General features: G+C 36.2%; 3 protein-coding genes and 2 pseudogenes across 3 annotated transcripts; 3 read left to right on the top strand and 2 right to left on the bottom strand.

Annotated features, from left to right (window-relative positions):
- Positions 1–28927: 28927 nt before the first annotated feature.
- LOC126704085 (uncharacterized) lies at positions 28928–29620 on the bottom strand. Its single transcript, XM_050403118.1, has 2 exons — positions 29335–29620; positions 28928–29247 (listed from the first exon to the last, which is right to left on the bottom strand). Exons 1-2 carry the CDS (start codon positions 29618–29620, stop codon positions 28928–28930), a joined length of 606 nt encoding a protein of 201 aa, XP_050259075.1.
- An 8035-nt stretch (positions 29621–37655) lies between these two features.
- LOC126701784 (cytochrome P450 CYP736A12-like) lies at positions 37656–55101 on the top strand. The gene is made up of 4 exons (XM_050400149.1): positions 37656–38398; positions 40580–41402; positions 50827–51416; positions 54135–55101. The coding sequence occupies exons 1-4, from the start codon at positions 37679–37681 to the stop codon at positions 54963–54965; spliced, it is 2964 nt and encodes a 987-aa protein (XP_050256106.1). The 5' UTR covers positions 37656–37678; the 3' UTR covers positions 54966–55101.
- An 11988-nt stretch (positions 55102–67089) lies between these two features.
- LOC126704084 (uncharacterized) lies at positions 67090–68451 on the bottom strand. The gene has a single exon (XM_050403117.1). It carries the CDS (start codon positions 68449–68451, stop codon positions 67090–67092), a length of 1362 nt encoding a protein of 453 aa, XP_050259074.1.
- Positions 68452–85414: 16963 nt separating this feature from the next.
- LOC126701783 (cytochrome P450 CYP736A12-like) lies at positions 85415–89676 on the top strand (annotated as a pseudogene).
- A 51409-nt stretch (positions 89677–141085) lies between these two features.
- LOC126704083 (cytochrome P450 CYP736A12-like) overlaps positions 141086–144179 on the top strand; it is a 3187-nt pseudogene continuing 93 nt past the window's right edge.

The following is a 144179-nucleotide window of genomic DNA, read 5'->3' as shown; positions in this document are numbered from 1 at the left end:
TCCTTAGCCGTCATCTCAGGGATAGATATGTAGTCCTTCTCGATGTCGAAATAGCAAATGGTCTCAAAAGGGCACCTCCTCCCGAGCAAATCCCTTGTCAAGCAAGTGCTTGACTCTCCCTCCAAGTTGATAATTGCCCCATTAAATCTGAGGCCAGTTATACGGTGGAAGTCGTGGGGAGTCACTATCAGCTCCCTGTTAGCTATGTGGAAGGTGTGGGTAGTGTCCCACTACCTCTTGGACAAGGTTTGCACTAGTATGGCACTAGTGGACCTCTCAGGCAATAGATTGATAATGGGCTCGAAACCCACATCACAGACATGGGCCTTGGTCTCTTCGGTCAAGAGCCAAAACCACGCCGCCACACGGCTAAGACTCATCCTACCAGAAAAAGGGTCTGGAATCTGCAAAAAAAGAAAAGATGACAAAATGATGTTAGATTCATAATGAGATGAAAAATGATGTTAGGATCACATTTAGATGCAAAAATGATAAAGAAAGGCATTAAATTTTCAATTGGATGAGAAATAGACGAAAAAAGGAGTTTAAATAGTCAAGTTGGGGTTTTTGCCTAGCGGTGTGCGCACGCAAGCTCAAACTTGTGTACACAGGTACTATGCACACATACGCAGGTTGGAACATGTGTACACATGAACTCAAGACCAGACACGTGCACGCATGAACAAGCCCACATACGCATGAAGCCTGACCGTGTATGCATAAACCAAGCCACGCATACAGGCCTGAGTTCACGTACGCATGAACCTAGACAGAGAGTCGTTCTTCGACATTTTCAAGCACATCTTAATCAAAACTCATCCTAAGCATGTTCCTACCCCTCCTAAGGTGTCAGGTTTTCATCTAAACCTGTCCCACATCAAAACCCAAGCATTTACAAGCCTAAATATGGATTAAAATAGAAGATCAAAGGAAAAGACTTAAATGTGAGAAGAGTTTGAAAAACTTACCAATCTAGTCCAAGCACCCTCCGAGGTGTGATCCCGTGGCATGTAGGTCAGTGGAGGAGAGTCATGCAGCCTTACCACCCTGCTCCAACGTGTGAGAGTGAATGCCTTACTAGAGAGAATGTAAGAACTCTTTTTGGACTTGGGTGCCATTGATGAAGATGAGAGAGTTTGGAAGAAGAAGAAAGTGCAAATTTGAAAATTTGGGAGAGGAAGATCATATTGTGAGAAGGAGTGAGAGAGAGAAGGTTTTTGTAGAGAGAAAATGGAAGTTAGAAAGTTAGAGAGAATATAAAGAGATGAGAGTGATGAAGAGAATGAAAAAGAAAAAGAAACAGTTGGTAATTGTTGAAGAATATTTGAAGAGGTGGGAAGGCACCTGTTGGCTAAACTACATGTAGTTCAGGCCTTCCCACTAAACTACGTGTAGTTTAGTTAAAAAAAAAAAAATCAAAATATCCTCAGTGGTATCCTACATTAAGAACTTTTTTGATGGAGAGGTAGTTTTTTCTTGTTGCTTTTGCAAATACGATTAGATCTTCGGCAAAGAATAGGTGTGAGAAGGAAGGGCCTTCCCTGGAGGTTTTCACGCCAGACTAGTTATCGAGAGTGACTTTTGACTGGATGAGCCAGGCTAAATACTCCATGCAAAGGATGAAAATGTACCGTGAGAGGGGGTCCCTCTGCCATATGCCTCTTGAAGGAAGGAATGGATCGAGCTTTTCTCCATTAACTAGGACGAAAAGGTTGGATGAGGAGATACAAGACACGATGAGATCGATCCAATCTTTTGGGAATTTAAACCAGTTGAGCACATGGTAAATAAAACCCCATTCGAGTCTATCAAAAGCTTTTTCGAGGTCGATCTTGAGTGCCATGAAGCCTTGCTTGCTCTTGGAGATGGTCATAGTATGTATGATTTCCTGGGTTAGAATAACATTATCATTAGCTTTCCTTCCAAGTATGAAGCTAGCTTGGTATGGATGGATGAGGCCGGGAAAGAATGGTTTGAGTCTTCGGGAGAGAAGTTTTGTTATCATTTTGTATAGGGTGTTACACAGTCCAATTGGGCGGAGTTGGTGCATCGTTTTCGGTTTGTCCGTTTTGGGGTTGAGGCAGATGAGGGTTAAGTTGAGATTCTCAGGAATTTTCTTAGACCAAAAGATGTCTTTAACGTAGGAGATGATAGAGGGGCCCATGATGTTCTAGAACCTTTGGAAGAAGATTGGATGAAAGCCTTCATAGCTTGGCGCTTTGTATGGTTTAAAGGAGAAGATCGTGTTTTTAATATTGAGGTCGGTCACCGTAGCATTGAGGACATTATGAGTATTGACCTCAAGGGATGTGAAGTTGTCAAAGGAAGGCGGGAGTAGAGGGACGCTGACCGTGTCGGAGGTGTACAAGGTAGTGAAGTGAATGGAGATTATGGACTTGATCTTGCGTAGGGAGTGTGTCCAGTTTTTGACCGAGTCCTTGAGGCTCTAGATTTATTGTGTTGTCTTCGGTAGATGGTTGTAAGGTGGAAGAAGTTTGTGTTTCTGTTGCCGAGAAGCATCCACTTGATGTGAGATTTTAAAGCCCAAAACTCTTCCTTAAGCCAAAGTATATGCTGGTATTTGGTTTCGAGGTCCTTTTCGAGGCGTTCGAGGAAGGTGCTCTAGTTGTGGCAAATAGATTTTTGAATATTGTTAAACTGCACAAGTAATCTTTTTTTCCTGTGAAAGATATTCTTGAAGTTGTTGGCGCTCCAGGATTTAACACGATGAGTGAAGTCCTCCATAGCCGAGGTTATGTTATAAGGGTGGTTGTTCCATAAAGTGTGGATGATGGTTGGGAAGGAAGGGTCGTTGAACCAGGAGGATAGGGTGGTGGTCGTAAGAGGTTATAGGGAGGTGTCGGACATTGGATTCATTGAAAAGGAGTTTCCATTGTGGATTGCAGAGAACTCTGTCTAGACGCTTCATCACTAAGCCGTTATCTCTTTTGTTGGTCCATGTCAATCTAGGACCATTGAAGCCCAAGTCAAGCAAATTACAATTATTTAGAAAATTGTTGAAGATGTACATTTATCTACAGTTAGGCAATGAGCTGCTGAGACCTTCGTGATGGGTGAGGATCTCGTTAAAATCGCTTAAAGAGCCCAAGGAAGTGAATGGGTGTTGGCAAAAGAGATAAGATCATCCCAGAGATTGATACGTGAATTTAGATCAGGGCTAGCTTATATAGTAGTAAACAACTAGTTAGAGGAGGGGTTTGAAGCACTTACCTGCACAAAATAATGGATTGCTTGTTTCATCACCGACAGGGTTTCTAAGTTAGTGTCTCTTTCATTCTATAGGACCCATATGCCTCCCCTGAATCCTATGACATCAGATCAACAAAAATTGTCAAAGCCGAGAGAGGAGCTGATGTCCTCAGCTCTTTGATCGGAGATACGGGTTTCCATGATGACAGCAATGGCGGGGCGGTGGGAGCGAACAAGGTCAACGAAGCTTCTACAAAAGTAAGGGTTTCTTGCTTCCCTATAGTTCCAAATGAGAATCTTCATTAGGATTGGGTTGAAGGGGTTGGTCACGTGGGCTATTCTGGCCCTCCAGACCAGTAGGGGTGGGATCAACAAGGTCTGAGACTGTGGGATTAGGATGGTTCTGTAGGATGCCTGTGGGGTTTGGATGAGGTCTAGAGATAACTTGAAGCAGGTGACTTGATGTTGAATCATGCAGAGAGTTCTCGATTCCTTTTCCCCCATGCATGTATGGTGTAACGTGGTATTCGCTAGAGAGATGAAAGTTGGTGGGCTTCCTGGGACTCTGGCAACACTCTGCTTGGAAATCCTCTGCACGTTTCTCCGAAGATTGGCTCTTATGGGGGTAGTATAAGGTACTATCCAGCGAGTTGGGTTGTTGTGGGGAAGGGAATCGCTAGTGAGATGAATGCCATGTCTCTGGATATCAAAATTATCTCACGACCAAATGGAGTATCTGGAGGAAGAGTTTGAGCTTAGGCTCTTAGGGTACGTTCCATCACTTCTTTTATGTGGCTCTAGAAGTTATTCGGGCAGGCCTATATCCATTGGAGCAAGTGGTTCCCAAGAGGCCTTAGATGGTTGTGGGATAGGAGCGCCCAGTTGTTTAGGGTGTTTGGGTTGAAAAACATGGATTCTTGGGGGGCAGACAAGTGTGGTGGGGTTCGAGGTGACCTGTTGGTTTCTCAACAGTTCTCCATGGTGGGATATTTGTGATTGTGTGATTGCCAAGAAGAAGAAGCTTTTGAAGAAAATCATTCAAGAAGAAAGAAAAAGTTTTCCCAGCAAATACTTAAAGAAAGATATGAAGCAAGAGATCCAGAAGTTGATCTTCTTGGGGAACCCTCTGGAAAGTTTGATTATTACGTTCTTTATCCTAGAACCAGAAAGCAAAAAACCCCTCCTTCCCCACCATGTGCAGAAAATCATGATCAAAATCTGAAACCTCTATTGATTCCATACTACTAGAAAGTCCTTCCCCAAACATCAAAATACCAATCTTTTTCTACCAGCCAAACTCAAACACAAAACCATTTACCTTTTTATATGTTTGACCATACTTCAACTTCCTACTCAGAGAATTTTCCTCTTCTTGAAAGTTTTGATCATCCCCAAACCAACACAAAACATGTTTGAAAAATCAAAAATCCTGTTGGAAACAATCCAAATGGAACCAAAAAACAAGTTTCTTCGGTAGAAGCAGCTTTAAACTGGCAAGCAGAGAATGTTGTGGCATAAAACCAAGTCATTTCGAAGATTCTTGATAATCAACAAAAGATGGCTGAGGTAGTTACTCATACCTTCTCATCCTCAAATTCTCTTATTGAAGATTTGAAGAAGAAAATCAGGACGGTTGAACAAGAATTAGCAACAGTAGCTTCTACAGTCAAAGACTTGTTTGTCTCTTTTCCTCTTATTGGGCAAAAAGAAAAAGAGAGGAAACAGTTGTTGCTACAACTTCAATCCATGGAAGGATCACAGAAAGAAGCCATTCAGACTCCTCCGATACATGTTCATATGCATTTTCAACCTCGACAATCATTATATAAAGACTTGTCTATACCTTCAACCTCTCCATTTTCATCAACTTCTCCCTATCAAAACCTCCAACCATTAGCCATAACACATCTTGACCATAACCCTTTTAAACCAAGTGGAATTTTTCCTGCCATGACATATTCAATTCCACCTCAACGAGAGCCCCAAGCTAGCCCACAAAATGAACCTTCTCCTATAAAGAAAGACAAAGAACCATTATACCAACCCCCAGATCCAACTATTGGTGCTTTTCCAAGACCTTCTGATATGAATATGTTGATTATGGATCTCGACCCTCCAAATCCAGTTTCATCATTTCTCAAAACCCTCACTCTTGAAGACCCAAGAGAACCTTTTGTGCTCCCAATAATTAGTGACATAGACCTAGACTTGTTTGATCTTGGTCTAGAAGAAGTGTTTATGGCGAATAATGAACCAAAGGTAGAAGAAGAAGATGATGTTCTTCGCCCAAAAAAGCCTCCACCTCCACCACCACCAATCTTTCCTCCACCACCCTTTATTCCAAAATATCAAACAAGGTTGACCTATTCACCAACCACAGACTCAAGACATTTGTTCACTCTCGATAATGTTCCTCCTTCTAGATGGCATGGTGAGTTCTTTAACATGTATTCTTGGTGCATAGCTGAACTCCAAGCTTTAAATGCCACTGTTTCCTAGATTATTGCCAAATTTGTTGCAAGGATCACAAGAAGATTACGAGAATGGTGGATCAATCTAGGAGAATACAGGCAAAGACAGGCAGCTCAATGCAACACACTAGAAGACTTCTTCACGATTGTCCATAATGAATTTCTTGGCTTAGTGACCCATTATACGGAAGTAGCACGAGAAGAATTCTTGTTGATGAACTGTTGTTCATTTGAAAGGAAAGATTTGGAGAAACATTTTGACAGAATGTTAAGGAGATACTACTCTTTTAATGGTATGGATGATGTTAATGCCAAGCATACCTTTCTCAACTCCCTCCTAGAACCATTGGGAGATGAAACACTCTGTATGATGAATCTCCAAAAAGTAACTCTGCAGCAAGCTTCCTTGGGAGAAATTTATCAACGTGTGCTTATTGCCCTAGAAAAACTTTGCAACCAAAGAAAATTTCTTTCAGAGATTGACAAGATTCATAGCAAACTCAAGGACAATTGTAAAAGGAAAGATTTGCAGATAAAGTGTTATGAGAAAAATTATGCCTATCCAACAAAAAGAAGAGATCATTTCAAGAAATATTCTTCGAAGAAAAGACATTATGCAAGTCACAAGAAAAGATCCTTAAGGAAGAAAAAATGGAAGTTTCTTAGAAGAAAGCAATTTAAAGGAAAAATTTCAAAAGTCTGTTTTATATGCAAAAGACTAGGACATTTTGCAAAAAATTGCCCAAAAAAGGAGAAAGCGGCAAAACTTCTTAAGCAAGCCCAGATCCATGCAGATGATATTCCTTTTTCGGATGTAGAATCACTCTTTTCACTGGACGATGATTACTCTCCTCAAGCTTTGGTAGTTATGGCCTATTCCACTTCAGAGGAAGATTCAGATCCAGACAATGATGATGATTCAGAACCAGAAATCCAAACCATCTATACATCCCAGCCTATTATAACCCCTTTAACCAACCCCACTCCTATAGCCCAAGTACATATCCTCCTTGACACCTACTCCAAACCCATCCTAGTGATAGCCTTGTTTGATATAGGAGCAATAGCAACAATCCTCCATCCAAAAATTTTACCTGCAGAATTTTGGTTACCCCACAATCAAATGTTCCGAGCAGCAAATGGAGAAACATTCCTTATCACCCTGAAAAGTAAGCCTCTTTTCATCAGAATCTTTCCAACCCTTACCATTAAACACCAAGTCCTTGGATCCTTTCTTACAGGTAGAGACCTTCTCATAGGATTTGATCTCCTTCATCAAATACCTAGCCTCAAATGGTCTTCAAAAGGACTTTTGCACAAACAACACCTTCGCACCTGGACCTAAGTACCCCATCTATTTACAGTTGACCCCTTTGACTCTTTGAGACTCCAGATTATCAATGACTGTTGTGCAAATAGCCATTCTGAATTGCTCCTTAAAAATCCAAATCCTTTGCGGAAAAACCCAAAATTTTTCATATACCTTCCCTTTAAGAAGAATGAAGATGTCAACCCCACAAAAGCCAGTCACAGAGGAATGAATCTAGACCATTTAGCCTTGGCCAAGTAGGAGCTATCTACCCTCTTATTAGAAGGCCTCATTGAACCTACAACCTCTCAATGGGCATGTGAAGCTTTTTATGTCAATAAACATGCTGAGCAAGTTCGAGGAAAACTCAGATTGGTAATCAATTACCAGGACCTTAACCATTTCCTTGCAGATGATAAATTTCCCTTGCCAAACAAGAGTGCTCTCTTTCAGCATCTTTCAAATGCAAAAGTATTCTCAAAGTTTGATATCAAAGCAAGATTTTGGCAATTAGGAATCCATCCAGAAGAAAGATACAAGACAGCGTTTTGCATCCCAAACCACCATTACCAATGGACTGTTATGCCTATTGGTCTAAAAAATGCTCCATCTCAATTTCAAAAAGCAATAGTAATGTTGTTCTAGCCACTCTGGACCAATGCATTAATTTATGTAGATGATATCCTCTTGTTCTCAAAAGATGAAGAATCCCATGAAAAGTTGCTCACTGAATTTTATAATTTAGTGAAATCTCAAGTAATAATGCTCTTAGAAAAGAAAATGGTCATCGGACAGTCTTCTATAGATTTTTTGGGAGTAAACATCTCAAATGGAAAGTATACTTTGCAGCCTTACATAGCTGTCTCTCTTGGTGAATTTACAGATAAGCATACAAGTTCCAAACAGATACAATATTTCCTTAGAATTGTTAATTACATGTCAGATTTCATCCCAAAAATCTCCAAATACAGGAATTGTTTAGCTCAATTGCTAAAGAAATCTCCTCCAAAATGGAATTCTATTCATACTAAAGTAGTTCAACAATTGAAAAAAATTAGTAGAAAAGCTTCCTCCTTTACAGATTCCAGGACTAGGCAAACGGATATTGCAGACAGATGCAAGTGATGAATATTGGGCGGCAGCTCTTTTTGAAGAAGTAGATGGCAAAAGAAGTATTTGTGGATATAAAAGTGGTGCATTCAAGCCTTTAGAACTTCATTACCACTCCACTTTCAAGGAAATTCTTGCAGTCAAACATAGGATTGAAAAATTCCAATTTCATCTCCTTGGGCATAATTTTTTGATTGAAATGGATATGTCCTCCTTTCCCAAGATGCTCCAGTTCAAAAGAAAAATGCTTCCACATCCTCAGTTACTTAGATGGTCAAATTGGTTTTCACAATGGTCTTTTCAAGTAAAGCATATTAAAGGGAAAGATAACCTTCTCACTGATTACCTTTTTAGAAAACCTTCAGTTTTCAATACCACAATGATTCCCCCACCCCTATGTGTATACCCTATTACAGATCCATCCTCATCCTCAAACCCTCCCTCTACAGACCCTGATGACATCCTTAAAATGATAGAAATCCTTCCCTTAGAAATAAAAGACCAAATAAAGACCTTGACCCTAGAAGTCCGATCTAAAAGAATCATTAGAGTTCTCCATAATTACCTTAAAGACCACCACAAACTCTTTCTTGCTATTTTTTCTGATATAGACCAACCATGGAAAACCCCTTTTACCTTTTGGATAACCCAATGGACTGTTGCATATTATCTCTAAATGTGGTATTTACTCAATGAGTACTACCTATGTCTTCATTTTGAGCCAGAGTTTTACAGATATATTTTCCCATGTGGAAATAGATATTTTCGCAAATTTTGGTTTGAGCTTTTGAAAAATGATGCTCATGAAGGAGAATGGATAGATTATCCTAAAGTAGAACATCCAAGATTTGGTTGTAAAATTACTTCAGCATGTCTTGTTGCTAAACTCAATTCCAAAAATGATGCCTGTATAGAAAAAATCTTTCACCCTACAGAGATACATTGGGTCACTAATCCAGATGGTACTCTCCACACACATATGGACACCTCTTGGGTATCCTGTTACCATGCTCTCATAATGACAGAATCCCTTAATAAGGGAACCTTATCCGAAATAGTACCAATTGATCTAGAAGTTCGTAGACAACAGTGGCCATATGAAGATCATTGGGAAATGCCTAATCCTCTTAATCCTCTTATAGGATATGATGATCCTTATCATCACAACCATGATCCAAATGTGGATGTTGATGAAGAATGGTTTCAAGGAAAAGATGGATGGGACTAGACCTCTCTAACACTTTAAAAAAAAAATGTCCTAAAAACTTCTCCAGACATGTCATCCTTGTCTTCAGCAGTCAGACTTCTTTAATCCTTGGTAGAAGCATAGTTGGATAAGGACAACCATGCAATCAGGCCTTCTCATCTAGATTGACATCTTACAAGGGCTTTCTTTTCTCTCTTTTGCCCAATACAAAGTTATAAGAGTCCTATTTATAGGCAATATCTTACAAAAATAAATTACATTAAGAAGATGATAAGCTTCTCCAAAGGTCTGTAGGGGCTGGGACAAATTTGACAAATGTCTGAAGGAGTAGGGGCCATGACTGACAGTCCTTGGAATTGGTTGGCGGTCACCTATCCTTTAAATTGGGTAATTATTAGTTACTCCTGAAGTACCATAAATGCGTACTCCATTCTCTAACGTAACTATGGGTTTCATTAATTAAATTTATGGTGAGACCTATAATTTATGTGAGAGGAAGAGTATTTGTTTATGGTACTCCCAAAGTATTTCCGAAGTACCACAAATGTGCACTCCCTCCTCTTACATAATTGTAGATCCCACTAATTAAACTATGGTGGGACCTACAATTCATGTGAGAGGGAGAGTACACATTTATAGTACTTCCAGAGTATTCAATAATTTTCCCTTCAAATTTTAGAATTGAAGCCTCAAATATTTGACTATTCTAATAAAAGAAAATCCCAAAAAAACACAAAAAATGGTACCAAAAAAACCCTCAAATAAAAACTCCATTGGCCCATTGCTCAGCCTATAGCAAGTCACAAAACTCACAGCCACAACCCCTAAAATCAATCACCATCTCCACCACAGTCGAAACTCCCAAAATCAACTACCACCTCCAAACCCACCAGAGATGGAGAGATAGAGAAATAGGAGAGAGAAGAGAGTAAGAAAGAAAATAGAAAAGAGAGAGAGGTGAGCAGACGAACCAAAGAGTGAAAGAAAAAAAGAGGAAAAGGAAAAAGTAAGTGAGAAAAATATTATTTTATTTGATATTAGAATAAACAACTAATATTTGTTTTCACTTGTGAGTTACAGGGGACTGTGAACGCTCTAAAGATGCTTAATTACAATGTGCGGTCAAAAATCAAATTACTTCTTAGAGCATTCGTAATGGAAAATTGTATCCTATCCTATTTTACCATCTCAAAAAACTATTTTATCAATTATATCATACCATTTTATAACACACTTGATGATGCCGAAAAAGTCACCAGTGAACCATACGGTCCTTACACGCTTAAAACGACACCTGCACAACAAAAAGAGAAGACTTCGCAAAGAGCACCGGTGTGGTGCCGGCCAAATACCCTCCGAAGGTCAAGTTAGAACTTCTCACAAATCTAAAGTGCTTGAGCAAGGTCAATTATGTGTACCTTGGTTTGCGAGGGTATTGGTGCTTTTATAGTAGTAAAGGGTTAACATCTCTTCCTTGGTTTAGAAGTCTTTTCCTTATAGGAGTCTCTTTGGGCGTATTTGGCGGAATCTTTTCCTTATAGGAATCCCTTTGAGTAGCACCAAACGTGGAGGGCAAGAAATTTCCTTATATATGCAATCGTGGGTAGCAAGCAAACCGCTATCAGGACCGTCAGCTTATCCCACTCCCTTCAGCTTTATAAGTGTCAGCTTATTGATGGCGTCAACCTTTTGGTGTGACCTGCCAACTCCCTTCACTACCCTTATCAGATCTCCTCTTGTCGACGACTACCAATGGAAGTTGACGGTTTTACCTGTAACCGTCAGCTTATGCCTACTTCTGCCTTAATCTGAATAAGCACTATTTTTATCCATATCAGCTGTCCCCTACTCCATATCCTCGTTGCTTTTAACCGACGGGTTATGGAGTTAAGTTTTTCATTGGTTAATTGTCTTTTGGTTAGGGGGGCGAAAATCATTTATGGGCGCCTCCTCGAGCAGCCATTATTAAATGCTCGGACATGTGTCGCATCTCGGTTGGCTTCGCTTCTGGACGAGGGTGTCACTTCGTCTTCCATGCATTTCCCTCTTATATATAACTCGCCTCCTCCTGTCATTTCTACTATTTCACCCTTGTTGATTTTTAGAGAGAGAGAGCACGTCACTCTTACTTCATTGATTTACTAACTTCGTTACCTGTGCTATTATCGTCACTTTCGGAATCATCTCCTGCTCAGAAGACATACTTGCAAGTTCTCTTTCTTCCTTGTATTTTATTCCAACCACTTAACTTTCTAGTGAGGCCGTCATATTAGGTTCTTAGAATTGATCCGTCACTTGTAGGTAGTCAGATGTCGAGTGACGAGAACAGTGAACAGTCGTTAGTCCGCGATGGAGCGGGCTACGACGAGGTCTTTGATTCAGGTGATGAGTCCAAGGGCTTCTCACGTTCGTCAGAGAGGGAAACGTCAGCCCAATCTCCTGACGATGATGTCAAGAGTTATACTGAGGAAAATGAGGAGGTAGTGGATGAAGGGGAGGATAAGGTAGAAGAAGGAGAAAAAGAGAGTGGAAGTGATGGGGATGAAGATGAAGGTGACGAGGAATCCTGTGAAGGGACCTCAGGGGGTCCTAGAGATAACCGTCCCTTCATTCTCCTTGAGGATTGGGCCGTCAACTGTGAGAGACCGCGCCCCCAGCCCATTTTTTAGGGATGTTGGGCCAAACTCATGTGAATGGGTGGAGTCATGTTATTACCTCTCAAAATGGAGGTTCAACTAGTTATATTTTTCCCTTTAGATTAAGAGTTTTACAATGAAGTCGCCACTTATTTAATTATTGGAAAAATAAGAAAACCATAATTAAAAAATTTCTCATTTTATTAATTTGAAATTGAATTTACATTGATCTTAGGAAAATTACATGGCTTTGGTCCTAGATACAATCTAAGATAAAGTACATTGCTTTGTTTCCTAGTTACAATCTAGAAATTGAAAATTACATGGATAAGCATTTGATCTACTAACCCTTGATCTAAGCTCGAAGGCTATGTTATAAGGTGGGAAAGTGTTAGGGACCCACCTTGCCCGGTGAAACCGGTCTTCTAGACTATGGTGGCTAACATTCATATCACATTACCCAATATGTCAATCAATTTACATGTTGAATTTAATTTGTGTGCATGTGATAAACCCTAATTCAATTTATTAAGCATTGCATTTGGATTAAAAAATAAATTCTAGTGAATGTGTGTGGATGGTGATAACCTAGATTCAAGGATTTGAAAGAATTATTAAATAAACATGTTTTTCATATTTTTATGTGGATTTAAGATTAAATCTAGTGATATGCATAAACATGTGATGAACAACTAAGAATATGTGAAGAGCACATAAGAACAATTAAGAACATTCAAACATATTCAACGGAATTATCATGCTTTAATTTTAAATTCTCATCCTGGCAACATAAACAAACAGTTAGAAAAGAGGATTATACCTTCATGTAAGATCCATATGATGGAGGAGGGGACTCTTGATGGAGGTCCTAAGGGTGGAGGAAAAGAAGAGTTAGGAGAGGAAGAGTGAGTCTCACTCAATACCTTGAGTCTCAGGAAGACCAAAATATGGCAAGACTACTCAACTTCCTAGAACTCAAGAGAGGAAAAGAGAGGGTTTTTGTGTCCCTTGGAATGAAGGAGGGGGGTTTATATAGTAGTGATGGATGAAATATGAATGGAAGACTATTTAATGAGGGTTGACAAAGATTCATGAACCTAGACCTCATTTTAGCTTTTGGGGAAATCTGGTGCATTAAATGTGGAGATTGATGAGAGTGAAGAGCAAGCAAAGTTCAGTTTTCCCGTAGCTGCTGTAATAGCCTGTAGAGCCAATTTCGAAAAATCATATCTGCATTAATTCTGATCGGAATTGTCTCATTCTTGTGCTCAAATTGAAGCCCCGGATGTCTAGTTTCTGAGAAAATTAATCTCATTCAAAGATTCAAAATATTCTGAGAGATATCGATGAAATGGTGAGCAGATGTCATTTGTTAGAAAATGGTTTCAGCACAATTAACATTAATAGGTCCCAAATTAGCTCCCAATTAACATTAAATGGCTCCAGTCACTCCCATTTCAGATTTAATTGGTTCCAAATTTACTCTAATTAAAAGATAATTGCACAAATTACTCATTGAATAATTAATGTTTAACTATCTAGTTAATTAGGTGTGTGCAACCCTACCATAAAATGTAGTCTTAACCAATCAAATTTTGACACATCATCGATCTCAAATTGATTATACTTATAACCAATTAAAATCAATTGTTCATAATCACATATAGTCGGACTTAATTTGTGATAGTGCATCTCAGCCATTAAAATTTGATTTGATGATAACTTTCAATCTAATGGCCCGATTAAGGCTCATAACCAGTCGATTTGATTGTTACAATATCAAGATCATATTGGTGAAATGAGATTAAGGATCTAATGACCAGAATCAAGATGCATATTTTCAAGGTGAAATTGCCTTTTTACCCTCCATGTAAGGTTAAATACGGGTTGCAAAATAGGGTGTCAATAAAATGCCCCTCATTGGCAGAGCTTGAAAAGCGAATGTCAATGTATGAAAGAGACGCCTAACTTTGCAATCAGTATTTAACTGTGGTGAATGTATGATGCATATAGATAAAAATGCAGACGGTCATGTTCTGGATCAAAATGTGGACCAAATCTCGAGGGAGATTGCCTACGTACCTCTTAGTGGGAGGATCAGGTCTAAATGAAGTTCATGCATGAAGACTTTTTTTTTTTTGGAAAAAAAATGAGTACAAGACATGCTTACCAGTGGTCTGATAGATTTGAAGTTTTGGACGTGCTTCCCAGAGGTCCGTGGATTTGAAATTTGGACGTGCTTCCCAAAGGTCCGATGGAATTGAATTTTGGACGTGCTTCCTAGAGGTCCGATGGTTTGATTTTGGACGTGCTTCCTAGAGGTACATTGAAATTGAATTCGGATGTGCGTCCCAAAGGTCCATTGAAATTGAATTTTGGACGTGCTTCCTAGAGTCCGATGGTTTGAAGTTTGGACGTGCTTCCCAGAGGTCCAATGAATTGAAGTTTGGATGTGCTTCCCAGAGGCCCGATGGATTGAAGTTTGGACGTGCTTCTCAAAGGTCCGATGGATTGAAGTTTGGACGTGCTTCCTAGAGGTTCGACGGATTTGAAGTTTGGACGTGCTTCCTAGTGGTCCGATAGATTGGAAGTTTGGACGTGCTTCCCAGAGGTCCAAGGATTTGAATTTTGGATGTGCTTCCCAAAGGTCCGATGGTCTGAAATTTGGACGTGCTTCCCAGAGGTCCGATGGAATTGGAAGGTATTATTCATAGCGATGTGTGTGGGCCTTTTACCGTAGTATCTACAAAATATATACTTTCAATTAGTAATAGAGTTATTCATTGAAAATAACTGGACATACCAGGCCAATGCCCCTAGTTTGGGACATCTTGCATGCTTTGATGAATGTTGACTGCGGATAGCTAACTTGATGTTGTGACCATTGGAGAATATGGAAGGAGATCGCAATCTGCCATTTGTTCTGGAGATCTTTTATTTGAAGCTATGCTCAAGAGATTTATCCTTTGAAGCTTTGACTCTGGAGATTTTTCCATTAAAGTTTTCAAAATTTTTAATGAAGATTTGTTCATTGAAGATTTTGCCTATGAAGATTTATTCATTGGAGATTTTTCCTTGAAAAATTGATATTTTTTTTTTAAAGAGTTATCTTGAAGATTTATCCTTTAAACATTTGAAAAAAAATTTAAAAAAAGATTTATTCATGGAGATTTTTCCTTGAAGATTCATTCTGGAGATTTTTCCATTGCAATTTTGAAAAACTTTAATGAAGATTTGTTCATAGGAGATTTTTCCTTGAAAAATAGTTTTGGAGATTTTTCCTTTGATGATTTGAAAATTTTTTATGAAGATTTATTCATTGGAGATTTTTCCTTTTGAAGATTGTTTTGGAGATTTTTCCTTTGAAAAATGAAGATTTTTCCTTTTGAAGATTTGTTCGTGGAGATTTTTCCTTGAAGATTTATTCTGGAGATTTTTCCTTTTGAAAATGGTTTTGGAGATTTTTCCTTTGAAAAATGGAGATTTTTCCTTTTGAAGATTTGTTCGTGGAGATTTTTCCTTGAAGATTTATTCTGGAGATTGAACTTTTGAAAATTTTTTAATGAAGATTTGTTCATGGAGATTTTTCCTTTTGAAAATGGTTTTGGAGATTTTTCCTTTTGAAATATGGAGATTTTTCCTTGAAGATTTATTCTGGAGATTTTTCCATTGAATTTTTGAAATTTTTAAGAAGATTTGTTCATGGAGATTTTTCCTTGAAGATTCATTTTGGAGATTTTTCCATTGAATTTTTGAAATTTTTTTAAGAAGATTTGTTCATGGAGATTTTTCCTTTGGAATATGGTTTTGGAGATTTTTCCTTTTGAAGATTTGTTCATGGAGATTTTTCCTTGAAGATTTATTCTGGAGATTGAACTTTTGAAAAAAAATTTAATGAAGATTTGTTCATGGAGATTTTTCCTTTGAAAATGGAGAATTTTATTTTTATTTTTATTTATTTATTTATTTTTATGATCACAAGGTGAAGAAGATGAAGATAGACTATAAATGATGAAGATTTATTCATGAGGCAAGAATGATGATGATTTAAAAAAAAAAAAAAACTAGACTTTGAATGAGAATAACTTTGGCTGGAAGTTGATGCGGATTGCTGGATAAATCCTTGCTTAGTTCTTGTAAAAAGATCATTTAAATTAGCAATGAATTTTTTATTTGAAATGAATTGGAAGTACTTACCCAATGCCCCTAGTTTGGGGCATAATCCATGCTTAGATTGAAGCTGAATTCATTTGATGTTGTGACCATTGGGGAACATGAAAGAAGATCATGGTCCGCCATCCTTGGTACTTACAAAAAGGCTTTCTTTCTCTAGCTTGTTAGAAACCAATTATCGTGAAAACTTGCACACAATATAAATAGGCTAACGCACCAAGTTTAAACATGCTTAATGCAAACAAATGGACTTAACCTAACATGCACTCAAACAATTTTGTCACATTGTTTTGACTTTGTTCTCCAAGGTTGTTTGGGTGAATAGGACCGAGCCTCTGCAAGGCTGCCTACATACCTTTATCATAGAGGATTAGGTCAAGACGTAGTTCAATAGAATTGGATTTTGAAAAAGAATGATTTTTTTTTTTTTTTTGGAAATGAGATTTCACTTCTCTTTTCTTTTTTTTTTTGAAAAAAAATTTCATTTTTTTTTTTTTTGGAACAAAAGGTGATCCTTTGAACAACCATTTTGGTAAATCAAAGTGTTTAAGAATCAAACAAATCTCTTTGATTAGGAAGGATCAAGATCATTAAACTCATGCAATCAAATTTGCTTCATCCTTTTGAACATCATCAGATTAAGTCTCCAAAGGCAATCAAGAAATGAAATGTGATAATATTTATGAATCACATTGTTAGGTGCAAACAAGGAGAGTTCTCCAAGTTTAGAAGTTCTTTTGAGTCTTTTTGAGGATTTGAGAATTTGAGAAATTTTTTCTCGGACATGTCATCTTGTGGGGTTTGACAATTTTAAGCATTTTTCCTTTTTAATTCAAGAGAAAATATTATTAGAGTTTAAGATGCGCCTACAATTAGCAAGACTTCAAGGAGGTCTTATTCATGGGTTGTAATGTAGGCTGGGATTTGGGTTATGAAATGAAAGATATAAAAGGCTCAAAATTCCCTATGATGTTTCCCCCAAGTATGCATTACTCAAAATCAACTATTGGAGGAGTTTTCCCATTCTTCTTTGTCATCTTCTCACTAGTCTTCATTGGTCACTTGTATCAACATTTGTTTTTATGCTCATTCATCTTGAATCATACCTCTAGACTTTTATCTTGTAAAATCCTTTTCTTTTTAGATTACATCTTCAAGTTTCCAATTTGCAAGGATTTTACCCTTTTTTTTTTCTTTGGCTCTAACTTTTGCCTAGGCCGCCCTTTTGGGTTTTCAGTCTAGTGGGCTTTCTTTTCTTTTCTTTCCTTTTTGGCCCTAACTTTTGCCTAGACCGCCCTTTTGGGCTTTTAGCCTAGCGGGCTTCTTTTCTTTTCTTTTTTTTTTTTTTTTTTTTTTGGTCTTTCATCTCTTGATTGAATAAACTTTTGGGGACCTTTTGCCCTCCTTATATTTCTCAGCTTAATGATTTTTGGTCATTTTGATGCACTCTCTAGACTTCTTTCTTGCCTCAATGCACTTGCACCTTTATGTGCTTGATGAATCTTTTCCTTTTTTGATGAACTTTCTTTTGGATGAACCTTCTACTCTTCTTGGCATGACGAATTTTAGGTTCTTCAAACTTGATGCACATTTTGTTTTCTCTCACATTGATGGAATTTCATTTCTCTTTCCTTGATTGAGTCCAAACTCCTTTTATTTTGTTGATATCTTATATTTAGCTTAATGAATTCTCTACTTGTCTTTCATTTCTTCTAGGAGAGCTTTATCAATTAGCTTCAAAACTACAAGGTCGACTCCTCCTCAACATGAGATTTAAGCATGCATACTTTGAATTTTCCCACCCTAGGTTTAGATTTTAGTGGGTTCATGCAAAAAAGAGGCTAAGTGTTTAAAAGCTCAAATGGGCTAGCAATGAATAATGATCATTTTAGGTGTTAAGGTATAATCTTCTTTTACCAAAGACAGCCTCCTATCCCTAGTAATGCTTGCTTGCAGGCACAGTGACTTGAGCTCTTTTAATAAATTCATCTTAAAAGAAAAAGTATGAATGCTCTATTGGAGACACAAAAGTTTTCAGAAATTTGGAATGAATGCATGAGCTTTTTGAATTTTCTAATGGATAGATTTTCTTTGATTGCCTTGTAAGACCATTTCTTCTTTTATTCAAAGTAATTTAGCAAAAGTGTTTACACGGATCAAATGAAATTAATCCTTTCTCAGTACATGTTGATTGTTCAAGCCTTTAAACATCACAATTTATAAAAAGTTTTGTCCAAGGGATCCTCCTGTACCATTTTGAAAAGAAGACTTCAAGAAATCTTTGAAAGAAAAAAAATGGGCCTTTTTGAAAAAGTCACTAGAAAGTCCAATGCCCATAGTTCAAAGAATATATATATTTTAATGACTTAAGGGCTCAATGCCCCTAGAAAATTTTTCTCTTTTTTTTGGAAAGATTTGGAAATCTTGAATTTTTTTTTTTGAATTTTTTTTTAATATTTTGTTTTGTTTTTTTTAATATATATACACAAACAAAGCTCATTAAATGCTACATGAAATTTTTGAATTAAAAAAAAAAACATAGAAACATAGAATAAACAAACAAACTTTAAGCTTAACCATGATGTTGCAAACCAAATGTGAAGTGAGGCAAAGTTGGGCCACTTGCTTCTTCTTGGTCCATTTAGGATGCTTGAGGCTTGGTGTGCTTGAACCTTGATTATGATGAAATGGCTTGGGCTTGCTCTTGGAAGGCTTGAACCATATGATCATTTGGTATTTGCTTGAAATGGCTTGACCTTACACTTGGAAGGCATGTATCTTGTGAACTTTTGGCCCTTGATGTTGATCATGCAAATACACCTTTGATGGGCTCAAGTATTGGGCTTAGAATGATTGAAGAAACAATTTTCGGTTTCCATACCAAGTAGAGTTCAATCATTGGCCTTTGGGCTTGAGTTCATTCATAGCATACAAGGTTCAAACAATTATAATGGGCTCAAGCGTTGGACTTGGGCTCATCATGGTTCAAACAACGGTCAAACACGTGCATAATGCAATGCAATTTACATGGACCAACCTAAATGTTGGTTCTATGGGTCATTACAACATGGGTAGAAGGTAAGTTAAAGGTCCCCATAAGCTAGGACGTCGTACCTCCCAACTTGTGATGCCAGGAGCGCCGCGTTGGTCCGAACGGTACAGTTTGTCCTTATGAACCACCATGGCATAACCATGATGATCCTTATCGCGGTGGGTGGTAGATTCATCGCTGGGTATGTGAGTCTCAGGAAGACCACAATCCACGGCTAATACTACTGGGTTTCCGGGCTAGCACACAAATAAAATAAATTTCATTCAAGCAAATGATGCATGACATGCAAAATAATGACATATTAGACATATTATATACAAAAAAGCAATAAACAAACAATGACATGGTTGGCCACCATAATTTAATTGAAGCTTAGCCCTCAATATCCCCAGCGGAGTCGCCACTATGAGAGACCGCGCTCCCGGCCCATTTTTTAGGGATGTTGGGCCAAACCCATGTGAATGGGTGGAGTCGTGTTATTGCCTCTCAAAATGGAGGTTCAACTAATTATATTTTTCCCTTTAGATTAAGGGTTTTACAATGAAGTCGCCACTTATTTAATTATTGAAAAAATAAGAAAATCATAATTGAAAATTTTCTCATTTTATTAATTTGAAATTGAATTTACATTGATCCTAGGAAAATTACATGGCTTTGGTCCTAGATACAATCTAAGATAAAGTACATTGCTTTGTTTCCTAGTTACAATCTAGAAATTGAAAATTACATGGATAAGAATTTGATCTACTAACCTTTGATCTAAGCTCGGAGGCTATGTTACAAGGTGGGAAGGTGTTAGGCACCCACCTTGCCCGATGAAACCGGTCTTCTAGACTATGATGGCCAATATTCATATCACATCATCCAATATGTCAATCAATTTACATGTTGAATTTAATGTGTGTGCATGTGATAAACCCTAATTCAATTTATTAAGCATTGCATTTGGATTGAAAAATAAATTCTAGTGAATGTATGTGGATGGTGATAACCTAGATTCAAGGATTTGAAAGAATTATTAAACAAACATGTTTTTCATATTTTTTTATGTGAATTTAAGATTAAATCTAGTGATATGCATGAACATGTGATGAACAACTAAGAACATGTGAAGAACACATAAGAATAATTAAGAACATTCAAACATATTCAAGGGAATTATTATGCTTTAATCTTAAATTCTCATCATGGCAACATAAACAAACAGTTAGAGAAGAGGATTATACCTTCATGCAAGATCCATATGATGGAGGAGGGGACTCTTGATGGAAGTCCTAAGGGTGGAGGAAAAGAAGAGTTAGAAGAGGAAGAGTGAGTCTCACTCAATACCTTGAGTCTCAGGAAGACCAAAATATGACAAAACTACTCAACTTCCTAGAACTCAAGAGAGGAAAAGAGAGGGTTTTTGTGTCCCTTGGAATGAAGGAGGGGGGGTTTATATAGTAGTGATGGAGGAAATATGAATGGAAGGCTATTTAATGAGGGTTGACAAAGAATCATGAACCTAGACCTCATTTTAGCCTTTAGGGAAATCTGGTGCATTAAATGTGGAGATTGATGAGAGTGAAGAGCAAGCAAAGTTCGGTTTTCCCGTAGCTGCTGTAATAGCTTGTAGAGTCAATTTCGAAAAATCATATCTGCCTTAATTCTGATCGGAATTGTCTCATTTTTGTGCTCAAATTGAAGCCCCGGATATCTAGTTTCTGAGAAAATTAATCTCATTCACAGATTCAAAATATTCTGAGAGATATCGATGAAATGGTGAGCAAAGGTCATTTGTTAGAAAATGGTTTCAGCACAATTAACATTAATAGGTCCCAAATTAGCTCCCAATTAACATTAAATGGCTCCAATCACTCCCATTTCAGACTTAATTGGTTCCAAATTTACTCTAATTAAAAGATAATTGCACAAATTACTCATTGAATAATTAATATTTAACTATCTAGTTAATTAGGTGTGTGCAACCCTACCATAAAATGCAGTCCTAACCAATCAAATTTTAACACATCATCGATCTCAAATTGATTATACTTATAACCAATTGAAATCAATTGTTCATATTCACATATAGTCGGACTTAATTTGTGATAGTGCATCTCAGCCATTAAAACTTGATTTGATGATAACTTTCAATCTGATGGTCCGATTAGGGCTTATGACCAGTCGATTTGATTGTTACAATATCAAGATCATATTGGTGAAATGAGATTAAGGATCTAATGACCAGAATCAAGATGCATATTTCCAAGGTGAAATTACCCTTTTACCCTCCATGTGAGGTTAAATACAGGTTGCAAAATAGGGTGTCAACATCAACAAATTTCTAACAATGATGAGTGATAGGGTTTTTAAAGAGTTACGTTCTCATTACCAGATCCCAGACCATATCCCAATTCGTCTCCTAAGGGAAAACGAAAGGTGCTATTCGGGGAGGACCGCGGACGTCAGCATGTATGATGCCATGTTTGCTGCGGGGCTTAGACTACCACTGCCGGATTTGCACCATCAGCTGGCTAATTTTTTGGGTCTATCCATTAGCTAGACTGCTTCGAATGCCTGGAGGATCTTTATAAGTACTGAGATCTTATGGGGTCGTCTGAGCGAAGGAAACCTTCAGCTTTCCCTGGACGAGTTCTTTTACTGCTACAGACCTCAGCACATCATGTCTTCTAAGGGGACCTATCATTTTACCGCCCGGGAGAAGGGTTTGAAACTAGTGTATGATATGTCAGACTCTAACAGAAACTAGAAAAGTAGATATTTCTTTGTCAAGGGGACGGATTGGGTGTGTCGCCAGGAAGAATGGGAGACGATGCCCCGTGGTTATTTTGACAACACTTGGGCTTTTGTCAGGGATTCAGGTTAATTCTGCCTACTCTTCTTCCTTTGTTTTTTCTAATGCTTCTAACACCGTTTATTCCCTTATTTTCAACTAGTACTCGTCCTCACATAACTGACGAGCAAGAGGAATTCATTCATTGGGTTCTTGATATTCCTCTTGAGCAACGAAAGTGTAGGGACTTAATCACCTCTGACACTCTTCATTTGTACTGCGGGGGCCTAGAGCCGATGCTGAAGCTCGCAGATTGGACGAATACTGCCGTCGTCGTAAGTAGATTTTCTATCATTCTCATCAATTTTGTTCTTACTATCTACTTTCATAATGCATGTCAGTTGTCTTTTGCAGAAATGGATGCAGCTAAGCAAAGGGTGAGGGCGGCTGCTGCCCATAAAAAAGAAGAAGACAGAAAGGCTAAGGGAAAAGAGGGGATGTCCTCGTCAGTCCCCAAGGCCGTCTCTAAAGGTTCGGCCAAAAGGAAGACTGACGGGGAGAATGACCGTCTGCCTAAAAAGGTAGCCGTCATTCCTAGGGATGCGCACTCCAAGAAGTCACCTCCCAAGCCAGGTCCTAGTGCAGGTAAGGGGATGATGACTTCAACTGGTCCCGTTATTGAGGGACCCCGTTGCCTTCTTACTCACAAGGACTACGCTGTCGAGGAAGTGAAGACCCTTATAAAGCCGACGGATGTGGATCCTTGTGCTGAGCTGGGCACAGAGGAGCTAGGGGAGTCAACTCTTTTTGACCTTACTCGGGTAAGCTCACTTCCCTGGTTGATTTTATCATGTCTTTTTCTGTTGTTTGTTTGTTTTTATTTTTTATTTTATTTTTTATTTATTACTGACGACTATACCTTTCTTCAGGCCTTGGTGTGTGTTAAGGCATTTCAGGATCGGTGTGTCACCAAGAAGGGGGTCGTCACCAGGGTCAGGAAGCATAATTCCAACTTATTGGACTAGCAAAAGTAGTATAAGGAGGCCGTCCATACTCTGAACGCTGAGTTGGAGGCGACGAGGGAGAAGTTCGAAGGGGTAAGTAGTTGGAACAAGGAGCTAGAGGAAGAGCTGATGACCTTACACAAACAGGTGAAGAAGGCTGGTGCTGACGCCGTTCAAGAATTCAAAGCGTCACAATCATACATCGATTCTTGTGTTGACTATTATGGCACTGGGTTTGATGATTGCCTCAAGCAAGTCGCGTCAGCCTTCCCAGAGTTAGACCTATCCGGGATCACTATGGAAGAGTCCGTGCCAACAACACCTACTGGCGATACTGTCGCTGATGAAGGTGACAACCCTAAGATGATAGTGTCGTTTTGGCTCAACCTGCTGCAACTCCTCTTGCTCAGAATATAGAAGACGGGATTTTCACTGATGCCCTTGCTGCTTAGTCCTATCCTTATTCTATTTAATTTGTGGACAATGTATTTAAGTGCCCTTTTTGTTTTTTGGGCTTTTATTTGTAAACGATTTACTCTTATTTGTGGTACTTTGTACCCGTTGCTTTCATCTGTTGATATATTGTGTGTTGAATGCCCAAAATGAATTCGTCGATCTATAGTCCCTACTATCTTTGCAAACTCGTTCACTTCATGGATTAGTGATGGACTTGTCCTTTTTAAGGGTATGATGAGCCCGTCAATTTATAGGCTCGTCCATCGGGCAATCAACTTATATTCTTTATAATTTTGAGGTCGTCTATCTTATCTATTGAGTTTGATAAACTTGTCGATTTCATGAGCTTAGCTATGGACTTTGATTTATTTTGCTAACTTTATAATCTTATCCACTCTTATGAACTTGCCATTCTTTGTAATTTCGTCAACTTTATAGCTTTGTCTACTTGACGAACTTGTTGGCTTTGTAGTCTTGTCCATGTTTAGGACTTGACGAACTCGTCGTTTTTATGATCTCGTTCGTTTGAAGAGACCGTCAGCTTTATGGCCTCTCGTCCATTTTACGGATTATATTTTTCATCCCTTTGGGACAAGTTTATGTCACGTGGATTTGGATAATGAAATCGTCCACTTCTATTGATTTGTCCATATTTGGACTTGGTTCTTGCTCATACAAGGGATTTTAACAATGCTTCATCCTCTTGGGATGAGTCCGTCCACCTTATGGACTTAGAGTCATCCACTTTTTGTGGACTTAAGGTCGTCCACTTTAAGGACTTAAAAACTTGTCAATTTCATGGACTTCACTGCCCCCTACTCCATGATCTCATCAGCTTAAACTGACAGATTTATGGAGTTTAAGTCCATTTTATTTGGACAATTCCAACTCGTCTCTTTAGTAGACTTGTTCATCTCGTTAACTTTTATCCTAAACCGTCGTCTTGTAATATTAGTCATATCCTTTGGTGGACGAACTCGTCAGCTTTATAGGCTCGTCCGTTTTGGGGACTTGGCACAATCGTCCATTTCGTGGGTATTACTAACTGACTCGTCCAATCTGTAGACTTAAAGATAAACTCGTCCACTTTGTGGACTTTATAATTTTTCATTCTCTTAGGATGAGGTCGTCCACTTCGGACTTATCAATGTCGTCCACTTTATGGATTTAATAGGGTCGTCCACCTTGTGGACTTAATAAGGTCGTCCACCTTATGGACTTGGAGTCATCCACTTTTTGTGAACTTAAAGTCGTCCACTTCTTGTGAACTAAAAGTCGCCCACTTCTTGTGGACTAAAAGTCGTCCACTTGTTGTGAACTAAAAACTTGTAAATAGAAACTCCAACCATTTTTGAATAAACTTCTCTTATTGCCATGCATTCGTAGAGAAAGTAGTTCTTAAAAAGAAAAAGTCCTGCCCTTTGGGTTTTAAAAAAGGTATTGTAGCAAAAATTAAAGTAAATGATAAAACTGAGGAGTATAACTAAATTTAACTACGGTGAACTGTAAATAAAAGGGGGGGTTGTTCTTTATGTTGTCATCTCTACTGGTAGTACTTCCGTAAGTGCTCGGTGTTCCATGGATGTGGCAGCTTCCATCCGTCTAACGTCTCCAGGTGGTAAGTGCCTTTTCTCTGCCATGATGTGATTCGGTAAAGTCCTTCCCAATTGGGGCCGAGCTTCCCTTGGGTAGGGTCTTTAGCAGCGCCCATGACTTTCCTTAGAATGAGATCTCCAACCCGGAAGTCTCTGTGTTGAACCCGGGAGTTGTAATACTTAGCCATTCGGTCTTGGTACCGTGCGAGCCTTTGTTCTGTTGTTGCCCTGATTTCGTCTACTAGATTAAGCTGTAGTCGTATGGCCACATCGTTCTTACTCTCGTCATGATTGTGTACCCTGTAGCTCGTGAGTCCAACTTTGGCCGGGATGACTGCTTCGCTCCCGTATGTTAGCCGGAATGGTGTCTCTCCTATGGGCATTCTCACCGTTGTCTCGTATGCCCATAGTATGCTTGGCAACTCTTCAGGCCATATACCCTTTGCCCCCTCGAGCCGAGTCTTGATAATCTTAAGCAAGGATCGGTTCATGACTTCTACCTGTCCCTTAGCTCGAGGGTGGGTAGGGGAGGAGTAGTGGTTTCTTATCCCTAACTACGAGCAAAAGTCCCGGAAGGAGTCGTTGTTAAATTGCTTCCCGTTGTCTGAGATTAAGACTCTAGGAATCCCAAACCTACATACGATGCATCTCCAGACGAAATTACGTATGTTCTTCTCCATAATGTTGGCCAAGGCTTCAACTTCCACCCACTTTGTAAAGTAGTCAATGCCCATTACCAAGAACTTCAGTTGTCGCACTGCTGTAGGGAATGGTCCCATGATGTCTAGTCCCCACTGAGCAAACGGCCATGGGGCCGTCATCAGGGTCAACTCTTCAGTTGGTTGTCTAATGATATTGCTGAACCTTTGGCACTTGTCGTAGGTCTTGACATAAGCCTCAGCGTCCTTCTGCATGGTGGGCCAATAGTACCTTGCTCGCACTAGCTTGTGCACTAATGATCTTGACCCTGAATGGTTTTTACAAACTCCCTCGTGTACCTCTCTCATGACGTAGTCTGCCTCTTCAGCACTCAAGCACCTCAGATATGGATGGGAGAAGCCTCTTTTGTACAAGACATCTTTTATCAAGATAAACTGCGCTGCCTGGACCTTCAGCTTTCTCGCGGCCTCCCTCCCGTCTGGCAAGACGCCATTCTTCAAATACGAAGCTATCGATGTGGTCTAGTTTCTTTTAGTACCTATCTCCTGCACGTCGTCGGAATCTATTAGTAGGGAAAGCTTAACAAAAGAGAGTACATTATCAAGGGTGATCATATTTTTTGCTGAAGCGGCTTTAGCAAGGCGGTTGGCTTGCTTATTCTCTCCTCTGGGGATTTGGATGATCTTGGCCTTTAGTTCATCTACTCTTTTTATTACTTGATCTAGATACCTCTTCATCCTTTCGCCCTTACACTCATAGTCCCCATTCACTTAATTAGTAATGACTTGAGAGTCACAGTAAATGACTATGCTCGTGGCTCCTGCTGCTTTGGCAAGATCGAGTCCTGCTACTAGTGCTTTGTATTCCGTTTCATTGTTGGTGGTGGGGAAGTCGAGACAAACCATACATTCAACCGTGTCCCCTTCGGGTGACAGTAGTACGACGCTAACTCCCTCGGCCTGTCTGTTGGATGATCCGTCCGTATGTATGCTCCATAAAGGAGACTCTTCTGCCCCTTTGTCCTCGTCGCTGGTAAATTCTGCTATGAAGTCCGCGACGATCTGTCCTTTGATGGCAGTTCGCGGGTGGTACTAGATGTCAAACTCGCTCAACTCTATGGCCCATAGCGCCAATCGACCAGCAGCTTTAGGGTTGCTCATCACCCGCCACAAGGGCTTGTCGGTCAGGACAATCACCGTGTGGGCTTGAAAGTACGGTTTGAGCTTGTGGGCTGCCGTAACCAATACGAAGGCGAGTTTTTCCATGGGCGGGTATCTTTCTTCGACATTGCGAAGCGCCTGGCTGGTGTAATACACGAGCTTCTGCACTCTTTCCTCTTCTCTAACCAGGGCGGCGCTGATGGCGACAAGGGAGATGGCCAGGTAGAGGAAAAGCTCTTCACCTGGCCGCGAGGGACTTAGCAACAGCGGGGAAGATAGATATGATTTTAATTCCTCGAATGCTTGCTGACACTCTGCAGTCCACTCGAAAGATTTCTTTAGCGTGCAAAAGAAGGGTAAACATTTATCCGTAGCCCTTGACACGAATCAATTCAGCGTGGCTATTTTGCCGTTGAGGCTTTGTACTTCCTTTACATTTCTTGGGGGCGCCATCTCCATTATGGCTCGGATCTTGTTCGGGTTGGCCTCAATGCCCTTTTGAGACACCATGAATTCTAGGAATTTTCTTGCCGTCACTCCGAAGGTGCACTTTCTTGGATTGAGCTTCATGTTGTAAGAGCGAAGGGTGTTGAATGTTTCCCTGAGGTCTTCCAAGTGATCTTCCTCCCTTCGGCTTTTTACTAGCCTATCATCAACGTAGACTTGGACATTCCTCCCGATTTTCTATGCAAACATCTTGTTCATAAGCCTCTGATATGTCGCGCTTGCGTTTTTTAGGCCGAATGGCATCACTTTATAACAGAAGAGGCCTTGGCTTGTCACGAACGAAGTTTTCTCCTAATTATCTTTGTACATTCGGATTTGGTTGTAACCTGAGAAAGCATCCATAAAGCTTAACAGCTGATGTTGAGCCGTAAAGTCTACTAGAACGTCGACCCGCGGGAGGGGATAGCTATCTTTGGGGCATGCTTTGTTTAGGTTGGTGAAGTCCACACACATCCTCCACTTTCCGCTAGCTTTCTTAACCATCACTACGTTTGCCAGCCAGTTGGGGTAGTAAACCTCCCTAATGAAGCTTGCCTCCAGTAGTTTGCTGACCTCTTCCGCTATGGCCTGATCTCGCTTCGGGGCGAACACCCGCTTCTTCTGTCAGATGGGTGGAAAGGAGGGCAACACATTCAGCCTATGTACCATGATTGAAGGGTCTATCCCTAGCATGTCTTTGTGGCTCCAAGCGAATACATCCTGATTAATCCTGAGAAAAGTTGTGAGCGCTTGGCGGATTGCAGGATTAGCGAGGGTTCCAATTTTGGTCGTTCGGTCAAGATTGGAGTCGTCAAGAAGTATCTCTTCAAGCTTCTCTATGAGCTCCGTCGCCATCCGATGTTCTTCTATGTTCATGGCTTGGAGGTGGTCATCCATTTCCATCATGGCCACGTAGTATTCGCGTGCGGCTACCTGATTTCTGCATAGCTCTCCCACTCCATAGTCGGTAGGGAACTTAATCATTAGATGGTAGGTTGAGGTTACAACCTTCCACGAATTGAGGGTGGGTCGTCCGAGGATAGCATTGTAGGCAGAAGAGCGGTCGACCACTAGGAATGTTACGTCCTTGGTGATTTGCTGAGGGTAGTCACCTACCATTACAGATAATGTGACCACGCCAAAGGGGAACACCCTTGTTCCTCCAAAACCAACGAGCGTGGCGTTCGTCGGAATCAATCGTTCTTTGTCAATCCTCATCTGTTGGAATGCCGGGTAGTATAGGATATCTGTCGAGCTGCCATTGTTGACTAACACCTGGTGCATATTGTAGTCTCCTACTTGTATGCTGACAACAAGAACATCGTTGTGCGGGTGGTGAAGACGTCGTGCATCTTCTTTCGAGAACCTGACAATGGGGCCTTCTCTCTGTGCTATTTTTGGTATGGAGCCCGTCAGAGCTTCTGGACCATCCTAAGGTAAGTTTTGCGAGCCTTTTTGGATGACCCAGTATTCGCTGTTCCCCCTACGATCATCCTTATGTCCCCTGTGGAGGGTCTAGGATGTTTATTATCCCGTTGGGGGTGCTGCTTTTGAGGGGGTGGATCTGCTCTCTCCTTGCTGACGAACTTCTGCAATTTCCCTTGTTTAATAAGGGCCTCAATCTACTGCTTTAAGTCGTAGCAATCGGCTATGTAATGATCGTGATCACGGTGGAAACGGCAATATTTGTCTCTAGATCGCTTGTTAGGGTCTCCCTTCAGCTTTCTGGGGAATTTCAGAGCCCCCTCATCCTTGATTTGCATTAGGACTTGATCTATCGGGACGGTCAATGGAGTGAAGCTTGTGAACCTTCCTCCTAGGGGCTTAGAGTGCCTTTTATCCCTTCGGTCTCCTGTTCTTGCCTTCTTCCGCCCTTGGTCCTGTCGTGTGTCTTCTTGTCTCTCCCTCTTCTTGGGCTTTTTCTCCCAAGCCAGCAGCGCGTCTTCAGCATTCATGTACTTGGTGGCCCTGTAGAGTACTTCTGACATGGTCTTTGGGTCGTTCTTGTACAAGGAGAATAAAAACTTACCCTTCCGCAATCCATTCGTGAAGGCTGCTACAAGTATTTTTTCGTCGGCTTCATCGATTGAGAGTGCTTCCTTATTGAAGTAGGTTATGTAAGATCTCAGTGTCTCGTTCTCTTGTTGCTTGATGCTCATCAAGCACGTCGTGGACTTCTTATACCTATGTCCCCCGATGAAGTGTGCGATAAACTGAGTGCTTAGCTCCTTGAAAGTGCTAATGGAGTTAGGCGTCAGTCGGCTGAACCACACCCTTACAGGGCCCTTCAGCGTTGTAGGGAAGGCCCTACACATGATTTCATCTGCTACTCCCTAAAGGTGCATCAAGGTCTTGAAGGTCTCTAGGTGATCTAGAGGGTCCTTGACTCCGTTGTAGCTATTTATCTGCGGCATGCGAAACTTATGCGGTAAGGGGAAGGAATTGATGGAGGCGGTGAACAGTGAGTCAGTTTGGTTAACAAGATCGTCAAGATCGTTGGACACTTGTCCGTTAAGGGCGTTCATCATAACCTCCATCTGTTCCTTTATTGCTTGCATCTCCGCGACAATATGTGGTGGAGCCATATCCGTGAGGGATGGGAGGCTCATATTTTGCTGCTCCAGTTTGCTTGGGGCATTGCTACCTTCCGGTCCCTCTAGGTCTCGTCGCTTGGCGCTGGTACCTTTTTGGTCTTCTTCCTGGGTGTCATGTCCCACATTCCTTTGGCGTAACTGTTCTTCCAAATCGTGGTTTTGCTTAGTGAGGCATTCCACGGCCGCGGCAAAGGTCTGCACTTGTCTCTCAAGGGCCGTCGCGCATGGTTCGTCTCCCTGAACGTTTTTGGTGGTCGACATTGATCGAGTAAGTACCATGCAACTCTTTGTCTGGGAAGCGTTTGCTATGACTTACAAATCTACTATGAAGTCGATTCCCATAGATGGCGCCAACTGATGATGCCGAAAAAATCACCAGTGAGCCACACAGTCCTTACACACTCGAAACGACACCTGCACAACAAAAAGAGAAGACCTCGCAGAGAGCACCAGTGTGGTGCTGGCCAAATACCCTCTGAAGGTCAAGTTAGAACTTCTCACAACTCTAAAGTGCTAGAGCGGGGTCAATTATGCGTATCTTGGTTTGCGAGGGTATTAGTGCTTTTATAGTAGTAGGGGGTTAACATCTCTTCCTTGGTTTAGAAGTCTTTTCCTTATAGGAGTCTCTTTGGGCGTATTTGGTGGAATCCTTTCCTTATAGGAATCCCTTTGAGTAGCACCAAACGTGGAGGGTAAGACATTTTCTTATATATGCAATCGTGGGTAGCAAGCAAACCGCTATCAGGACCGTCAGCTAATCCCACTCCCTTCAGCTTTATAGGTGTCAGCTTATTGATGGCGTCAGCCTTTTGGTACGACCTGTCGACTCCCTTCCCTACCCTTATCAGATCTCCTCTTGTTGACAACTACCAATGGAGCTAACGGTTTTACCTGTAACCGTCAGCTTATGCCTGCTTCTGCCTTAATATGAATAAGCACTATTTTTATCCATATCAACATTCAACATCCCAATTTTTATTTTTCTATTCTACTCATTAAAATAATATATATTACCCACTAAAATAATATAATATATTCCAATACAACTCTCCCTCTCTCTTCTCCCCCATCTCTCTTCCACTTTATCAATTAAAATATATTATAATTTGCAATTCTGGCATTTTATAAGTTTGTTGCCAACACCTTTTTGTGCCTTGATCGAACTTTACCCCTACATTTCCCATTTGCAATTGCCAATGGGACTGCTCTTAGTGCTGTATCAAAGTGAATAGATATTTATGTGTTTGATGATAGCTTTAATTATATATAATAATTTTATTATTATGTAATATATTATTATATATAAGAATAGTGTGGCTAAGTTTACATAAGAATAATATGAGCGCAAATTACATATTATCTAGGTGTCGTTTGATCAAAATTTAAGTTGTCTACTTGTAATTCAAAATTTGACATTAAGGGTCCATTTGGGATCTGCTTATTTTGCTGAAACTAAAATTTTTTTGCTAAAACTAAAAGTACTGTAGATAAAAGTAAAAATTAGTTGAAATAATACAGTGGACTTATGAAGAGTAATAAAAAGTGCAGTGGGACCCATGAATAGTAGCAAAAATAAGCTGAATAATAAAATAAGCTGACTTTTTAAGTTGAGCCAAATGCACACTAAGTGTCTGTTTGGAATCCGCTTATTTTGCTGAAATTGAAAACTTTTTACTGAAAGTACTATAGATAAAGGTAAAAAATAGTTGAAATAGTACATGAGAACCCATGAATAGTACCAAAAAGTGCAGTAGTGCCTATAAATAGTGGCAAAAATAAGTTGAATAGTAAAATAAGCTGGCTTTTTAAGCTGAAGCTAAACGCATACTTTATCTACCTGAGATTTGACCAAAATTTAAGTTGCATACCTGTGATTTGAAATCTCATAATTTTGGATTCTTTTTTATCTTATTTAATATTATATTTTTATGTTTTTGTGCTTTTGGAAGTGAGAGACATAAAAGTATAGCAAAATTACATATTTAGCCTTATTTTTAACAGATGTGGGTTACGGAACTCTAATGCTCTATTTGTTTTGATGGGAAACCTTCTGTAAAGATAGTTTTCTGTGTTTTCTAGTGTTTAGTAGTATTAAAAAAAAAAAGTCAAAGGAGAACTATCTTTGGTTAACAGAAAAAGTATGACTTATTTTTAAAGATTGTTTTCCATTAATATTTTTTAGAAAACAATTCTATCTCACAGCAAGCTAAATAAGGGAAGTTAAAAGATTGTTTTTCAACTCATTTAAGGTAATTATCAAACATAGGAAAATGAAATAATTTTACGGAAAATACTTTTTAGAAAATGACTCATTTTCTAGAAAATATTTTTGCCTAAACAAACAGATTGTAACTAAGCTAACCTCAGATGGGTAAAGTGTTAAATTTCAAACTACAGGTACGCAACTTAAATTTCAACATAACTACAGATGGGTAAGTTGTAATTTGCCCTAATATATAATAAGATATATGGGTTTAACTTGTTGCACACAAACTGTTTTACACAGTTTTACACATTTGGATAATTATGCGAACGTGATTTGTAATTGATGTATATTTTAAGAGAAAAAATATTCACAACTCGGAAACTACTACTCAGTATTTTGTTCTAAATGTTGAACCCCCTAAAAGGCTCAAAGATGTGAACTTCAACAAATAAGTATTGCTTTCTTAGAATGAGATTCTAGAAAGACCACCAATATGAGAGTATTATTTTACTCAATTCAATGATATCTATCGAGTGATCTCAAAACTAGGCCATATAAAAATAAAATACAAGATTAACGAATGAGTTTTTAAGTGATTGTTGATAGGCCTGTCCAGACCCATCCGAGACCCGACCCACCCGGAGGATCCGATCGGCGACCGATCCGAAACCGACCTACCCGACCATTCCGGCGGTTGGCGGCGGGTCTCGGCCTCCAGAACCCGAAAACGACGGGTCGGCTAGCGGGTTTTCTCTCCAAAACCCGAAGAAACCCGACCGAACCGAGATCTCAGCATTTCCCGGCGAAGTTATTTACATCTAGCGAGATCTCAGCCATTTCCGGCGAGATCTCAGCTAGATCCATGGAATCTTCACTAGATTTGGCGAGATCTCGCCGAATCTAATGAGATTTCGACTAATTCAAAGAAAATCCGGCGAAAATATCACCAAAATTTCACCGATTTCGCCGTTAAATCGCCGGATTTTGGCCGATTTTCAGATCTCCAACTCCGACCGAACCGACCGCCGTCCGTTGAAGATCTGATCCACCCGATCCGATCAACCATGCCGGTCAGCGGCGGGTTAAATTTCTCACCAACCGATCTGGTCGGGTTGGTTCCAAGTTGGGCACAAACCCGACCCGTGGACAGGCCTAATTGTTGAACTATATTAAGTTTTTATTTTACAAAATAAAGTACTTGTTTTGCGTCATAATTTTTTTTTATTTTTATTACTTGAGAATTTGGTTATTTTTAGTTTGGGCCTTGGAAAAATTTCCAGACTCTGCCACTATTTAAAGCCAAATCTGAAATCTCTCCTCCTCCTCTAGGATAGCTATCACTTATAAAAATAAATAAATAAAAAGCAAAAGATCGCATTACATGTCCCAGTTTTCATGGCTTTTGAATGGACTTTTATGGTGTGTTGTATTAAAACTCAGTTTCCTCTTCCCTGTTCATGTGCTTGTTTCTAAAATAAAATAAAAAAAAAAAGAAAAAAAGAAAAACACATCCCAAAAGGAAGAAACAACTAATCTAAAATATAAAAAGTCACATTTGTATATTCCAAGCTAGTCCAACCATTAACCGAGTTTTAGGCAATCGCCTAAGGTCCAAGCTCCAGAAATTTTAAAAAATAAAGATATATTAATTAAATTCAAAATATTAACTAATAAAACTTATATTTTTTATAATTTTTTTTTAAAAAAAATGAAAGTTAATGCTAGAAATACTATAAATTTTGACACGTCACAAATCATAGAAAATTAATTTTGACACTCATCTACATATACTATAAAATCCACATTTATAAGTTTAGAGTTGGCTCAACCATTAACTGAGTTTTAGGCAATCACCTAAGGTCCAAGCTCCCAATTCCCAAATTTTAAAAAGTAAAGATATGTTAATTAAATTCAAAATATTAACTAATAAAAATTATATTTTTTATAAAATATTTAAAAAATTAAAGCTAATGCTAGAAATACTATAAATTTTTACTTGTCACAAATCACAAAAAATTAATTTTGACACTTATCTATCATATTATAAGATCAAAGCATCTGACTTTTTGTTCTATTATATGCTTAATCAATCACAACATACTACACATCCTTTTTTTCTTTCCACATAAACTACCTAAATTTTAAAGTACACAGAGAGAGAGAAGACATATTACAATCAACAAGAAGAGCAAACCAAAACTAAATAAGTAAAATTTTTCTAAAGGTTATATCGTAATTCTCTTACAGATTTAACCAAGTAGGCGATAAGTTGGCATGGTAGACAAGTGCTTGGCTTTCCACATTGCTTGCCCAAACTTCTCACTCATGTCTAAGTCATTAGGCAATATGTCAAGGGGGAGCACCCAGTGAAAGTAATGCAATAATTAAGATAGAACATATTTGACAGTGGTAAGGCCTAACTTATTCCAGGGCACCCTCTACGACCAGATCCAAATGGGATGAGTTGAAAATCATGTCCCCTAAAGTATATATTATTATTCATAAGCCTTTCAAGGTAAAATTCTTCCACATTATTTGACCATGCACCAGGATCTTGTCTAATAGCCCAAAAATTTACTATTAGTCTAGATTTCTTGGATACGTAATATCCATTGATCTCAGTGTCCTTCATAGATTCATGTGGGACTAGTCATTGTGCAACAAGATGTAGTCTTAAGCTTTCCTTCACTACCACATCCAAGTATGTTAAAGTTTCTATATCTGTCTCCTCCACCATTTTTTTCATTCCATCTATACCTTCTAGCTCTTCTTGTACACATTTCATTACTTGTGGATGCCTCAAGAGTTAGGGAAAGGTCCACTTAATTGCAGTGGCTAAAGTACATATGCACCTAAAATCATGTCTATTATGATAGCCTTGATATTTGTTCAATTTATTATGTATACATGTTCACCCAAAATTTCATATATTATCAAATCCATAATTGTTCACCATATACACTATGGTTTTTTTATGTTATTTTTTTATGGGAAGATAGAAACACTGCATACACCAAGTTGGTAGTAGATCCAGATCCTCTCCATTTCTATTTGAAATTGAGAGTGTCCAGTTAAGGGTTAGGATCTACCTAAAAACAATCAAAGGCCTAGAACATTCCACCTCATTTAAAAGCTTTAACCTAACCAAATAGCAAATTCAAATTTTGTAACCACAATTAACTCTTGTCCAAAACCCAAAAAAGCCACCCCAGGTTCCCAACAAGGCAGCAACCATATCCTCAGGTTTAGATCCTTTCAATCTCAACCCCGAGTGCCCATCAGCCACCAACAACCAAAGTGATCAAACACTGATTTGTTTAGTTTCTTTCAGTATTGTATCAAAAATTTAGAGCAAGCCAAATTAGTGTTTGATACAATACTGAAAGAAACTAGACAAATTAGTGTTTGATCACTTCGGTTGTTGGTGGCTGATGGGCACTCGGGGTTGAGATTGAAAGGATCTGAACCTGAGAATATGGTTTCTACCTTATTGGGAACATGGGGTGGCTTTTTTGGGTTTTGGACAAGAGTTAACTCTTGTTACAAAATTTGAATTTGCTATTTGGTTAAGTTAAAGCTTTTAAATGAGATGGAATGTTCTAGGCCTTTAATTGTTTTTAGGCAGATCCTAACCCTTAAATGGACACTCTCCATTTCAAATAGAAATGGAGAGGATCCGGATCCATTGGCAACATGGTGTTCTAGAAAGGTTGGAAAAGCAACCAAACACGTTTTTCAAAAACAATAACAAAATATAAGTAATAATTTATTATATATATATATATATATATGGTTCAAGTTACACCTAGTGTAATTCTAAAAAGTAACACACCTGGTGTAATTCTAAAGAGTTACACATTTTTTAAACCATTGGATTTAAGTAGAACCAACGGTAAAAAAAAGACCCTCGTTAATACTAATATTTTGATTAGGATCTCATTAATTATGCCTTATTTATTATACTTTATATCTATCTCTAAACCCAAAAAAAATGTTATATTTGAACTCTTTCTCTACATTTCTCTCTCTATCTCTAACACTTATAACACTTTGTTATGATGCTGGCATTTATAACTTTGTTAATCATCTTTAACACGTTAATGGGCGGGCTCTTGTTAAACTATGTCACATCTCTTCTGTATTCATTAATATAACAAAGGCAAGTCACAGCTCAAGTTAAAAATCCCCCCATAAACATGCACAAAGAATTGAAGGGATTGTAAAATCAAAATTTCAGATAAACATTGAAGAGAAATTACCTTATACAATCTCAAAAATGGTAAAGTTCTCTCAAATCAGCATTTCAATAAACTCTATATGCTATATGCTTAAGCTGCATAAAAGTTGTCCTAGGAAGAAAAGATGCTAGACACTTAACCATTAACTAGCTAAGCAGTCCCAGAATCATTTGAACAATGAAAGAGGCAGGAGAAATTGATTCAATGAATGGCACATCAAATCCAAGAAAAATTTTATGTCCCATCAGAAATGTAGTTGCATAGTATGAAAAATGAGAACACTGTGAAGGCCGGCCAAGTAAGAATGAGCAAAAAAGTAAGTGTTGATGCATTTTAATATTAATTATTAATAAATTGTTAAATTCTTATCAAGTTATGTCACATTGTGGCTTCGTCACATAAAATGAGCCCTAATACATTTTCTTCCATCTGTTTCATTCTCAACACCACGGTCTCCTAGGCCCAAGTTTAAGTTGTTTAACCAATAACTTAGCTCTCAAAGTACCAACAGCAGAAAATAAAAAGGCTAGATCTTGAGTCTTAAGACTTTAGCCTTATGCTAAAAAGTTGGCCCATGAAGGAGAATGGATAGATTATCCCAAAGCAGAATATCCAAGATTTAGTTGTCAAATTACTTCAGTATGTCTTGTTGCTAAACTCAATTCCAAAAGTGATGTTCGTACAAAAAAAATCTTTCACCCTGCATAAATATATTGGGTTACTAATCCAGATGGTACTCTCCACACACGTATGGACACCTCTTGGATATCCTCTTACCATGCTTTCACAATGATAGAATCCCTTAATAAAGGAACCTTATCCAAAATAGTACCAATTAATTCAGAAGTTTGTAGACAACAGTGGCCACATAAAGATCATTGAAAAATGCCTAATCTACTTAATCCTCTTATTGGATATTGGATATGATGATCCTTATTATTACAACCATGATCCAGAGGCGGTTATTGATGAAGATTGTTCCAAGGAAGAGATGGATTGCACTGGACCTCAACACTTAAAAAAAAAATGTCCCAGAAACTTCTCCAGACGTGTCATCCTTGCCTTCAGCGGTCAGACTTCTTTAATCCTGGCAGAAGCATAGTTGGATAAGGATAACCATGCAGTCAGGCCCTCTCATCCAGATTGACATTTGTCAACCAGTTCCAAGAACTGTCAGTCATGACCCTTACTCCTCCGGACACTTGTCAAAATTGTCACAGCCCCTACAGACCTTTGGAGAAGCTTATCATCTTCTGAATGTAAATTATTTCTGTAAGATATTACATATAAATAGGACTCTTATATCTTTGTATTGGGCAGAAGAGAGAAAATTCTATGAGTCCCATACCTTTCCTCAACTCAATTCCCAAAATGTCTCCATTGACATTAGCTATTTTTCTTCTACTATCCATCTGGACATTCATACACATCCTATCACGGCCAAAGGACCACAAAAATCAGCCTAAACTCCCACCGGGCCCTCGTTCCTTACCAATCATCGGTAGCCTTCACATGCTAGGTAGTCTCCCACACCGTGCCCTCCATAGCTTAGCCAAAAAATATGGACCCATCATGTCATTACGGCTTGGCCATGTACCAACTATTGTGGTCTCATCTCCTCAAGCTGCTGAGCTATTTTTAAAGACCCATGACACCATTTTTGCTAGCCGACCTAAACTCCAAGTCTCTGAGTACTTGTCTTATGGTACCAAGGGCATGGCTTTCTCCGAGTATGGTTCATATTGGCGCAACATTAGGAAACTATGTACGTTGCAACTTCTTAGTGTTTCAAAAATAGATTCATTTGCACCTATGAGGAAGGAGGAGGTAGGATCACTGGTGCAGTCACTGAAAAAAGCTGCGGCGGCGCATGAGGTCGTGGACCTAAGTGGGAAAGTGTGTGAACTTAATGAGGAAACTACATGTAGAATGATATTTGGGCGAAGTAGTGATGATAGATTCGACTTGAAAACACTTATTGCGGAGGTCTTTAACTTGGCGGGGGCTTTCAATCTTGCTGATTATGTGCCTTACCTTGGGGCACTTGATCTACAGGTACGTAAGTTTCTATGGATTCAACTTTATCCGAGGCTTATTAAATCTTTATGATTAGCTGAAGTGACCATGGTATTTGGAGGAGGATTATGAAGTTTGGCTTGATTTGCTAGCTCTTAATCTTTGCCCTCCTCCATATATAGCCAAATCCAATATCCGATAGGTCTATTATTTATTTATTTATTTATTTTGTTGGAAAAGTTAAAGGATGTGTTTAGCAAATAATTTTAGAATTTCTTTATAGGAAAAGAAAAATGCAACTGAGTCTTTTTGAAAGTGTTTTATATTTTTTTTTATAAAAGTAATATCAAAATTTTTTTAAAATAATATAATGACTATTTAAAAAATAAAAAATAAATAAATACTTAGATGTGCTCCCCAGATCCTGCATCTTGGACCCTCCCCCAGATCCGGCATCTTGAGCCCACTTCCCCTGATGATATATTTTTCTATTTAAACTTTGTGGTTGTGGTATAAGAAAAATAAGACATGTTTAAATCTAAGATTTCAAATCTCCGTAAAATCACCAACATTCGGTGGCCTAGTTAGTAAGAAACCGAGCCGGTAAGTCTCAGGACATAGGTTCGAGCCTCAATAATCAATTGTGTGTTGGTGTTTCTTATATCTCATCTTCATCCCAAACGGTCCAAAAGAATAATAAGTGAGTTTTTCACCGATCGGAAATATAGGTCTCATCCGGAGTAGAAAGGGTGCTACTATGGTTACACCCAAGTGAGGAAGCTACACTGGTCGCCCCCTCTATCCATTTTTTTACCAAAAAAAAAAAAAAAAAAATCTCCGTAAAATCTTTGCATAACACGGCCACCTTGAAAATCACATGGCTATTCATTTGATATATATATATATATATATATATATATTTTTTGCATTATCATTTTGTACTCTATCATGATTAGGGCTGTCCAAGGACCCGCCGGAACCGACCCACTCGCTGCTGCCGACCGAACCGACTGCTCCGCCGGTCGGCGACGGATTTCATTCTCCAAAACCCGAGATCAACGAGTCGGAGATCGGATCTCCTCCTCTCAAATCCGAGAAACCCGATCCGACCGACCCATCATATTCCCTGCGAGTTTTGAGATTTTTTTGGGTAGATCCGGCGAGTTTTGAGTTTTCTTTGGGAATATTTAAGCTAGATCCGGCGATATGTCGCTAGATCTAGCCAAGATCTTGTCGAAAATGGCCAAGATCTCGCTGGATTTGGCGAGATATGGCCGAATTTCTACTGTTATTCAAAATTCCTCGTCGGATTCTGCCGTTTTTCATATTTTCTTGGCCGGATTCTCGCCGTTTTCCAAAAAATCAACCCCGACTGAGACCTGACCACTTTCCGGCAAGAACCGTCCGATCTGATCCGATTTTCTGACTAGTTGGCGGCGGGTCTGAGAAATTGGAACCCGACTTGGTCGGGTCGGTCGCGGGTTGGGCACAAACCCGACCCGGACCAACCCGTGGACACCCCTAGACATGATGAAAAATTAAATAATTAATTACTATTATAAATAATTAAGACACTAATAAAAATAATAACTAAGACAAACTATAATATTAATATTAATATTATTATTAATAAGAAGGTGAAACAATAATTATGAAAGAATTATCTAAAATATAGTTTGGATTTTTTTTTTTAATTTACGTACACCTCAAATTGCAATTTTGCTGAATGTATTTTTAATAATTTTTACCAAATATTCTACTTTTTAAAAAGTCTAATTTCATAGTGTACTTAAAAATCACTAATTTTTCAAAACGCACAATTTCAAAAAGTCACTTTGATGCTTCATGCTTCTGATGAAGAAATAAAAAACTCAAATCCTCTCCCTAATTATTGAATTATTAGAAAAAAGATATAACAGACCTTAATGATTAGGATTGCATTTTGCATGAATTACGTGGATCTGGTATGCCATTTTCATGTTCATGCTCAAGCTGGTTTCCCTTTGTATCGAATAATTCTTCATTTAAAAAAAATTCCAATACAAAAATTCAATTAAGGAATTGAGGTGACAATTTGGTTACGTCTAGTATTGAGTAACTGATGTAGCACCATTTACATGGATGTATAGTTACCACATCAATTCGATAGGTATATTTTTAGTAAAATTTGCGAAATGGTATCGTTAGCATAGTGATTTTCAAGCTATTTATTTCTATCAGGGATTGACACGACGCATGAAGAAATGTAGCAAGGCTTTGGACGTAGTCTTGGAGAATATCATCAAGGAGCATGAAAAAATTCCTAGTAGTGGTCAACAAGATCGTGAAACAGACTTTATAGACACGCTGCTTTCTTTGATGAACCAACCCATGAATCCTCGTGATGAGCAAGTATACATTATTGATCGAACAAATATCAAGGCTATCATACTAGACATGATTTCGGGTGCATATGACACTTCAGTTGCTGCGATTGAGTGGACATTTTCTGAACTCTTGAGGTATCCACGAGTGATGAAACATGTACAGGAGGAGCTAGAATGTGTAGTTGGAATGAATCGGATGGTGGAGGAGACTGATTTGGCAAAATTACCATACTTGGATATGGTGGTGAAGGAAAGTTTAAGACTACATCCTGTTGGACCATTACTAGTCCCACGTGAATCCATGGAGGACATTGAGGTCAATGGATATTATGTCCCTAAGAAATCACGAATAATAATAAATTTTTGGGCTATTGGACGAGATCCTTGTGTGTGGTCTGATAATGTGGAAGAATTTTACCCCGAAAGGTTCATAAATAGTAATATAGACCTTAAAGGACGTGATTTTCAGCTTATCCCATTTGGGTCTGGTCGCAGAGGGTGCCCTGGAATGAATCTAGGCCTTACAACTGTTAAATATGTTCTAGCTCAATTACTACATTGCTTTCATTGGATGCTCCCTAGTGGCATATTGCCTAATAAGTTGGACATGAGTGAGTCATTTGGGCTATCGATACGAAGAGCCAAACATTTGTCTGCCATGCCAACTTATCGCTTACTTGGTTAAATCTATAAGGCATGTTCAATGAAATCTGAGAAATAAATGCCATGTTTCGTTCATGAGAAACATGGTATATTTTGTTTTTATTTTCCGTTTTTGGTGGGACCTATCAATAAAAAAAACTTGTTTAATTTGTTTTTAGTTCTTATTTTCGTTTTCAATACCCAAAATATGTGTGTATGAAAACAAAAAAATAAAAACTTTTTAGCATTTTTTTTCCAGCAAAAATGAGTATGATGACACTCTCCTAATAAAAAACTGAAAATGGGTGCAGTCCACTGCTATGACCTGTCTCACTCAAGTCAACTTTGTAAGTGAAAAAATTAGATTTAAAAAAAAAAAAAAAAAAAAATGAACCAACTGAAAAACGGGTATGTCAATGTTTTTCTTCTCAAATCCTGTATTTAAAACAGGTACCAAACAAAGGCAAAAAAGAAAATGGATTCTTTCTCCTAAATTCAGATTCAGAAAATGAACTCATTTTCAAAAATGAAAACAAAATACAATATATTTTTTAGAACCAAGCAGGGCTCAAGTCTCTGTAAAAATATGCATATGGACATGGCCGAATGGAAAAACACAAGGCCATACAATCTCTTATTAAGAGAGATGGCCATACAATCTCTTTTTTCAACTTTCTAGTATTTTATTGTTTTGATGCTCGACACTTATTTTACTTATTTTAATCTATATATATATATATATATATATAAAACCGAAGTCTCTGCTAGCACCACAATTTTTCACGTCAGCACAATACAATATTTAAAAAATTAAATTAAAAACACTATTTTCAAAACCTAATTCTTATCTCTTTATTTATTTTTTTTATTTTTAATTTTCTTTTTTTATAGTTTCTCTGTAGGCATTGATCTATGAGCCTTTTAATTCTAGATATAAATTCAAAATTCATTAGGAATTTTAAATTCTGATTCTTTGAGATTGTGTATTTGAAACTTTAGTGGAAATTGAGCTATGGGTTTGAATTTTTTATGATTTATATGTTAGATATTGGGATTGATATTGATGGTGAGATAGGTTTATATAGTAGAAAGGAGATTAATTGAATCACAATGGTATTTGAGATTAGAGTTTGTGAATTTGGGTCTAATTTGTGCGTTATGACTTATGAGCTTTTGGAATGTTGGTAATAATGTTTTCATTGTCATAAAGCAAACAAGGTGTGGCCTTTATGTGTTATGTGGAATATCCTACATTTGTAATCAAAGAACATGTTTTTTTAATTTATTTTTTATTTATTTTTATTTTTTAACTATTTGTAATAGTTACTTAACTGATTATCCCGTGCATCGCACGGGTTAGCGACTAGTTAGAGTAATGATTATTATATAATGGTTACTACACATTACTATACATAGATCGACTGAAATCGTGTTTTAAAAACACCGTTTTACAATTTTATAATTATAATTGAAATCATGTTTTTGAGTGTGTAGGGAAGTGATTATTGGGAGGGAGGAAAATAAAGGAAAGAAAAGTGAAGAGACTACATCATTTATGCTTGTTAGTGGTTCCGGGCATTTTTCACTCGGTCCCACCAAAATATAATTTCTTCAGTTTGGAGAGAAATCATGAGAAAAAAGTAATTGTACAACCCAAATGAGAATTTCGCCCTTGCTTCTTCTCTCAGCCGTTTGCTTCTAACTCAAAAAAATAAAAAATAAATAAATAAATAAATAAAATGCTTCAGCTACAGATTTGTCTAATTCCTTTCTTCTCTCAACAATAACTTCTTCTCACCCTTTATTCAACATAGAAAATAATTAAAAAGACAAAAATGATTCAAGCATCATTGGCCGGTGTTGAAAATAGAAATACATGAGACTTCCTGAGCATCTGAGATTAGAAAATCTAGCATTTAGTTGACATGCAACAGTCCAAGGTAAGAATTGTGAAAGTGAAGGGGAAAGAGGGAAGTGACGAAAACAAAAAGAAGAAGAGGAAGATTCAATAGGGAGAGGAATTAGTGAGAGATGATTTAATGAGACAATATAGGATAAGGGAGAGAGAGAATAATGAAAATAATATGGGTGGTAGTGAGATTGAAGAGACTTTTTTTTTTTTTTTTTTAAATTGTATATTTTCTCTTAACAAAACTTAAATATAGTACCTTATATCCTTTTACTTAGGTTCCCATTAAAAGAAAGCCATGTGTTACTTAACATCTATTTCATTTACATGGTTGATTTGGGCTCTATTTTGCCAAAAAAAGAAAAAGAAGAAGAAGAGATTTGGGCTCTAAGTCTGATTTGGATGTTTAGCGAGTGTGTTATAGAGGTGTAGAATTTGGAAGTTCTTCATAAATTTCTGCCATTATTGAAGTGAAAGAAACTTCTTTTCTTATTGAAGTTTGAACTCACAAAGTTCTGGGCTATGCATGTCTGATTTGGATGATGGAGTTGCAGAGCCTATTTTTCATTATCTCTATTTTGTAGCAAATGAAAGAGATGAGTTTTCTTCCAGGAGATTAAAATATGCTGTATTTAAGTTAATGCCATTTAGATATTTCATTAAGTAGACACATAGCATAATTTTAAGAGAGAAATCTAAGAACATGATATTAGGTATTTGGTATATTGTATCTAAAATTTTGCCAAAAATCTATATTTTTAATGAGCCCCCAATAGGTGGGTTTTTATTATTATTATTATTAATTATTTTAAGATGCCTAACAATTTTTTTTTTTTTATAAAGAAAATGAGATCATGAATATAAAGTATTTTTCATTTTAAATAATTGTATTTATAAGGACATTACATCTTTTATTTTATGTAATAAGAGCGTAATAATAAATTTGAATAAATTACATTTTTTATCGTCTCACTTTTCTCCTCAACCATATAAAGGATTTTTCTAACCTTCCACTTTTCCATCCTCCCAACCAAACACACATGAGAGAAAATTAATATTTTCTATCTTCCCATAATTTTTTATCTCCTCATTTTCCATTTTGCAACCAAACAATGCCTTAGCCTATTAATTAATTAACGAATCTCTTCACACCCATCGAGGGTGGTATTACATGTATCCACCATCTCACAAAGAGGTGGATACATGATAGATTTACTCTGCTCATCCACTTCCATAGACTATGGTAATTGCAATTTACAACACATATATACCAACATATGGTTCAATAAATTAGGGTGCATATATATATATATATATATATATATACACACACAGAAGGTTGAGTTCAAGTTATACCTAGTATAACTTTAAGCACTACTACACCACTTAATATTGTTTAATAAGATGTCAATTTTGACAAATCCATTGTTGGATTATATTATCTTCTTATATTCTCCATGCTTGCAAAATTACAATGTGATCGAATATCAATAGTCATGTCATCAATTAATTATTTAAATTCAAGTTTTTGTAGTTTAAAATAACGCATAAATAATGAGTTTATAGATGAAATGGTAAATAACATCCAATTAGCATAAAAATTGACACGCATGTTAAGAACATATAGAATATGTAATCAAACAATAAGATTTCCAAAATACAAATTTAATAACAAATTATTAAATGGTGTAACAACAAATATAATTTGAACTCAACTCATATATATATATATATATATATATAAAAGATCTATAGCCAGGGCATTTTTTACACGTATTCTAAATTATTACCTATTTTATTATAGTTTTTGAAAAACGTGTTTTGTTAATTTTCCAACCTCTCTAGAACACTATGCTACCAATTTGGTGTACGCAGTGTTTCTATCTTCCCATAAAAAAATAATAAATAAAAAAACCATAGTGTATACGGTGAACAATTATGGATATGATAATATATGAAATTTTGGGTGAACATGTATACATAATAAATCGAACAAATATCAAGGCTATCATAATAGACATGATTTTGGGTGCATATGACACTTTAGCCACTGCAATTGAGTGACCTTTTCCTAACTCTTGAGGCATCCACAAGTAATTAAACGTGTACAAGAAGAGCTAGAAGGTGTAGTTGGAATGAAAAAAATGGTGGAGGAGACAGATATAGATACTTTAACATACTTGGATGTGGTGGTGAAGGAAAGCTTAAGACTACATCTTGTTGCACCATTACTAGTCCCACATGAATCTATGGAGGACACTGAGATCAATGGATATTATGTATCCAAGAAATCAAGATTAATAGTAAATTTTTGGGCTATTAGACAAGATCTTGATTCATGGTCAAATAATGTAGAAGAATTTTACCTTGAAAGGCTTATGAATAATAATATATACTTTAGGGACATGATTTCCAACTCATCCCATTTGGGTCTGGTCGTAGAGGGTGCCCTGGAATAAATTAGGCCTTACCATTGTCAAATATGTTCTAGCTTAATTATTGCATTACTTTCACTGGGTGCTCCCCCTTGACATATTGCCTAATGACTTAGACATGAGTGATAAGTTTGGGCTAGTAATGCAGAAAGCCAAGCACTTGTCTACCATGCCAACTTATCGCATACTTGGTTAAATCTGTAAGAGAATTACGAAATAACCTTTAGGGAAATTTTACTTATTTAGTTTTGGTTTGCTCTTCTAGTTGATTGTAATATGTCCTCTCTCTCTGTACTTTAAAATTTAGAAGTTTATGTGGAAAGAAAAAAGGATGTGTAGTATGTTGTGATTGATGAAGTATATAATAGAACGTTAAGAGTAAGCCAGAGGATTCTTCCCACTTTTTGATTCTTATCACAATAGCGTTGCTCCAAAAAGGTATGAAGAGAGCTATTAGTATTATTAGACAAATCTTTGAGCGATAATGTTGTTTCAGTGGGAAATATATGTCTTAATTCAATGACTTCCATCTTAGAGTGGAGTCGCCGGTAGTGTGGTTCCCGTAGAGTTTTTGGGGTTTTTAATCAAATTTAGTTAAAAAAAATCAAATAAACAAACAAATAATATAATGATGTGGAAATTGTGAAATACTCAAAACTTATGTGGCAAGCTTTCATGAAATCAAAAAAAAGTCAGATGTTTTGATTTTATAATATAATAGATAAGCGTCAAAATTAATTTTTGTGATTTATGACAAGTCAAAATTTATAATATTTATAGCATTAGCTTTTATTTTTTAAATATTTTATAAAAAATATAATTTTTATTAGTTAATATTTTGAATTTCATTAATATATCTTTATTATTTAAAATTTGGGAATTGGGAGCTGGGACCTTAGGCGATTGCCTAAAACTCAGTTAATGGTTAGCCCAGCTCTAAACATACAAATGTGGATTTTATAGTGTATATAGATGAGTGTCAAAATTAATTTTTTGTGATTTGTGACATGTCAAAATTTATAGTGTTTCTAGCATTAGCTTTCATTTAAAAAAAAAAATATTTTATTAGTTAATATTTTGAATTTAATTAATATATCTTTATTTTTAAAAATTTAGGAATCGGGAGCTTGGACCTTAGGCGATTGCCTAAAACTTGGTTAATGGTTGGGCCAGCTTGAAATATACAAATGTGACTTTTTATATTTTAGATTATTTGTTTCTTTGTTTTGTTTTGTTTTGGTTTTGTTTTCTTTGTTTTGGGGTTTTTTTTCTTTGTTTATTTATTTATTTTTAGAAACAAGCATATACATAGGGGAGAGGAAACTAAGTTTTAATACAACGACACACCATAAAACTCTATTCAAAAGTCATGAAAACAGGGACATGTAATGCGATCTTTTGCTTTTAATTTTTTTTATAAGTGATAGCTATCCTAGAGGGAGAGGATAGATTTCAGATTTGGCTTAAACAGTGGCAGAGTCTGGAAGTTTTTTTTGGGGGGGGGGGACTAAAAATAATCAAATTCTCAAGTAATAAAAAAAAAAATTATGATGCAAAACAAGTACTTTATTTTGTAAATTAAAAACTTAATATAGTTCAACAATCACTTAAAAACTCATTCGTTAATCTTGTATTTTATTTTTATATAGCCTAGTTTTGAGATGACTCGATAGATTTCATTGAATTGATTAAAATAATACTCTCGTATTGGTGGTCTTTCTAGAGTCTCATTTTAAGAAAGCAATATTTATTTGTTGAGGTTCACATCTTTGAGCCATTTTAGGGGGTTCAACATTTAGAAAAAAATATTGAGTAGTAGTTTCTGAGTTGTGAACATTTTTTTTCTTCTTAAAATATACATCAATTACTAATCATGTTCACATAATTATCCAAATGTGTAAAACTATGTAAAACATTTTTTGTGTAACAAGTTAAACCCATATATCTTATTATATGTTAGGACAAATTACAACTTACCCAGCTGTAGTTAGGCTGGAAATTAAGTTGCATACTTGTTGTTCGAAATTTGACACTTTACCCACCTGAGGTTAGCTTAGTTACGCTCTATTTGTTTAGGCAAAAATATTTTCAAGAAAATGAGTCATTTTCTAAAAAGTATTTTTCGTAAAACTATTTCATTTTCCTATGTTTGGTGATTACCTTAAATGAGTTGTAAAACAATCTTCTAACTTTCCTTATTTAACTTGCTGTGAGATAGAGTTGTTTTAAAAATTACAAAAAAAATTAATGGAAAACAATCTCTAAAAATAAGCCATACTTTTTTTATTGACTAAAAATAGTTTTCCTTTGACTTATTATTTTTTTTATACTACCAAATATTGGAAAACACGAAAATTATCTTTACAGAAGGTTTTCCATGAAAAAAAACAAAGTGTTAAAGTTTCGTAACTCATATTTGTGAAAAACAGGGTTAAATATGTAATTTAGTTATATTTTTATGTCTTTTTTTTCCAAAAACACAAAAAACATAAAAATACAATATTAAAAAAGATAAAAAAAAATCCAGTGGAACATTTGCGTTATAAGATTTCAAATCACAGGTAGGCAATTTAAATTTCAATCAAATTTTAAGTGGATAAAGTGTCAAATTTCAAATTATAATTAGACAACTTAAAGCTATCATCAAATACATAAATATCTAGGTGGTGTTTGGTACACCCACTCAGATACACATTTTTAGTTTTTAAACAACATTACACATATTTTCATATATTTTTTCACTCACTCATATTTCCACATATGTTTTTAAATAACAAAACACATGTACCAAACACCCCTTATTCACTTAGGAAGTGCTGTACAACACTAAAAAGTAACTTGATTTTTGTCCGCACATTGTAGTATTTTTATAAGAGAATTTTAATTTATAGTATCCGCTCTTAATAATTTTTTTATCAAATCAAGACACTAATCAATTTTTAGTATAAGCAAAAATCAAACCCCAAATCGCTTTTACATCAATAAAAAAAGTTTAGGAGTTTGGCTATGCGAACTCACCCCTTTAAAGTAGCTTCTAGAGCGTTCACAGTCCACTGTAACTCACAAGTGAAAACAAATATCAGTTGTTTATTCTAATATCAAATAAAATAATATTTTTCTCATTTACTTTTCCTTTTTTCTCTTTTTTTCTTTCACTCTCTGGTTCGTCTGCTCACCTCTTTCTCTCTTTTTCTATTTTCTTTCTTTTTCTTTCTTCTCTCTCCTATCTCTCTATCTCTCCATCTCTGGTGGGTTTGGAGGTGGTAGTTGATTTTGGGGGGTTTTGGATGTGGTGGAGATGGTGATTGATTTTGGGTTGTGGCTGTGAGTTTTGTGACTTACTATTATTAAAGACAATATAAAGTGGCACAACAACAAGATACCCAGAGCGCGAGATAAAGAGAAAAAGAGAGATACCGGTGGTTGCCGCCAGCATGGACTAGAGCAAGAGCCGGAGCCGAGCAGACGACATATCGGACTCACCGAGTGGCAACTGGCGGTGCTATGGTCTATGGGGTACACACATACTAATCATACGACACAGGTTTGTTTTGTTCTTTTAGTTTTTCTTTTTTCATCTTTGATTTAGAATTTATTAAAAGGAAAAATGGGGTTTTGTTAGTGTCCGGAAAGGCATGGGCTGAGCAATGTGCCAATGGATTGATTTGGTTTGTGTATATATATGGATTGATTTTGTTTTGTACAATATTCTTTTATGATTTTTCTGTGTTTGATTTTTGGGTTTGTATGATTTTTTTGGGTTTGTGCTCGTGTTCTTGATGGGTTTGTGTGATTTTCTGGGTTTGTTTGATTTTCTGGATCTAACGTGGCATTTATTTTGAGAGTAAATAGATTATGTTTGTTATTGTGTTATTTGTCTTTGTGATCTTGTGTTAATGTTTAAATTTGAGTTTGTGTTTTTCGTGTTTGGTTTTCTGTCTGTGCTTTATCTTCCTGTGAAGATGTTTAAATCTTTAAATATGTGATGGTATTTGAGTTTGTGTTATTGTGTTACGTGTTCTTGATCAAAATGAATTAGAGCTAAATTTAGGTATTTTATTGTTTTTAATTTGGTTTTTTCTTTTTTAATTTCGTTAAAATTGATTAATAAATTTGTTTATGTTTAGAAACTGACATGACATTTTTTTAAATGTTAATTATAATTTTTTATTATTTTTTAATTAGTTATGTTAGTGTTTAATATGCCAGCGTTGTACTTAATTTATCATCTAAGTAATTTTTGTTAGTAGGCTAACGAAAAAGACCAAAATAAAATGCGTTTTTTTATTTTAGAGACTAAAAATAATAAAATAGAAACAGTAATTTGCATGATGGTATGGGTGTGTAAAAAAAGAAAAATTAAAAATTATGTTGGGATTTTCTATTATTAGAATAGTAAAATATTTAAGACTTCAATTCTAAAATTTGAAGGGCAGGTGACTGCCGACTGGCGAGATTGGGTTGACAATATGGTGGGACTTTTTGTTGAATTTGGCCACACAATTATTCTACCCATCCGGAGTCAATGAAGCCGGTTTGGGCCAAAAAAAAAAAAAAAAAGGTATGTTTTGGTATTGGTTACCGATATTTTATTATTGAATTAATAAATATTTTATATAATTTATTAAGAATATTAAAAATTGTAATTAAGTCCATCCCCAATTTATTTTTGATGATCAAGACCATCTCAAATTAATATGTTCAGCTCCAGCCAAGCGTTAAAACTCAATATAAAATTATAAATATATATATTAGCTACTACTTCGAGCATGAAAAAATAAAATAAATTAAAATTAAATTAAAAATTAGCAAAAAAGTGAACGAAAAAATAAAATTTAAAATCAAAACTTATAATTAGTAACTTATATATTTGCCACCTGGAAGGTTAACAAGCCACATAATTTCAACTATTTGGTGGGTAGACTGTCACCTACTAAGAAAGAGACGATGAAGACACAGACTCATAGACATAGTTGCGAAGGCCTCTTCAGTCCCTACCTTTCCTCAACTCGATTCCCAAAATGTCTCCATTGACATTAGCTATTTTCCTTCTACTATCCATCTGGACATTCATACACATCCTATCACGGCCGAAGAACCACAAAAATCAGCCTAAACTCCCACCGGGCCCTCGTTCCTTACCAATCATCGGTAACCTTCACATGCTAGGTAGTCTCCCACACCGAGCCCTCCATAGCTTAGCCAAAAAATATGGACCCATCATGTCATTACGGCTTGGCAATGTACCAACTATTGTGGTCTCATCTCCTCAAGCTGCTGAGCTATTTTTAAAGACCCATGACACCATTTTTGCTAGCCGACCAAAACTCCAAGTCTCTGAGTACTTGTCTTATGGTACCAAGGGCATGGCTTTCTCCGAGTATGGTTCATATTGGCGCAACATTAGGAAACTATGTACGTTGCAACTTCTTAGTGTTTCAAAAATAGATTCATTTGCACCTATGAGGAAGGAGGAGGTAGGATCACTGGTGCAGTCACTGAAAAAAGCTGCGGCGGCGCATGAGGTCGTGGACGTTAGTGGGAAAGTGTGTGAACTTAATGAGGAAACTACATGTAGAATGATATTTGGGCGAAGTAGTAATGATAGATTCGACTTGAAAACGCTTATTGAGGAGGTCTTGAGCTTGACGGGGGCTTTCAATTTAGCTGATTATGTGCCTTACCTTGGGGCATTTGATCTTCAGGTATGTAAGTTTCTATTGATTCAACTTTATCCGAGTCTTATTAAATCTTTATGATTAGCTGAAGTGACCATGGTATTTGGAGGAGGATTATGAAGTTTGGCTTGATTTGCTAGCTCTTAATCTTTGCCCTCTTCCATATATAGCCAAATCCAAAATCCGATTGGTCTATTATTTATTTATTTATTTTGTTGGAAAAGTTAAAGGATGTGTTTAGCAAATAATTTTGGAATTTCTTTATAGGAAAAGAAAAATGCATCTAGTGTTTTTGACAGTGTTTTATATTTTTTTTATAAAAGTAATATCAAAATTTTTCTAAAATAATATAAGGGCTATTTAAAAATATATATATTTTGAAATACTTAGATATGCTCCCCAGATCCTGCATCTTGAACCCTCCCCCAGATCTGGCATCTTGAGCCCACTTCCCCTGATGATATATTTTTCTATTTAAACTTTATGGTTGTGGTATAAGAAAAATAAGACATGTTTAAATCTAAGATTTTAAGAGTCCGTTTGGTACATGTGTTTAAAAATTAAAAATTATAGAAATACGTGTGGGTAAAAAGGTAAATATAAATAGGTGTAATGTTATTTAAAAATTGAAAATGATTGTTTGAAAACACCAACCAAACACCGCCGAAATCTTCGTAAAATTTTGCATAACACGGCCGCCTTCACATGGTTAATCATATCTAGTATTATATTGTTTTGTCTCTTTCTCAACAATTCTTTTACTCTTTTTTTTTCTTCTCATTTTAATTCCTTACACTTTAATAAGTAATAAACTAATCTTATCTTCTACCACCCTATTCCAATTCCACAAGACTACAACATTTGCAATTGACAGAGCATATATGCCCAAATGGTTCAATAAATTTGGGTCCCACACATTTGGACTTCAATGCCACACATATTTATGGAGCAAAAAATACCACACGCTTCACACATGCTTTGTCACCATTGTTTTATTTGACATAATGTGCTTAGTAGCTCGTTATTATAACATAAACTCACAATATTTTCTTCATCACTCAGTTTATCACATAAGACAGTTGTGACAAAATTTATAGTATTGACATTATTGTGGAGTAAGTGATAATTCTTAGAGAAAAAAAAAAAAAAAAAAAAAAGAAGAAAAGAACTGATTATTCTGATTTCAAGCTACCGTATCATAAGATGAACATGGCGTTATCCTTCATATTTTATATTTGAAAAATGCTAGATCACAACTATATGTACAATTTTTTTGCATAATTTTCTATGTGACAAGTTGTGAGAAATGGAGAAAAAATGATTGTTTCATGTCAATCCATATTTCTATCACTCACAACTCGCTAAGTGACAAGTTGTGGCAAAAATGATGTAGATAAATGTAGTCTTTGCATTGTCCTTTATATTTCTACTTTTATTATTGTTTTAAAATGTGGTTATATTCTTTCTAGAACACTACGCTATGAACGTTGCCTATGTAATGGCTAAAAGGATATAATCATCCACGTGATAATATACAAAAGTTAAATTTTGTATATTAAATTTATGAGTGATAAAGCATGAAACCTAGTTTATTTTTTTTATTAAAAAATTTAGAAGCACGGAACCTAATTGGTTGGAGAAAATATGGGTGGGTGAGGTGTCACCTACCTGTTGGTGGAGTGGATTTATTGTTGATAAGGTTTGTGGGTTTAATATTACTTCTGTACTTAGTGAGTATGTGGGTTTAATTTTTTTAAAGAGTACCTTTTTTTTCCAAAACTGATTTTATTAGAGTTTAGGTAAAACTTATATATTGTACATTAGATTTCCTAATTGAATTCACAGACTTAGTTGCATTAATCAATAAAAAAAAAGCATATAGTTTTATCTTTACCAAGAAAAATTAAATTCAATACAATAATAGAGATAGACTCCAAGATGGTTGTTTTTTTAGTAGTTGCCCCCTTTTTTTTTAATATAATGTGGTACAATATAAACTTGATTATTGGTATGCATTTTTTTTTTTTTTTTTTTTGCATTGTCATTTTGTACTCTGTCATGATGAAAAATTAAATAATTAATTACTATTATAAATAATTAAGACACTAATAAAAATAATAACTGAGACAAACTATAATATTAATACTAATATTATTATTAAAAAGAAGATGAAACCATAATTATGAAAGAATTACCTAATATATAGTTTGCATTTTTTTTTTTAATTTACACCTTAGACTGCAATTTTGCTAAATGCATTTTTAATAACTTTTACCAAACATTCTACTTTTTAAAAAGTCCAATTTCTTATTGTAATAAAATCACCAAATTTTCAAAACGCACAATTTCAAAAAGTCACTTTGATGCTTCATGCTTCTAATGAAGAAATAAAAAACTCAAATCCTCTTCCTAATTATTGAATTATTAGAAAAAAGATATAACAGACCTTAATGAGCAGGATTGCATTTTGCATGAATTAGGTGGATCTGGTATACCATTTTCATGTTCAAGCTCAAGCTGGTTTCCCTTTGTATTGAATAATTCTTCATTTTTTAAAAATTCCAATACAAAAATTCAATTAAGGAATTGAGGTGACAATTTGGTTACGTCTAGTATTGAGTAACTGATTTAGCACCATTTACATGGATGTATAGTTACCACATCAATTTGATAGGTATATTTTTAGTAAAATTTGCGAAATGGTATCGTTAGCATTGTGATTTTCAAGCTATTTATTTCTATCAGGGATTGACACGACGCATGAAGAAATGTAGCAAGGCTTTGGACATAGTCTTGGAGAATATCATCAAGGAGCATGAAAAAATTCCTAGTAGTGGTCAACAAGATCTTGAAACAGACTTTATAGACACGCTGCTTTCTTTGATGAACCAACCCATGAATCCTCATGATGAGCAAGTATATATTATTGATCGAACAAATATCAAGGCTATCATACTAGACATGATTTCGGGTGCATATGACACTTCAGTTGCTGCGATTGAGTGGACATTTTCTGAACTCTTGAGGTATCCACGAGTGATGAAACATGTACAGGAGGAGCTAGAATGTGTAGTTGGAATGAATCGGATGGTGGAGGAGACTGATTTGGCGAAATTACCATACTTGGATACGGTGGTGAAGGAAAGCTTACGACTTCATCCTGTTGGACCATTACTAGTCCCACATGAATCCATGGAGGACATTGAGGTCAATGGATATTATGTCCCCAAGAAATCACGAATAATAATAAATTTTTGGGCTATTGGACGAGATCCTTGTGTGTGGTCTGATAATATGGAAGAATTTTACCCGGAAAGGTTCATAAATAGTAATATAGACCTCAAAGGACGTGACTTTCAGCTTATCCCATTTGGGTCTGGTCGCAGAGGGTGCCCTGGAATGCATCTAGGCCTTACAACCGTTAAATATGTTCTAGCTCAATTACTACATTGCTTTCACTGGGTGCTCCCTAGTGGCATGTTGCCTAATGACTTGGACATGAGTGAGAAGTTTGGGCTATCGATGCGAAGAGCCAAGCACTTGTCTGCCATGCCAACTTATCGCCTACTTGCTTAAATCTATAAGGCATGTTCAATGAAATCTGAGAAATAAACGCCATGTTTGGTTCATGAGAAACATGGTGTATTTTGTTTTTATTTTCTGTTTTTGGTGGGACCTATCAATAAAAAAAAACTTGTTTAACTTGTTTTTAGTTCTTTTTTTCGTTTTCAATACCCAAAATATGTGTGTATGAAAACAAAAAAATAAAAACTTTTTAGCATTTTTTTTCCAGCAGAAATGAGTATGATGACATTCTCCTAATAAAAAACTGAAAATGGGTGCAGTCCACTGCTATGACCTGTCTCACTCAAGTCAACTTTGTAAGTGAAAAAAATTAGATTTAAAAAAAAAATATATATATATATATATATATATATGAAACACAGTTGAAATCGTGTTCATGATTTTCAATTATAATTGCAAAAACGTCAAAACAAACCTTGGCTATAAATTACTTTGGTTACTTAGAACTAACAAAAGTTACAAAACACCTTTGAAAATGATGCAACTTTAAGCACATCTGAAAAACTAGTAAGGATTTCCTTTAGACACTTTAAATTCAAAAGTTTAGAGAGCCAAGGGAGCTAGCGTGAAACTCCCCTGTTTCATGACTTTAAAATAGAGTATTTTTCCCTACTTTTGAAACTTTGCAGCAATAGCAACTTGTTGCCCATAAAACCCATGGATTAGCTAGCTGAGATTCCCTCAAAATTATTGATTTTCAATTAATGTAAAACACAAAAAGTTCCGTAAGACTTCTAATAAAAATTAGAAATAAAACACAAAAAGTTCCGTAAGACTTCTAATAAAAATTAGAAAAGAAAGAAAAAAAAAACTATCGTGAGTCCATAATTAAGTTATTAGTTTTTTTTTTTTCTTTCAAATAATATGTAAAACTTATCTTTTCTTATCAAAAAAAAAAAAAAAAAATTGTGATACTTATCTCTTGACTCTTAGTTAAAAATATCAAACTAATCTAAAAATCTAGTAAGAGGGGGCAAAATAAGCATTGGGTTGCTATATTAAAAGAGTTTGGGGGAAGGTCAGGGGGGCATTTGCCCCCTCTCGAGACCCCTTGGCTCCGCCCCTGTATATGAACCAAGTGAAAAACGGGTATGTCAATGTTTTTCTTCTCAAATCCTGTATTTAAAATAGGTGCCAAACAAAGGCAAAAAAGAAAATGGATTCTTTATCCTAAATTCAGATTCAGAAAATGAAAACAAAATACAATATATTTTTTAGAACCAAGCAGGGCCCAAGTCTCTGTAAAAATATGCATACGGACATGGCCGAATGGAAAAACACAAGGCCATACAATTTCTTTTTTCAACTTTCTAGTATTTTATTGTTTTGATGCTCGACACTTCTTTTACTTATTTTAATTAGAGTAATGATTATTATATAATGGTTGCCGCACACTACTATACATAGATTGACTGAAATTGTGTTTTAAAAACACTGTTTCACACTTTCATAATTATAATTGAAATCGTGTTTTTGAGTGTGTAGGGGAGTGATTATTGGGAGGAAGGAAAATAAAGGAAAGAAAAGTGAGGAGAAGACATCATTTATACTTGTTAGTGGTTTCGGGTATTTCCACTTAGTCCCACCAAAATATAATATCTTCAATTTGGAGAGAAATTATGAGAAAAAATAATTGCTTCTTCTCTCAGCCGTTTGCTTCTAAAAAAAAAAAATGCTTCAGCTACAAATTTGTCTAATTCCTTTCTTCTCTCAACAATAACTTCTTCTCACCCTTTATTCAACATAGAAAATAATTAAAAAGACAAAAATGATTCAAGTATCATTGGCCGGTGTTGAAAATAGAAATACATGGGACTTCCTGAGCATCTAAGATTAGAAAATCTAGCATTTAGTTGACATGCAACAGTCCAAGGTAAGAATTGTGAAAGTGAAGGGAGAAGAGGGAAGTGACAGAAAACAAAAAGAGGAAGAGGAAGATTCAATAGGGAGAGGAATTAGTGAGAGATGATTTAATGAGACAATATAGGATAAGGGAGAGAGAGAAAAATGAAAATAATATGGGTGGTAGTGAGACTGAAGAGACCTTTTTTTTTTTAATTGTATATTTTTTCTTGACAAAACTTAAATATAGTACCTTATATCCTTTTACTTAGGTTCCCATTAAAAGAAAGCCATGTGTTACTTAACATCTCTTTCATTTACATGGCTGATTTGGGCTCTATTTTACCAAAAAAAGAAAAAAGAAGAAGAAGAGATTTGGGCTCTAAGTCTGATTTGGATGTTTAGCGAGTGTGTTATAGAGGTGTAGAATTTGGAAGTTCTTCATAAATTTCTGCCATTATTGAAGTGAAAGAAACTTCTTTTCTTATTGAAGTTTGAACTCACAAAGTTCTGGGCTCTATGCATGTTTGATTTGGATGATGGAGTTGCGGAGCCTATTTTTCATTATCTCTATTTTGTAGCAAATGAAAGAGATGAGTTTTCTTCCGGGAGATTAAAATATGCTGTATCTAAGGTAATGTCATTTTGATATTTCATTAAGTAGACACATAGCATAATTTTAATAGGGAAATTTAAGAAACATGACATTAGGTATTTGGTATATTTTATTTAAAATTTTGCCAAAAATCTATATTTTTAATGAGCCCCCAATAGGTGGGTTATTTTTATTATTATTATTATTAATTATTTTATAATTTTTTTTAACATGCCTAACAAATTATTTTTTATTTTTATTTTTATTTTTTTTTATAAAGAAAATGAGATCATGAATATAAAGTATTTTTCATTTTAAATAATGTATTTGTAAAGACATTACATCTTTTATTTTATGTAATAAGAGCGTAATAATAAATTTGAATAAATTACATTTTTTATCGTCTTACTTTTCTCCTCAACCAAATAAAGGATTTTTCTAACCCTCCACTTTTCTATCCTCCCAACCAAACACACATGAGAGAAAATTAATATTTTCTATCTTCCCATAATTTTTTATCCCCTCATTTTCCATTTTGCAACCAAACAATGTCTTAACCTTTTAATTAATCAACGAATCTCTTCACACCCATCCAGGGTGGTATTACATGTATCCACCATCTCACAAAGAGGTGGATACATGATAGATTTACTTTGCTCATCCACTTCCATAGACTATGGTAATTGCAATTTACAACGCATATATACCAACATATGGTTCAATAAATAAGGGTACATAATATATATATATATAGAGGGTTGAGTTCAAGTTACACATAGTATAACTCTAAGCACTGTTACACCACTCAATATTTTTTAATAGGATGTCAATTTTGACAAATCCACTGTAGAATTATATTATCTTCTTATATTTTCCATGTTTGCAAAATTACAAGGTGATCGAATATCAATAGTCATGTTATTAATCAATTGTTTAAATTTAAGTTTTTGTAGTTTAAAATAACACCAAAAAAAAAAAAAAGAGTTTATAAATGAAATGATAAAAATAACATCCAATTAGCATAAAAATTGACACGCATGTTAAAAACATATAAAACATGTAATCTAACGATAAGATTTCCAAAATACAAATTTAATAACAAGTTATTGGATGGTGTAACATTACTTAGAGTTATAACAAGTGTAATTTGAACACAACTCATATATATATATATATATATATATGATCGATAACCAGGGCATTTTTTACACATATTCTAAATTATTACTTATTTTATTATAGTTTTTGAAAAACGTGTTTTGTTACTTTTTCAACCTGTCTAGAACACTATGCTACCAACTTGGTGTATGCAGTGCTTCTATCCTCCCATAAAAAAATAATATAAAGAAAAAACCATAGTGTATACGGTGATCAATTATGGATATGATAATATATGAAATTTTGGGTGAACATGTATACATAATAAATCGAACAAATATCAAGGCTATCATAATAGACATGTGAAAGCTTGAAAAAGTGTTAAAAAAACACAAGAGCTGTTTAGACCCCTAAAACAAAGTTACGGCTTGATAGATTTTACAGTAACTTAATTCTAAGTGCGGAATAGTGAAAATGCGAGCGGATAAAAAAACAAGCTACTCTAACACATTCATATCAACACAACAGTAAAATGAAAAGTAAAAGAGTAGGGAAGAAGAATGTAAACACAGATAACACGTTGATATGTTATCGAAGAGGAAACCGAAGAATTCAGCGAAAAACCTCTCCGCCGCCCTCCAAGCGGTAAACGATCCACTAGACAATCAGTTGGGATACATGGGTTAGTAAGAGACCCTCCAAGCCTAATCTACCCACTGTACCTAAGCCCTCCAAGCTCCTACTCCAACAAGGCTTCTCGGAACTGTGTCTTCTTTAGCTCTTCGGATCCCACAACAAGCTCCATGTTGCATCTGCCATCCTTGGCTTCTTCCAATGCTTCCCAACAGCACCAAAACCTCACTTGACACTCTGAAAGAGTGTGGTAAGTGTTTAGGCTATCAACCTTTCAATGGTATGGAAATGGAGAGGTAGGAGTTGAGGAAATCCACAAGCTTATGTGTAGAGATATATGGGTATGATAATCTCTAACTCTTAAGGTGTTTGGCTAGGGTTTTCTCTCAGAAGCGCTCCTCAACATTTGTGGGTAATGTGGGTATATATAGTGTGGGTATAGAAAGTGTGTATCAGATAATACAGTCTGGCAGAACAGAATGTTCCGCGGATGTCTCGCGAGAAGGCCTTACCCGTGAGATACTCGCGAAACACAACTGTCTCCATCTGTACTGACTTTTCGCATTCCAGTCATGTGCAAGGCACATGCTTCACTTCGCGGGATGCTTAGTCGCGAGCTACCCGCGAGAAATCTTCTAGCTTCAATTGCTTGAGTCTTCACACCCTCTCTTTCTATCACACAACTCTTACAATCAAATCCCACAATAAATACAGGGTACCAAAGATTGAATATAATTACAATCAAATTTGGCACGGAATAAAATCCAACATAATACATATTTGTAAATCACAACTTTACAACATGATTTTGGGTGCATATGAGACTTTAGCCATTGCAATTGAGTGGACCTTTTCCTAATTCTTGAGGCATCCACAAGTAATGAAACGTGTACAAGAAGAGCTAGAAGGTGTAGTTGGAATGAAAAAAATGGTGGAGGAGATAGATATAAAAACTTTAACATACTTGGATGTGGTGGTGAAGGAAAGCTCAAAACTACATCTTGTTGCACCATTACTAGTCCCACATGAATCTATGGAGGACACTGAGATCAATGGATATTACGTATCCAAGAAATCAAGACTAATAGTAAATTTTTGGGCTATTGGACGAGATCCTAATGCATGGTCAAATAATGTTGAAAAATTTTACCTTGAAAGGCTTTTGAATAATAATATATACTTTAGGGGACATGATTTCCAACTCATCCCATTTGGGTCTGGTCATAGAGGGTGCCCTGGAATAAATTAGGCCTTACCACTATCAAATTTGTTCTAGCTTAATTATTGCATTACTTTCACTGGGTGCTCCCCCTTGACATATTGCCTAATGACTTAGACATGAGTGATAAGTTTGGGCTAGTAATGCGGAAGTCAAGCACTTGTCTACCATGCCAACTTATCGACTACTTGGTTAAATCTATAAGAGAATTACGAAATAACCTTTAGGAAAATTTTACTTATTTAGTTTTGGTTTGCTCTTCTGGTTGATTGTAATATGTCCTCTCTCTCTCTATACTTTAAAATTTAGATAGTTTATGTGGAAAGAAAAAAGGATGTGTAGTATATTGTGATCGATGAAGTATATAATAAAACTTTAAGCCAGAGGATTCTTCCCGCTTTTTGATTCTTGTCACATTAACGTTGCTCCAAAAAGGTATGAAGAGAGCTATTAGTATTATTAGACAAATCTTTGAGCGATAATGCTGTTTCAGTGGGAAATATATGTCTTAATTCAATGACTTCCATCTTAGAGTGGATTCGCCGGTAGTGTGGTTCATGTAGACACTACAACAAAATGTACTTTCAGTGACAAAAAAATTCGCCACTAAAAGTCCAGTTTTTCGTCACTAAGAACCTTTAGTGACGAAATTGGACTTTTAGCGACGAAATTCGTTTCATCGCTGTAGCCCCATCACTAAAAATCCTAGCAACGAAAAATTTCGTCACTCCGATTTGTTTAAAAAAGAAAAAAAAAACTTTTAGTGACAAAATCGTTTCGTCGCTAAATGTTTTCTTCACTAAAAACAGTATTTGGTGACGAAAATGTTTCGTCACTAAAACCATTTCAGTTTATTAAATCATATTTAGTGACGAATAATTTCGTCTCTAAAACTACTTTTGGGTACATATAGTGACGAAAAAATTCGTCAGTAAAACTATTTTCAAGAAAATTCAGGCACATATAGCGACGAAAATTTTCATCACTAAAACCATTTCTTACAAAATTCTACTACATATATCGTCACTAAAACAATTTTTTGTTGATATATTTGTGATGAAAAAATTTGTCGCTAAAACTTATTTTCTATTTTTATTATTTTCATGGCTTTGATATTAACCTGTAACCTATCATTACATTATTAAAACCTTATATTTGATTAACACATTTATTTCAATAACACATTTATAAAAAATCGATCCATACATTCCACAAGTTAAAATTAAAATAAGTATCCAATTCAAACTCATTCCATACAATAATTGTTTGCAACACATACAATAACTTAAGATGTTTTATAAAAATACAAAAAATGTAGCATAATATAATTAGAACCAACGGAAGATGTCTCCATATGTCTTCAAATAATGCCAAAAGTAAATCCCCTAAAGCCACCAATAAGAAATCTGCACAAATTTAAAAACACTAATACATTAAAATCGTAAAGTAAAAACATTAACTATGTTATAAGAAACATTTCTAACAATACATTAAGAGTAGCCGTACCAATAAATTAAAATCACAACTCCTAATGTATAAGTTGTAGAAAGCAAATATAAATTTTCAAGTGTAATATAATAGAATTAGTTTCAAATGATACATAAAAACTGAAGTGCTTTAACTTGAAGATAAAGTACTAACCAGTAAGTGATTTAACTTGAATATGAACTACCCCTATAGGTAAAACCGTCATCATAACACTTGCTCCTCAAAAAATTAAGAATATTCTTTTGAACCTCATCTTGCTTAGCTTGCGCCTCTTGCTCCCTAGCTCACTCCTCTTCGTCCCTAACTCTTGCCTCTTTGAGCTCATTTTTCTTATTATCTAATCGATGGATATACTCTACCAAGTAACTAGATGAGATAGTGGTTACTAGAGAAGAGGAAGGTCTCATGCCAAGTCCTTTTACAATACCAGATTTCTTCTTAAAAACCAAGTTTGAGATCTCCTCTTGTGTAAGGGGAATTGCATTAGGATCTTGACAATGATCCTCTTGCACTTTGAGAATAGTTTCCTACCATTTGAAAAAGAAAAAAACAAGCAATCACAACATTAATGCTACATATGTTATAGCTTTACAAATATGATAGGGATGGAATGATACACATACATATGTTGTTTCATCCTCATGGTGTATCCACCTATTTGTATTTGGATTGAAATGAACATCTTTGTAGATTTTTGCCAATTCAGGAACTTGACCTCCATTATTATTTGTCTGATTAATTAACATTCGAGTGTTAGATAGTTATAGTTAATTAATCACAACACGTAATATACTAAGGTTTAAGAAAATGAAAAAACAAGCACCTCCTCATCAACCCTAACAGCAAGTGCCTTTGTCCCGCATCTATGTTTGCCTGAAGTTTTGCTCCTATTTTGAGAGTTCTTTCTTGATTTTTCCTAATAAAGAACATTCAAGATATTTATTAGATCATGAATAAAACAGTATACATTTACTTCATCTAAGTATTAATCTAATCATTTGACAACATAATATAGTAAATATTAGATAATAATAATATACGCATAAATAATTTACCAGCCAGTCCTTATTGGTTCATTTCCCTTCAATGAGTCCAATCCATTGCTCAAGTGTAGCATTCTTTGGCGGGTGGCTTTTTGCATAGTCAGCATCATGAGATTCTACGAGCTTTTTATAAGTCTGATACAACTTGTTAGAGCCACTACTCAATAATCTTCCACATTTTGTATTTATTGTTTTCGTTACCAAGTTGGAATCTCCTTCTAGCTCAAATTGGTCCTGTAAAATGAAGTGTATATATATTATAAAAATATTATTATATGAATTTAATATGCTTAGTGTCAACAAAGACGAGTTAGACGTTATCAGTGTAAATTTATAGCGATATTTTGAAGCACCACATCTTTAGTAGCAGCATTAACACTTTTCCAATTTTTTACGTTGTAACTGGACAAATTACTTCACACTTGTATGCCAATTTGATTGATAAGCTTGCACGCATTCTTCCTAACAGGAGTATCATACTCTGCAGCTATACGTACTGGAAATTTACCACTCTTTTCAACAAGTGCCCGTATTGCTATACCACGTGTTGTTCTACGGGTATTTCTGCTAGTAGATCCTATTTAAACATTATCAATGTTAAAAAATTATACATTCCATGTACATTAAGTATAATCTTAATAATAAAGACAAAGTACAATTGTAATTAAGTATGTTCTATATAATTACCAGTCGTGCTAGTTAATGCGTCAGTAACCTCCGCACTAGAAGAACTTTGGGCGGGAGGATTTGCTTCAGGAGGTGTTTCCATAGATTGAACCGTAGATTTGACCACTGAGATAGATGCCTCACCTCGCAAGCGTATAAGCCGTCCTGGTGCCATATATAACTAACAAACATACATATAATGGAACAACAAAGTCATTACAAATAATAGAACAACAAAGTTATTATCTATTATACCCTATGAAACATCTATTGTACTTTATGGATTAAAGAATTAGATGACTCAACATCATTTTCATCGTCACCAATAGGTGGTACATAATCATCATCTACCAGAACACTGGCTCTACTTCTTTTCCCTTTTGCACAATTGGACTAAGCAAAATCCTTTAGAGAAGTTGAGATGTGCTTCAATCCCAAAGCATCAATTATCTCTTGGTTTTGCCTCATTCTATCCAATCTTGTCATCTCATACCTCGGTATATTATGAGTGTATTTGACATTTTTGGGCATTTTTGAAACTATGTATTGACATGAAAGATAAGTACAATTGCTACTAACTTAACATTATAGTCCACACCATATCAAGTTCAAGATAAGCACAAAACATCTCAATAACAATTACTACTAACTCTATATATCATAATCCACACCATTATCCATATCAAGCAATTCACAAGTGCAAAATTTGAACACAATTGCTACTAACTCAACACAACAAATGACCACATCAATATCCATATCAAGTTCAAGATAAGCACAAAACATCTCAATAACAATTGCTATGTAGACAAGCACATAACATTTAAGATAATTGTTATGAACTCTACATATCATAATCCATATTAAGATCAACATCAGGTATGTCATGCTCTTCATTTTGATTAGCGTCTCTTGAAGTTCCACCTTCAGGAACAACCTTAGTTTCAACATCACCCATACGATACTTAATAATATTGTCTTCAACATTGATAGGGACAACATCAATAATTGCTTCTTGTTGAAATGCGTCACTATCTTCTGTATTATCATTGGATTCTCCGCTCCCAACTTCCGAGACATCAAACACTCCCTTATGTTGGATGCATTGCACAATTTTCCAAGGGTCACGCAATTTGGTATCTTGAAGGTAGAAAACTTGTTTCGCTTAACTAGGAAATATAAAAGGGTCATTTTGATACCATCGACTTGTAACATCAATGCTCGTGCAGTGTGCATTGGTTTTTATCATTCTCCTTCGATTATTGGTACAGTATTGTACCATTCACATTGGAACAAAACAACTTTATGGCGAAACATATACTCTAATTCCCAAATTTTGCACACATGACTATAGAAGTCGTGCATTTCTCCCTCATGGTCCCCTTTGGTACATACACTACTGTTTTGGGTTACACGACGATTGTTCAGGTTCCTTGTATGAAACTTTACACCATTGACTATACAAACTGTGTACTCCTTCACATGCGGCTTAGGACCATTTGCTAATAACCATAACTGTTTAGTAACTTCTGATGACTCGTTAACTTTCAATCTATTCATCTATAATGACATACAATAAGTGATATTAATTAGTAATAAGCAATGACAAATAAATTTAAATGTTTAAATTTATTAGTGTGTGATTAAATTTCAAATGTCTTATACGTTCTCTGAACCACTTGGGAAACTCTTGTCGTTGGATTTGAGTTATGGCTTCTCCAGTATGATTATGCAATGTGATTTTGTGTTCGCTGTTAAAAATAAGGTGATTTAATTTTAGCTAAACATTGCAGATAATATTCAAAACTTGATTAAACAATATATGCATATGAAATCAGATACTTTAAATAAGGCTCTAGCTCAGGACTATTGTACAACAAGTACCAATGAGCAGTATCAAGCAATGCATGAGACAAGTCGCCATCATTCCGCCTACCACCTGTAGGTCAAGCAGTTTGTGAAAAAACTATTAATCTTTCGCTAGATTCACCAAAATCGTTATTTCTTTCTCTTCGGTTATGCACAGTTTCGATCCCATCAATATACAAAGACCAGTTGTTAATACATTCTTTAAGAATGTAAGCCTCTGCAATCGAACCTTCTGGTCGAGCTCGGTTGGAAACGTATCTTTTCAATTTTCCAAGGTACCTACAAGGAAAAAATACGCACAGAATGTGATTTTATACCACGTGGGAAAGATGCAATTGATGAATGCATCAAAAGATCTAATTACCTTTCAATTGGATACATCCATCGATATTGTACCGGGCCTCCTAGAATTGCTTCTCGAGGTAAGCGAACAGCAAGGTGGATTATAACATCAAAGAATGTTGGAGGAAAGAACCTCTTAAGCTTGCATAGTATAAGAACTATACGTTCTTCTAGTTTTTCCAATTCACTCCGCTTTAGGGTCCTTGAGCATAAGTCTTGGAAGAAGTTGCCCAACTCAAACAATACAATACTAATGTCTTTATTTGCAAACCCTCGCAACCCAATTGGAAGAATTCGTTGTAGTAGCACATGACAGTCATGGCTTTTCAAACCAGATAATCTACCATTTTTTACATTCACTGACCTTGATATGTTGGCTGCATAGCCATCTGGATACTTGACTGATTTCAAAAAGTCATAAAAACCATCCTTTTCATTGGGGCTTAATGAAAAGAAAGCACGAGGCTTGTCATATGATCCATCATGACGTTGTTTCAAATGCAACGTGTACCGGGCCTCCTAGAATTGCTTCTCGAGGTAAGCGAACAGCAAGGTGGATTATAACATCAAAGAATGTTGGAGGAAAGAACCTCTTAAGCTTGCATAGTATAAGAACTATACGTTCTTCTAGTTTTTCCAATTCACTCCGCTTTAGGGTCCTTGAGCATAAGTCTTGGAAGAAGTTGCCCAACTCAAACAATACAATACTAATGTCTTTATTTGCAAACCCTCGCAACCCAATTGGAAGAATTCGTTGTAGTAGCACATGACAGTCATGGCTTTTCAAACCAGATAATCTACCATTTTTTACATTCACTGACCTTGATATGTTGGCTGCATAGCCATCTGGATACTTGACTGATTTCAAAAAGTCATAAAAACCATCCTTTTCATTGGGGCTTAATGAAAAGAAAGCACGAGGCTTGTCATATGATCCATCATGACGTTGTTTCAAATGCAACGTGTGCCTAAAGTTCATATTTTGCAAGTCTATCCGTGCCTTGTCAGTATCCTTATTTCTCCCCTCGATGCCCAACAAAGTACCGTAAGTACTCTCACTAATGTTCTTCTCTACATGCATGACATCAATGTTGTGCTTAAGCTTCTTATTCTTCCAGTATGGAAGCTTGTACAAAATACTTACCTTTGACCAATTTGGCTCCCTAATGAGTTGTCTCTTCTTGTTACTTGGATGCTTTTCTAAAATTATATTTGGCATTCTATTTAGCTGCTCTTGTATCTTTCCCACTTGTAACTCTAAAGATCTCTTCCGTTTCTCCGATAAACCATTATGCAACCGACTGTGTCTCCAACGATGTTTCATAGGCAAATAAGCTCGATGGTTAATGAATCCAATTTACTTTCCAAAGCTTCTGAATATGGTTCATCATTGCAAGTATAACAAAGATGATAACCCTTTGTCCTCCACCCAGACACGTTACCAAATCCAGAATAGTCATGTATGGTCCACAACAAAGTTACACACATTTGAAAATGCTCATTACTATAAACACCATAAATTTCTACACCTTTTTCCCACAACTCCTTCAACTTGCCAACCAATGATTTCAAGTAAATATCAATCTCATTTCTCGGTTGATGGGGACCAAGAATAAGAAAGGACAACATAAAATATGGCTCCTTCATAACCAGCCAAGGCGGTAGGTTATAGGGGATAAGTATGACAGGCCACATACTATAGTTGTTGTTCATATTCCTAAAAGGGTTAAATCCATTTGTAGCCAATCCCATTCTTACATTGCGAGATTCGAGGGCAAAATCAGGATGTTGCAAATCAAACTCCTTCCACTCCTCACTATCAACTGGATGCCTCATTATCTCATCATCCACACGTTTGTCTATATACCATCTCATGTCTTTAGCTCTTTGGCCTGACATGTACAATCTCCTTAATCTCGGTGTCAACAGGAAGTAATGCAATACCTTATGAGGAATCTTTTTACCTTGGGTACGTGTATCTTTATACCTAGGCGCCTCATACACCAGACATTTATCAAGGTTTTCATTTTCTTTCCAAAATAGTGCACAATTATTTTTACATGCATCTATATGCTCGTATGACATGCCCAAGTTACGTAATATCTTATTTGCTTCATAAGTTGACCTTAGAACCAAGTTACCTTTCGGTAAAACCTTTGTCAGCAATTCTAGCATCATATCAAATCCCTTATTACTCAAGTTAGTCATTACCTTTACATTCAACATCTTAATAACAAACTTCAAGATACTATAAATAGTGCAATCCGGATACAACTCACGCTTTGCATCTTCCTTAAGTTTGTCAAAATGACGCACCTCCTCATCTTCGGTTGCATTTCTTGGTTCCCCTCTAATTTGATCACCTACCAAGGCATCGATACCATCCATATGATCACCATCTGACATTTCATTATCATGAATGTTCTCGTTCAATACACGAGGTTCTCCATGATTATACCAATTAATGTAAGATTGCATAATTCCACGATGAAGCAAATGGATACGCACAGTTTGAGGAGATTGTCGATAGCAATTCACACAGTGAATACACGGACACGGAATATTACCACTCAAGTCTACAACCGCTCTTGCAGAATTAATAAATGCATTGACCCCTTCAATATATGGATGACTTAATCTACCATCGAGTGTCTTACCCATAGTCATCCAACTTCTATCCATGCTTGACTACAATTATAAGATGAATCCTACTTTAGTAAAATAAGGACAACTCATGTATAATGTATTCTAACATCTAAGTCTATAAGCTACTTAGATAAAATTCTATCACATTTATGAACGCACAAGTCTATATTAATACTTAAACAAATATACATTGCACACTTAAACACTTCCAATATTAGTTTAAACCACCTTATAACACCGAGCAAGTCACCCGCTTGATCCAACACAACAACCTACCACAAAACCAATCACAAACATCACAACTATAATGCTTACAAGTATTGAAATCGAATAACGGAACACAATTGCTACTAATCAACAAGTTTCATTCACATTTGCAAGAATTGAAAAATAATCCCAATATGTATTTAAACCACCTTATAACACCATGCAAGCTTCCCGCTTGTTCTAACACAACAACCCACCACAAAACCAATTACAAACATCACAAGTACAATGCTTACAAGTATTGAAATCGAATGAAGTAATATTCTTCACGTCTAATTAACAATATTAATTCACATTTGCAAGAATTGAAAAACACTCTCAATATATATTTAAATCACCTTATAACACCATGCAAGCCACCGGCTTGCTCCAACACAACAACCCACCACAAAACCAATCACAAACATCACAACTATAATGCTTACAAGTATTGAAATCGAATAAAGGAACACAATTGCTACTAATCAACAAGTTTCATTTACATTTGCAAGAAATTAAAAACACTCCCAATATGAATTTAAACCACCTTATAACACCATGCAAGCCACCCGCTTGCTCCAACACAACAACCCATTACAAAACCAATTTCCAACATCACAAGTATAATGCTTACAAGTATTGAAATCGAATAAAGGAACACAATTGCTACTAATCAACAAGTTTCATTCACATTTGCAAGAATTGAAAAACAATCCCAATATGTATTTAAACCAACTTATAACACCATGCAAGCCACCCGCTTGCTCTAACACAACAACCCACCACAAAACCAATTACAAACATCACAAGTACAATGCTTACAAGTATTGAAATCGAATGAAGTAATATTCTTCACATCTAATTAACAATATTAATTCACATTTGCAAGAATTGAAAAACACTCCCAATATATATTTAAATCACCTTATAACACCATGCAAGCTACCGGCTTGCTCTAACACAACAACCCACCACAAAACCAATCACAAACATCACAACTATAATGCTTACAAATATTGAAATTGAATAAAGGAACACAATTGCTACTAATTAACAAGTTTCATTTACATTTGCAAGAAATTAAAAACACTCCCAATATGAATTTAAACCACCTTATAACACCATGCAAGCCACCCGCTTGCTCCAACACAATAAACCATCACAAAACCAATTTCCAACATCACAAGTATAATCCTTACAAGTATTGAAATCGAATAAAGGAACACAATTGCTACTAATCAACAAGTTTCATTCACATTTGCAAGAAATTAAAAACACTCCCAATATGAATTTAAACCACCTTATAACACCATGCAAGCCACCCGCTTGCTCCAACACAACAACCCATCACAAAACCAATTTCCAACATCACAAGTATATATAGAGTTTTATAAGTTTTTATCTAGAATATACTTACTTTTCTCAAGTTAAGTTTACAACTTTCAGAAAAAATCCAAAGTTAACTTGTGTTCTTCACCTTGTTCCTCACAATCCCAATGATCTAATGGCTGCAGTCATCAACACATTTTATGTATCAATAGGATTTCACCTGCATGCAACACATAGAACAATGAAGCTTTACCTCTTAATGGAGACAATGCAAGAATTTCAATAAAAAGATGACTCTCAATCTAGAATACCATACATTTACATAATAAATAATAAGTAGATAATTGACATAAAGTCATTAGAATTAGGTAAATCACAACCAACATTGAGAAAAAGAAGGAAACACAATGTTATAGTAAATAAAGGTGTTAAACTACCCTATCAAGAAGTCTTTCACTGCTTAGGTGTTAAACACATAGAGCATACCTCAAGAGATGCAGCACCCCGATCACTCCATGTCATATGGATGCAAGATCTTCCAAGAGCTGCAAACCAAGCATCATCTCTCCTATTTAAAGAAAATTCCATGAAACAATAAGCCATAGTAACTCAAGTATACATTAGTTACAAAAAGGCCTAATACAACATAATGTGGATAAGTAAACAAGTAGACCAAGAAGATATAATCACGTACATGGAAGACCATCAAAAGCACGAACAAGGTGCATTTTGATTTAAGTTGAAGATATTGCAAGAAAATAAAGGATTGAGGCTGAGAAAAATAGACATACTGTAGTTACTCAAATTAGAGTTGCACATGATCTAATACAAACAAATTCAATTCAATTTTGTCCCATGTAGACTAAGAAATCTTATATTCCCAGATCAATTTTTTATCTCCAATCATCAACAACAACTAGCTGAGGGAAACTCATTCATTTACAAAGAATGTTATTTGTCCAACAAAGCTGCATAGATTTTCAAAACGTTGTGAGGCTCTACATGACTCCTTGCGCATCACTTAAGTGTCTATGCAAGCACCTGGCTCACCTTTGATAGCTCTGAAATAGACACAATTTAATATAGGTATCATGTTTAACCTTATTAAATGCTATTGGAAAAATGAAGAAATAACAAAACCTATACAATATATTTGAAAAACATAATTACATGAATGTTTGCAAATATTTATAAACTATGGATGAAACAAAAATCAAGCCAAATCATAAAATAAATAAGTTTCTACAAATGTTACAGATGCATATTATCCCCTTCTTTGCCATGTGTCCTGATACCAAACATCACAATCTTAATAGGAACCAAGTAAAATACTATAAAGTCTATAATAGCATTTTGGCTTTAAGACTTTACTTTCATTTCATTTCAGACCAAAAGAATATCTCTAGATTGGTGATGAAATAAACTCATTGATCCAAACTAAAAAAAAATAAATAAATAAAAACAAATAAATAAAAAATAAACTCATTGAATATGAAATAAATAAATCCAAACTAATCATTGACAAAAAAAAAAAAAAAAAAAAAGACCTTACCGAATCCAGATCGTCGTGAATGGTCCGAATTGGCGATGAAGAATTCGTCGCGAAGGGTTCTAAACGGCGACGAATGGGTTCGAATCGTCGAGAATGGTCGAGAATGGGTTCGAATCAGTGACGGTGGGAGCTGAAATAAAACTTCAAAACTGTCGCGAATGGGTCCGAATCGGCGTCGAATGGTTTCGAATCGGCGACGAATGGGTTCAAATCGTCGAGAATCGGCGACGAATGGGTCGGGGGCTGAAACAACACTTCAAAACCGTCGAGAATCGTCAAGAATCGACGATGAATGGGTCGAAAATCGGCGACGAATGGGTCAGGAGCTGAAGCAACACTTCAAAACTGTCGAGAATTGTTGAGAATGGAGTTTGAATCATCGAGAATGGGGTTTGAATCGTCGAGAATGGAGTTTGAATCGTTGAGAATGGAGGTTGAATTGTTGAGAATGGGTTGGTGTTCAGCAACGAATGGTTTGGCGTTCGGTGCTGAAATAAAATGGCTTCTAGCTTTTGGCTGAAATAAAAGAGACGAATGGGTTTAAATACTTAGGTCTTTAGCAACGAAAATTTTCCATCGCTAATGCCTACTTTGTTGTCGCAAAAGGTATATGGTTTTTAAGTTTTTAGCGACGAATGTCAGTTTCGTCACTAAAGAACCCAGGCTTTGTTAAGATTTTTAGAGATGAAATTCATATTTCGTCACTAAAGCATACTTTTAGTGACGAATTATGAATTTCGTCACTAAAAACATATAAGTGCAAAACTATTTTTATTTTTAGTGACGAATATTTTTCGTCACCAATTCTTCTTTATAGCGACGAAAGGATTTTCGTCACTAAAGAGCCTAGGCTTTGTTAAGATTTTTAGAGACGAAATTCATATTTCGTCACTAAAGCATACTTTTAGTGATGAATTGTGATTTCATCACTAAAAACATATAAGTGCAAAACTATTATTATTTTTAGTGTTGAATTTTTTTCGTTGCTAATTCTTCCTTATAGCGACGAAATGATTTTCGTCACTAATACTATCCACAGAAATACCTATAGTGACGAAATATTTCGTCACTAAAAATTTCAACTTTTAATGACAAAATATTTCGTCGCTATAGATTAATTAAACTCACGCCAAAGTTTCCCTCCACTGGCGCCCATTTTTCAGATCACAATAGTGACGAAATTTATTTTTCATCACTAAATGTTATAATTTTTTTCATTATTAGTGACGAAATTCATATTTCGTCACTAAAGCTGTATTTTTAGCAACGAAAAATATTTCCTCACTAATTTTCGTCGCTAAAAATACATTTTGTTGTAGTGAGAGTTTTCGGGGTTTTAAATCAAATTTGGTTTAAAAAATCAAATAAATAAACAAATAAAATAATGATGTGGAAATTGTGAAATATTCAAAACTTATGTGGCAAGCTTTCATGAAATCAAAAAAAAGTTAGATGTTTCGATTTTATAATATAATAGATAAGCGTCAAAATTAATTTTTTGTGATTTGTGACAAGTCAAAATTTATAGTATTTCTAGCATTAGCTTTTATTTTTTAAATATTTTATAAAAACTATAATTTTTATTAGTTAATATTTTGAATTTAATTAATATATTTTTAAAATTTTGGGAATTGGGAGCTTGGACCTTAGGCGATTGCCTAAAACTCAGTTAATGGTTAGGTCAGCTCTAAACATACAAATGTAGATTTTATAGTATATATAGATGAGTGTCAAAATTAATTTTTTGTGATTTGTGACAAGTCAAAATTTATAGTATTTCTAGCATTAGCTTTTATTTTTTAAATATTTTATAAAAAAAATATAATTTTTATTTGTTAATATTTTGAATTTAATTAATATATCTTTATTTTTAAAAAATTTGGGAATTGGGAGCTTGGACCTTAGGCAATTGCCTAAAACTCAGTTAATGGTTAGGCCAACTCTAAACATACAAATGTAGATTTTATAGTATATATAGATGAGTGCCAAAATTAATTTTTTGTGATTTGTGACATGTCAAAATTTATAGTGTTTCTAGCATTAGCTTTTATTTTTTAAATATTTTATAAAAAAATATAATTTTTATTTGTTAATATTTTGAATTTAATTAATATATTTTTATTTTTTAAAATTTGGGAATTGGGAGCTTGGACCTTAGGCGATTGCCTAAAACTCAGTTAATGGTTAGGCTAGCTCTAAACATACAAATGTAGATTTTATAGTATATATAGATGAGTGTCAAAATTAATTTTTTGTGATTTGTGACATGTCAAAATTTATAGTGTTTCTAGCATTAGCTTTCATTTTTTAAAAAAATTTTATAAAAAAGATATTTTTTATTAGTTGATATTTTGAATTTAATTTATATATCTTTAATTTTTTAAATTTGGGAATCGGGAGCTTGGACCTTAGGTGATTGCCTAAAACTCAGTTAATGGTTGGGCTAGCTTGGAATATACAAATGTGACTTTTTATATTTTAGATTATTTGTTTCTTTGTTTTGTTTTGTTTTTGTTTTTTTTAATAATTTTTTATTTTTTTTTATATATAGAGAAACAAGCATATACATAGGGGAGAGGAAACTGAGTTTTAATACAACGACACACCATAAAACTCTATTCAAAAGCCATGAAAACTGGGACATGTAATGCGATCTTTTGCTTTTTAAATTTTATTTATAAGTGATAGCTATCCTAGATGGAGAGGAGAGATTTCAGATTTGGCTTAAATAGTGGCAGATTTTGAAAATTTTTCCCTGGGGGGGGGGGGGGTGGGGGAACTAAAAATAACCAAATTCTCAAGTAATAAAAAAAAAAATTTATGATGCAAAACAAGTACTTTATTTTGTAAATTAAAAACTTAATATAGTCCAACAATCACTTAAAAACCCATTCGTTAATCTTGTATTTTATTTTTATATGGGCTAGTTTTGAGATGACTCAATAGATTTCATTGAATTGATTAAAATAATACTCTCATATTGGTGGTCTTTCTAGAATCTCATTCTAAGAAAGCAATATTTATTTGTTGAAGTTCACATCTTTGAGCCTTTTTAGGGGGTTCAACATAGAAAAAAATATTGAGTAGTAGTTTTTGAGTTGTGAATATTTTTTTCTCTTAAAATATACATCAATTACAAATCTTGTTCACATAATTATCCAAATGTGTAAAACACTTGTAAAACATTTTTTGTGTAACAAGTTAAACCCATATATCTTACTATTTATTAGGACAAATTACAACTTACCCAGTTGTAGTTAAGTTGAAAATTAAGTTGCATACCTGTTGTTCGAAATTTGACACTTTACCCACCTGAGGTTAGCTTAGTTATGCTCTGTTTGTTTGCTGGGTTAGTTACGCTTTGTTTGTTTAGGCAAAAATATTTTCAAGAAAATTAGTCATTTTCTAAAAAGTATTTTCCGTAAAACTATTTCATTTTCTTATGTTTGGTAATTACCTTAAATGAGTTGTAAAACAATCTTCTAACTTCCCTTATTTAACTTGCTGTGAGATAGAGTTGTTTTCCAAAAAAAAAAAAAAAAAAATTTAATGGAAAACAATCTCTAAAAATAAGCCATACTTTTTTTGTTAACTAAAGATAATTTTCCTTTAACTTATTTTTTTTTTTATACAACCAAACATTGGAAAACATGGAAAATTATCTTTACATAAGGTTTTCCATCAAAACAAATTGAGTGTTAGAGTTTCGTAACTCATATTTGTTAAAAACATGGTTAAATATGTAATTTTGCTATATTTTTATGTCTCTTTTTTCCAAAAAAACAAAAAACATAAAAATACAATATTAAATAAGATAAAAAAAAGAATCCTACGAAACATTTGCATTATGAGATTTCAAACCACAAGTAGACAACTTAAATTTCAATCAAACCTTAAGTGGATACAGTGTCAAATTTCAAATTACAATTAGACAACTTAAAGCTATCATCAAATACATAAATATCTAGGGGGTGTTTGGTACACCCACTCAAATACACATTTTCTGTTTTTAAACAACATTACATGCATTTCCATACACTTTTTTACCCACACAAACTTCCACACATGTTTTTAAACACATATACCAAACATCCCCTATTCACTTAGGAAGTGCTTTACAGCACTAAAAAGTAACCTGATTTTTGACCGCACATTGTATTATTTTTTTTAAGAGAGTTTTAACTTATGGTATCCGCTCTTGATGATAACTCTTTATTATCAAATAAAGATACCAATCAGTTTTTGGTGTAGGCGGGAATCGAATTCCAAATTTCTTATACAAGAATAAAAAACTTTACTAGTTAAGTTATCTGAACTCACCCTTTAAAAGGAACTTTGAGGTAGAGACCAGTCACCCGTTCACCAGATCACACTACAACCGGTAGAGACCCTAGGCTGGAAATCTTACATGCCCATACAGTCTCTAACAGTTCTAGTAGAACCTCCTCAGAAAATGAAAAGGAGATAGAACACCTAGAAGACCAATTTCGAGGATTACAGGTAAATAGGCTTTACCAACCCAAGGTAAACCTAACCAGCCTCACCAAGAATTGGTATCCCAGACCTACACCTCCTGACCTCCAATATGAGGAAAGATCTACCCAGTTCGCAGTATCCAGCGGTAAACTCTATGAATGGAACATAGATGGTTTATCTGAACAAGAAATCCTAAACAAGATCCAGCATATAACCATGGTAGCCAATAACTACCTGAATGAAGGAATTCAGAACATAGAGGTTGTTGAACTCATAGTTTTAGGATTCACAGGAAAACTGTTAGATTGGTGGAATAACTGTCTAACAGAAGAGTCTAAAGAAGACATTAAGCATGCTGTCCAAAAAGATGAAGAAGAGAATCCCATTTTTGACGAACGCATAGGAAGAGGTGTACCCGACGGAGTCAATACCCTGATCTATATGATCATGAAACACTTCGTAGGTAAACCCAGCAACATCACATCTAGGATTTACGATCAGTTAAGTAACCTTAGATGTAAGACTCTTGGAGAATACGGTGGTATAAGGATGTGTTCACCACCTGTGTCATGCATAGAAGCGGTTGTAACTCTCCATTTTGGAAGGAGAAGTTCATCAATGGCTTACCCATATTGTTTGGACAGAAGGTCAAAGAAACTCTTGCTAGCCCTTTAGGTGTCATAGATTATGATAACCTAACCTATGGAGACATCTCTAGCACAATCCGAAATGAAGGAATGAAGATGTGTAAAGATCTCAAAATCCAGAGTCAAGCCAACAAGAGCAAAGCCAAGTACGAAATAGGAAATTTCTGTACCCAATATGGCTTACCTTCAGTCATCCCCAAAAGAAAATCCAAACACAGAGGAGAAGAACCCTCTGAGAAATCCCATAGGAAGAAAACAGCCTCCAAGTACTATAGAAAATAGAAGTTCAAGATTGATGATTTCTATAAGAAAGGAAAATCCAAGTCCACAGGAAAATTCATACCTAAAACATCAGGAAAGTGTTTTACGTGTGGAAAGAAAGGTCATTTCCAGAAAGAGTGTAAAGCTAAGGCCAAATCCCCTATTAATACCCTCATTAGTGACCAAACTAGTAAGGAAGAAATCTTCAAACTCTTAGAACTTGACCGCCCAGAAAGTGAGTCCAATGAAGAAGAGAAACACTAGTTGAATAGGTCATCCTCTGAAACCTCTAGAGTATCTTCTAGCTCCTCTAGTGGCACAGATGAAATCCTAGCTTGCTAAGATAGTTGTTGTAGAAACAAGACTATCAGTGTTCTTTCTAAACAAGAAGAGCTGCTCTTAGATCTCATAGAACAGATCGAAGACCTAGTCACCAAAGCTCAAAGACTCAGTGAGTTCCACAAAACCCTAGTTAAGGAAGTCAGTACATCCAAACCTAGGATTCAGGAACCCAAAGTTGACTTGGAGAAAATCTACAATAGGTTTACCAAATCCAAGAAAGAAGTTACAGTCCAAGATCTCCAAAAAGAGATTAAGGATACCAAATCAGAAGTGAGAACCCTTAAGCAAGAATTAACCATCCTTAGGGTTGATCACAATCTCATTGACTAGAGAGTCAAACAATTGGAAAGCACTTCTCATCAAGGCAATGAGGAAAGCACCTCATTACAGAGCCCATCTGATGAAGAAGTAGATGAAACAGTTAACCCTACTGTAGATATGGAACAAGAACCAACCAATGAATCGTTCTTACAAACCATCAGTAGAATTAACTTCCAGAAATGACACTCCAAAGTCAAGATTGTCATCAGCAGAGATTTTCAATTTGAGGTAGTAGCCTTAATAGATTCAGGCGCTGATCTCAATTGCATCCAAGAAGGAATCATTCCCTCTAAATACTTCCGGAAAACCAAAGAAAGGTTAACTTCCGCAAGTGGAGGAAAAATGCAGATTGAATTCAAGATCCCAAAAGCACATGTTTGCCAAGATAATGCGTGTTTTAAGACCACGTTTGTTCTTGTCAAAAGTATGATAGATAGAGTCATCTTAGGAAACTCTTTCATGTGTCTTTTGTATCCTTTCATCACGGATAGTGAAGGAATCACTACCCATCCTTTTGACCAACCAGTCAAGTTTAAGTTTCTTAGGAGTCCAGAACCTAAAGACATTAACAGTCTCCAAGAAGTCTCTATTTCCAAGACCCTTAACCTTGTCAATACCAAATTTTCTTCAGAAACTCTAAATCAAGAAAAGAACCTTGATTCCTCTATATCCTCCATCCTCTTCACAAATGATGATGCTTTGAACCTCAATCAGTTTCATAAATCTTCATCATGTCTCATTTCATGCATCCAGCATAAAAGTATTTGCTCCATAACATCTCATGATTTTAACAAAAATGTTTTCAAAAATAACCATTTTGTTAATACATGGCAGGAAGAAAAGCAAATATCTCATTTTACTTGTACCACTAGTAAGTGGAAAATGGCTTCTTCAAGTAGGAACAAAGGAAAAGCTCCCATCCAGGGTTTTCCTTACCAAAGGCATGAAGGCGCTTCTTCTGGACCAGAATCCAGGGAAGCAACATCCCTTCAAGAATCTGTTCCACTTAAAATAATATTTTTCAGTGGTAATGTGGCCATCACCCTACAAGAAGTTTTATCTAGGAATTTCCAATTTACAAATGGAGTGTACACAGATCTTCCACCCTCCATCAAAATTATCCTTGATAACCTTCAAAGAGCCTTTACCCAAAGCAATAATCGCCTTTTTCAGAAAACCTTCAGAGCACTAGAAATACACCTAGTAAATCTTGAGGCAGAAATTGAAATAAGCCGAATTTCTTTTAGTTAACTCTTTGGCAAAGAGGATATCTATTCAATGGATAAAACGACTATTATGGGCACCGATTATGCTAGGTTAAGTCTTAAGACTCAAAACCAGCTAAGAAGTTCTGTTACCAACTTGCCTACCGACATACAAGTTCGTATCTTGGGAAGCAAGGCTATGTCTGAATCATGTGACCTATGGTTCAAGCATTTCAGAATTATGGTCACCACCCATTTCCCAGTTTATGGTGAAGACTCAGATGATATTGACAATGCCTTCATCCAGTCAACTTGGGAAGAATACTTTGGAAGTAGCCACAGGGTCTATGAAAAGAAACATCCCTTCCCCGGCCTAATAATCAATTATGAAGATTGGTTCGTTGAAGAAGATCCAAGCTGGCTTTCACAAATGTTTGAATATGGCTTTATCAAGCTCATCAAGCTAACAAGCCATGAACAGATCAACCAGTTCCCCCAGATTGTTCGACAGGTTGTTTCAGAAATCAAAAGTCCTTTTGTTTCCATCAGATGCTGGAGTACTCTCCCACAATGGGACATTAACAATTGGATGATTGTCCAACCTTCGCACCATCCGTACTCATCAATGGGTACACCCATAATGGCCCCTGATATGAAGGAGACTCTTACCTCTCTTATGAAGACCCTTATGCTCTTGCTGAATGCTGGAGAAGTTACTTCAATAATGAGATTATAGATGTCACCAATGAGTTATGGCAGAATTATCATTTTGTTGGAAATACTGCAGAATTTTAGTATTCACCACCAGGCCATACTCTACAGCCCTCCATACCGAAAGGATTGATTACATTGAGCCTAGACAGTTAATAACTCAAAAGGCAGATTATGAACCTATCCTGTACTGTGGTTTTTGTAATCAATATTCCAAGTATCATGAGCATAATTGTGATTACGATCCTCCATGGGATCCCTATGATGGATACCCATCTGGCCATGATACTGATTAAATACCAAGAAATTAGAGTCAGAAGAAAAGAACTCTCCTGCCTCTTCAAAGATTCCAAAACAGCTCCAGGATGCTCCAGAACAGCTCTAGAAGCCCCAGAATAAGCTCAAGAACCACCTTTGCAATTCGGTTACTATTCCAAGAACAGTAGTTGCACTAACAAAGCTGCCGACAAGCTACTATTCACCCACAGTCCAGAACACTGTGCAAAATTACTATTCAGAAAAGCAAGGGGACAGAACACTGTTCATGAACAGTGACCGTTACTGTTCACTACACAGTACCCCAGCAAAATCATTAAGGTTAATATTTACTTTTGGCTGAAAAGAAATTCACCCAAGAGTAAAAGCAGTTTACCCTCTGTGATTTCCGTAATCTCCTGAAAGAATCCAAGGCTTCCTCCAGCTATAAAAGGAACCCTTTGCTTCAGTCTTCAGTAGGTCCAATTTACACACTACCTCAGAGTTCCCTTCTCAAGCTCAGAAACCCCTCTTTACTATTGTAAATAGATGGCTTTCTCAGTTGTTTTCTTAGTTTACATTTGTAATAGAAATGCATTTGTAACCTATTTATGCTTCCGCACCCAGACTGCCCAGAACGGCACTCTCCCCCCTTGTCTATATATATATATATAATGATTTTCAATAATACATTGAACTTTAAGGCTCAATTAATCACATATATTTAAATGGAAAACTCTTGAATTTAATAATTAAAAACTATCTGAAACAATAATTGAAATAATGTTTAAGTGAAATCTCAATTCAATAATTAAGAACAATCTAAATTATTAAACATTTAAAAATTCGAAGTGTAAAGAGACTCACATGAAAATTTAATTTTTGTCCTTGAAAGTATGGAAGAAGGCACTGAAACTCGAGTGAGTTTCACCCTACCAAGTTTAAGTTTAAACTTAAAGTTTAAGTCTTGTGCGTTGCATGCTACATGTGTGTGTATATGCATGAAAAATGATCTAAATTTAATATTTATTATAGAAAAGAGGTGGTGTAGTCTTACCCCTATCTAGTTAATTCTTATTATAATTCCTTTGTATAATGTGTGTATATGAATGAAAAATTATCTGAATTTAACATATATTGTAGAAAAAAGGTAGTGTAGTCTTACTTTTATCTAGCTAATTCTTATTATAATTCCTTCGTGTAGTGTGTGAATATGCATGATAAATGATCTGAATTTAACATATATTGTAGAAAAGAGGTGGTGTAGTCTAATCCCTATCCAGAAATTTTTTTTTATTAATTTACTTAAAATAAATAATAAAAATAACTGAATATTTTACTTTTAAGTTACATAATGAATGCATGTTGTGTGAAACCAAGGTATCATAATATGCACACACACACACACACACACACACACACACACACACACACACACACACATATATATATATATATATAATTGAATGGAAGATGGTAGAGGTACCTAATATATATATATATAATTATTTTCAATAATACATTGAACTTTAAGGCTTAATTAATCACATATATTTAAATGGAAAACTCTTCAATTTAATAATTAAAAACTATTTGAAACAATAATTGAAATAATGTTTAAGTGAAACCTCAATTCAATAATTAAGAACAATCTAAATTATTAAACATTTAAAAATTTGAAGTAGAGAGAGACTCATATGAGAATATAATTTTTGTCCTTAAAAGCATGGAAGAAGGCACTGAAACTCGAGTGAGTTTCACCCTGCCAAGTTTAAGTTTAAACTTAAAGTTTAAGTCTTGTGCTTTGCATGCTACATGTGTGTGTATATGCATGAAAAATGATCTAAATTTAATATTTATTATAGAAAAGAGGTGGTGTAGTCTTACCCATGTCTAGTTAATTCTTATTATAATTCCTTTGTGTAGCGTGTGAATATGCATAAAAAATTATCTGAATTTAACATATATTGTAGAAAAGAGGTGGTGTAGTCTTGCCTCTATCTAGCTAATTCTTATTATAATTCCTTTGTGTAGCTTTGTTAATATGCATGAAAAATGAACTGAATTTAACATATATTGTAGAAAAGAGGTGGTGTAGTCTTATCCCTGTCTAGAAAAATTATTATTTTTATTAATTTACTTAAAATAAATAATAAAAATAAATGAATATTTTACTTTTAAGTTATATAATGAATGCATGTTGTGTGAAACTAAGGTATCATAATATGCATATATATATATATATATATATATATAATTGAATGGAAGATGGTAGAGATACCTAATATATATATATATATATATATATATAAAATGATTTTCAATAATACATTGAACTTTAAGGCTCAATTAATCACATATTTTTAAATGGAAAACCCTTGAATTTAATAATTAAAAACTATTCGAAACAATAATTGAAATAATGTTTAAGTGAAACCTCAATTCAGTAATTAAGAACAATCTAAATTATTAAACATTTAAAAATTTGAAGTAGAGAGACTCATATGAGAATTTAATTTTTGTCCTTGAAAGCATGGAAGAAGGCACTGAAACTCGAGTGAGTTTCACCCTGCCAAGTTTAAGTTTAAACTTAAAATTTAAGTCTTGTGTGTTGCATGCTACATGTGTGTGTATATGCATGAAAAATGATCTAAATTTAATATTTATTATAGAAAAGAGGTGGTGTAGTCTTACCCCTGTCTAGTTAATTCTTATTATAATTCCTTTGTGTAGCGTGTGAATATGCATAAAAAATTATCTGAATTTAACATATATTGTAGAAAAGAGGTGGTGTAGTCTTACATCTATTTAGCTAATTCTTATTATAATTCCTTCGTGTAGCGTGTGAATATGCATGAAAAATTATTTGAATTTAACATATATTGTAGAAAAGAGGTGGTGTAGTCTTATCCCTGTCTAGCTAACATATATTATATATATATATATATATATATATATAAGTTAGTGTTAATATATAACAGCTAAGATATTAATCTTTGGAAATGGTATCTCATACGGATTAGTATTTGAATTGTGGGTTTTGGTAGTTAGCAGTTAGCGCATAGTATTTAATAATTAGAAAATTACTTTGCAATTTTTTTAAACCAACCCCTTAAAAAAGTTTTAGAAGAGTTTAAATCACATTAATAAATTATCTCTCTATTCATTTTTTTTTAAAATCATGTTAAAAAAAAGTTACTAATAAAATTATTATTAGTAAACATTTCTTAGCCTTATCTATTTAGCTCTGTTGCCAAATTTATATAAACTCTTTTATTTTATTTTATTTTATTTTTTTTTAAGAATACAACACAACCAAAAACCTATAAACGATAATTTTCATTCAATGTGAAGAATATAATCAAAATTATTCATAATTTAAAATTAAGAAATTAACACAAATTATAAATTAAGATATAAATTTAGAAAAACAATGAAGAATAAACCTATTTGTTTTTTTCTATCACTTTGAGAGCGTGTTTTTTTATTTATTATTATTTGTTTTTTTACATGTAGTAATATAATTTAAATAAAAAAAAAGATTAGATGAAGAGTTTGAATTGTAATCAAATTAAAATTTTTTATTAACTTATAAATTATAATAATAAAAGGATTAGATGAAGAGTTTGGATTGTAATTAAATTAATATTTTTATCAATTTAGAAATTATAGGAGAAGAAGATAAGTACAAAAAAAATTATATTAATTTTTTAAAAATTCTAAAAAATTTCTACAATTTAATACAGTCACTTAGCACAACTATAGCTTCTATGCTCAACTTTTATTATATAACTAGTAATAGGCCCGTGCGTTGCACGGTTTTATGAAAAAACTTATAAAATAAATGTATAAATAATTATATATTTTAATAGACTCAATAAAGATAAAAGAAAAAATTATGAAGTGTAAATAATTATTTCACTAAAATAAGGGGTAAGATTTCTTCCTAAAACTAAATTAAATTGATAATTCCAAATTGAATTTTAAATTGATAATTATTTTAAAAAAATGTACTAAACAATTGATAAATCTAAAATTAATATAATCTTGATAATATTATAAATTAAAATTAAAGTTGATAATTAAAGAATACACGTGTAGAACATCTTGATAATTTGATGTAACATGAAAATCAAATATGAAAATTGTTAAAATTAATCTATTAATTCTAACCATATTTAATCATTAATTCTAAGACCCTAACCCTAAGCATATAAATTAGATCAAAGCTAAGAAAATTAGTTTAAATAAAAGGCAACCAATACACAAAATCTAATCAATTTAATAAAAACAAAATACAAAAACAAAGAAAGAGCCTTTAGAAACTTGATAATGTTTTCGAATGTTTTGAATTCATTAATTAAAATCACATGAAGACAAAAAACCAATAATAACAATAAAGAAAATAAACAAAATGAAAATAATAATAATAATAATAATAATAATAATAATAATAATAATAAAAGAAGAAAGAATGCATATCTGCATTGTCATGGGATTTAGGCATTCACATATTGAAATAAGTTTCACTCCAAAAAGGATATATAGAGTTATATATATTGGTAGAGTTCCATTTGAAATGTAATTCATTTAAATCTTATTGAAATTAAAGATATCTAATCAAAGTGTTTGTTTTTTTTTCCATAAAAATTGGAATTAAAAAAAGGTCATATGAATAGAATGAAAAAAAAAAAAAAAAAAAAAAGAAGAGTTGATTCAACATAACATAACATGTAAAAAATTAAAATTTAAAAAGAGAGAGAAAGAGAACGTGGTTGATAGCTATAAGGAATTTTGATATATATATATATATATATTTAAATGTCATTAACGTAGAAATTATCAAATTAATGGAGATATATACTGTTTCTTGGGATAGATTTATATTAATCACCTCTTGAAGAATTTGGATTGTGCTTATCCCTTAATAATCAAGTTTTGTAGCTTGATATTCTGATAAAATAATATTAATTTAATAATATTAGAATTTTGAAAATTTAGATGATAAATATTATCTAAATTAAATTTTTGTATGTTAAATATTATCCCCTAATTTAATAAATATATCCTAACAAATAAAAAAATAATGTTAATTAGATGATAAATATTATCTAAATTAAATTTTTGTATGTTAAATATTATCCCTTAATTTAAGAAATATATCCTAACAAATAAAAAAATAATGTTAATCTAATTTTATTTAATGATAAGAATGAATTAAAGTCCTGGTAGTATATTATTCCTATTTAGTTCTTTAAAAATCTAAAATTTTAATAAAATTTCTGCAATTTAGTGAAGTCACGTGGCACAACCATCGCGTCTAAACCCAACTTTTATTATATATAATATGATATATGATATTAGCTACTACTTCGAAAATGAAAAAATAAAAATAAATTAAAAATTAGCAAAAAAGTGAACGAAAAAATAAAATTTAAAATCAAAACTTATAATTACATAATTAGTAACTTATATATTTGCCACCTGGAAGGTTGACATGCCACATAATTTCATTGATTTGTCCGCAACTTTTTGGTGGGTAGACTTTCACTTACTTTTTGAAACAGGGGGTACGGGCAGGCAATAAACTAAAAGAGTAGGGGTAAAAAAGAGAAAGCAAAAGATAGAAAAGAAAGAAACGATGAATACACAGACTCATAGTTACAAAGGCCTCTTCAGTCCCATACCTTTCCTCAACTCGATTCCCAAAATGTCTCCATTGACATTAGCTATTTTCCTTATACTATCCATCTGGACATTCATACACATCCTATCACGGCCAAAGCACTACAAAAATCAGTCTAAACTCCCACCGGGCCCTCGTTCCTTACCAATCATCGGTAACCTTCACATGCTAGGTAGTTTCCCACACCGTGCCCTCCATAGCTTAGCCAAAAAATATGGACCCATCATGTCATTACGGCTTGGCCATGTACCAACTATTGTGGTCTCATCTCCTCAAGCTGCTGAGCTATTTTTAAAGACCCATGACACCATTTTTGCTAGCCGACCTAAACTCCAAGTCTCTGAGTACTTGTCTTATGGTACCAAGGGCATGGCTTTCACCGAGTATGGTTCATATTGGCGCAACATTAGGAAACTATGTACGTTGCAACTTCTTAGTGTTTCAAAAATAGATTCATTTGCACCTGTGAGGAAGGCGGAGGTAGGATCACTAGTGCAGTCACTGAAAAAAGCCGCGGCGGCGCATGAGGTCGTGGACCTTAGTGGGAAAGTGTGCGAACTTAATGAGGAAACTACATGTAGAATGATATTTGGGCGAAGTAGTGATGATAGATTCGACTTGAAAACGCTTATTGAGGAGGGCTTGGCTTGGCGGGGGCTTTCAATCTAGCTGATTATGTGCCTTAACTTGCGGCATTTGATCTACAGGTATGTAAGTTTCTATCGATTCAACTTTATCCGAGTCTTATTAAATCTTTATGATTAGCTGAAGTGACCATGGTATTTGGAGGAGGATTATGAAGTTTGGCTTGATTTACTAGCTCTTAATCTTTGCCCTCTTCCATATATAGCCAAATCCAAAATCCGATTGGTCTATTATTTATTTATTTATTTTGTTGGAAAAGTCAAAAGCATGTGTTTAGCAAATAATTTTAGAATTTTTTTATAGGAAACTTTTTGACCATGTTTTATAGTTTTTATAAAAGTAATATCTAAACTTTTCTAGATCAATTAACATAAATATTAAAAAAAAAAAAAAAAAACTTATTTAGAAATACTTAGATATGCCCCAGATCCTGCATCTTGAACCCACTCCCCTTGATGATATATTTTTCTATTTAAACTTTATGGTTGTAGTATAAGAAAAATAAGACATGATTAAATCTAAGATTTCAAATTTCTGTAAAATCTTTGCATAACATGGCCACCTTGAAAATCACATGACCAATCTAACTCCCTTTTATTATTTCTAGTATTATATTGTTTTGTACCTTTCTCAACAATTCTCTCTCTTTTTTTCTTCTTATATTAATTCCTTACACTTCGATAAGTAATAAACTAATCTTATCTTCTAACCCTATTCCAATTCCACAAGACTACAATATTTGCAATTGACAGAGCACCACAAATTTGGACTTCAATGCCACGCATATTTATGGAGTAAACAATACCACACAGTTCACACATGCTTTGTCACAATTGATCTATTTGACATAATGTGCTTAGTAGTTCGTTATTATAACATAAACTCACAATTTTTTCTTTATCACTCAGTTTATCATGTAGGACAGTTGTGACAAAATTTATAGCATTGACATTATTGTGGAGTAAACGATAATTCTTAGAGAAATAAAAAAGAAAAAGAAGAAAAGAAATGATTATTCTGATTTGAAGCTAGTATCATAAGACGAACATGACATTTTCGTGCGTATTTTATATTTGAAAAATGCTAGATCACAACTATATGTACAATTTTTTGTCACAATTTGTTATGTGGTAAGTTGTGAGTGATGGAGAAAAAATGATTGTTCCATATCAGTCTATATTTCTATCATTCACAACTCGTTAAGTGATAAGTTGTGACAAAAATAATATAAATAGTTGTAGTCTTTGCATTGTTGTTTATATTTCAACTACTTTATTATTGTTTTAAAATGTGGTTGTATTCTTTCTAGACCACTACGCTATGAACGTTGCCTACGTAATGGCTAAAAGGATATAATCATCCACGTGATAATATACAAAAGTTAAATTTTGTATATTAAATTTATGAGTGATAAAGCATGAAACCTAATTAATTTTTTTTTAATAAAAAATTTAGAAGCATGGAACCTAATTGGTTGGAGAAAATATGGGTGGGTGAGGTGTCACCTACCTATTGGTGCAGTGGATTTATTGTTGATAAGGTTTGTGGGTTTAATATTACTTTTGTACTTAGCAAGCATGTGGGTTTAATTTTTTTAAAGAGTATTTTTTTTTTTCCAAAGAATTGATTTTATTAGATTTTGGGTAAAACTTATATACTGTACATTAGATTTCTCAATTGAATTCACAGACTTAGTTGCATTAATCAATAATAAAAAAATATAGTTTTATCTTTACCAAGAAAACTTAAATTCAATACAATAATAGAGATAGACTCTAAGATGGTGGTTTTATTAGTAGTTGCCATTTTTTTTGATATAATGTGGTACAATATAAACTTGATTATTGGTATGCATTTGATCTTTTTTTTTTTTTTTTTTTTTTTTTAATTATCATTTGGTAATCTGTCTTGATGAAAAATTAAATAATTAATTACTATTATAAATAATTAAGACACTAATAAAAATAATAACTAAGACAAACTATAATATTAATATTAATATTATTATTAATAAGAAGGTGAAACCATAATTATGAAAGAATTACCTAATATATAGTTTGCATTTTTTGGTAATTTACATCTCAAATTGCAATTTTGATAAATGCATTTTTAATAACTTGTACCAAATGTTTGACTTTTTAAAAGTCTAATTTCATACTGCATTTAATAAAATCACCAATTTTTTAAAACGCACAATTTCAAAAAGTCACTTTGATGCTTCATGCTTCTAACGAAGAAATAAAAAACTCAAATCCTCTCCCTAATTATTGAATTATTAAAAAAAATATATAACAAAGCTTAATGACTAGGATTGCATTTTGCATGAATTACGTGGATCTGGTATACCATTTTCAATTTTTCATGCTCATGCTCATGCTGGTTTCCCTTTGTATTGAATAATTCTTCATTTTTTAAAAATTCCAATACAAAAATTCAATTAAGGAATTGAGGTGACAATTTGGTTATGTCTAGTATTGAGTAACTGATGTAGCACCATTTACATGGATGTATAGTTACCACATCAATTTGATAGGTATATTTTTAGTAAAATTTGCGAAATGGTATCGTTAGCATAGTGATTTTCAAGCTATTTATTTCTATCAGGGATTGACACGACGCATGAAGAAATGTAGCAAGGCTTTGGACATAGTCTTGGAGAATATCATCAAGGAGCATGAAAAAATTCCTAGTAGTGGTCAACAAGATCGTGAAACAGACTTTATAGACACGCTGCTTTCTTTGATGAACCAACCCATGAATCCTCATGATGAGCAAGTATACATTATTGATCGAACAAATATCAAGGCTATCATACTAGTCTACTAGACATGATTTCGGGTGCTTATGACACTTCAGCTGCTGCGATTGAGTGGACATTTTCTGAACTCTTAAGGTATCCACGAGTGATGAAACATGTACAGGAGGAGCTAGAACGTGTAGTTGGAATGAATCGGATGGTGGAGGAGACTGATTTGGCAAAATTACCATACTTGGATATGGTGGTGAAAGAAAGCTTAAGACTACATCCTGTTGCACCAATACTAGTCCCACATGAATCCATGGAGGACATTGAGGTCAATGGATATTATGTCTCCAAGAAATCAAGAATAATAATAAATTTTTGGGCTATTGGACGAGATCCTTATGTGTGGTTTGATAATGTAGAAGAATTTTACCCTAAAAGGTTCATAAATAGTAATATAAACCTCAAAGGATGTGACTTCCAGCTTATCCCATTTGGGTCTGGTCGTAGAGGGTGTCCTGGAATGCATCTAGGTCTTACAACCGTTAAATATGTTCTAGCTCAATTACTACATTGCTTTCACTGGGTGCTCCCTAATGGTATGTTGCCTAATGACTTGGACATGAGTGAGAAGTTTGGGCTATCAATGCGAAGAGCCAAGCACTTGTCTGCAATGCCAACTTATCGCCTACTTGGTTAAATCTATAAGAGAACTATGATATAATCTTTAAGAAGGTTTTACTTATTCAGATTTGTTTGGTTTCGTTGTTCCATATGACAGCTGAAATAATTGTGGCACCAAATAAACTCAAGTTACCTTGAACAATATCGTAACTTTCCTAGTTTTGGATTCAAATTTATTTTGTGCTCACAAAAATAGAATATTATAGGTTGGGAACTTTTGCACAATATTTTTATTTAAAATAGAGTTGGTAAATTGTTAAAATATTTGGTAACGTGTGCTTTCCTAAAAGTTGTAGCTTCAAAACATTCCTTCTTTGGAATCATATCTTCAATATTGATGCTGAAATTATGTCTTCAAGAGATTTCTTCAATGTAACACAGTTTCAACGTTACGGCTGAAATCGTGTCAAAAAAAAAAAAAAAAAAAAAAAAAAAAACACTCTAACAAGTCACAATGCTCTTAAGCCTCTTATTAGCTTTAACGGTTAGCAATGTTACACCCCCACCAAGCCCAACATGTTGGAGTGTAATTTCAATTATAATGACCTTTGTACAATTTTATTCTTTATTGATTAGGTTCACCTTAATTAGAATTAATTTTTAAAACTATGGAGAGGATTATCTATTGTTGGAATGATGGATAAATAGTTTACTAAATTAAGAAATTCTACATTATCTCTTAGGATTATCCCTTGTTCACTTGTCCACAATCATTTATCATTTAAAAAATGAGAACTAAACTTTATGTGATTTTTAATCAATCATTCAAGTACCAATCAAACTTTACCAAGTTTAATCCCATGCATGCTTATTGTAGTACCATCCTTGATCAAAACCTTAATTTTAGTTCAGGAAAAAACTAGTATTCTAGATCTATTATGATTTGATTTTAAATTTACATAAATTTTTTGAAATTTCCAAAAAAAAAAAAAAAAATGCAAAATGACTATTTTATTCTAGAAATTAAATTTCTCAAAAATGAAATTTTAACAATTGCCAAAGTAGCATCTCTAACTTTATATAATTTATGTACCGCTCTGTTTGTTTCAGCATTAACGTTTACTGGAAAATGATTTATTTTTCAAAGAGCATTTTCTAGAAAACTGTCTCATTTTCCAATAAACTGTCTCATTTTCCAGTGTTTGGTAATGACCTTGAAAATGAGTTTGAGAATGTTTTCTGGTGTTTGGTATGCAATTTTTTAAAAATATTTCTTGTATAATTTAAAACATGTGTATTATGTAAATCAACTAATATAATCATTATAAATAAAAAAAACCAAGAATGAATTTGGTTTTTATACTAAAATTTTGAAATTAGATACAATCAAAATTAATTATTTGTCAAATTTTCTTGATCTCTACCTAATATACGTACATATGTATGTATACACACGCGCGCACACACACACACACACACATCAACCATTTCTCTCTCTCTCTCTCTCTCTCTCTCTCTCTCTCTCTCTCTCTCTCTCTCTCTCTCTCTCTCTATATATATATATATATATATATATATATATAAATTTGACTGTGGAATACATTTTCAATAGGTATAAATATCAATAACTTTTAATTGTCTACTCTTTTTGTTGGTATACTAATTGCCTACTATGGTCAACCACAAGTCTTCAATATTACTCTAAATTATGTATTTACATAATGTACTGCATAATATATCACCACTGCATAATATCAGCATAAAGTATCTGCCAACAAATAAAGTATTTGCTAACAAATGCAATTCCCCTAAACAATTATCATTCATTATATAACAATATTATTAGTCCGTGGTAAAGATTGTCCCATGTAAAAGCAATTTAGAGCAATATAGGTACTATGTTTAAAATTTTCATCTTTTACTTCATTCTTTCTTTCTTCTTCTTCTTCTTTTATTTTTTATTTTTATTTTTTTGCACTTTATGTACGAAAAAGAAGTAACTTTTGCTTGAAATCCATCAAACCGAAAATTTCTTAGAGAAAAAAAAAATCAAGCTTGAAATTCAAAGTAAAGAATTGGGATTTTAGTAGAGGAATGAAAAATTACTGTTGCAAATTAGTTCTCCTTTGCAAGTCAGAGCTATTGACCAATCAGTGAAGGAAAAAAAAATCTAATCAAAGAATTGTGTTATGAAGGAGAAGAGAAACATGGAGAAAAGAGAGAAGAGAGACAGTTAGAGAGAGAGATCTATGAGAAGAGGAGAAATCAGAGTTAGTGACAGTAAGGGTGTGAGGAGAGAAAAAGCAAAGGGAAGAGAGAAAAAGTGAGAAAACTTACCATGAGAGAGAGAAGATGCCAAAAATTTATGTTTCCCACGGCTACAAACAAAGATAATATTTATAGGAGATGCAACGCGTGAGAGAGTGATTGTAAAACAACCTATAGTAAATAAGCCTTATTTTTATTAGGATTTTCCATTGATCAAAGATAGTTTTCCATTGACCAGTTTTTTTTTTTTGTGCTACCAAACACTGGAAAATGTAGAAAACTATCTTTACAGAAAGTTTTCTAGTGAAACAAAAAGAACGGTAATATGGCTAAAAGAATTCTCAACAACGCTGATTGACACAAAATTATTGTGATTGAATACTATAAGAAAACTATCAATGCAAGTATCTTTTAATTACACACGAAATCATATATTTATTATCTTTGTTTCATAGTTGTTTTACTATCATATTAACAAATTAAAATAGTCTAAAATTTTAATAAAAGTTTACGTGGATGATATTTATCTAAAAAATATTTAGGGATGACAAAATAATCAATGCATCCCTGCTAGCTCATGTATTTGTAAAAAAGATTCACATGTAGGAAACAAAATACATCTTATGTAATGCTTTTTTTTTTTTTTTTGAGAAGGATCTTATGTAATGCTTGATAGAAGACTTCGGAGCATTTGTTTATAGATTGTCCAATAAGAAGAATCATGTGGGAAAATGAACATCTCTTCCGTATATGAGTAGGTTAGGCATATAATCAATTCAGACCATAAGCTGAGAATACCAAGTTTGAGTGGGTAAAGCTTATAATCAATTCAAGCTGAGAATACCAAGACAAGAGGCCGAAAACCTCATTCTTTTTGTTGCAATTAGTAGTGACTAGATAGAGATGACCATAAACAAAATTTTGAAACAAGAACAAAAAGAAGTACTAGATGATTTCCGATTTATAGATCCTTTAAAAAAAAAAAAAAAAAAATAGCCCAACCAAAACAAAAATTAAAATTAAAATAGGACTTATAGTGTTCATGAACGCCACTATAAGTTCTGGGTCTGCATGGGCCTATAGTGGCGTTCATGAATGTCACTATAGATCCATTAAAAAAAAAAAAAAGAAGCCAACTGAAAAAAAAAAAAAAATTAAAAAAGGACTTATAGTGGCATTTATGAACGTCGCTATAGATCCATTAAAAAAAAGCAACTGAAAAAAAAAAAGAAATTAAAAAGGATCTACCACTATAGGCCCTTGTAAGACCCAGGACCTATAGTAGCATTCATGAATGCTATTATGGGTCCTTTAAAAGAAAATAGCCCAAACCCCCAAAAAAAAAAAAAAAAAAATTTATAGAAGTATCTATAGTGGCCCATTTTAAATGTTTTTGTAAAAAACATTTTCCTGGTTGGGTTTTATTTTTTTTATTTTTTTATTTTTTTTAAATAAGGGATTTTGTGTTCCAACTTTCAAATTTCAATCCATTATATAGGTTGACAGTTTCTTAAAAAAAAAAAAATCCATTAAATTAATTTCTCAAATATTTATTTAAGGGTTTCAATTAAAGGCTGTTCTTCCCAATTTGGTTAAATTTTAATTGAAGTGAGGAGATAAAACAAAACATGGGTTTTTAGGTATTAGATTCTTATACCTTTTGAGCAAATTAAAGTGAAACTTGTTTGATCATGTTTCTATATAACATTAACTGAATTATTTCCATGAAATAATTTTAGTTACCCTGCCATAACAAAAATTCATGGGTCATGATCCATATTACGTAATTGGTGTTGTGGAGGTAGATGTTACAATTGTGGTCCCTAATAATTATTTACTTTTCAATGATCCTACCCATGGGGGCAATACATGGATGTGACCCTTCCAGAGCTATTGAATACATAGGACATGGCATCTTTAAAATACATCTATTTGTGACATTTTTCTTACTACAAGATATTCTTATATGGTTTAAGTAATCATTTTCATATATTCAAATACCACATTTTCTCTTAATTTGTTTCATAATTTTTTACATTGAGATCTGATGATGCCGGAAATAATACCACCAGTGAGTCACACGTTCCTCGTACGATCGCAAATGGCACCTGCACAACGAAAAGGAATAACCTAGCAGAGAGTACCGGTGTGGTACCGGCCAAGTACCCTCCGAAGGTTAAGTTAGAACTATTCTTATTGCTCTAGAGTGCTAGAGAGGGTAAATTATGCGTACCTTGTTTTGTGAGGGAGTATGGTTTTTATAGTAGTAGGGTTCTCCCCCTTTTCCTCGGAGTAAAAGTCTTTTCCTTATAGGAGTCCTCTTGGGCGTATTTTGCGGGATTCTTTCCATATAGGAATCCTTAGATTTCGTGAGGCGTGGGGAGCAAGTTTTTTAGTTACACACGCAAACGTGGTGATCACGCATCTCATGGCTGACACCGTCAGTATTCGTTGTTCCGTCAGATTAGGCACCGTCAGCTTCAGGACGTCCAGCGTCACGGTACTCTACATGTGGAGCTTCTTCACTTTATTTCACCGTCAGCCATTCAAGAATGCCGACGGCAAAAACCATCCGTCACCCATGTCCAAAATTTCTACCGTCGCTTTTGTCCACATTTTATCCTCATCACTTGCCCCCTACTCCATGACTCCGTCAGTCTCCATACTGACGGGTTATGGAGTTGTTTTCCAGAGGGGCTGGGATATCGTTCACCTGGATCGATATTTAATGCTTCGGACACGTGGCTCGTTCCTATTGGCTCTGCTTCTGACGAGGCGTCGCTTCGTCTTCCGCGCCCTTTTTTCCATATATAAGCAGCACCTCCCATTCATTTTCCACTATTTCAATTTTGCTGATCCTTTGGAGAGAGAGACCGTTGCTCGGATTCCGTCAGTTTTTTCTTTGGTTCGTTAGCCCAAACGTCATTGTCTAGGAGCCATCCAGAAAGTCATCATACTAGTAAGTTTCCATCTCCACTTCTTTCTTCTCTCTCCTTTTTTATTTTTGCCTCATTAGCGAGAACGTCAGTCTAGGTACTTAGATTGGATCCGTCACTTGTAGGTAGTCAGATGTCAAGTGACGCGTCGTGTGAGGAGTCGTCAGTCCGCGAAGGAGCGGGCTACAACGAGACTTATGGTTCTGGAGATGAGTCAGACTTTTCCCTTCCGTCAGAGAGAGAGACGTCGGCACAATCTCCTGACATTGATGAGAGTTTGGTTGAGGGAGATGAGGAGAGAGAGGATGGAGATGTTGGGGATGAAATGGATGTTGACGGGGTGGAGAGCGACGGGGATGAGGGATCCAGTGAGGGAACTTCAGAGGGTCCCAGAGATAACCGTCCCTTCATTCTTCCTGAGGATTGGGCCGTCAATAAATTTTCACCTAGGATGAGTGGTAAAGTTTTTAGGGAGTTACGTGTCGTTATCAAATCCCAGACCACATCCCAATCCGTCTCCCTAAAGAGGACGAGAGGTGTTACTCTGGGAGGACAGCTGACGTTGGCATGTATGATGCCATGTTCGCTGCGGGACTTAGGTTACCCTTGATGGCCCTACACCGTCAACTTGCAGACTTCCTAGGAATATCCGTCACCCAAATTGCCCCTAACGCCTGGAGGACTTTTATAGGAGTTGAAATCCTATGGGGCAATCTTAGTGGGGGACACCGTCAGCTTACACTAGACGAATTCTTTTATTGCTATAGGCCCCATCACATTGCCTCGTCCAAGGGGACATATCATTTCAACGCTAGGGAGAAAGGGTTACGGCTTGTATCGGACATGCCAGATTCAAATAGGAACTGGAAGAGTAGGTAATTTTTTGTGGAAGGGACGGATTGGGTCTGCCGTTAGGAAGAGTGGGCGACGATGCCTCGCGGCTATTTCGACAACACCTGGGCCTTTGTCAAGGACTCAGGTTGATCCCGCCGGCTATGTTCCTTCTGTTTCTTTTTGAAGTGATGTTACTAACACTTGCTTTTTGTTTTTTTCAGCTTATATCCGTCCGCACATAACTGACGAGCAGGAGGAGTTTATCCAACGGATTTTGGAAATCCCTTTGGAAGATCGTAAGTGCAGGGACTTGATCACCCTTGACACCCTTCATTTATATTGTGGGGGTCCAGAACCGTCAGCGGCAGCTCGAAGGTTGGAAGAATTTGCACGCCGACGTGAGTAAGCTTTTATTCATCCCGTCAATTTCATTACCCCGTCACTTGTCCCTAACGGTCTTCTTCGTATTGTAGAAATGGAATCTGCGAAGCAACAGATAAGGGCTGCCGCAGCTCGTCAGAAGGAGGAGAGAAAAAATAAGGAGGCAGGAGGAGAGGCCTCGTCAACCCCAAAGGCCGTCGCTAAGGTGACGAAGAGGAAGCCTGACGGGGGTGATAGCCGTCCCACAAAAAAGGTTGCCGTCACTCCTGGGGATGAACCACTGAAGGAGAAGTCCCCTCTTAAGCCTAGCCATGGCGCGGGCAAGGGGGTGATGACCTCTACCGGTCCTGTCAGCGAGGGCCCCTACCGTCTCCTGACTCACAAGGACTATGCCGTCGGGGAGGTTGAGTCCCTAATAAAATCGACGGACATTGAACCTTGCGACCAGGTGGGGACGGAGGATCTAGGGGCGTCAGCCCTCTTCGACCTTACCAGGGTATGTTTACTACAATTTTGTTTGGGGAAGCTTTGCTTTGCTTTGGTGTATTTATCAACTGACGGATATGTTTTCTTAGGCCTTGATGCGCGTCAAGGCCCTTCAAGACCGTTGTGCGGCGAAGGAGGGGGTCGTCACCCGAGTTCGTAAGCATAATACGAACTTGTTGAATCAGCAAGCTCAATACAAGGAAGCCGTCCGTATCCTCAACAAGGAGCTGCAGGAGGTTAAGGAAAAACTGACGGAGGTCAGCGGTCAGAATGACAAGCTCCAAGGAGAGGTGACGGCTTTGGGGGAGAAGTTACAGACGGCGGAGACTGACGCGATTAGAGACTTCAAAGCGTCGCAGTCTGTTATCGACTCATGTGCTCAATATTACAGCACTGGGTTCGATGATTGCCTTCGGCAGGTCGCGTCGGCCTTCCCGGAGCTGGACTTGTCTGGGATTACCATGGATGATGGAGACGACGGCTCTCCTCAGCCCGACCCTACTCCGGAGCATGACGGTAGTGTAGTACTGGCACAACCTGCTGCTAAACCTGCAGCTTCTGATTCTCCAGCCGTGATTGTGGATGTTGAAGACCATCAGGCTGACGGCGACCCTGCTGACGTTCCTGCTGCTTAGTTCTTATGCTGCATTGTAGCTATGTACAAAACAGTTGCTTTTTAAATATTTGGAAAACAGTTGTAATTTTAAACAGTTGTAATTTTAAACCATGTTTAAGTGCCCTTTTGGTTTTCTTCGTTCATGTACAGTTTAATTTCCGTAGCTTTTATATCTCTCTATCTTAGACGAAATTTTGGTAAAAATTCCAGTCTGCTTGGAATACGTCAGTTCTTTGAACTGTTGGAAACCCTCGTTGGCACGACATCATGCCTAGTCTCCGAGCCCCGTCAGCTTCATGACCATCGGTTTACAGCTCTTGGTTGGTCACACCTTTTTAAAGTTGTCAATCTCTTCTGACCGTCAGTTTTTTAGCTTTAGCATTTTTCGGACCATCATTTTCTCGGCCTTCGCCTTAATGTCTTTTGACACCTTTTTTGGTCTGTCAGTTTTGAGGACTGTCCATATGATGGTTGTTCCATCTTATTGGACCGTCAGCTTTTTAGCTTTTAGCCTTTTCGGACCGTCATTTTCTCGGCCTTAGCCTTGATGTCTTTGACACCTTTTTTTGGTCCGTCAGTTTTTAGGCGTTGATGTCTTTGACATCTTTGTTCGTCCGTCAGTTTTGAGGACTTTGTCCATATGATGGTTGCTCCATCTTATTGGACCGTCAGCTTTTTAGCTTTTAGCCTTTTCGGACCATCATTTTCTCGGCCTTGGCCTTGATGTCTTTTGACACCTTTTTTGGTCCGTCAGTTTTTAGGCGTTGATGTCTTTGACATCTTTGTTGGTCCGTCAGTTTTGAGGACCTTGTGTTATGGACTTAGTCGTTTTGGGATGTGAAATTAGTGGACCGTAGAAAAAATAGATACTCCAGCAATTTCTGAATAAACTCCTCTTATTGCCATGCATTTAAATAAAAGTAATTAAAACCGAATCCTGCCCTTCGGGCTAAAAAGTATTTGTTGCAAAAAAAAAAAAACTAAAGTAAATGATAAATCTGAGGAGTAAAACTAAAGTTTGCTGGAATAAAAAATAGGTCGGTCTTCATGCTGCCGCTCCTATTGGTAATACTTCCGTAGGTGCTCGGTGTTCCATGGCTGTGGTAGCTTCTGTCCTTCCAATGTTTCCAGGTGGTAAGTACCTTTTCTCTGCCACGAGGTAACTCGGTAAGGTCCTTCCTAATTGGGGCCGAGTTTCCCTTGAGTAGGGTCCCTAGCGGCACCCATGACCTTTCTAAGAACAAGGTCTCCAACTTGGAAGTCTCTATGTTGGACTCGAGAGTTGTAGTGTTTGGCCATGCGGTCCTGGTACCTAGTGTGCCTTTGTTCTGCTGCTGCTCTGATCTCGTCCACTAGGTCGAGCTGTAGTCGCATAGCCTCGTCGTTTTTGTTCTTATCATGGTTGTGCACCCTGTAGCTTGTGAGTCCAACTTCGGCTGGGATGACTGCTTCGCCTCCGTACGTCAGTCGGAACGGTGTCTCTCCTGTGGGTGTTCTTGCCGTCGTCCTGTATGCCCATAGTATACTTGGCAATTCTTCGGGCCATATACCCTTTGCCCCTCGAGCCGAGTCTTGATAATCTTGAGCAAGGATCGGTTCGTGACTTCGACCTGTCCATTACCTTGAGGGTGGGCGGGGGAGGAGTAATGGTTCTTTATTCCTAACTGTGAGCAAAAATCCTGGAAGGGGTCGTTGTCGAATTGTCTCCCGTTGTCCGAGACAAAGACTCTAGGAATGCCAAACCTGCATATGATGCATCTCCAGACAAAGCTCCGTACGTTCTTTTCTGTAATCGTTGCCAAAGCTTCAGCTTCCACCCATTTTGTGAAATAGTCGATGCCTACTACCAGGAATTTCAGCTGTCGTACGGCTGTAGGGAATGGTCCCATAATATCTAATCCCCACTGTGCAAACGGCCATGGGGCCGTCATCGGGGTCAGCTCTTCGGTTGGTTGTCTAATAATATTACTGAACCTTTGGCATTTGTCGCAGGCCCTGACATAGGCTTCGGCGTCCTTCTGCATGGTGGGCCAATAGTACCCTGCTCGTACAAGCTTGTGTACCAACGATCTAGACCCTGAGTGGTTTCCACAGATTCCTTCATGTACTTCTCTCATGATGTAGTCTGCCTCTTCCGTACCCAAGCATCTCAGATATGGTCGGGAGAAACCTCTTTTATACAGGACGTCTTTTATCAGGACGAACCTCGCCGCCTGGACTTTAAGTTTCCTTGCGGCTTCCTTCTCGCCTGGTAAGACCCCATTTTTTAGGTACGAAACTAACGGCGCTGTCCAGCTACTGTCGGAGCATATTTCCTGCATGTTGCTGAGATCTATTAGCGGGGAAAGCTGTACGAAAGAGAGTACATTACCAGGGATGACCATTTGTTCAGCTGAAGCGGCCTTCGCGAGACGGTCGGCTCTCTCGTTTTCTTCTCTGGGAATCTGGACGACTTTGGCTTCTAGGTCACCCACTCTCGTCCTTACTTCATCAAGGTACCTCTTCATCTTTTCGCCCTTGCACTCGTAGTCTCCATTTATTTGGTTAGTGATGACCTGTGAATCGCAGTAGATGACTACCCTCGCGGCTCCTGCTGCTTTGGCGAGGTCAAGCCCCGCTATCAGAGCCTCATACTTTGATTCATTGTTGGTGGCAGGGAAGTCGAGATGAACCATACATTCAATGGTGTCTCATTCGGGTGATAGTAGCACAATGCCGGCCCCTGCAGTTTTCCTGTTGGACGATCCGTCCGTATATATGCTCCATTGAGGGGACTCTACTGCCCCCTTGTCTTCGTCATGAGTGAACTCAGCTATAAAGTCGGCGACGATTTGTCCCTTGATGGCGGTCCGCGGGCGATACTGAATGTCAAATTCGCTCAGCTCTATAGCCCATAACGCCAATCGTCCCGCGGCCTCGGGGCTGCTCATTGCCCGCCGTAAGGGCTTGTCAGTCAGGACGTTTACCGTATGAGCTTGGAAGTACGGTTTCAGCTTACGGGCTGCCGTAACTAATGCGAAGGCAAGTTTTTCCATGGGCGGGTATCTTTCTTCGGCACCATGACGCGCTCGGCTTGCGTAGTACACGGGTTTTTGCACTTTCTCTTCTTCTCTGACCAAGGCCGCGCTAATGGCTGCGGGGGAGATGGCTAGATAGAGAAAAAGCTCTTCTCCTGGCTGCGATGGGCTTAGCAATGGTGGGGAGGAGAGGTAAGCCTTCAATTCTTCGAAGGCTTGCTGGCATTCGCCAGTCCACTCGAAGGATTTCTTCAATGTTCGGAAGAAGGGCAAGCATTTGTCCATCGCCCTTGACCCGAACCTATTCAGCGCCGCTATCTTTCCATTGAGGCTTTGCACCTCCTTCACATTTCTTGGTGGTGCCATATCCATAATGGCCCGGATCTTGTCCGGGTTTGCCTCGATTCCCCTTTGAGATACCATGAATCCCAAGAATTTTCCTGTCGTCACTCCAAAGGCACATTTCCCTAGATTGAGCTTCATGTTGTAGGAGCGAAGTGTGTCGAATGTTTCTTTGAGATCTCCTAGATGATCTTCCTCCCTCCGGCTTTTGACTAGCATGTCGTCTACGTAGACCTGGACATTCCTCCCAATCTGTTGCGCGAACATTTTGTTCATGAGCCTTTGGTACGTTGCGCCTGCATTTTTCAGGCCGAAAGGCATGACCTTGTAACAGAAGAGGCCTTGGCTGGTCACGAACGACGTTTTCTCCTAGTCGGCTTCGTGCATTCGGATTTGGTTGTACCCCGAGAAAGCGTCCATGAGGCTCAGCAACTGGTGTCGAGCCGTAGAGTCTACTAGGACATCAACCTTCGGGAGGGGGTAGCTATCCTTGGGGCAGGCCTTGTTAAGGTCGGTGAAGTCCACACACATCCGCCATTTCCCGCTCGCTTTTCTGACCATTACTACATTTGCTAACCAGTCGGGATAGTATACTTCCCTAATGAAGCTCGCTTCCTGTAGCTTTCTGACTTCCTCTGCTATGGCCCGGTCTCGCTCGGGGGCAAACACCCTCTTCTTTTGTCTGATAGGTGGAAAGGCGGGCGATACATTCAACCTGTGCACCATGACTGAAGGATCTATTCCTGGCATATCTTCATGACCCCATGCAAATACGTCTCGATTGCGTCTGAGGAAGGTTATGAGCTCCTGACGGACCGTGGGGTTAGCGAGCGTTCCAATTTTAGTCGTCCGGCCAGGATCGGAACTGTCAAGGGGTATTTCTTCTAACTTCTCAACCGGCTCCGTTACCGTCCGGTGCTCTTCTATACTTAAGGCCTGAACCTGATCCTCCATTTCCATCATGGCTATGTAGCATTCGCGCGTGGCCATCTGACTCCCGCGCTGCTCCCCTACTCCGTAGTCAGTTGGGAACTTTATCATCAGGTGGTAGGTGGAAGTTACCGCCCTCCATGAGTTGAGCGTGGGTCGCCCGAGGATAGCGTTGTAGGCTGACGAGCAATCAACTACCAAGAATGTCATGTCCCTGGCTATTTGTTGAGGCTAATCACCCATAATTACGGATAATGTGACCGCGCCCAGTGGGAATACCCGGCTCCCGCCGAAGCCTACAAGCGGGGCATTTGTTGGGATCAGTCGCTCCTTGTCGATCCTCATCTGCTGGAACGCTGTGTAGTACAAGATATCTGCTGAACTGCCATTGTCGATCAGCACCCGGTGCATATTGTAATCTCCTACACGCAAGCTGACAACGAGTGCGTCGTCATGTGGATGGTGAAGGCGTCGCACGTCTTCTTCCGAGAATCCGATTATAGGACCTTCTCTCTGTGCTATCTTCGGCACGACTCCCGTCAGCTGAACATTTTGTACCATCCGAAGATAGGTCTTGCGGGCCTTCTTGGATGACCCGACGGCAGCCGTTCCTCCTACGATCATCTTATATCCCCGATTGGGGGCCTTAGTCGCTCATTGTCCCGTCGGGGGTGTTGGTCTTGTGTGGGGGGATCCTTTTTCTCCTTGCTAACGAATCTCTGCAGCTTTCCTTGTCTGATAAGGGCTTCGATCTGCTGCTTGAGGTCATAACAATCAGCCGTGTCGTGGCCGTGGTCACGGTGGAATCGGCAATACTTATCCCGGGAATGTTTGTTGGGGTCACTTTTCAGTTTTCCTGGGAACGTCAGAGCCTCTTCGTCCTTAATTTGCATAAGGACTTGATCTATTGGGGCTTTTAGCGGAGTGAAGCTCGTGAACCTTCCCCCTAGGGGCTTAGGGCGCCTTTCGTCCCTTCGGTCTCCTGTTCTTGCCTTCTTTCGGCCTTGGTCCTGCCGATTGTCTTCCAGCCTTTCTCTTTTCCTGGGCCTCTCTTCCCGAGCTAACAACGCATCTTCAGCGTTCATATACTTTGTGGCGCGATAAAGTACTTCCGACATGGTCTTTGGGTCGTTTTTGTATAGGGAAAACAAAAACTTGCCCTTCTTCAAGCCATTCGTGAATGCCGCAACAAGTATCTTATCGTCGGTTTCGTCGATCGAGAGTGCCTCTTTGTTGAAGCGGGAGATGTAGGCTCTTAAAGTTTCATCTTCTCGCTGCTTCATACTCATCAAGCAAGCCGTAGACTTCTTGTATCGATGGCCTCCAATGAAGTGTGCGGTAAACTGAGCGCTAAGCTCTTTGAAGGTGCTGATGGAGTTTGGTGTTAGTCGGCTGAACCAAATTCTTGCTGCGCCCTTCAACGTTGTAGGGAAGGCCCTACACATGATGGCGTCCGCTACTCCTTGAAGGTGCATTAGGGTCTTGAAGGTCTCCAGGTGGTCCAGTGGGTCCTTGACCCCGTCATAACTGTCTATCTGTGGCATGTGGAACTTACTTGGTAAAGGGTAGGAGTTGACGGTGGCGGTGAACGGCGAGTCAGTTCGGTTGACAAGGTCGTCAAGGTCGCTTGATACTCGTCCCTTGAGAGCATTCATCATAACCTCCATTTGTTCCTTCATGGCTTGCATCTCCGCGATAACAAGTGGCGGAGTGGTTTCTGCGAGGGAGGGGATGCTTGTGTTCTGCTGTTCTGGTTTGCTCGGGGCGTTGCTGGCCTGGGGTCCTTCCTGGTTTCTTTTGTCGGCGCTGGTTCCTTCTTGATCTGCTCCTTGGTTGTTGGGAGCTGCATTTTTCTGTCTCAGTTGCTCTTCTAGGTAGTGGTTTTGTTTGGTGAGGCGCTCCATGGCAGCGGCGAGTGTCCTCACCTGTCTTTCAAGCGCAGTCGTAGGGGCTTCTTCTTCTTGAACGTCGTTGGTGGCCGCCATTGAGCGAGTGAGTACCATGTAACTCTTCTGTCTGGGAAACGAGAATGTGCTAAACGATTTCCCACAGACGGCGCCAACTGATGATGCCGGAAATAATACCACCAGTGAGTCACACGTTCCTCGTACGATCGCAAATGGCACCTGCACAACGAAAAGGAATAACCTAGCAGAGAGTACCGGTGTGGTACCGGCCAAGTACCCTCCAAAGGTTAAGTTAGAACTATTCTCACTGCTCTAGAGTGCTAGAGAGGGTAAATTATGCGTACCTTGGTTTGTGAGGGAGTATGGTTTTTATAGTAGTAGGGTTCTTCCCCTTTTCCTCGGAGTAAAAGTCTTTTCCTTATAGGAGTCCTCTTGGGCGTATTTTGCGGGATTCTTTCCATATAGGAATCCTTAGATTTCGTGAGGCGTGGGGAGCAAGTTGTTTAGTTACACACGCAAACGTGGCGATCACGCATCTCATGGTTGACACCGTCAGTATTCGTTGTTCCGTCAGACTAGGCACCGTCAGCTTCAGGACGTCCAGCGTCACGGTACTCTACATGTGGAGCTTCTTCACTTTATTTCACCGTCGGCCATTCAAGAATGCTGACGGCAAAAACCATCCGTCACCCATGTCCAAAATTTCTACCGTCACTTTTGTCCACATTTTATCCTCATCAAGATCCATTGAATTTATTGACTTGTTGTTAGCCACCCTTGTTGATATATTCTATTTGTTTCTCATTAAGTACGTGAATTTGAAACTTTTTTCGGTATTTAGCTCATTACTTGTTGTTCCAATATTCTTTTCACATCAACTGCATAGATTTATAGCGGTAAAAGGTTGTTGGGAGATGATTACTTCGTTGTAGGTGGACAACTGTTGTCATTGTGAGCAATCAGTTGTTATTGAAGAATTTTCTTATGCATAATTTTAAATTTTGAATTAAAAAATGGTTTTGTATATATACAATATAATTTTTTTGACTTTTAGTGGAATCCACAAATTCATAGTTGTTTCTTGTAGTGCCAGCTCATCGGCTCACAAGAACTCTCCCCCATTTGTCTGACGTGTTTAAGTTTCATAGCCAAGTGATATTTGACATTTACCATGAAGACTCCCTTGGGTGACCCTAGTTATCCTTATAAGAGAGACCAGGAAATGCCACTAAACTAAAGAATCTTCACTATGTTGACATTATTATACAACAGAAAATTATTTCAATTAAAAAAAAAGACGCATGTGAACTACGAAAATACTAGAACCTAACAGTTCAATGATTTGATTATATGTATCATATATAAAAATTTTCTCCAACATTCATATATATGCATTGCACAAGCTAACAACTAATTTATAATGTAAAATAAAATGTTTTTGATTTTTTGTTAACTTTTAAGGCTTTCAAAATATTCTTTTGAAACCCCACATTTTTGTAGGTTATCATTCTAGGAAAATTATTGAATATTCCGAGAGTACTATAGATGCGTACTCCCCCCCTCACATGAATTGTGGGTCCCATCATAAATTTAATTAGTGAGACTCACAGTTATGTGAGAGGGAGGAGTACGCATTTATAGTAATCCGAGAGTACTCAATAATTACCCATCATTCTAATATATATTTTTAACTTCTTTTTTGGAGTACAAATAGTGCTAAACTATATAATTTAAATAAAATGGAACTCGATTGTCTTTTTGAAATAAAAAAAAAAAAATCTGAATTAAGTTAGGTTTGATTTTCTCTAAAAAAAATTTAATTAAATTATTTATGCTATTTTCTACGAACTCCCTAATTAAGTTTTTTATTTATTAATCAAATATGTATCATATATAAAATTAAAGACGTTTGACTTTTCGTCAATCTCATAATATTTTAAGGCAAATGTTAACAAGCATTGCATAGGTGCTTGTTAAGGTTGTACAAAAGTGGGTCTCATTTAATAAAAAATTAAATAAATAAATGAAAAGGACATAAAACTAATTCTTTTGGTTATTTTAATATTTTTTCTCTCTACAAAGTTGACTCCGTACTAAAAAATATGACATAAAATTATAGAAAAAGACAAAAAACTGTAAAAAAAAAAAAAAAGAAGTCAAAAGTTGCTATTAACAACCCATATTTTAATTTAAACACTCCTTTAGAATCTTGGCATATATATATAAAAGTCAATTTACACCTGGTGACTCTAAGCAATGTTACACCATACAATAACTTGTTATTGAATTCATATTTACAAAAATTCTACTATTGGATTACATATTCTATATGTTCTTAACATGTATACCAATATTCGTGCCAATAAGTTGTTATTTACCATTCAATCATGAACTCATCTTTTATGCATTATTTTAAAGTACAAAAACTTGAATTTAAACAATTGATTGATGACATGACTACTGATATTTAATCATCTTGAAATTTTGCAAGCATGAAAAATGCACGAAAATAATATAATCCAATTTTTGATTTGTTAAAATTTGCATTCAATTAAAAAATATTGAGTGGTGTAACATTGCTTAAAGTTATTGGATTAACAATGTTTTGTCACCAGTAATTTTTAGTCTAGCATTTGGGTTTAAATTAGTTTTCAACAATCTATAGTAAATACAATAAATGATGGCAAGAGGTTTACTACCATCATTCGTATCATAACCAGAAGTCAATATATTCAATGTTAAGGCTTTAAGAATATTGGGATCATCAATAGCAAGAGTTAAATTAGGATAGCAATGAAAATAAACAGGGCCATCAAATAGAGATGATTGAATCATGCCAAGTACATCATAATAAATTCCAATTAATAACTATGACAATTTTCAAATTTCATATTTAGAAATTGATGGTTTTTAGACCCCTTAAAAACACAATTGGATTAATCTAGTGAATTAGCCAAGTGATTACTTAGTCCAAGTTTCAGATCTAGGTTAACACAATCAAACAATCATATCATGCATAGTAGCGGATAGATAAATAACACAATGATATGATCACCCAGGAAACCAAACCGGTAAAAACCTGGGGAGGATTTAACTTAGCTATCCTTAAGGTAAACCTGAATCCACTATGAAAGAATCGAAGTTTTACAATAGGATTTAGACCGCTAACATCCTATTGCTACCCACCAGTAGAAACTTACTGACACGACCACGTGCAAGCTCCGAGACCACGGACTCCTTCTTTCTTGGATTCTCCAGCAAGTACAAGCACACCCGCTTGTGTTTCTTTAAGTTCTTATGGCAGCAACTAAATGATCATCAAGTTCTTGAACGAATCTCCTCTTGATAATCCTAAGCTTGTATAAAGGAAAGTTCCTCACAGATCTCACAAGAGATTTACACAAACAGATATAAGCAACACTAAAACGTGGCTAGGGTTTGCCTTATATACCTAGGGCAAAAATACAAAACCCTAAACATTTTAAATGAACTAGGGCTGAGTTGGAATTCTGCAGAAAAACGCATTCTGCCCAAATTTTGATTGATTGAGCCTAAGCTTCGATCGATCGAACCAGGCCGAATTGCTTTATTAAATCTACATCAACTTAAATCCAACTTTACATAAATGACACAACTTTGAGCAAGTCTAAACACGACTAAACATCTTGTTTTGATCATGGTTTGCCAACAATACACATTAGAGTTCTAAATACATAAGATCCTAAGTGTTTAGAACCTAACAAATTCCCCCTTTGGCAATTCGTGACAAAACACAACCAAAAGCTCAAAGTTTACAAAGAAAAGCCCTTTACAAAAAAATGCTCATAAAAACAAATCCAATCCTAACTACTATCCATTAGTTGCAAGTGTAGACAACAGCTCAATTGAATCACCCTGTATATTTCCTGAAACACTTAAACAAAAAGTATAATCGCATGTGTGGAAAATACAAGTAAACAAAATAAATTCTTGATTTCAACCAACACACAATAAAGACATATATCAATGAATAACTCATAAATATAAATCAATAAGAAGTTGAAACAAGAAACATATAAAACAATAAATGTATCTCCCCCTATCATGAATAGCCCAACAAACCAAAAACGAGCTAAAAGGTAAATACAAAATGAAGCACCTAGATACAATCTAATCTCCACAAGCTCCAACAGACAAAAATGCTCTCCCCCTGAAAACAAAAACTCTACAAGTGCTCAAATCAAAATATACTCTCCCTTTTTGTGACAGAATGCCAAAAGGCAATCAAAATCCATCATCAAAAGGAGGAGGCGGTGAGGATCATCGAAACTGAGCCAACTTCGTGCGCAAAGCACGGATCTCATCGAGCACGTCCACCAAAATCTGTCCATGAGCCGCCTGAACGGTCAAGACATGATCCAACTGTAGAGAGGGAAAATTCCCGACCTATCACAAGTTGACACGTCACATTACCAAGTCCACAAAATACAACCAATTACAAAGCACCACGTATTGCTGCTAGGTTTTGCTATCACTATTCAGAAACCAACAGAAATTTGCCAAGTGTCATGCAAAAACCAATCACACATCAGCGCGTGTAAACGATGACATAAGCAGTCCAGCACGTGTAAGCGATGACATAAGCGAACTAATCAGGCTGTGACATATGTCACCAATCAGACTCCGCCACGTGTCGCTCACCCACCCCCAAACTCCTATAAATAGAAGCCTTCCTAAGACATTTAAGGGAACCAAGATGGAGAAGTCCAGAAGCTCTGTTGGAACCAAGCTTTGAAGCGTCCAAGAACTTCAAGAACTTCAACTTTGAATACAAAGAACATTCGAAGAGAAATCATTCAAATCATCTTCCTAGATCTCAAAGGTCATTGGAATCAAGCTTAAAAGCCTCCAGAAACCTCAACAAACCATAAATTGGTGAAGCTCTATGGATTCAAGCCTCCAAAATCCAGAAGAACTTCCGCCGCGAACCTTCAAATACGAAGAACATTCGAAGCAGAATCATCCAAACTACCTGCCTAGATCTCAAAGTTCACTGGAATCAAGCTCAAAAGCCTCCAGAAACCTCAACAAATCACAAATCAATGAAGCTCTAAGAATTCAAGCCTTTAAAGCCCCGAAGTACTTCCACTATAAACCTTCAAAGAAGAAGAATGCACCAAGAACACAAAGAACACGAAGAACAAAGAATTTCTAACAAGCTCATAGCCAGAGATTCATTGTAATTCCATTTCAGAGGTCTTCGATCCATTCCTCAACCAAATTGAAGGATATTTTGTGTTCAAGTCAAAATCACATTACCACAATTCCAATCAACAAATCTTTCAAGGAGATCGAATCAGAGGATCACTCTTTTGTAATCATAGAGAATTGTACCACACAATCATCAATACAAATTCGCATTTATGAAACTATTTTACTTGTTTGCCTTATTTCGAACTGAGAAATTTAGTCATCCACAAATTCTGGCATGCCCGATGGGACCTCTCTGCCTCTCATCTCATTCTTCTTCAAAGAAAGAAATCACCATCATCTTGCTACCAAGTTCAATGGCCTCTAGCAAGAACATTCAACCTTCAACAATAGCTACTTCAACTAAACTTGCTATGGTTACCACCAACTACATTGGTGCAATCAATTGTAGCCAACCTAAAATTCATAATCAACTTCAATCTCAATCAACCAAGGAAGCCAAGGTCCAGAAAATCATCTCCTTAGACCCTCTTACAAGAAACAAGGTCATCAACAAGGACATCTCCACCTTGGAACACCTCGAGTATGGGGGCAAATCCCCTCCTTCCTTCACAAGAATTTGTTTGCACGATTTCTCTCCCATCAAAGGGAACCCAAAAGATGAGATTCCACGTGCTCACATCAAATCACTTTCTTCTCCATCATCTTGGGAAGTTGTGTCAGTCATGATGACTAACACCTCTACCATGGAAGAAAAGATGGTCGAAATGGAACAAAGGGTTGTCCTTCTCACAAAAGCACTTGAAGATAAGGACCTCCAAATTGCAACTTTAATGAACAAACTTGAAGTACAAGATCTTGGTGAATCAAGCCATGGTCATAAATTCACATTTGTGAAGGATGACGAAGGGAGAGAAATTGAAAACACTCCCCGACGAGAACAATCTACTTCGGTTGCTTCGTTGTCAATCCAACAATTACAAGACATGATAACAAATACCATCTGAGCACAATATGGAGGTTCTTCTACAAGTTCTCTCACATATTCAAAACCCTATATAAAGCGCATCGACAACATGAGAATGCCAAATGGGTATCAACCCCCAAGTTCTTGCAATTTGATGGCAAGGGAAACCCTAAGCAACACATTGCTCACTTCGTAGAAACTTGTGAGAACGCAGGGACTCAAGAAGATCTTCTCTTGAAGCAGTTTGTTCGTTCACTGAAGGGGAATGCCTTTGATTGGTATACAGACTTAGAACCCGCGTCAATCGATAGTTGGGAACAACTTGAAAGGGAGTTCCTCAACCGATTCTACAGCACACGGTGCACGGTAGGCATGATGGAGCTTACTAATACTAAACATTGGAAGGATGAGCCCGTCGTTGATTATATCAATTGGTGGCGTTCTTTGAGTCTAGATTGCAAGGATAGACTTTTTGAAATATCTGCTGTAGAGATGTGCATCCAAGGCATGCATTGGGGACTTCTTTACATCCTTCGAGGGATAAAGTCCCGAACATTTGAAGAGTTAGTAACTCGTGCGCATGACATGGAATTGAGTATCTTTAGTCATGGAAATACAAACCCTCCCATACTTGAAAGCAAAAATGAAGTAAGGAAGAATGACAGGAATGCAAAAAGCAATCTCAAAGACTCAATGGTTGTTAACACTGTCGAAGTCAAGGTTCCAAGAAGAGGAGTAAATGCAAATGAAAAACGACTTGAAGGATGGCAAAAGAACGAGGTGCGTCGCTTGACTTTTAAGGAATGTGAGCAAAAAGTATATCCGTTCCCTGATGAAGATGTGCCAAACATCTTAGAACAACTATTGCAATTGAAACTGATTGAATTGCCAGAATGCAAGCGGCCAAAAGACGTGGGGAAAGTTGATGACCCTAACTACTGCAAATATCATCGCATCATTGGCCACCCAATCCAAAAATGCTTTGTCTTCAAAGAACAAATCATGAAGCTTGCCAAAGAAAACAAAATTGATCTAAACTTTGATGAAGTTGTTGGGTCAAACCATGTGACCGTTGCTTGTGATGTACTTCCAACTTTCAGGCAGGGGGTAAACACCATTGGAGCTTACAAATTGATTGACAATAATGGCGTAAGGATCGGCCCCATCAATGGGAAGTTCCTTAAACACTTCTACACTTGAAAATCGAGGATTGCTCCTTGGTAAGAGTTTAAACTGCCCACTGTAGCGCTACAAGAGTACATGATGTCTTCCCATTACCCTTGAAAGCGTACCAATAAGGAAAAATTAATCTCACTCTATGTCACCAGTTACGAGTGTAGCGTAGTGGTTGGATGCCCATGTCACCCTTGAGGCCGAGGTCTCGGGTTTGATTAGTGGTGATACCCACTATTACATACTGAGCCCTCATTTTCGCAAAAATCACCAAAAAAAAAAAATCTTTTGAACTACGTGATGACTTGATCCCTCTCGAGGGTACGTAGGCAACTTAGTATCTTTTGCTGAGTTCAGTCACGTACTAAAAATAAATTTATTTAAAAAAAAAAACAAAAACAAAAAAAAAAAAAAAAAAATCATCCAAAAAGAAATTATCAAAAAAAAAAAAAGATCATCAAAAAAAAAAAAAATCATCAATATATATATATATATATGTTAAACTACGTGATAACTTGATCCCTCTCCGGGGTACATAGGCAGCTTAGTACTTGTTACTAAGTTCAGTCACATGAAAAGAAGAAGGATTGCCAGTCTAGTTTGAAGAGTTTTCCAACGGTCATCAATAGGCTTTTAAGGTCCCTTTGGTTGGCAAGGTATTGCTTAAAGACAGTCGACTGCTCAATAGGATGATCAAAGATCGTTGTAGTAGAAAATGAAGACTGTAAGGAGTTGACGTTGCTTAACTTTCCTTGAAATGATGATGAGCATAAGTTGATGCTTGGTTGTGGAGTAAAATAAAATCTTCAACTTCTTTTGCAAGAAATGAAATCTTCATGGCATTGCTCATCTTCTGTGGACATCCTCCCACATCTTTGAAGTATGCTTTGCATCACTTATCTCCTGGGGGCATCTTATTGTACCTTACAAGTCTAAGCTACATCGTCTCTCTTCTAGGTTGTGCCACTTCACAACTCCGAAATTTGAACCACATCATCTCCCTTCTGAGTGGTGTAGTTTCACATCATGTCTCCAAAAGTTGGACAATGTCACCTTCCTCCAGCATCTGAAGTTGATGTTGCATCATCTCTCCTCCAAGGGCATGTCCATGCAATGTCAAAGTCTTGGCGGCATTCTTCTTGAAACTTCGAGGTTTTGTTGGCATCTCCTTGCATCTTCAAAGTCTTAATGAGAGCTCCTTGCAATGTCAAAGTCTTGGCGGCATTCTTCTTGAAACTTCAAGGTTTCGCTGGCATCTCCGAAATCTTAATGAGAAGTCCTTGCATCTTCAAAGTCTTGTTGGCATCTCTAAATTCTTGATATCTGGCTATAGTGCTATGTACCATTGATGTCTGAGCTATATTGCTTCTGAAAATTGGTGCTAATGCAGCTTCATTATAAAAGCCAATGTTGGTGCAACTTTAGTGCAAGTGCAAGTGTCAATATGGCTTCATGGAAAAAATGAATGTTGGCGCAGTTGTAGTGCAAGTGAAGTGTTGACGTGGCTTCATGTTGAAAAAGCTTCATTAAAAAAGACAAGTGCAAATTTGCTTCAGTAGACAAAGTAATGGTGATGCTTTAATACAAATGCAAGAGTTGGCACAGCTTCACGACAAAGATAAGTGGTGACGCGACTTCGATGCAAACAAAGGTATGGATGCAACCTCAATGCAAATGCAAACTTTGCGTGGCTTCATGATAAGAACAATTGGTGTGGCTACATTGCAAAGACAAGTGTGGAACACGTTCATGCAAAAACAAGTGCTAGCATAGTTCCATTAACGACCAGCACTAGTATTGCTTCATTGCCAACACCTGAGCCAATACGACTCCAACAACAAGTACTGGTGATAGCATTGTTGCTTAGTTGAATATCCTTATGGAAACGTCGTTGCAAAGATGAATATCACTAAAATATTGTTGTTGCAAGAAAATAATGTAACAACATGAAGGCATTCGTCACTGCAAGAACGTTGCTATCAATGAAATACAAAGCCACCAAATGAAGGCAAACACTTCTATGAGAACGTCAGTGTAAAGTTTGATGTCAAAACCTAAAGATCAAGGAAACTGTGCTGCAAAACAAAAACAAACAACAAAAAAATTTTTCAGGGAAAAGATCTCATAGCACGTAAAAAAAAAAAAAAAAAAAAATCTTGAAAACAGGAGGAGAAAGCTGAAGGTTAAGCATGTGTCTCAGTGATGAAGGAAGGCAATAGCATGCCTTTATATAGAAAACTTCTGAGACAACAGACCAGAAAAATGAAGAAAGTCAGCAAACCATTAAATGGTTCCACCAACCGGCCAATGGAAAAAACTGCATTCACATTTTAGAAATGTGAAAACAATTAGAGCTCAAAGTGAGATTTTGCAAACTCACAACACTTAAGTCAAAGAAGACTGCACCAAAGGTTGAAATGAAAGATGCCATACAGAAAATGGCAGCTCATCACCTACCTTCTAACCCTCAAGTCTAAGCACAGGCGTCGCCTTGTCAGAGCCGCCCGCAAAAAAGAACAAAAAAGTCATCATAGACAAATTGTCACCCATGGCCTTCTCTTCCAAATTTGTGAAAATCCAAAGATCATTTCACAAAACTGACCCCATAGGGACCTTAAACGGACTTCAATTTACAAAACCCTGAAAAATCAAGGTCACCGGAGCTAACACGCGCCTCCACGCGCGGCCACAAGCTTCGGAAACGTGGCCTCCTCCTTCATTTTTGTGTAAATTGGGCCACCAATTCAGAAAACAGAAACCACTGCTAGATCCATCAGCCCACGATCTACAAAACCTAAAAATCTCAAGAGCAAAAACGGCTGCACGCACCCCCACGCGAAGCCACGATCTTTCAAACGACCCACGGCCTAGTTCTTCAAATTTGTGCAAATCTGCCCACAATTTTAGAACACGGACACTATAGGGGTCTTGTACGGCCTTAGAACTACAAAACCTGAAAATTTCAGGCCCAAAAACACAGCCACGCGCCGCCACGCTCCTCTAGAAACTCTGACAAACGCTGCCTGAATGAAACACGCGCCTCCATCAGTTATCAGGCACCGACATCTCTTTCCCATGTGACACGCGCTTCCACGCGCTATACCCTGACACGTGCCTCAGTTGTATGACGTCATGGATGATGTCAGCTGACCTGGTTTGACCAACCTGGAAATTGGACCCGGTCCGAACCGCCTGCAGAAAAAAAAAAAAAAAAAAAAAAAAAAAAAAAAAGGGAGAGAGAGAGAAAATGCTTTGACCAAGTGGACCTTTGACCTTTACCAAAAAGTCAAAATTTTCAAAATGGACCTGTCCCACTCAATTTTTCGAGTACATTCTGATTTTGGGACCCGTTTCATCATTCGAAGCTCAGAAATTGTGCAGACGTCCAATTTCCAAAAGTTGACTTTTGTGCAAATGTTGACCACCATTCCCGTTTGGTGCCTACCATTCCCACCTACCGTTCCCATCTACCGTTCTCACCAAAAATTCTCAACTACCATTCTACCATTCTTCGTCTCTTTGCTATAAATAGAAGGGTCGGATTCATTAAGAACTCATCCAAAAAAAAAAAAAAAACACACTGAATCATGAAGTGAAGATTTGCTCCTTTCAAATTTTCAAGTCCTCCTTTTCATAGCCATTTCTCACTATGGCCTCATTATTCTCAACACCTAGCAACCAATATTGCTTCATAATCAGTTTGAGATCAACTCTCTCATGGTTCGGTTGAAACCCTCTTTACAACATCATTGCAGTTTTGAGATCCAAACAAATTTTGTTTCTCCCCTTAATGACCACATTTGTCCATAAAATTACTCATAACAAGGTCTGCGTTGTCGTTCCATGCTTCCTCGGGTTTGGTTGGCCAGGAAATCCAAGTCTAGCGGAGACACTTGTTCCAAAGCTCAGGGCTCCCGTAGTCTCTCTCCAATTGCTTGATCTTCCAGCAGAAGCAGGGGTTCAGAACAAACAGCAATTTGGCTGGTTTCAAAGACCAGAATCACAAGTTAGCTCCATCTTTCATTTTTCTGTGCTTTTCCAACAAGTGGCAGTAGGTGAAGATGGTAAAAAGTGTTGGGGTATCCTACAAATTGTCTTCCATCCAAGCCTTGAAACAACCTCCAAGGTACCAGCTCATCAGAATTCAGCCTTTGGTGCCAGTTAATGGTCACCAAAGCCTTATTCCATGTCCCCACCACTATGGGACCCAAAGGTCATCGTTGCTGGTACCTCAAAACTCACTTTCTGGAATTACTCCAACTTAAAATCAACTTGAAGAATTTCAGAAAGTACTCTTCTGAAATTACTTCAACTTAACATCCGTCGGCATGGTCCCATCACGCATGCACATTCTATAACTTACCGTCGGACCTCATTCAGCATGCAGTCTGTCCCATATCCAAAGGTGTACTTCCTATAAACATCTACACCAGAGGATCCCCAACATACAGGGCCAGCACCATGGTGTCATATGTTTCACCCATTCACTTCATCTTCATCACCACCGCCACCAGCATCCCCAGAATCCATACTCTTCTGAAATTACTTTAACTTAACCTGAGTGAAACAATTACACATGCGCATTCAACCACTTTCCCACATGTCCTCGTCGTAATCCAAAGTATGTTCTTTGGAAATTACTTCGCTTGGACTTCTTAAAAACACGAGGTTAGCCCATGACTTTGCATGCTGTACCCAGCCACCATTCTCTCATCTTCCCCATCTTCTACACCCTGTGATCGCCGCCAACGATCCAAAATATTCTTCTGAAATTACCTCAACTTAACCTTTGCTGAAATGATTCAATCTTGCAAGTATATCCAACTTCTTGCAAACAACTTTCAGCCTCACCAACCCACTTCAAATATCATAAAACACTCTTTTGAAATTACTTCAACTTAAACTATGTTGAGAAGGCTCGGTCACGCAAGTACATTCAAATAATGGCAGACCCCTTTTCGGTTTCATCAAAGTCTTTCATATGGGTGGGTCTATTCCTCGGAAATTATCTCATCCTGCTGAAAGCTCCACCACCTTCAACTACTTCACTTAAAGAGTCAAGTGTAAAAATCCGTTTTCGAAACTCATTCCCACACTACACTTTGAAACTGTGTGGGTGAACGAGTCTCGAGGGGGCATTTGTAGAGAGGGAAAATTCCCGACCTATCACAAGTTGACACGTCACATTACCAAGTCCACAAAGTACAACCAATTATAAAGCACCACGTATTGCTGCTAGGTTTTGCTATCACTATTCAAAAACCAACAGAAATTTGCCAAGTGTCTTGCAAAAACCAATCACACATTAGCGCGGGTAAACGATGACACAAGCAGTCCAGCACGTGTAAGCGATGACATAAGCGGACCAACAGGCTGTGACATGTGTCACCAATCAGACTCTGCCACGTGTCGCTCACCCACCCCCAAACTCCTATAAATAGAAGCCTTCCTAAGACATTTAAGAGGACCAAGATGGAGAAGTCCAAAAGCTCTGTTGGAACCAAGCTTTGAAGCCTCCAAGAACTTCAAGAACTTCAACTTCGAATACAAAGAACATTCGAAGAGAAATCATCCAAATTATCTTCCTAGATCTCAAAGGTCACTGGAATCAAGCTCAAAAGCCTCCAGAAACCTCAACAAACCATAAATTGGTGAAGCTCTACGGATTCAAGCCTCCAAAATCCCGAAGAACTTCCACCACGAACCTTCAAATACGAAGAACACACCAAGAAGCAGAATCATCCAAAATACCTGCCTAGATCTCAAAGTTCACTGGAATCAAGCTCAAAAGCCTCCAGAAACCTCAACAAATCACAAATCAATGAAGCTCTAAGAATTCAAGCCTTTAAAGCCCCGAAGAACTTCCACTACAAACCTTCAAAGACGAAGAACACACCAAGAACACAAAGAACACGAAGAACAAAGAATTTCTAACAAGCTCATAGCCAGAGATTCATTGTAATTCCATTTCAAAGGTCTTCGATCCATTCCTCAGCCAAATTGAAGGATATTTTGTGTTCAAGTCAAAATCACATTACCACAATTCCAATCAACAAATCTTTCAAGGAGATCAAATCAGAGGATCACTCTTTTGTAATCACAGAGAATTGTACCACACAATCATCAATACAAATTCGCATTTGTGAAACTATTTTACTTATTTGATTTATTTCGAATTAGAAATTTAGTCGTCCACACCAACGTACGTCGAATGTCTGAATCATCCGAAGTAGTCGGTGAAGGAATATCAGCATCAGTAGCAGCAGCACCAGACGCCTCAGCCGTATCAGCACCTGTAGAAGAGGGAGGAGGGGGAACAACACCAGATGACGCAGTTATAGGATGCGTAGAACCAATTCTCAAGTGAGCAGCCCTCTGCTTAAGGAAGGTGGCACCTATGAGAGCTATGACATGAACGGGCTGACCGACAGGGAAATCAGCTAAACCAAGAAACAACAAAATCCTATGAATGAAAATAGGATGGAGAAGAGCATGAGCTATGGTAGAACTCCTATGAACTTTGTTCAAAGAACGAAGAAACAAATGAGGAAAGCTGATAGACGCACAAGAAACAAAAGCGTACAAAAACACACATCGCTCAAGAGGGATGGTTTGGAGATGAGAAATAGGCCACAAAGAATGACACGCTATCCTAAAGAAAAGATAGGCAGTCTCAGTAAGCTCAGTAAACGTGATCCGAGGAATAGAACCCCACTGGATAGAAGACCCAGTGATGTATGACATAACGTCATCTAGGGGTGGAGACTCCTCATAAGGATAGACAAGCTCCCTAAGGACCAAAACCCTAAGAGCTTTAGCCACTATCCGAGGGGTAATGGTGAACTTAACACCTCGTATCCAACTCCTAACCAGGGTGTTGGAATCATAGACGTGGCAAGAGAGATTCATGAAGTACTCTCTAATCAGGGCGGTCGGGGGTGGATGATCTACCTCTAACAAAGGCAAACAACCTCTACTCTCAAGGTTTGCCCTAATGGTAGGATCTACCTTATCTAACACAACAGAACGCTCAGCCTAAATCTTACGCTTATAGTTCAGTTTCTTATAGACCTCTCTGCTTTTGTCATTCCTAAACAACTCACTCCTAGAGGGAGACTCAGAGGAAGTGGAGGGGGTCCTATGGGCTCTAGTCTTCCTAGGCATGGTGCTAAGAAAAGGACAAAGACACAAAGCAGAAAAAAAGAACAAAAAGCAAGGGCAGACTGCAAGTTAGCGCAAAAAAAATATAAAGCAAAATCTATATGATGCATGAACAAATTAAATGTCATGATGCATGCTCTAATGCAGTGCAATTAAGTTCAAATTAAGTTCAAGTTCACAAAATTGGCTTGAGCATAGAGTTTCTAACAAAAACCCCAAAAATTTGAAAAACCACTTGTTCAATTTGTAAAAAATTGACCAATTGATCATTACACAAGATAGATTACATAAAATAATGATCAATTACATCAATTCAACAAGCCAATTTCATCAATTGAAATCAATTTGAACAAAATCCCCAAATTCGGATAAATACAAGCCCTAGAATTTTCAATTTCTCGCAAAACACCAAATTGATCAAATTAATCATCATAGATCATGATTATATCATTATAGGAACAAAACCCAATGATCAATTTCAAAAAACGTGGCTTGAATCAACAAAAATCCCAATTTGAAAAGTGCCGAAAATACCCAATGAAATGCATGAAAACATGAAATAAAATGCAAACGGAAGGGCATAAAGGACTTACTGGCTTATAGAGAGGAAAACCTTGCAAAAAATCCGGAGGAGAACGACAAAAAATTTGTGGGCTAGCCTTGTCCAATTTGGAGAGAGAGAAAAGTTTGAAAACCCCTTTTTAAAAGTAAGTTTGAACAAGTCAAATCTGATTTTTAAAAAACCTGATTCACGAGTTTCGATTGATCGAAAATCAGTTTTGATTGATCAAAATAGACAGAGGTTTCGTTAAAAATCTTAAAACAATTTCGATTGATCGAAAAACAGATTGGATCAATCAAAGCAGACAGAGGCTTCCTTAAAAATTTAAAACACTTTCAATTGATCGAAAAAACAGATTGGATCAATCGAAGAGGACAGAGACTCACAAATTTTTTGAGAAAACACAATTTTTGAAAAGAACAAAGACACATTTTAGAAACACCTCAAAGCATTGAAATAGATGAACAAAATGCATGAGTATGTGATGTAATGTACTTCAAAAACAACTGTTTTAAACCTAGTTTCCCAAAATTAAGATTTTCAAACATTTTCCATAAATTCTCAAGCATCAAAATTTTTTTGCATAAAAACTCAAAGTATTTGCAAACTTGGTTGGTTAGACCAAAGACACACACAATAACATGTACAATGTTTAGCAAATAGTAACTTGTGTAGTGTGTGCAACTAGCAAAAGATTGAGATACATGTGAGGTGATATGTGTATAGCAATTAAACACAAGGTCTACAAAATTCATCACATAGAATTTGAAAGAGACTATTACCAAAAGAGTTACATAATATAACTCCCATATCTCATAAATCATAAGCTTGCAATCATGTAAGTTTCTTGATTTTGCCTCATATTGTACACACAAATTTTAAATTATTCAGAAACTTATTAAAATAGCCGGGATAATGTACACACCAATTTTAGCAATTATTTGATTTAGCTTTAAGTCTAATAATGTACACACCAATTTTAGCATTTAAACCGAGGCTACACCTTATGATCTTTTTGTGCATGTACTACATTTTTTCGAGCACAAAATCTTATGATATGCACTAAGGTGTTCATGATTGGCTAGTGAACAGTGGTGAGATGGTTATTTATGCCTTCCTCTAAAGGTTCAAGTTCGATAGTCAAAGACATGTGACTTCAAGATCAAGACAAAGTGATTAAAACCATAAACATCTTTCCCACACGACATGCACTACAAAGCTTCAACTAGTAGAGTGGAAAAAGTAAGCTTATCAAAGCTAAATAAAGTACAAAAGACATGTTATGTGAAAATAAATTGACCAACCTTGTTTTCAAAAACCAAGAAAATAGTGCAAAACACAATTTGCTTCCTTTTTCTTCCTTTTTTTTTTAATTTTGAAAAAAAAAATAAACAAAATCAACCTAGAATGAAATGCATGAATGTTATAAAATGTAAATCCTAGAAACAGAGAAAACAAAAACCAAAGAACAATGGTCACAAAGAATAGTAATGAAGAAGAAGGACCTTGTCAGAAGGACTCAATTAGATTGAGCCTTTTGCATCCAAAACTTTTTAGATGCACCACGAGCATTGGAGTTCTTATTCACATGAGAATGATTTCCAACTCTAGGATTGGAATAAAGGTTTAGAGTCTTTACCAATTCACCAATGAGTACCATAGGATCTTGTGCTTGAGGCACAGGTACATTTGGTTTGTTTGCTCTCTTAGTAGCTTGCAACTTGTAACAGTTTGGACGAATGCGTCCAGACTTTCCACAAAACTGACAAACCCATACAGGCTTATCATGTGACTTGTCCTTAGAAAGGGTAGGCTGCTTAAGTTTAGACTCTTTCAGATCAACCCTAATTTTCCTAGGAGGTGTTACTTCTACGGGTTTGACAACCTCACTCACAGGTGGTTCAGAAGAAGATGATGGAACAAAGATAGTGGAATTGGGTGCAGACACATTGATGCTTTCTACAAAACCTAACCCAGTTTTGTCAGAAGGAGACTTTTGAAAACTAAGCATATGATCAAGTTTGGAACTAGCTGACCTATTAGATTTTTCTCTAGCAACAGAAAGCTCATGTACCAAATTCTTAATTTTATCAAGTAAAAACATGTTCTCAGTCTTCACATTATTCAAAAGTTCAGTAGCATCAAATAGTTTAATAAGCAAAATTTTCTTATCAAGCTCAAGAGATGCAATTTTCTTCAAGCCTAAGTCAACATTCATAGCATCCTTTATAGCAACTTTGCAAAGTTTATAGTAGGCTTCTTGAAGATCTGCGTCCTCAGAGAGTTCCCCATCAGAAGGGTTCTCTTCAGCAGATACACTTTCATTAACTACAGCAGTAGCAGTGAAAGCAATGAAGTTTCCATTCTCGTCACAACCAGACTCATCATCAGAAACTTCACCATCACTAAGGGTTACAGCCATAGCCTTGCCCTTTGACTTCAAGTAAGTAGGACATTCAGATTTCATGTGACCATACCCTTAACATCCAAAACACTGAGGACCCATAGAATTATTAGAAGATTGACCTACTTTTTTTTTAGGTTTATCAGTGTTGTAAACCTTAGTAGGATAATTCTTCCTAAAGTTTCTAGGTTCAGCAGTGTTCTTATCTCTTACCCTTCAGTTGTTATTTCTAAGGAAATTCCTAAAGTTCTTGGCAAGGTAAGCAATCTCTGTAGCAGAGAGCTCATCATCAAATCCACCAACATCAACATCATCAACTGACTTAAGAGCCATTGATTTGGATTTGCTAGTCTTAGGTAGGTCCAACTCATAGGATTGAAGAGATCCTACAAGCTCATCAATAGGGATGGAGTCCACATCCTTGCTCTCAATGATGGCAGTCACCTTGGGTCTAATATCTTCAGTCAAAGATCTAAGAATCTTCCTAAAAATTTTAGGTTGATCATAGATTTCACCCAAGTTATATGAAAAATTAACAATATCATTAAGTTTAACATAGAATTTATCAAAAGATTCATCATCAGAAATCCTAATGCTTTCAAATTTAGAAGTTATCTGCTACAAGTTATTGATTTTGACAGCCTTTGTGCCTTCATGCACAGTCTAGGGGATATTCCAAGCAGTATGAGCAACCTCAACATTAGAGATTCTCTTAAATTCCTCCATAGAAACAGCATTAAAGATAGCATTCATAGCTTTGCTATTGAACGCGGCTGCTTCTTTTTGAGAAGTTTGCCACTTATTAACAGGAGTAGTGGGCTTCTTCCATCCGTACTCGACGGAGTTCTAGACTCTCTCATCAATTGATTTTAGGAATGCTTTCATCCTTACTTTCCAATAAGCATAATTATTCCCATCAAAGTGAGGAGGAATAACAAGAGAATGTCCGTGTTCCATGACAACAGGGGTCAAGGATCAGCTCAGAGATCAAAAGATCAACAACAAGAGAGCAACCCGCTTCGATACCACTTGATGGTTTTTAGACCACTTAAAAACACAATTGGATTAACCAAGTGTGTTAGGTTCTAAAGACTTAGGATTTTATATATTTAGAACTCTAATGTGTATTGTTGGCAAACCATGATCAAAACAATATGTTTAGTTGTGTTTAGACTTGCTCAACATTGGTTCTTTTATGTAAAGTTGGATTAAGCTGTTGCAGGAGTCATTTATGCTTCTCAGCCTGGTTCGATCGATCAAAGCTTAGGCTCGATCAATCGAAAATCGGGTCAGAGGCGTTTTTCTGTAGAATTCCAACTCAGCCCTAGTTTGTTTAAAACGTTTAGGGTTTTCTAATTTTCCCTAGGTATAAAAGGCAAACCCTAGCCACGTTTTATTGTTGCTCATATTGCTGTTTGTGTAAATCTCTTGTGAGATCTGTGAGGAGCTTTCTTTTACACAAGCTTAGGATTATCAAGAAGGAGATTTCTTCAAGAGCTTGATGATCGTTTAGTTGCTGCACTAAAGAGCTTAAAGAAACACAAGCGGGTGTGCTTGTACGTGCTGGAGAATCCAAGAAAGAAGGAGTCCGTGGATTCGGAGCTTGCACGTGGTCGTGTCAGTAAGTTCTACTGGTGGGTAGCAATAAGAAGTCGAGTGTGGGGGCTTGTAAGTCTTATTGTATGAATTTTGATTCTTTCAAGATAGTGGATTCCAGTTTACCTTGAGGATAACTAGGTTAAATCCTCCCCAGGTTTTTACCGGTTTGGTTTCCTGGGTTATCATATCTTTATGTTATTTATTTTTCTGCTACTATGCATGATATAATTTTTTGATTGTGATAACCTAGATTTGAAATTTGGACTAAGTAACAACTTGGCTAATTACCTAGGTTAATCCAATTGTGTTTTTAAGGGGTCTAAAAACTATCATAGTGAATTAGCCAAGTGATTACTTAGTCCAAGTTTCAGATTTAGGTTAACACAATTAAACAATCATATCATGCATAGCAGCGGAAAGATAAATAACACAATGATATGATCACCTAGGAAACCAAACCGGTAAAAACCTGGGGAGGATTTAACCTAGCTATCCTCAAGGCAAACCCGAATCCACTATGAAAGAATCGAAGTTTTACAATAGGGCTTAGACCGCTAACATCCTATTGCTACCCACCAGTAGAAACTTACTGACACGACCACGTGCAAGCTCCGAGACCACGGACTCCTTCTTTCTTGGATTCTCCAGCAAGTACAAGCACACCTGATTGTGTTTCTTTAAGTTCTTATGGCAGCAACTGAATGATCATCAAGTTCTTGAACAAATCTCCTGTTGATAATCCTAAGCTTGTGTAAAGGAAAGCTCCTCACAGATCTCACAAGAGATTTACACAAACAGATATGAGCAACACTAAAACGTGGCTAGGGTTTGCCTTATATACTTAGGGCAAAAATACAAAACTCTAAACATTTTAAATGAACTAGGGCTGAGTTGGAATTCTACAGAAAAATGCATTCTGCCCGAATTTCGATTGATCGAGCCTAAGTTTCGATCGATCGAACCAAGCCGAATTGCTTTATTAAATCTGCATCAACTTAAATCCAACTTTACATAAATGACACAACTTTGAGCAAGTCTAAACACGACTAAACATCTTTTTTTATTATATTGGTTTGCCAACAATACACATTAGAGTTCTAAATACATAAGATCCTAAGTCTTTAGAACCTAACAGAAATAAAACAAAACAAAACAATGCAAAGAATAAGTTGTTTGTTTTTAGACCCCTTAAAACACAACTAGATTAATCTAGTTGATTAGCCAAGTGATTACTTAGTCAAATTGTCAAATCTAGGTTAACACACATATATCATATTATTGTAAAGTGCGAAAAATAAAGAGCACAACAATATGATAACCTAGGAAAACCAAACCAGTAAAAAACATGGGAAGGATTTAACCTAGCTATCCTCAAGGTAAAACGAATCCACTATGAAAGAATTAAAGTTTACACAATAGCAACTTAGACCACTAACATCTTATTGCTACCTCGAGTAAGAAACTTACTACCATGACCACGTGACAGCTCCAAGTCCACAAAGTACTTCTTTCTTGGATTCTCAGCAAATATAAGCACTCCCAGTTGTGTATCTTTAAGCTCTTGAATCAGTAACTGAATTGATCATCAAGTTCTTGACATAATCTTGATTCTTGATAACCCTAAGTGTATGTGAAGGTAAACACCTCTAGATCTCACAAAAGATTCACACACACAGCATAAAGAGCAACAAAGTCCTTAGAGGGCTTTTGGGTACAAAACTCTAGATCTACAAAAAAGGCACACTCTTCTCTCTCTAAAAAACTTATAAAAACGTTTTAGGGTTTCCTTTATATAGGAGTGTTTTACTTGAAACCCAAAACGTTTAAGTAGAGTTTGGGCTAAATTGGAACTGTGCAGAAAAATAAATCTACACGTGGTTTGATTGATCGAGTCTAATTTTCGATCGATCGAGCCTTGCAGATTTAGTCCATAAATTTTGCAATTACTCGATTCCAATTTTACAAATAAACATACTTTGAGCAAGCCTAAACCTAGACTTTATGTTTTGATCATGGTTTGCCAACATAATACAAATTGAAGTTCTCATATATTAGTTCCAAAAATCTTAGAACCTAACAAACTCCCCCTTTGGCAATTTGTGACAAAACACATCACAAACATGAAATGCTCAAAGTTACAAATAGCCCAAATACAATTCAACCTAACTACTATTTATCAGTTGCTAGTGTAGACAGTAGCCACGACTGAATTAACCTGTATATTCCTGAAACACTCAACAAAAACATAAACGCATGTGTGGAAAATACAAGTAAAACAAAATAAACTAAAACAAATAACAAATATGCAAACTAACTCTCCCCCTAAGTTAGATACATAAAAAATTTATTGTCTTCCCCTTTCAAAAACAATTTTAACTCCCCCTAAACAAAACAAACTGGATTCCCACATTTCATCTAAATCTCCCCCTTTTTGTCACGTATTGACAACTCCAACATGGAGTAAACAGAAAACATACGCAACAAAAGTCAAGAGAAAATAGAGAAGTAAGGAAACAAATGAATCTAGCTTTATAGAGAATAGAGGCAACTCCCCTATGAAGAGCAACAACTCCCTATAAGAACAACAAAGGTTAAAAAAGACTTTTCTCCCCCTATAAAAATAGGAAAAACAAAACAAGTTTTGGGAAAAACAGTTTTGGGGAAAATTTAGGAGGTGGGGATAAATAAAAACACACAAACCTAACTTAAAAAAAAATAAGTTGAGGATACACATCAAGAAAAATATTCTCTCTTTCAATAAATGCAAACATGACACTATGTGACCCATAAACAGTTGCATGAGTAGAGAAAATATTTGCACATTGATTATCCATCATATTTCTTAAGAAAAATAATTTTTGCAGTTCACACATAAAAATAACTTATACTAAAAAATACATAACTTAAAAATTAATCAATTAATTTTTAAATCAAGTTGAGTACCCAATTTAGCAAGATGTATGCATGTTATGAGTGAAACAATGAGAGATATGACTGCAAAACTGCAAGATGGATACAGAAAACAATGCAATGCATAGAATCCTAAACATAAATGATGCATGAAAAAATAGATTGGTCAAATACTTAAAAACTGAAAATTTTTCAGTTTCGATCGGTTGAGAAGCAACTTCAATTGATCGAAAATCTGGAATTTCAAAATTTTTGAAAAACAAATCACTTTTATGCAGAAACTTCTCAAAACACAATATTTCATGAATGAAATGCTTGAGTATGAGCTTAAAAGTTTTTCAAAAACACTTGAATTCAACCTAGATCTTCCAAAAACACATTTTTAAATCAATTTGTTCTCAAATCTCAAACTTTAAACACATTTTGCATTAAAATCAAGGAACATGTAATCTTGGATGGCTGCAACAAATTTACACACACTATCATGTACTAAGTTTAGCAAAGAATAACTTGTATAGTGTGTACAACTAGCAATAACAAGAGATACATGGGAGGTGATAAGTAGATAGTAATCAATCACATTTTCTACAAAATTCATCACATACGTTTGAAAGAGACTATCACCTAAAGAGTTACATCATATAACTCCCACATCTCCTAAAAAATAAGCTTGCAATCATGCAAGTTTCTTGATTTGCCTCATATTCTACACACCAATTTTATTTGATTAGAAACTTATTAAAATAGCCAGGACAATGTACACACCAATTTTATTTGATTGATTTAATTAAAGTTCAATAATGTACACTCCAATTTTGGCATTTAAACCGAGGCTACACCTTATGTTCTTTTTGTGCATGTGCTACACTTTTTCGAGTACAAAATCTTACGATAGGCACTAAGGTGTTCATGATTGGCTAGTAAACAGTAGTGAGATGGTTATTTATGCCTTTCTTAATAAGTTCAAGTCCAACAATCAAAGGCATGTGACTTGAAGATCAAGATCAAGTGATCAAAAACTATAAACATCTTCCCACACAACATGCACTGCAAAGCTCAAACTAGTAAAGTGCAATAAAATAAGCTCATCCAAGCTAAGCAAGGTACATAAACTTGTTATGTAAAGATAATATGGCCAATCCTTGATTATAAATCCAAGATGTGAAATGCAAAACACAAAAATCTTTTTGGTTTAAAAAAAATTTATGACCAAAAACAAAAAGCACACATTATGCTAAATGAACAATGCAAATGCAATGCATGACAGTGCTTAACTAAGCTATAAAGGGTACACAAACAAGAAATATCAATTTCTTAATTAACCCTTGAGTACATGTACAAACTAGTACATACTCACACAAAATCAGAAATAGCTTAGCACTTATACAACACATATTATTCAAGTTTCTCCACAATGTCAAGCATGTTCTAAATCAAGAGAGAAATATCACAATTCAGGTAATCCTCAAGAAAAATAAAACTAGACACAAAATAAAATATTTTTGTCTTTTTGAAATTTTTCAATGTTTTTGGATTTTTTTTTTTTAAAAAAACAACCTAAAAAACAAAAACAAAACATGTCCAAAAACAATTGAAAGAATTAAATCAGGGACAAGTAAACAACACTCACCTTAGAGAATCTTTTCTCACCCATATAGCACGAGTCTTTGGCTTTGTAGGTGAAAATCCATGAGAGGCAGAGTGAATTTAAGGGATTACACCAATCTTCTGAGAAAGACTGAAATCCTACAAATTCATTTCACAAGTCAACAAGCTTAAATTTTTCAAAAGAATATGAAACAACCTAAAAAACAAAAACAAAACATGTCCACAAACAATTGAAAGAATTAAATCAGGGACAAGAAAACAACACTCACCTTAGAGAATCTTTTCTCACCCATATAGCACGAGTCTTTGGCTTTGTAGGTGAAAATCCATGAGAGGCAGAGTAAATTTGAGGGATTACACCAATCTTCTGAGAAAGACTGAAATCCTACAAATTCATTTCACAAGTCAACAAGCTTAAATTTTTCAAAAGAATATGAAACAATTTTTATGGACTTATGGCAGGAGAAATATCATCACATATCCTAGATTGAAACACAGAATTTTTAAATTTCAATTTATTACAATTAGGATTAATATGACCGGAGACACCACGAAAGTGAAAAACAGGTACAAATTTAGGAACATTAGTATTCCTAACAACAAATCTAGTCTCAGATTTTGGTTTTTGCCTCAACAAAGAACAATTTGGTCTAATATGACCAACAACACCACAAAGGTGACAAGTAGGCACAAAAACAGATTTATTATGCTCTCTAACAGTAGGTTTAGACATAGGTTTAGAAACTTCAGTGTCTACATCAGAACTTTTACCTTTGTCTAACTTAGCAAAATAAACCTTCTCTTTATTATTCCTCTTGAAAGGAGGGATATAAACTTTCTCAGTTTTAGGTTTAAGAGAAACAGAAACACTTCTGTTATCAACAGCAGGCTTGGTACTAGTCAAATTTTCAATTTTAGCTTTAGATTCAACTAACTCTTGTTCTAAGCTTTTCATCCTCTCATTTTGAGAGGAAATTTGATTTCTCAAAAATTCATTCTTTTTATTAGATTTATCTAATCTAACAACCAATTCCTCTTTTTCAAGATTAGCCAATTTTAACTTTTCCTTAAATTTCTTAAAATTTTTCATAGATTTCAATAATTCCTTACAAAGAATTTCACAAGCATTAATAAGATCAACAGAAACAACAGTGTCCTTTTTATTCAAATCATCACAATCAAAAAAAGTAAAACACTTAAAATTATCCATGATAATAGGGATCAAGGATCAACTCTTAGATCAAAAGATCTAACACAAAAGAGCTACCTGCTCTGATACCACTTGTTTGTTTTTAGACCCCTTAAAACACAACCAGATTAACCTAGTTAATTAGCCAAATGATTACTTAGTCAAATTATTAAATCTAGGTTAACACACATATATCATATTATTGTAAAGTGCGGAAAATAAAGAACACAACAATATGATAACCTAGGAAAACCAAACCGGTAAAAAACATGGGGAGGATTTAACCTAGCTATCCTCAAGGTAAAATGAATCCACTATGAAAGAATTGAAGTTTACACAATAGAGATTTAGACCACTAACATCCTATTGCTACCTCGAGTAGAAAACTTACTACCACGACCATGTGACAGCTCCGAGTCCATGGACTACTTCTTTCTTAGATTCCTAGCAAGTACAAGCACTCTCGCTTGTGTATCTTTAAGCTCTTGAATCAGCAATGGAATTGATCATCAAGTTCTTGACATAATTTTGATTCTTGATAACCCTAAGTGTATGTGAAAGCAAACACCTCTAGATCTCATAAAAGATTCACACACACAACATAAAGAGCAACAAAGTCCTTAGGCAGTTTTTAGGTACAAAACCCTAGATCTACAAAAGAAGCACACTTTTCTCTCTCTAAAAAACTTATAAAAATGTTTTAGGGTTTCCTTTATATATAGGAGTGTTTTACTTGAAACCCAAAACGTTTAAGTAGAGTTTGGGCTAAATTGGAACTCTGCAGAAAAATAAATCTGCATGTGATTCGATCGATCGAGTCTAATTTTCAATCGATCAAGCCTTGCAGATTTAGTTCAATAAATTCTGCAATTACTCGATTCCAATTTTACAAATAAACATACTTTGAGCAAGCCTAAACCTAGACTCTATGTTTTGATCATGGTTTGCCAACATAATACAAATTGAAGTTCTAATACATTAGTTTCTAAAGTCTTAGAACCTAACATAAGTAAAGCTATGTGCACAATATTTTCACTACAAAATTTAGGTGGCAATTTTTTAATGGTAGATAAAAAAAATGATGTTAATGTTGAGCTCAAATAAGAACCAATAATAGCTTGGCACCTAGGCCGTGTTATGAAAATGATATATCCATAGTTCTACAATTGTGCATTGCATAAATTACCAACTAGTAATATATATTTATTTATTGATCCTACAAATGTTATAGGGAGCTACAATATTTTAAGGTTTTTACAGTAATATCAATTAAATAGAAACGAGTTAAGGATTATAAAAAAAATGCCAAATTTCAGTTCGCATTTTTTATTATGAGAAATTCATATTTAATTTAATAAGAATGGTGTTACTTGCCAATGCAACGATCATATTGTTAAAAATCCATTTAAAAAGGGAGCTACAATATTGCTAAGGTTTTTACGTTAATATCAACTAGTCGCTAACCCGTGCGATGCACGGGATAATTTTTATAATTTGGCTCAAAGCATATTATAATTTTTTTTTAACCCATAATAGTACAGAATGTTAAACCAAGAGCAAAATGGGGGAAAATATTAGGAGAATACAAATTGACTAAAAAAGGGATGAGAATCTTAACAAAATTAAGTTAAGAATAAGCAGTTGCCAATGTAAATCCTTCAATTTAAGAACTTTCATGGCCTTGCAATTAATGCCCAAAAACCAAGTCTTGTCTGGTTGAAAATAGCTACGGAATAAATAAAAAAATTTAAAAAGGGGGGCTCTCTCCTTTTCTTCTAACCTCAAAAGTGTCAAGCAAGGATCATAGGATGGATTATGGGCAATAATAAAAGTCCACAACACAAATTTGGGTAAAAGAAACCACCTGCAACATTTAACATTTTGTGAGGCAAAAGATATGACAATCCAACTACAAATTTGAGTTAAAAAATTAATTGCAAGTAATATAGAAAAGCATGATTCCAATCCAAAATTTGGATTCTAAAACAGTAATAGGTTCAGGAACAAAATATGATCCAACTCAGATTTTCAACAAAGAGGAAAAAATTGATGTGTAACCCCAAAGTCTTAGGGCATAAAATTCAACTTAAGCAATCTATATATTAAACTCTAGGAGTTTAAACTTTCTTTTTCAGTTTTAGATGTCTTTGTGATTCTCATTAAAAAAAAAGCTTTAAATGTAAATAATCACCCTTTCATCAACATGTTTAATATAAACACAGGCTAGGGAAAAAAACCATAACCAAAAAAAAAAAAAAAAAGAAGAGAATCCTATAGAGTTGAGAACCATTACATCTCATCGAAGAAGCAATTAACAATAAAAGTACTAAATTTCTAAACTTTGTTTTATCAACATAGTACAACTTTTTCATTAAAAAAATTAAATTAAAAAAAAAAAAACATAGTACAACTTAAAATGATGAACCATAGAACAATGGAGAACTTTGTTCCGATTTTTTGATTTAATAGTAGAAAAAGGAACAAAACGGAATAGTAGAAGAATTAAAACCTTCTAGGTTGTGTTCCTTGCAATCCTCCAAAACCAAAGGAAACCCATCAAACAAAAAAAAAACATGAAAAATAATCAAGCAATAAGGAACCAAACGAAATAAAAGAAAAATCCATATGGAAAAAAGAGAGGAAAAAATAGGGGTGTACAGAGATTCAATGGTGGAGTTTACAAACAAATAGAGAGACAAACAGATATAATTTGGGAAAACAAATTTGAAAAGAATTGGGAGAATTACCTGACATGATAAACCAATCAAAATACATTATATTTTTGCTGAATAAAACTTTGGAGGCTGTACTTTTTTTGCTAAATCTTGTCTTTGCCATTGCAAGGTGAAAACAATACAACTTTCTTATATCCTTTATGCAACATAAATTTCAATGAGGTTGATGGCATGCTAAGCATGGCTGTAGCTTTGTACCTGCAATTACATATATGTACTTACTTACATATTTGTATTGTAAGAGTTCCAATTAAAACAAATTAGAGATTAATTATAGTAAAAAGTTTCTCCTCTATGTGATAAAAAATCAAATGAAACGTAAATGATCATAATGCATCATGAAATGGTACAGCTGAAATTCGTGCACTTCAAACAACTTATAAGAAGCTGTCCAATACATAGCAAATAAATTAATGACACAAACACATGCAGTGCCAAACAACCAATGCACCATTCCAAGTCAACCAATTCACCATTCCAAGTCTCTCCAAATCAAAATCAAAACAAAAGAAATACCCAAAAGACAAAAATCCTCAGCAACAAATCTCAACAGAAATCCAGGAAATTAAACAGACCCACTTCCCAAATCCCATTGATTTCACCTCAATCCCCAGAAATTGGAAAGAGAAATTGTTAGAGATCATGAAGTTCATGAACAAAAGCTAACATAAAATGCAAACCAAATAATACATTGTTAAGTTATAGTAACTCATTTAACACAAACCCAAAACTTAATCCATAAGTTTATTTTTTCCATATGTATATTAGGATTTGGAATTAGGAAAATAGAATGATGCAAAATGCTTATCTGAATATTATTGGTCACTATCATCTGATTATATACATCAACAGAGTACTTAACCAACTAACTGAAAGATAACTAACTAACTTCAAAGTCACGTGCACATCACATGCTCACTTAATAGACTAAACTACTTGCAGCATATCTACCTAACATTGAACTACGTGTAGCACAGCACCCTGCTTATAGCTCTTCAACAGCAACATCAGTTTCTGCATTAACTGCATCTGCAGAATCCTTCTTCAACATATTACATAATAGAAGTAAAATTATTAGGACATACCATATGCATACTTATTGCTGGTGAGTTTTGGGTCGGGTCCAATAATGTGAAAACTTTGTGCCAAACCTATTGCTGGTGAAGCTAAAGCCACCATTCTCGCAGTTCACCTAGCCTGGTCTCTTGGGTTAATGTCATTTTGAAAGGGACACTTCAACTATTATATCTGCCATCCTCAAGTTCAATCCTACTCAAGCTAGCATACTGGAAAAATGCCTCTATCACTGTAGACATTCATAAAAGGGCTCTTTTTCTCTAACACATGGAGTAAGATGGATTTTTATATTTATTTATTATTGTGTTGCTAGAAGAGCTAGATGGATTTAATTCGCTATTCTGTATTAATTTCCTTATGTGTTAATGAAAAGTTTTATTCAGCAAAAATAGAGAGAAAAGATAATTCAGCTTGCCCTTTCATATGGTGAGAATTGGAGATTATGGTGTGTTGGAGAGGGTGGATCTACAGTGTTTGCCAAGAGAAAGAGAAAAACTTACTGATTGGGGTAGCAGAGCCACAGGCAGAAGAGGAGTGGGGGGAACAACAGAGAGAGACATTAGTTGTAATTCCACCATCATTGATTTACCTCTTAACTGATATAAAAACCAATTCTAAATCAAAACAAAATCTGAACCAATTTCTTAAAGCAAAACCAAACAAAATAGCCGAACCTAAATCCTATTAAACACCCACAAAAGATTTTACCTGACCTATATTAGGGTTTCCAATATTGATAAAAACCAATTCTAAATCAAAACAAAATCTGAACCAATTTCTTAAATCAAAACCAAACAAAATAGCCGAACCTAAATCCTATTAAACACCCAAAATTAATAGAAAAGATTTTACCTAACATTAGTTGTAATTCCACCATCATTGATTTACCTCTTAACTAATATAAAAACCAATTCTAAATCAAAACAAAATCTGAACCAATTTCTTAAAGCAAAACCAAACAAAATAGCCGAACCTAAATCCTATTAAACACCCACAAAAGATTTTACCTGACCTATATTAGGGTTTCCAGTATTGATAAAAACCAATTCTAAATCAAAACAAAATCTGAACCAATTTCTTAAATCAAAACCAAACAAAATAGCCGAACCTAAATCCTATTAAACACCCAAAATTAATAGAAAAGATTTTACCTGCAACCGCTCCAGCAGTCTGATGTTAGGTTGGTTGTGAGGCGAAGCGTTTGTGGCTTAGTTGAATTCGCTTACCGTCGCAGGGGAAGAAAGAAAGATCTGCGTCTAGCTTTTCCCTTTTTGGGTTCTTGCGTATGGGTCTTGCAGTGTTTGTTGGTTGAGTTTGTGTTTGAAGGAGAGACAGAGACTGAGACATAGGTTTTATCGGGTTTGTTTTGGGGAGAAATAGTTATTGGGTTAGAAATAGTTACGTTGTTTAGGGTTATTTTTTTAATAGTTTTATTTTTTTTATATTTTTTTAATAGTTTTAATTTTTTAAATAATGTTGATGTGGAAAAATTTGGAGGCTTCAAAAGCTTCGGTTTTATATATATATATAGATTAAATAGAAACGAGTTAAGGATTATAAAAACAATGCCGAATTTCAATTTTCATTTTTTATTATAAGAAATTCGTATTTAATTTAATAAGAATGGTGTTACCTTGCCAATGCAACGATCATGTGGTTAATAAATCCATTTAAAAAATTTTCAAGTTTAAAGAATAAATAGTTAGCTACCGTAAAAAAGAGAAAAAACAGAATGGGCTAATAGTTAGTAAAATAAATGTATAATACCGTATATTATATCTATTTGCATATTTATACAAAATAAAAATACTCTGGATTTTTTTTCCCTATTCAAACGCATTTAGAAAATGTACTAAACATTTCCCATATTATACATACACAAAGATACTTCAATTAGATTTAGCTTCAATTTCTTTTCAAAAAAAAAAAAAGAAAAAGAAAAAGAAAAAAGAAAAAAGATTGAACTTCAATAATCTTGTTATCAACGTAATTGTTTATTTTGTTAAGGTGTGTTATTATATACAACAATAAAATTATCAAAATCTATATTTTTAATTCCAGATTTTTCTATTTATATTAATCATAAATAATTTCTTATGTTTATTATAATCTTAAATTCTTTTTTTGATCTTGTTAGTTTTTTAAAGAAAATAATCTAGTAAGATTTTTCAATATAATCTGAATGGTTAGATTTTATTCCCATATATAATATATAGTACATAGATTTTTTTAAAAAAAAATTACATAAAAAAATTAAATTATTTTAAATTATATCAATATGAGAAGATACATATATTTTACTTTGACTAAGTAAGTAAATGAATAAATATATGAAACACCATCTCCTTCATTATCTTGTTAAGTATTTTGATTGAGAAAAAAACTAAAAACTGGATAAAAGATATACACAAATTATATATATATATATATATATATTCTTTTAGTCCCAAAAGTTTTTCCTAATTCATAATATACCTGTACTCATGTCAATTTACATTTAAAAAAAAATCTTATTTTATTTTATTTTATTTTTTATAGAAAGTTCTTACCCTTTTAATCTTTAATCGAATGAAACGTGTGCATATCTTGCACCATATATTTTTTGTACAGTATATTACTAACTATCAAGCCTAAACGACAATAATTAACTACTAGTATTGAAAATTTGAATCATACCTAGTCTAGAAAAAAAAAAAAGCATAAAACAGTTGAAGGTGTCACTATAAATGGGAGGAAAATCTACTTTGAAGAGTATTGAAGTCTATATAGACGACATGGTGGTGAAGAGTAAAGTGGTGTCTGAGCACATGGGAGATCTTAAAAACATCTTTGAAATTTTGAGGAAACACAATTTGTGCTTAAATGCTTCCAAGTGCTCATTTGGTGTGGGATCAGGCAAGTTCTTGGACTACATGGTAACTCATAGGAGAATTGAGGTCAATCCCGATAAAATCAAAGCCATTAATAGTTTACAACCACCTCGAAATCCTAAAGAGGTTCAAAAGCTTATCTGAATGACTGCTGCCTTGAACGTTTATTTCTCGGTTAGCGGATAGGTACAGAGCCTTCTTCCTCTTGATGAATAAGTGGAAGGGATTTGAATGGACCGAGGAGTGCGCTTTGGCCTTCCAGCAACTTAAAGAATATCTATCTCAGCCACCTATCATGTTCAGTCTTGAGGTGGATGAGGTCCTGTTCGCTTATATCACTGTGGCCCCTCATGCTATAAGTTTGGTGTTGATACGGGTTGACAGTGGCATACAACAGCTAGTTTACTATGTGAGCAAGTCACTACATGAGGCTGAGGTTCGTTATCTACCACTGGAGAAAGCCTCTTGGCGGTGGTGCACGCTACACGAAAGCTTCCCCATTACTTCCGCTCAGGTCTATACTTCGAAGTGTCGATTACACGGGGAGGATTGCCAAATGGGGCACATTTCTAGGGGCTTTTGACATTAAGTACATGTCTTGTACCTCTGTTAAGGGCCAGGTCCTCGCGGATTTGGTGGCCGAGTTCGCTGAACCTCCATTAGAGGAAGTGGCAACGACACAGAGCATGGATGGAAAATCAGTTGGCACAATCTTCCTACAAGAACCTTTATTCTGGAAAGTATATGTTGATGGTGCAACAAATCAAAGGGGCTCCAGAGTGGGGTTAGTTTTGGTTTCTCCTGAACAAATCACCATTGAAAAGTCACTAAGACTGGGTTTCTCGGCTACAAATAATGAGGCCGAATATGAAACTTTGCTGGAAGGAATGTCCATGGTTCAAAGAATGGGGGGAAAAGTAGTAAAGATGTTCTCGGACTCAAGACTGGTTGTTGGCCAAGTAAAGGGTGAGCTAGAAGCAAGAGATGAGAGAATGCAAGGGTACTTAAGTCAAGTTAGGCATTTGCAATTAGGATTTGAATCATTCAGCCTACTGCACGTCCCTAGAAGTGGAAACACACATGCTGATTCCCTAGCCACACTTGCAACCTCATTGGTGCAGAGTTTATCTTGGGTTATCCTTATAGAAGACTTGTGCAAACCAACAGAAGTAAAAGGAAAGGTGCTCCATGTTCACCAAGTCAGAGTAGGGCCTAGCTGGATGGATCCCATAGTACTGTTCTTGAGAAAGGACATCTTGCTGGAGGATAAATCAGAAGCTGACAAAGTACGGAGAAAGGTACCTCGTTTCTAGCTATTCGAGAACCAAAAATTGTACAAGCGCTCTTTTTCTAAGCCATATCTACTCTGTATTCACCCCAAGGCATCAGAGCTACTCATTGAGGAGTTACATGAGGGGATTTGTGGAAGCCATACAGGAGACAGATCTTTGTCTCATAGAGCTATCACTCAGGGCTATTGGTGGCCAAATATGCAGAAAGAAGCGCAAGAATATATGAAGAAATGTGATCAATGTCAAAGATTTGCACCAAATATGCATCAGCCAAGAGAAGTCCTTAACCCCTTATCCAGCTCTTGGCCATTTGCTTAATGGGACTTAGATATCATTAGCCCTTTCCCCAAGGCAGTAGGGAACAAGAGGTATTTGCTAGTTGGCACGGACTACTTTACCAAGTGGGTTGAAGCTGAGCCCTTAGCGAATATCAGAGATGTGGATGCTAAGAAGTTTGTCTGGAAAAACATTGTTACCCGATTTGGGGTCCCTTGTACCCTCATCTCGGATAATGGCCTTCAATTTGATAGCAAATCTTTCAGGAGATACTGCTATGATTTAGGAATTACGAATAGATATTCTACACCAGCTTATCCCCAAGGGAATGGACAAGCCGAGGCTGTTAACAAGGTCATAGTTAATGGACTCAAGAAGAGGTTGGATGATGCGAACGGAAAATGGGTAGAAGAACTGTCACACGTCCTCTGGACATATCGAACCATGCTTCGCAGGTCAACTGGGGAGACCCCATTTTCAATGACTTATGGAGCTGAGGTTGTTATTCCTTTAGAAACTGGCTTCCCAACGCTAAGGACCAGCTCATTCAATTTGAGCAGTAACAATGAGTTGCTAGAAAAGAGCTTAGACTTTATTGAAGAAAGAAGAGAAAATGCAATGGTTCAATTGGCATATTACCAACACAAACTCAAGCAAGGTTATGATGCCAACGTGAAGCTGAGGCCATTAGTGCCTGGTGACTTGGTGTTAAGGAAGGTTCTGGGTATCGCAAAGAACCCAACGTGGGGAAAGCTAAGGCCCAATTGGGAAGGACCATATCGCATCACCTTGATGGCTGGTATAGGAGTACATTTTCTGGAGGACTTAGATGAGCATGTAATATCGCACCCTTGGAATGTAAACAACCTGAAAATGTATTATTATTAATGAAAGTTCCCTTTGACAATATGTTCTTTTGTTATATAAAGACATTGTACTTCCCATTATTCATTTTTTATAAGTATTAAATAGAACCTAAGTTATGCCTGGCTCCTCAGACCATATGCTTTGACCAAAGTAATACTTATTGGCATCTTTCTAAGTGTTAAACAAAATCTAAGTTATGTCAGGTAAAATTAACACTCAATGACATCTATCCATCTTTTCTAAGTGTTAAACAGAACCTAAGTTATGTCAGGCTCCTTGGACCACGTACTTTGGTAAAATTAACACTCAATGACATTTATCCATATTTTCTAAGTGTTAAACAAAACCTAAGTTATGTCAGGCTCCTCAGACCACATACTTTGGTAAAATTAACACTCAATGACATCTATCCATCTTTTCCAAGTATTAAATAGAACCTTAGTCATGCTTGGCTCCTCAAACCACATGCTTTGGCCAAATTAATACTTGTTGACATCTTTATATAAGTGTTTAAACAAAACTTTAGTCATGCCTGGCTCCTCGGACCAGATGCTTTGGGGAAATTAACACTCTATGACATCTTTATATAAGTGTTTAAACAGAACCTTAGTCATGCTTGACTCCTCGGACCAGATGCTTTGGGAAAATTAACACTTTATGACATCTTTATATAAGTGTTTAAACAGAATCTTAGTCATGCTTGGCTCCTCGAACCAGATGCTTTGGGGAAATTAACACTCTATGACTTCTTTATATAAGTGGTTAAACAGAACCTTAGTCATGCCTAGCTCCTCGGACCAGATGCTTTGGGGAAATTAACACTTTATGACATCTTTATATAAGTGTTTAAATAGAACCTTAATCATGCCTGGCTCCTCAGACCAGATGCTTTGGAGAAATTAACACTCTATGATATCTTTATATAAGTGTTTAAACAGAACTTTAGTCATGCCTGGCACCTCGGACCAGATGCTTTGGGGAAATTAACATTCTGACATCTTTATATAAGTGTTTAAACATAACCTTAGTCATGCTTGGTTCCTCGGATCAAATGCATTGGTAAATTAATACTTATTGGCCTCTTTTCTAAGTGTTAAATAGAACTTAAGTTATGTTAGACTCCCCGGACTACATACTTTGGAAAATTAACACTTATTGGCATCTTTTATAAGTGTTAAACATAACTTAAGTTATATCAGGCTCCCCGGACTGCATACTTTGGTAAAATTAACACTCTGTGATATCCATTTGTTTTTCACTAACTGTTAAGACAGACCCAATATTATAACCAACTCCTCAGATTGGTAGCTCTGAGTAAGTTAATGTTCTTAATTATTTATCTAAGTGTTGAGAAGAGTGAAGAATATCTCTCCCTTTTTATAATTTACAAAGTTTATTGCTTATCCTTTTTAGATTCAACTTTCATTGTTGGTACTTAGTCAAATTACTTACACTAGTAGCACAACATTGTTGTTAGTTTTTGTTAAAGTTAGAGTGGCAACAGTTCAAGTTTATTTGTAATAACAGTAGGCTTGAAAGCATATAAAGTGAAGACACGAGAGGTGGAAAGAAAAGTACATTCATTAATCAAAAGAATGATACATTACAAGTGGAGGCAAAAGCCACAAGAAAAGAAAATGACACATAAACAAATAAAATAAAATAAAATAAATAATAACAGAGAAAAATCCTACAACTATTTCTCTGTTGGCTGAGGGCCCTCTTTGGAATTAGCTGCCTTAAGCTTAGCATCCCCCGTCTCGGACTTAGACTTAGCTGCTTTAGCCTGGGAGACAACATCCTTAATTGTAAGGGCATCCTCGGATTGGGTATCTTTGGCTGAGGGCAGGATCTCCTTACCTTTACCTACCCTTGTGGAGGCTTCAGCACCAAGAGTAGGATCTTGGATACTGGAAACCTGCTCAGGAGGAGGGGGGGGGGGGTAGAGCAGTGGAAGGGAGGTCCGTTGGAGCTTCTCGGATGTGTTTAGGGAAGATTATGCTGTCAGCCTTCCTCAGCTCAAAGTTAGCAGGGACCACTGCACTATTAAGCGCCTCTATCTAGGTCTCAGTGCAGTAATCCCTACACAATCTGGCCATTTCCTCAGCCAACCTGATTTCTGTATCCTCCACCCCACGTTCATAGGAGTCTTTCTCCGTAGCTTTAGTAGTCTCTTTGGCCACCCGAGAGGCCTCTATAGCTGCATCCTTCACCTTCTGCAGCTCGGCCTTAAGATCCAGAACTAGCTGTTTCTGGGTGGCCAACTCAATTTCCGTTGTGTAAAGCAGCTTGCGTTGGTCCTCAACTTGGGTCTTAGCCTTTTTTAGGTTGGCCAGGGCATTCGAACGTTCCCTTTCGACTACGGTCAGCTTTATGCCCAGCTTTTTATGCTTTTCTTTCAGGGCTCCGAGAGCCTTCTCAACCTCAAAACGGGAGTGGGTCTCAGCCTTGACCTCGTCACGGGCATTCTTGACCCACTCCTCAGCTACATAAACTTGCTGGGCAACTTGCATAAAAGTAGCAAAGAGGGCATAAATATATATAAATACAGCAATAAATGTGCATCTTAGTATTTAACAAAAAAGGACGTTGACTGACTTATCATTGTAAGATCTCTTTTCAGTGACATAAAGAGGTCTGGTTGCCTGGCACACCAGAGGCCCTCCATATCTCTAGGCAATAGAAGAGGCTGCTTTAATGCCTCGACGAGGTGGGTGGCGTGCGCCCTTTGAGACTCCCAGATTGTGGAGTCCTAAGGGATGGGAGCACCATCCATCTCTAGCTGAGGAGCCCAAGTGCGCACCCCTCTACGAACCTCAGTGCCATTAAACTCTTCACGGCTCTCCATGGAAGCAGCCTTTTTGTCTTTAACATTTTTGGGCTGCTTTGCCCCCTTCGGAGGAATCATCTCCCTCTCCTCCACTTCTTGTACTTTTCTTTTCTTTTTCAAATTGGGATTAGGGAGCAATCCCACCGCGGTCACAGGGAAAGGAGGTGGGGGGAGACTCGGAGGAACTTGGGTCTTGGGGACTTCTTTAGAAGATGACCCCTTATTCCTGTTGGCCAATAGACCCTTTAAGCTGGTCCTTGGCTTTAGGTCCATGCCTTCTTCTTCGTCTTCTAAACTGGTATCAACCAGAGCAGTTATTAACCTTGGAGAGTGGGCAACAGAAAATCTATCCAAATCAGCCTCAGAGTCTGCAAGCTCTATTGGCCTTTCTGGCACTTCACCTTCCCCTTCAAGGTGGAATTGGTCGATCTTGGCCTCAAGGGATAGGGGTGCAGAAGCTGTCTCCTCCCTCAGAGCGGCTACTTCCTGAAGGATGCGTTGAATAGGCAGTTCAACAGGCGAAAGGTCTCTCCGAGCCAAAAACCCCAGCTTAGAGACGTCTATACGTGCTAGCCTAGGATCACCAGCCCTTATTATCTGGCCTACAACCTGAAATATGTGAGACAGAGGCTCATAATCCAAAATTAGGTAGGTGGCTCGTAACTGTCTGTCTTCACTTATGAATATCTCGGACCTCAGCAATTTGTTAAGACCTAGTACGTTGACAAGACTAAGTCTTGGCGCGACGTGGTTTTTATCTGCAAAAACATCCGAGGAGGAAATTGTGATCATATAAATAAAAACTATTATCCGAGAAGGTGAAATGTTAAGGCAGAATTAAAAAAAAAAAAAAAAAATATATATATATATATATATATATATATAAGAAGACTAAAATCCTTGCTAAGGGACCTAATCCTAGGGTACCCCACCTGGTTTTCTTACCCGAACTGAGCAGTGAAGATCGTTGTGCCACTCCCCGGAGATGACCAGATAATCATCCTTTAAGCCCTTATTGGACTTAGGAAGGCAGGATATCAATCTAACGACATCGGACTGGGACTTGAGGTAATATCCTGCACTGGCAAGGGAATGACACTCGTACATGTGAACGATGTCATGCCATGTGAGCCCTAAGTTCATCTAATTGTTCAAGGCATCTACACTCCCTAGGACTCTAAACAGGTTGGGAGAGCACTGATGGGGACACAACCTATGATTGAGCAGGTAATCTCTGGTTATCCTACTCATGGGAAGTGTCATTCCTCCTTTTATAAAGGCGATCATTGGAATCACAACTTCACCCTTCTCTCTATCTGTAAGTATTTGGTTTGGTGGACAATATTGTAAGCCCACTCCTTGTGGGATATGGTATTTGGCCCTAAAACCTTCCATATCGGTCGGAGAGTCCATTAAGTGCTTGAATCTACCCATCTAAGCAAACGTAGGTGACACGGAGGAAGTTTTCTAATAAGGAAGAAGGTCGAGGAGTTTGGTCGAGGAGAAAAAGAAAGTTTAAAGAAATAGATACTTACAAAAACAAGTGAGTGGATTAAATCTTGAAATTATAGAAAAATCTTTTAGAATTTTCTTAAGGAAAAGAGTTAGGAAAACTTAGGAGTGTAGAGATTTTAGTGAGTTGGAGTGTTTGAGATCTCTAGAGAACTTGAAAATTCGTAAAATAAGGGGAAAGTGATTTCCTTCAAGGCTTTATATAGAGGGTGAAAATGAGTGGGAGTAATCCAGCTCAAAATTCCAAGAGAGAGAGATCAACCGTTGGATCTGCGCCTCATCGTTAGATCTGGGGAACAAAGCGCCGCCTGGAGCAATTAATGGCGCCTTGTAAGCTTCGAAGTGTCAGTGGCAATTAGGAGCCGCGTAAGACGGCACTCCCACACATGTAAATCAAAGGATCAAGTAGAGTTAACTTTTAAAAATTCAAAACCCCAGTTTTCTACTCTAGTGAGAGGAAAAAACCGGAGTTTTGAAGGGCTATTGTAAGGTTAAGGGCCCAAATCATATATTGGGCCTTCGGCCTTGGCCAAAAGCATGTGTAGTCCGAGGAGAAATGAATGGTTCAAATTCAGGACTTAGTGAGCAAAATACAAATGGAAGAGTGGTCCGAGGAGGAATATCTCCTCAGACATGATAAAAATAGCTCAGATATGTTTTCTGGCAATCAAAGTGTCCTTCCAAGAAGCTCCAAAGATAAGGACGTGCATCATAAGCGTATAAGGATGATGAGAGCTCAGGAATATCTAAGGGAAAGTTGCTACCACCGCATTGAATGTACTGTAGCTACTTTTCTGGCCGCTTTATGTTGAGGAGACCCCTGAATAGTGCTGCTTTGGCTACCACAACTAACAAAAAGCCAGAGAGGGTGTCTAATGGAACAGGCACTCAAGTAAGGGTTTCAATGATCAATAAGTATAGGGTCAGGATGGTCCAACGGGAGATATATAATGGAAGAGACCCTCCATGAGGAATGGATCGGAAAAATAGAGAAAGAATACTGTAGCAATCAAAATTGTACTTGTACTCAACCGTTATTGATCTATATGAAAACTGACCTCCTCAAACAGGGAATTCATTCAGCTTTATGTTCCTTGTTCTTGCTTAATCATCCTCTAAACCCATACTAGCCGTTGTCAATTTATTAGGGTCTAGTTCTTTGATCCACTTTCTACAAATTTATTGTACTGGGCTCACTAGGCCAATATCCCATACATCTTGTGCTTGGGCTGTAAAATGTGTCCTTACAATTGTATATATAGATGAGTGTCAATATTATTATTATTATTATTATTATTTTTTTGTGATTTGTGACATGTCAAAATTTATAGTATTTCTAACATTAGCTTTTATTTATTTATTTATATTTTATAAAAAAATATAATTTTTAATAGTTAATATTTTGAATTTAATTAATATATATATTTATTGTTTAAAATTTGGGGATTGGGAGCTTGGACCTTAGGCGATTGCCTTACTCGACTAATGGTTGAGCTAACCTAGAAGTACAAATGTGACTTTTCATATTTTAGATTAAAGTTCGGTTGACGGGTGCCCTTAGGGCATTTTTTAATGGATTATTTAAAAAAAGTTTTGATATCACTTTCATAGAAAATATAAAAATTTGTGAAAAATCAATTACTCTTTTTATTTTCAATAAAAATTTTAGGTATATTTAATGTGATCATTTGCTTTTTAAATTTTATCTTAGGAGGGAGAGAAGAGATTAGATTTTTGCATATGCTATGACTTTAAAGAAGGTGACTGCTGACTAGCGAGATCGATTGAGGTGACAATCTGATGGCATTTTTATTGAATTTTTTGCCCTACAATTATGGGCGAGTTTATATTGCTACCCTAGAATTATGATTCTACTACGTATTTATTTATTTATAATGAAAAGACAAATTAGCCATTTTTAACTCTCACAAGAGTTTATAAATTATGAGAAATGTTAACAAATTACAAATGCCCAAGGGAATTGATTTAGGAACTATTTCTAGAAATATTTTATGGAAAAATGATAAATCAATTATTTCTGTTATCTTTTTATATTTCTCACAAAAGTCGTGTTAAAACTTTATTAATATGGTTTATTAACAATTGCCCTAAGGGCACTTTTTAACATGATTCATAAATTATAATCTCAAAACACCTCTTCAATCCCCTACCTTTCATCGCAGACTCAATTTCCAAAATGTATCCATTGACATTAGCCATTTTCCTACTACTATCCATTGGACATTCATACAAATCCTATCACGGCCAAAGGACCACAAAAATGAGCCTGAACTCCCACCTGGTCCTCGTGCCTTACCAATTATAGGTAACCTTCACATGCTAGGTGTCTCCCACACCGTGCCCTTCAAAACTTAGCGAAAAAATATGGGCCCATCATGTCATTGCGGCTTGGTCATGTACCAACTATTGTGATCTCACCTCCTCAAGCTGCTGAGCTATTTTAAAGACCCATGACACCATTTTTGCTAGCCGACCTAAACTCCAAGCCTCTGAGTACATGTCTTATAGTACCAAGGGCACGACTTTCACTGAGTATGGTCCATATTGGGGCGACGTTAGGAAACCATGTACGTTGCAACTTCTTAGTGCTTCAAAAATAGTCATTTGCACCTATGAGGAAAGAGGAGCTAGGATCATTGGTGCAGTCACTTAAAAAAGCCGCGGCAGCGCATGAGGTTGTGGACCATAGTGGGAAAGTTTGCGAACTTATTGAGAAAACCACATGTAGAATGATATTTGGGCAAAGTAAAGATAATAGATT

The sequence above is a fragment of the Quercus robur genome, chromosome 10, assembly GCF_932294415.1.
Source record: "Quercus robur chromosome 10, dhQueRobu3.1, whole genome shotgun sequence".
Lineage (NCBI taxonomy): Eukaryota > Viridiplantae > Streptophyta > Magnoliopsida > Fagales > Fagaceae > Quercus > Quercus robur.
The sequence above is the reverse complement of the archived record's forward strand: the minus strand, read 5'-3'. Positions and strand labels throughout refer to the sequence as shown.

What these genes read in the sequence shown, in the direction of transcription:
- LOC126704085 (XM_050403118.1), bottom strand. Translation starts at nt 29,620, where the DNA reads ATGTGTAGGGCCTTCCCTACAACGCTGAAGGGCCCTGTAAGGGTGTGG. An exon ending in CACGAATGGATTGCGGAAGG is followed by an intron (nt 29,248 to 29,334) that starts GTAAGTTTTTAT and finishes TGAATGCTGAAG; the next exon opens with ACGCGCTGCTGGCTTGGGAG.
- LOC126701784 (XM_050400149.1), top strand. Translation starts at nt 37,679, where the DNA reads ATGAGTCCCATACCTTTCCTCAACTCAATTCCCAAAATGTCTCCATTG. An exon ending in TTGGGGCACTTGATCTACAG is followed by an intron (nt 38,399 to 40,579) that starts GTACGTAAGTTT and finishes TATTTCTATCAG; the next exon opens with GGATTGACACGACGCATGAA. An exon ending in CATGCCAACTTATCGCTTAC is followed by an intron (nt 41,403 to 50,826) that starts TTGGTTAAATCT and finishes AAAATCAGCCTA; the next exon opens with AACTCCCACCGGGCCCTCGT.
- LOC126704084 (XM_050403117.1), bottom strand. Translation starts at nt 68,451, where the DNA reads ATGGATAGAAGTTGGATGACTATGGGTAAGACACTCGATGGTAGATTA.